At 44.1% G+C, this 143,661-nt stretch overlaps 3 protein-coding genes across 6 annotated transcripts; 2 read left to right on the forward strand and 1 right to left on the reverse strand.

Annotated features, from left to right (window-relative positions):
* Window positions 1-39,897: 39,897 nt before the first annotated feature.
* On the forward strand, window positions 39,898-62,993 carry DET1 (DET1 partner of COP1 E3 ubiquitin ligase). 3 transcript variants are annotated; one of them, XM_045561742.1, is made up of 5 exons: window positions 39,898-40,054; window positions 44,556-45,648; window positions 48,443-48,630; window positions 54,063-54,254; window positions 57,998-58,655. In XM_045561742.1, exons 2-5 carry the CDS (start codon window positions 44,566-44,568, stop codon window positions 58,185-58,187), a joined length of 1,653 nt encoding a protein of 550 aa, XP_045417698.1. In that variant the 5' UTR covers window positions 39,898-40,054; window positions 44,556-44,565; the 3' UTR covers window positions 58,188-58,655. The 3 variants fall into 3 exon arrangements, with proteins under 3 accessions (XP_045417698.1, XP_045417699.1, XP_045417697.1); XM_045561743.1 differs by lacking the exons at window positions 39,898-40,054; window positions 57,998-58,655 and adding exons at window positions 40,232-40,354; window positions 62,880-62,993; XM_045561741.1 differs by lacking the exon at window positions 39,898-40,054 and adding an exon at window positions 40,232-40,354.
* Window positions 62,994-87,940: 24,947 nt separating this feature from the next.
* Window positions 87,941-100,918, reverse strand: MRPS11 (mitochondrial ribosomal protein S11). 2 transcript variants are annotated; one of them, XM_045561745.1, is made up of 7 exons: window positions 100,841-100,916; window positions 100,617-100,749; window positions 100,375-100,491; window positions 91,847-91,945; window positions 90,771-90,900; window positions 89,453-89,518; window positions 87,941-88,326 (listed from the first exon to the last, which is right to left on the reverse strand). In XM_045561745.1, the coding sequence occupies exons 2-7, from the start codon at window positions 100,679-100,681 to the stop codon at window positions 88,219-88,221; spliced, it is 585 nt and encodes a 194-aa protein (XP_045417701.1). In that variant the 5' UTR covers window positions 100,682-100,749; window positions 100,841-100,916; the 3' UTR covers window positions 87,941-88,218. The 2 variants fall into 2 exon arrangements, with proteins under 2 accessions (XP_045417701.1, XP_045417700.1); XM_045561744.1 differs by having other exon boundaries at window positions 100,617-100,918.
* Window positions 100,919-100,972: 54 nt separating this feature from the next.
* MRPL46 (mitochondrial ribosomal protein L46) lies at window positions 100,973-109,371 on the forward strand. Its single transcript, XM_045561746.1, has 4 exons — window positions 100,973-101,229; window positions 103,120-103,309; window positions 104,038-104,211; window positions 108,987-109,371. The coding sequence occupies exons 1-4, from the start codon at window positions 101,002-101,004 to the stop codon at window positions 109,235-109,237; spliced, it is 843 nt and encodes a 280-aa protein (XP_045417702.1). The 5' UTR covers window positions 100,973-101,001; the 3' UTR covers window positions 109,238-109,371.
* Window positions 109,372-143,661: the final 34,290 nt, after the last annotated feature.

Below are 143,661 nucleotides of genomic sequence, written 5' to 3' on the forward strand. Positions count from 1 at the left end.
GATTCTGAGCGGAGTAGCGAACCGAAGGGGGAGCGCTGAGTGGAAAGCTGAGGCTGGGACACGACTGCGCTAGATGCACTTTTTCATCAGATCCGGCTCCCTTAGGGCGCAGTCCCCTGCGCCTCTCCCTTCCTTTCCCGGCACCATTTGCCGCCTTCGAACAGGGGAGCAAGAAGGGCCCTTCGCACTGGGGTGATTACCCAGTTGTCTTCTGGCACGGCCCACAGTTTTTACTTCGTCTCTGGGCTCTCTGGCTGCTCGCAAGCAGGGAACCCACACTCCTGGCGCCCGGATCTGGCGGCGCAAAGCAGGGAGGAGAGGCCTGGAACGCCGAATCCGGCCCCTTCTGCGTGCAACAGGTCTGCTGCTTCTGAAATCTGAGCGTAGAGCGGCGCCCGAGACGCGGCGGCAGTGATGGGCTTGGCGGCTTGGTCACGACAGCCAGCTGTCCCTTTTCTCTGAGGGGACACCGGACCAAACGAGACAAACTGCAAGCTGGGCTTTGGCGTCGCCCGCAGGTGGGTACAGAACCAGTGCCAGACGTCCCCAGGACTCTAGCTGGCTGAGCACCCGCCAGGAGCGCACAGGAGCCGGTCCGGAGCGCACAGTTGCGTGTCCGGAGCCGCCTTGGCCTCTCCAGTTGGGCAGCAGGCGCGGTCCCTTTGGCGAGCGCCAGCCTGGCCGCCCCTCCCTGGCCCTGCAGAGCAGCCCCAGGCTCAGCCTCTCGGAGCTAAGCTCCAGTCGGCTGCTCCTCCCATCCGAGCCCTTGACCAGGGGGAGGGACTCGATGGGGGACCTTGGCCGGGGTTTTACCTGGCCTGGGTCGCCACGGCCAGAGAGGAAGCCCACTTGCTCTCCACTTCTTTCTGGAAGAAAGTCCCCTCACCACCCAGCCGCCAGCCCATCGCTTCTCCCGCAAGAGCAGGCTGCACAGCAGGGCGCGGGGAGTGGGGAGGGATTTGAGGAAGCTGTTTTGTGAAGTTACCCTTGAATACTTGCCTCTTTCGGGCCACCAGTTGTGTCCGGAGCCGTGGCCGCGTCGCCAGTGCTGGAGGCGGGTTCAAAGTCCCGGCTTGGTCCTCCCGGTGCAGACGCGGTCGCCGCGGGTGCGGGCCAGGGAAGAACCGCTGCTTTAAAGCGGAGACCAGCTCACAGGTGGCCTGTCAGGGCTACGGATGTTCATGACGTCATCCTGAAGGCGGGTGGAGAAGGGGGCGGTCACCGCGCTCCACGTCAAAAGTCCCCCGTGGCCATGGCAACAGCCGGGGGAGGCGGGAAGGGGGAGGGATCCACCCAGTCTCCGTCTCCCCGGCCGGGATTCCGCTCCAGGCTGGGGTCGTGCCGCATTAGTGCTGAAGCCGGTACCGGGCAAGGCACTGGAGCCGGTCCCGGTCCCCGCTCTGTCCTCGTCCTTGTCCCGCTGCCGGGGCTGATTAGAGCAGGAGGGGGTGCTTATCCCAGAGAAGCGACCGAGGGAGACAGTAGTCGACCACTCAGAAACCTTGGGACATTTGCTCTTCTCCCGACACCCCAGCTTGGCCGGTCAGACCGTGCCCACCTGACACACACGGGCGTGTTCTCCCTGACCTCGAGGGTGTGAGCGCGCACGCTTCTCCCCGACTCTCCCCGACTCTCCCCGACGCGTGCACACCGGGCGGCGGCCACACAGGATCCGCCCCCCTGCCCGGGTCCCCGCCGGTGTACACAGACAAAAACGAGGCTCCAGAGCTACCCTAGTGCTTCAGAAAACAGCCACCTGACGAAAACGACAAGCCCTCCTCGGATCTAGTGCACACCCAAGGATCGAAAACTGGTGGCCAGCGAACTAAATGGGACACAGAAGTGTTTACTGCGCTCGCACAGTATTTTAAAATTTTGAAGTATTTGTCAAGAAGATTGGGAGAGTTCACACAGAAACCTGGATTTTCCATGTCTCTTGAATAGGAGCGGCGTTCTGCGTGCTGCGAAGACCTGACCCCTGGGGACAAAGCTGGGGGTCCAGCCCGACCTAGGCCTTCTCTCCTTTCTGTCAGGGTCACAAAGCCCATTTATCAGCAACCTTATCCTTTTCCTTTTTTTTTTTTTTCTATAGTAAAAAAGAAAGCGAATATTTTGTCCCTATGTCACATGCTAACTTCATTATTTTTACCTGTGGGGCCCTGGAAGCCTGTGAGTTTTCAGCTCCCGGGCCCCCCCACTCTGTTCGGCAGGACCGGTAATGGCTTCCGTTGGGCTGCAAGTCTGGCTTCCGTGGGGACCGGTGACCTGCAGGTCCAGCCCTGAATTGACACACAAACATCTGTGCTGCCCACATCCCGACAACACAGGCAGCATGGTGTTTCCTCCTAGGAAGGTTAGTTGCTTCTGTTTTCTTCTTTTTCCATTTTCACATTTCAAAATATGCAGGTATTTGGAAACATTTTAACACATTAACTGCCACATGAGTTATATTTAACTCAGGCTAGTTTTGAGCGCAGGGCGTCGTGAAGCAAAACCTGGGTAAAACCCTGCAGTTGGTTCTTGAAAATCTTACTTGTTGATGTTCTTATTGTTACAATTAATATTGACAGATTAATTCTAAAAACATGGATTAAATGAATAGAAGTCAATAAATTTTATTTTTCAGTAAATTTTTCATTAAATTAGGACTGTTTTGTTTTCAAAGTTTTCATTCTACTTTCATAATAAAACACTGTGGCCCCGAGGAAAAATTTTTTTCTAGTGTGGCAGTGTGTTAAATGCCATATTTTTCATATATCACCCATATATTTGATCACACAGAACATTCTTTACATTTTTTAATGTAAGGAATAATATCTTATTCATAAACATAAAAATATATTCATAACAATGGTTTGCATTTTCTTACTGACAGTTTAAATACAACTGTAAAAAATATTCTTGTGAACACAACCAACCAACCAACATACAAATAAAAAACATTACCAACAACACAGACATATAGTTGTGTCTCATGCGTCTCATGCATTCTCTCTCACAAAGTCACACTTAGCAGGACAGACATTAGATGTGCATTTTGAATATCATAATGCAACAATATAGGAGAAGGATTATTTTCTTTCCCCCATAGCCATAGAATTCCCCCTAGGGAAAAACAGGCTTTTATTTATATGGACTTGCTCTCCTATCCAAGTGTCTGGAAATTTTGGTTGAAAGCAAAGGTAACTAGATCCACTCCAAATCTACATTATTAACTGTTTTTAGTCCATACAGAAAAATTAGGGTAGGGCAAAGCTTCCATATTCATCTCTTGGTGGGAAACTGTCAGGTTTCTAGGTAGTGTGTGGAGTCTTCCAACTCTTCTTCATTTGGCTTGGTTTACCCCTTAACACCGCACAGTTTTTCTGGAGCCATTCCATTTGTGAGTCTTGGAGCTCTAGGCTATAGATAAAATGAGAGTAACAATATTAACGCTCCATTCATTATCTTTATAAAACACTTGCTATTTCACTGAGCATTTTACTGGTGTATCTCACTTGATTCTAGAAGCTGCCTATTTTATAGATGAAGAAGCAGAGCTTAGACTTCACCTTGAGTTACCAGTGTTCTTTGTTTTCTTTTTTCCCCCCTAATTTTATTTGTTTATTTTTTAAGAGACAAGGTCTCACTCTGTTGCCCAGGCTGGAGTGCAGTGGCGCGATCATAGCTCACTGCAGCCTCGAACTCCTGGATTCAAGCAATCCTCTCACTTTGGCCTCCCAAAATGCTGGGATTACACCCCACCACCAGTGCTCTTTCTGCTGGAAAGACCCATTGTCTCTCTTATCTGATCATCAAAATTATTTGTCAGATGGTTAAGAGAGTTAAACAGATAATTTACCCAAGTGGAAAAATAACTGATATTCAAACATTTGGACTTTTTTTCTGCTGTATTTGAAATAGAAATGTAAATCATACAATATGGGGCACCATTTTCCACATACTGAATTAACAACACCAAAAAGCCTACTTCCCAATGTTAGAGAGAATGGAGTGAAATAGGCACTCATACCTAGTGGAGGTTGTAACTTGGTTAAATTCTTTGGAAAGCAATTTTGCAATTTGTATCAAGAGTCAAAAACATGTTTACACCCTTTGGTCCAGGTCTTCTTCTGGGTATCCTAATAAAATAATCTTAAATACAGGAAACACTAAATGCATAAGGGTGTCCATTGTCGCATTGCTTAATATTTTTTAAAATGGAAGCAACATACATGGCCAATAATAGGGAACTGGCACATCATCTAGTGAATGGATGGAATGTTCTACCAACTCTAAAATCTACATTTATGATGAAACAGGAGCAAAGAAAGTACTCATGGTATAATGTTAAGAAAGGAAATGAGCAGAATATAAAACTGCCTTTATAGTTACAATTAAAATAATGGCTTTAAAAAGCATGCATATAGAAAAAATTAGAATATAGATAAATCAAAATCTGATTGTTTCTGCTAAAGTAAAGAGATCACAGGTGGCTTTTAAATTTTTTATCATGTTTACTACATTTTCTGCAATGTAATTATGTAGTTTCTATAATTAAAATGTAATATGATACAAAGATGGGAATAGATGGTATTTACTAGGCATCTATTACTTACCTGGCACTGTTCCAGATGGGCATAATTGAGACAGGTGTGGAGCCTGAGTCTCAGACCTGTACAGGTTGCTTCTGATCTTGCCTGGAGTGTTCAGTGACCATGAGATGGTTTGAGCTTATCAGTAAAGAGCTGATAAGGGATATTTGGTTGTTAGTCGACTTGGATACATCATCAGCCCAGCTGGCCTTGTCCTCCTCTCCAATAAGCTTGCTTCTGTTCCTGGCATCCACTTCCTAACCATACTTCCTTCCAAACACAAAGTAATCATGATAATGATAATGATAATAATATTTATTTCCTGTACATTTTAATATTACTTCACATTTTTTGTACTCTCACAATGTTTTACATAACTTTATAACAACTGCTACTAAAAAAAATAAACGCTTAAATGTTGCATCATTTAATTATCACAACAACCCTGTGAGGGTAGGTGTTATCTTCTCCACTTCAGTTTAAGTAACTTCCCGGAAGCCATACAGCTGATAAGTGGTGGATCCATCCATAATTTGACTTCTAGACACTCCCACATTACAGGAAAGGGGCAGCTTCACTACGGATGACAATTCTTTGGATTGAAATTTAATAGAAGGCCAGATTGGCAGCTCAGCGGACCTTACTTCCATCGTCATTAGCCAAATAAAGATAATCCTGGGCACTGCCAATTTCCTCAATATTCTCATCCATTTATTTATTAGAATTTACAAACCCTGGACCAGATGTCAAAAGATGCTGTGAGGGTCAGGCATTTTGCAGGTGTTATTGAATTTCCAGCTGGTTGACATTTCAGAATGAAGCTTTTCTGGAAAGGAAACTGGACTAAGAGACTTGCTTGCTGTGGGTGGCTAAGGAGGCACCAGTCTTATACCAACAGCTGCACACCCCAAATGTGGAATTAGGGAACAGTGTAGCGAACACAGTCATTGCAGCCACTTCCCACATGTGTTGGGCATTCCAAGGAAGTTCGGGTCTCTCATCTTTCCTCCCAATTGAGCAGCAAGTAATTTTCAGCCCTTGCCAGATTACCAAGAGAGTTTTAAAACTTAATTTCAAGTACTAACCCAGCACCTGGTGGATTTTGCCATATCTGAAAATCACAGAAGACTGTTCTCTTAGAAGAAAATATGTTTTGGCAATAGTGACACCAGTTCAGAAAGCAGTGCTTTTAGAATTTAGACTATAACTTAATCTGAGAAATTAAAATCCAATAATGAAGAATTACAAATATATTTGATTGTTGGTTCCTGGGGTACTTTTGATGGCCCAACTAATCTGGGAGATTCTAAAACTGATACAGCATTTTTCCTGAATAATGTAATCATCTCAGGGGATGAAAAATTCATCCTTTGAGCCAAGTGCATAAAACTGTGCATGTTATATGATCAGGAGATTTTGGGGTGGGGGTCGGGGAAGGTCTCACTATGTTGCCCAGGCTGGGCTGCAGGGGTTATTCACAGGCACAATCATAGGGCACTGTAGCGTTGAACTCCTGGGCTCAAGTGATTCTCTTGCCTCAGCCTCCCAAGTAGCTGGGACTATAGGCATGTGCCACCATGCTCAGCACCAAATCAGGAGATTTTTTAAAGTTAAAAACGAGATGATTATATATTGGTACACCCATGTTCACAGCAGCACTATTCACAATAGCCAAAAGATGGAAGCTACTCAACTGTCCATTGATGGATGAATGGGTAAAATGTGGTATATACATACAATTGAGTATTGTTCAGCCTTAAAAAGGAAGTGAATTCAGACACATGCTACAAAATGAATGAACCTCGTTCATGCTAAGTGAAATAAGCCAGTCACAAAAATCACAAATACTGTATGATTCCACTCATATGAGATACTGGATATGTCATTTATTATTACCTAATAATAGACAATAATAGATTAATCAATATTGTTTTTCACTAGCTACAATTAAGGTCAAGATGACATCTTCAAAATGCCACAGTGAAAGAAAAGTCAACCCAGAATTCCATACCCAATTAAACTATTATTCAAGAGTGGATTAAAAATAAAGACCATTTTAAATAGCCTAAAAGTATAGAGTGTAACACTCTTTTTCATTGCAAGAAAAGACCACAAAGGGATGGTCTTTGACAGCAAGAAAATTGAACCCAAATGGAAGGAATGAGATGAAAGAAGCAATAATGAGAATAAAAATTGAAAAATATATTGATAAATGCAAAGAACAATGACTATAAAATACAACAACAATAATAACAATATCTAATTTGGAAGGTGGAGCCAAAAATGAGACAATAAATCTCAAGAAATTTTGATGAATCAGTATCCTACAGACCACATGGAAAATGGGATTGTAGAGCTTGAGTTCCAAATTTTTTGTTTTATTCCAGTACATTTTACAAATATTAACTTTATTTTGTGCTACATCAGTGCCTATGTTAGTATCTTAAGAAAACAGCTAAACTGATAGAAATTTTAAGTTTAACTTCCAAACCAGTAGGGGAAAAGAAAGAATAAAGAAAATGCGATCAATCAAGTGGAAGACTAGAAAGGAAAAAGAAGAAAAACAACAAAGGTAAATACAAAACAATAAATAAAATGGTAGAAATAATTTTAATATTACTAATCACAATAAATTTAAGTGTACTACATTTTTCAGTTAAAGGATATTTTCAGACATTTTGAAATTCAACAATAACCCAATTGTAAAAGATATACATATATATATATAAAATCACATGGACACAGACATTGAAAGTCAAGAAGTGAGAAAAAATATAACAGGCAATACTAACCAAAACAAACCTTGTATAACAACCAATTAGAATTTAAAGTAAAAAGCATTAAATGAGGGCACGTCTTCATGATCTTAATGGTAAAAGGAGTAATTGGCCAGGAAGGTATAGCAATTCTGAGCCTTAATAGAACCAATAGCACAGCATCAAAATATAAAAAAGAAAAATAGGTAGGATTTTATAGATAAATAGACCCCAAATATTCACAATTATATTGGGATATTTTTCACACACCTTTATCAGAAACTGATGGATAAAGCATAAAAATATTAGTATGAATATAGACTATTTGAACAACACGTTCAGTAAATTGATTCCCCTCTCCTCTGTGTGTGTGTGTGTGTGTGTGTGTGTGTGTATCTGTGTTCAACAAATACAAGATGCATATCCTTTTCTAGCACATGTGGAACATTTGTAAAAATTGTCAAATACTACATTATAAAGGAAATCTCAAAAAATACCAAAGAATCAATATTATTTAGATAAAACAAAAAAATCAGTATTAAAAGTAGAACTCAAGACTAAAAATATAACCAAAGGACCCCATATATTTGGAAACTAAAGTAAAAGCTTTTAAAAATACAAAGCTAATCATTAAATTAATTTTTTTTTTTTTGAGACAGAGTCTCACTCTGTTGCTTGGACTAGAGTACAGTGGCATCAGCCTAAGTTACAGCAACCTCAAACTTCTGGGCTCAAGTGATCCTCCTGTCTCAGCCTCCCGAGTAGCGGGGACTACAGGCATGCGCTACCACGCCTGGCTCATTTTTTCTATTTTTAGTAGAGACGAGGTCTCACTCTTTCTCAGGCTGGTCTCAAACTCCTGACCTCAAGTGATCCTCCCACCTTGGCCTCCCGGAGTGCTAGGATTACAGGTGTGAGCCACCACGCCCGGCCTAATCATTAAATTAATTTTTTAAAAGCTAGCGTAAACTCAAAGAAAGTAGGAAGATATAATGTTAGCAATAAAGATTAACAAAATACAAAACAAAGAACCAACAAAAAGATCAACCAAGCTGAATGCTGAGTCTTTGATAAGCTTATTAAAATAGATAAATCTCTGGAAATATGGAGGGGGCAGAGGGGAGATAAAATAATAAACAATCTTTTTTTTTTTTTTGAGACAGAGGCTCACTCTGTTGCCCAGGCTAGAGTGCCGTGGCGTCAGCCTAGCTCACAGCAACCTCAAACTCCTGGGCTCAAGCAATCCTTCTGCCTCAGCCTCCCAAGTAGTGGGACTACAGGCATGTGCCACCATGCCCAGCTCATTTTTTCTATATGTTTTTTAGTTGTCCAGCTAATTTCTTTCTATTTTTAGTACAGCCAGGGTCTCGCTCTTGCTCAGGCTAGTCTTGAACTCCTGACCTCGAGCGATCCACCCGCCTCGGCCTCCCAGAGTGCTAGGATTACAGGCGTGAACCATCACGCCTGGCCATAATCTTAAGAATGAAAAGAGACCATATGTGTAGAAAGAGTAAAGATTTAAAAATTATATGAAATTACAATGAAAAACCTTGTGCCAATACATTTGAAAATTTAGATAAAATGGACAATTTGTAGAAAAATGTAAATTAACAAAACTGATTCAAGAAGATGCAGAAAATCTTAATAGGCCTATAACAATTAAAAATAGTAAATTTGGCCAAGTGTGGTGGCTCACACTTGTAATACCAGCACTTTGGCAGGCCAACATGGGAGGATTGCTTGAGACCAGGAGTTTGAGACTTGATTGGACAACATAGCAAGACCCTGTCTCTACAAAAATAAAAAATAATATCCAGGCACAGTCATGCATGCCTGTAGTCCCAGCTACTTGGCAGGCTGAGGCAAGAGAATTACCTGAGCCTGAGTGTTTGAGGTTACAGTAAGGTATGATCACATCACTATACTCCAGCCTGGGCAACACAGTGAGACCCCATCTCTAAAAAAAAATTAAAAAAATTGGTAAATCTTTAATAAAAGTTTACCACCCCTGCCCTAAAACACACACATAATCAGGTTTAGATTCTTTTATACACAAATTATACAACTTTGAGGAACAGAATATCTCTATATTACAAAACAACTATGACAAAAAAAAAAAAGAAAAGAAAGAAATAACAAATCACAAGGAATATGGGAAATGAATGTATAGGCCAATCCATTTATAAACATAGATGTAAAGAATCCTAAATCAATTTTTAGTAAGCCACATGTACATAATAAGCAAGTAAGTCTTGTAGAAATGTAGGGATTTTTAACATTTGGAAATCTATTCATGTAAATTAGTTCAATTTTAATAGATTAAAAGAAAAAAGTCTTATGGGCACTGAATAAATCTAAAAAGCATTTGCTAAGATTCAATATTGATTTAAGATAAAACCTTTAGCAAATCTGGGATGAAAGGAAATTGCCTGTCCTTAATAAAGGATACCTATTCACAGCTAGCACCACATTTAACATTGAAATATGAGAAGCGTTCTCTCTGAAGTCAGGAATGTGACTGCTTGTAATCAACGTGGTACTGTACTGAACATGAAGATACCAAGTTGTCCTCATTTCAGATAATAAAATCATCTACTAAAAATGTAAGAGAATCTATAGACAAGTGCCATAAACTAATGTTTTTGATATAATATTAGCGTTAAAAAATTGATAGCACCATTGAGAAAATCAGTGAAACTGAAAGTTGTTTCTTTGAAAAGACATCCAAATGAACAATATTCCAGTTAGACTGATCAAGAAAAAAAGAGAAGATTCAAATGACTAAAATTGGGAGTGAAAAAGGGAACATTATTACCAACGTCATAGAAATAAAAAAACACTGTAAGAGGGTACTACAAACAATTATATGCTAACAAATTAGGTAATCTAAATGAAATTGGCAAATTCTTAGAAACACACAATTACTAAAAGTGACTCAGGAGAAATAGAAAATCTAAACAGATTATAGCAAGTAAAGAGGTTCAATCAGTAATCAAAAACTTCTTGCATAGAAAATCAAGGGGCCAGATGGCTTCACTGTTGAATTCTACCAAATGTTTCAGAAAGAATTAACACCAATCCTTCACAAATCCTTCCAAAAAATAAGAGCAGGAAACATTTCCAAATTCATTCTCTGAGTCCAGTATTACCCTGATATCAAAATCAGACAAAAACATCACAAGAGAAGAAAACTACAGACCAATAGCCCTCTTATGAATATAAATGCAAAAATCCCCAATGAAATACCAGAAAACCAAATCCAGAGGAATATTTAAAAAAAAATTATACACCATGAGCAAGAGGGATTTATTCCAGGAATGCAAGGCTGTTTTAAAGTCAGAAATCAATAAAATAACACCGTATATTAATAGAATAAAGGACAAAACCCACACAATCAACTCAATAGAAAAGAAATAGCTTTTAGCAAAATCCAGCATCTTTTCATAACAAAAACACTCAACAAACTAGGAATAGAAAGGAATTTCTTCAACCTGATAGAAGGCATCTGCAAAAACCCCACAACTAACATAATACTGAATGGTGAAAGATTGAAAATTTCCCCATAGATTAGGCACAAGGAGAGGATGTACATTCTCATGACTTCAATTCTGTATTCTATTCTATATTCAAGGAAAAGAAATAAAAGGATTGAAAAGTAAGAAGTAAAACTTCTCTATTTGCAGATAACATGGTTTTGTATACAGGAAATACTAAGGAATCCACAAAGAAACTATTAGAGCTAATAAACAAATTCAGCCAGTTTGCAGGATATACAAAATCAGTTCTAGTTTTATACACTAGCAATGAATAATCTTAAAGTGAAACTGAGAAAACAATTCCATTTGTAACAGCATCAGAAAAATAAAATACAAATAAATTTAATGAAAGAAGTGCAAGACTTACACTTTGGAAGCTACAAACCATCACCAAAAGAAATTAAAGACGATCTAAATAAATGGAAAGATATCACATGTTCATGTACTGGAAGACTTAATATTGCAAAGATGGCAATGCTCCCCAGACTGATCTCCAGATTGGACACAATCCTAAATCCCAACACAATATCAAAATTCCAGCTGCCTTTTGTTTTGTTTTTGCAGAAATTAACATGCTGTTCCTAAAAGTCATATGGAAAAGGCTGGGCGCCTGTAATCTTAGCATTCTGGGAGGCCAAGGCGGGTGGATCGTTTGAGCTCAGGAGTTCGAGACCAGCCTGAGCAAGAGCGAGACCCCGTCTCTACTAAAAATAGAAACAAATTATACGGACAACTAAAATATATATATATAAAAAATTAGCTGGGCATGGTGGCACATGCCTGTAGTCCCAGCTACTTGGGAGGCTGAGGCAGGAGGATTCCTTGAGCCCAGGAGTTTGAGGTTGCAGTGAGCTAGGCTGATGCCACGGCACTCTAGCCCGGGCAACAGAGTGAGACTCTGTCTCAAAAAAAAAAAAAAAAAAGTCATATGGAAAAGTAAGGGACCCAGAATAGCCAAAATATTGTTGAAAATGAAGAACAAAGTTGGAGGACTCACCCTTCATCATTGCAAAACTTATTACAAAACTATAGTAATCAAGACTGTGTGGTACTGACATAAGGATAAACATGTAGATCAATGGAATAAAACTGAGGTTCCTGAGATAAACTCATACGTCTATGGTCAACTGATTCTTGACAAGGGTGCCAAGACAATTCAGTGAGGAAAGAAGAGTCTCTTCAATAAATGGTGCTGGACAACCATATACAAAAAAATGAACTTGGACCTGCAGTTTACACCATATATAAAAATTTATTCAAAGTGGATCAAAGACCAAAATGTAAGAGCTAAAACTACAAAACTGATAGAGGAAAATGGGTGTAAGTCTTTGTGAACTTGGGGTTAGGCAGTGGTTTTTAAAGCTCAAGCAAAGAAAATATTGAACTTAACCAAAATTGAAAACTTTTGTGTTTCAAAGATACTACTGAGAATATGAAAAGACAAGTTACAGAATGGGAGAAAATATTTGAAAATCATATATTGATGGGGGTGTAGGGTTCAGGGTATACAAAGAACTCTTACAACTCAAAAGGGGATTTGAGTATACAGTTCTCCAATTAAGATATACAAATGGCCAAAACAAGCACATGAAAAGATGCTCAACATCACTCATCATTAGGGAAATGCAAATCCAATCTACAATGAGATAAATCCACTAGGATGGCTACAATAAAAAAAAATGGATGATAACTAAGTGAAGGTGAAGATGTGGGGAAATTGGAAACCTCAGACATTGCTAGTGAGAATGTAATACGGTGTAGCCACTTTGGAAAACTGTTTGGCAGTTCCTCAAAATGTTAACTAGAGTTACCAGAAGACCCAATAATTTCAGTCTTATCTTGGTGCACACTTAAGGTAGTTAAAAACATACGTTTGCCCAAGAATTTGTACACAAATGGTCATAGCACCATTATTTATCATAGCTAAAAAGTCGAAACAACTCAAATGTCCATCAACTGATAAATGGATGAACAAGTATTTATGCATATAATGGAATATTATTCAGCCATGTTTATGAATGAAGTCCTGACACACACTACAACATGGATGAACCCTGAAAACATTATGTTAAGTGAAAGAAGCCAGATGCAAAAAGCCACATACTGTATGATTTCATTTATATGACATGATTTCCAGAATAGGCAAATCTATAGAGATAGGGAGAAGATCAGTGGTTTCAGGGACTAGGAGGAAGAGGAAATGGGGAATGACTTCTCAGGGATACAGTCTTTCTTTTTGGGGTGATGAAATGTGCTGGAATTAGATAGTAGTGATGGTTGCCAACCTTGTGAATATGTTGAAAACCACTGAATTGTATGCTTTAAAAGGGTGAATTATATGGTATGGAAATTATTTCTCAATTTTAAAAAATCAATAGCATTCCTGTGCAACACCTACTTAAAAAGATACTTTAATAAATGAACTTATTCACAACATCAAGAAAAACTCTTAGGTGTCTAGAAATAAATCTAATAATGATTCGCTACTTATTGAGGAGATTCTAAAATTTTATTGAAGGCCATAAAAGAAGACCTAAATAAATGAAGAGGTGTTGCATTTCTGTGGATTATGGCAATGACATTACAACGTTAATTCTCCTAAATTGATTTAGGAATTTATTGCAATTCTAATAGAAAGCCAGGGTTTGTGTGTGTGTGTGTGTGTGTGAACTTGACAAATTGATTTAAACCTTATATGAAGATAAAGAGACAAGAATAGCCAAGAGAGTTATGAGAACTAAGTAGGGAGTCTCCCTAACGAATACCAAGGCATATCATAAAGCTGTAGTAATTAATACTGTGTGAAACAGCCACAGAGATGTGGAAATGGACTAACAGAGCAGAATAGAGAGCCCAGAAACAGACCCATGGATATGAGGGAAACTGGTCTATGGGTATTTGGCAATTGAAACATTTACATAGAAAATCAAATAAAATTATTAATAGTTTCTAACCTCATACCATATCCAAAAATAAATTCACATTTTGGATTAAAGACAAAAATGTAAAAAAACTTTTAGAACAGGAAAATATATAGGAGAATGTCTTTATAATCTCAGACAACGAACGATTTCTTAAACAAGACACAAAAAGCACAAATAAGATAAATTCAATTAACATTAAACTTAAAAACTTTAGTGGGGGCAAAAGACATAAACTAAGTTAAAATCAAGTTAAAAATTGGGAAAGATATTTGCAAAGCATATCATTAACGAGGAATTACTGTCTAGAATACCTAAAGCACTTGTATAAATCAATTTAAAAAGGAAAAAAAAAAAAAGAAAAACCCCGCCTGGGCAACATAGTGAGATCCCTGTCTATAAAAATAAAATAAGAAAAAACTAGCTGGGTTTTGTGGCATGTGCCTATAGTCCTAGCTACGCAGGAGGCTGAGGCAGGAGGATTGCTAAGGCAGGAATTTGAGGCTGCGGTGAATTATGATCATGCCACTGCACTCCAGCCTGGGCAACAGACTGAGACCCCCGTCTCTAGAAGAAAAAATAAAACAAAAGACAAAAAATATTGAAAATTGAGTATGGGATATGACCAAGCAATTCATATAAAAGGGCGCCTAAATGGCCAACAAACTTATGAAAGACCCCCAAACTGACTAGTCATGAGGGCTATGCAAATGAAAATAATTATAGCAATGAATCACATCTATCAAATTGGAAACATTGATGGGGCTGATGATTCCAAGTGTTGGTGAAGATGGGGAGAAACAGGAATTCTTAGACATTGCTGTTGGAAGTATAAATTGTTGAAGCCACTTTGGAGAATGATTTGGCAATAAATTTGGAAGTATGCTTACCCTTCAACCCAGCAACCCTTTTTATAGGTACACACTCAAAAGAAGTTCTCAGATATGGTTGATTTCATTCCATGGTCACATGGAATGATATTCCATGAGCAAGAAGGTTCACTGCAGCACTGCTTATAAATAGTAAGACATGGAAACAGCTTAAATATCCACTGGTAGGAGAATGGATAAATAAATTGTGATCTATTTATGCAATAAAATACTATAGTCCAGTGAAAAAAATATATAGATCAATTAACTGTAGCTCTACATGTATTAACTTGGATATCTAGAAAATATCATGTGCAATGAGAAAAACAAGTTACAAAAAGATTCACAAACTATGATATGGATATGAAAAAGAAAAGTACACATTATACTAACATAGATGTTATGGGTACATACAGATGTAGTAAATGTTTAATAACATGGATAGAAGGATATGTTTCAACTTCAGAATAGTAATCATCTCTGGCAGGGAAGGGAGGTGGTGATAACAGTTTCCTCTGGCAGGGAAACAGGGTGGTGATAACAGTTATCTGTATCGTTTTATTTCTTGCTAAAAAGCAATTGAGCAAATATGTTAACCGTTAAAACTGGGAGGTAGATAGGTACCTATCTTTTTATATTTTCTGTATTTTATATAACTTTGAAATATTTAATAATTTATTTTAGAAAGGAGACACAATCTCTGCTTTGTTTGATGGTAGAAATTGATGTTTGATCTTGGAGAGTCATTTAACCTCTGTCTCACACGTTCTCTTTACTCAAAAGGGAATGATGACCCTTCTTTTTCTACCTGATAGGGCTTTGGTGAGAATCAAATGTGCTCGTCCACAAGAGAGCACTTTGAAAACTATAAATTCTTCTTAATACTTGATACTATTGTTATCACATAAAATGAAATGGCAAAAACATAATGAGCTAAGAACAGCTCAACCTGAGATTTACAACTACGGCTCACACTAATTTTGAATTAGGTTATAGATAAAGAGGAGGTACTCAATTTCCCCTTCATGTTTCCCCAGGGTGTTCTAAGCAGTGCAGATAAAGGCCACTGGCCCATGGAGCCGGGTGAGAAGGTCCTGGGCTTAACAGTGAGCATAAATCACCCCTTTGGCAGTCTACCATGCTATCCATCAGAGGAGCCTTTTAGTGGAAAATGCCAGAGGCAGCAACCGAAAGCAGCTTGTACAAGTCATCAGTTAGTTTGTCACTGAGGCAAATCATCTGAGAGAGGATAAAGGTAAGATCTTGACAGTCCTGGGACTGGAAGACTTGCAAGACTCACCTTTGAGCAGCTCGGCTTCTCCTACCCTGGGGAAGGTAATTGATGAGTTAATTAACATGCACAGGAGATGCAGGGCTGTCCTGAGAAGACCGATTGCTTCTGAGCCTCACTATTATTACTAAGATGATCTCAGTCTTTCAATTTGATTGGGAGAAACCAGTTTCCTGGGGAAATCTCAGTAAAATCATTGTTTTCCCATCGTCAGTTGGAAATCTTGTTAAGTGCTCCAAGGACCCTTAGTTTTATGGGTTTGTGTTCTAAAGCCCCAGCAGCCTTGGCTAGAATTTTATTCTAAAATAACATTTCCTCTGCGTAAAAAATGTCTTGTTGCTCCAGGCTCTGAGGCTCAGCGACCTTCATGAGTTTTTGACTGTAGGAGACCCAGGGGTGAACTGGAGCTTTGCAATTTATGTCAAATCACACACAGAGACACGGTTTGATCTGTCCCCTCTGCTCCCTCTTTGTTCCCTCATTACGTGTAATCTCTTAGAAGATGAGGTAGGGACTCCTGCTGTGACGATCATGACAGTGCCACCATTCAACAATTCAGAATTAGCAGTAGATGTATAACAGTAAATCTTTTTTTTTTTTCCTTTTAAATAGACTTTATTATTTAGAGCAGTTTTAGGCTCACAGCAAACTTGAGCAGAAGGCATGGAGAGTTCCCCTATACTCCCTGCCCCACACAGACGTAGCCTTCTCCACCGTCAACAACCTGCACTCGAGGGTACATTTGCTATATGGATGAACCTACATTGACACACCTGTACCAGCCGGAGCCCATAGTTTACATTAGGGTTCACTCTTGATGTTGTGCATTGTAGGGGAGCCAGAGATCGCCTCCAAGCCCCCTTCAGCTGGATCTAGAAACCAAACTGACACCAGGCAGGTTAACAAGAGAAAATCATACACATTTTATTAGTTTTACATGTACATGGGGATCTTTGTAAGAGGGGAAAGTCCAAAAAAGTGGCCGGAGCAAGATGTTTTTATAATTCGTAGACAAAGAATGATAAATTTGACAAGAAGTGACAGGACAAAGGGGATCTGGCCAGGGGCAGTACATTTCTAGGGGAGTCACTAGGAGATACACGGAGGGTGTAAAACCAGAGGAAGACAAGGGCTACTTCACTAGGTCCATCTATTCAGGTCCACTGCAGCCTCCACTTCCCGGTCTGGGGATAAGGGCTATTTTCTCATCCTGGTATGGAGACGGTGTCCGTCCCAGAGGAAATTTTATGGCTTGCTGCATGCAAGAAGAGACAGGTCAGCTAGACCTCTCTGAAACCGCAATTTCTCCAATGTTTTCTGTTCACAATAATCGATATACCAAGTCAGCGTATTTTGGGATGGCACATCCTTCACTCCTTCAACATTCTATGGGGTTTGGACGAATGTATTAAAAATCCTCTGTGCTCCACCTGTCCATCCCTCCTTGTTCCCTAACTACTGGCAACCACTGACCTTTTTACTGTCTCCATAGTTTTGTCTTTTCCTACAGTATATATACTTTTCAGTTTGGCTTCTTTCAGTTAGTAATATGCATTTGAAGTTCCTCTGTGTCTTTTCATAGCTTGATAGCTCACTTCTTTTTATCACTTCATTATTCAGTGCAAAATAATATTCTGAAGGTAGCACAGTTTATTTGTGCATTCACCTACTGAAGGACATCTTGTTTGTTTCCAAGTTTTGACAATTATGAATAAAGCTGCCATAAATATCTGTGTGCAAGTTTTTGTGCAGACATAAGTTTTCAACTCTTTTGGGTAAATACTAAGCAACGTGATTACTGGATCATACAGTGGTAAGAGTACGTAAGAGTATGTTTAGTTTTGTAAGACACTGCTGAACTGTCTTCCAAAGTGGCTGTGCCATTTTGCATTCCCACTAGCAATGAATGAGAGCCCCTGTTGCTCCACATGCTTACCAGCAATTGATGTCATTCTGGATTTTGGTCATTCTAATAGGCATGTAGTGGTGTCTCATTGTTGCTTTAATTGGCATTTCCCTAATGACATGTGATGTGGAGAGTCTTTTCACATGATTATTGGCCACCTGGATATCTGCTTTGGTGAGGTGTCTGTTCAGGTTTTTGGCCTATTTTTTAATTGGGTTGTTTGCTTTCTTAGTGTTGAGTTTTAAGAGTTCTTTTTATATTTTGGATAACAGTCCTTTAGCAGATATGTCTTTTACAAATATTTTCTCCCAGTCTGTGGCTGGTCTCCTCATTTTTTCAGAGTTTTGTAGTTTTCCTTATACATAAACATATTTGTTTAAAATATATGTATAAAAACATATACATATTTTAATAGATGTATGCCTGAATATTTCAATTTTAGGGGTGCTACTGTAAATGATACTGTGTTTTTCCACTTGTTTATTGTTGATATATAGGAAAGTGGTGGACTTTTGTTTGTGAACCTTATATCTTGCAACCTTGCAATAATTGCTTATGAATTCCAGGAGGTTTTTTTTGGGTCAATTCTTTTAGATTTTCTAACAGACAATCATGTTATCAGCAAACAAAGATAGTTTTATTTCTTACTTCCCAATATATATACCTTGTATTTTCTTTTCTTGTCTTATTGCATTAGTGTGGACTTCCAGTGTGATGTTGAAAAAGAGTGATAAGAAAGGACATCCTTGCCTTGTTCCTGGTCTTAGTGGGAAAGGTTCTAGTTTCTTATCATTAAGTATGATATTAGCTGTAAGTTTTTGTAGATGTTATTTACCAGTTGAGGAAGTTTCCCCTCTGTTCCTAGTTTGCTGAGAGTTTTTAACATGAATAAGGTGTTGGATTTTGTCAAATGTGTTTTCTGCATCTATTGATATGATTGTGTAATTTTTCTTTTTAGTCTGTTGATGTGGTAGATTACATTAATTGATTTTTGAATGTTGAACTAGCCTTGTGTACCAGAGATAAATCCCATGTGGCCTTGGTGTAACTCTTTTTATACATTGTTGGATTCCATTTGCTAACATCTTGTTGATGATTTTTGCATCTATGTTCATGAGAGATATTGGTCTGTAGTTTTCTTTTCTTGTAATATCTTTGTCTGGTTTTGGTATTAGAGTAATACTGACCTCATAGAATGAGTGAGGAAGTACTCTCTCTCATTGCATCTTCTGAAAGAGATTGTACAGAATTGGTATAATTTCTTCCTTAAATGTCTTGTAGAATTCACCTGTGACCCCCATCTTGGCTATTAATCTGTTTTAAACTCATATTGACTATATCATTGCTACCAGTTTTGTTTTATAGTAATAATCCCTTATATTAATAATTGCCAATGACCCCATTAACAGAGTGGTTATGGGGAAAACTGGCTACATGATTTGCGGGGCCCAGCGGGGCCCTTTGTTCAAAAATTACTAAGAATTTCAAGATGGCAACAACTGAACATTAAATTAATTGTAGGCCCTTCTTAAGCATGGGGCCCTGTGTGACTTCCAAAGGTACATGCCCATGAAGCCAACCCTGACTGTAGGGCCCAGAAAAGGCAGCCTAAAAGGTATAGAAAGTCCCCTTGCACCTGGAAAGGAACTAGCATTTATTGAGCATTTACTGCTTCCTGTACATTCTCATGACAAAAGGTGTTCAATAAACATATATTTAAAAAAAAAAATCTCATTAAACTCTTATAGCCACTCCGCTAGGTACATACTATTTCCCCCATTTTACTGATCTAGCATCTGAGACTTGGAGAGGTAAGGAAATGTGCCCAGAGCGCAAGGCTAGGTACTAACAGGGAGACAATTTAAACCACAGTTTTCTGAGATTTAAGCCCATACCCAGGCCAAGGCAACATGCTGAAGATTGTTGCCTCCAAAAGCCTAGGGTAACTTCTGCCTACAGATTTGTTGAGAGCAGTGCCACATCCCAAAGCTTTGGTTCTAATATGGGGGTGGGTGGTGGTGGGGACAGAGAAACCAAAGCAGGTCAGTAAGTGGTGGGGGCCTAGAGTTATACTGGAGGCAGATAGCCATCCATCTGGAAGCCACAAGGACCTGCCCATGGTCCCTCTCGATTCCATCTTCAGAGAGCCCCCCACCCTTAGGGGCTCTATTGGACCTGCCTCAAGACAAGCAATCTGCCCCGACGCCATTTCTGCCCCACTCAGGCATGTTCTTGGATCTAGGTCTCCAGAGGAAGGCACTTTGGGCCTTACATCTCACAGAAGTTGGACTTCCTTTCCCCACCCTGGGAACGGAGAACTGTTGAGGCTCAAATGGGAAGGCCTGTGGTGGCGTTGGCTTTGCCTCCCCTCACCCCCAGGTCTGAGTCAGGTCTTCCTGCTATGTATTTCCATGGCATTGTGGGATTTGCCTCGACATGGGTCATATGGTGCTTAATTGTCTTGTTTACTAGTCTGTGTCCCCAGTTGGACTGAAGCCAGCATGAAGTCAGGGATTCTCCCTGTTTTGTACCACGTTGTATTCCCAGCAAATATTAGTGCCTGGCACAAAGCACGTGCTGAGGAATAACTGCTGGATGCTGAACGAATGGGGCTGGGGATGTCCAAAGGCGTCCACAGCATCACGGTCATTACCTTAGCGATTGCAGGTTCAGAACCCCGACTCCTCGGCAAATAGCAAGCAGATCATAGCAGACCTCAGAGGTGGTCATGCGTTAACTGAGCACCCAGAGGGTGATGAAAATATAGGGATTTGTGAGAAATATAACTTCCAAGGAGACTGGGCACAGAAATCTTCTAGGTCAGGACATTTCCTCCCTGTATGTGGATTTCTATGGTTGATTGGCAAATTTTGAAAAAGACGTGGAGCTTTCTGAAAAGAAGTTAGCATTAAGTTGCCCGAGCATTTATCTCCACAATAGAATAAAACTCCCAGTAGGCTGTCATTTCCTGCAGTTAGGACATTGCTCACCAGACAGAGGTACCTAGGGCATTGTCAAATTTTGCTTTTCTCTGATTTTTTTCCTATCTTCTTCTTCGTTTTTTTTTTTTGTGTTTCACCAACTTTCCTTCTGTTGACTTTTTGTTTTTTCTTTCTTTTGATTTTTATCTTATCTTATTTATTTACCTAATTTTTTGGAGACGAGGTCTCACACTGCCCCCCAGGCTGGAGCTCAATGGCTATTCACAGGTGTGATCATAGCTCACTACAACCTTGAACTCCTGGGCTCAAGCGGTCCTCCTGCCTCAGCTTCCCGAGTAGCTGGGGCTACAGGCATGTGCCACCATGCCCAGCTAATTTTTAAATTTTTTTGTAGAGGCAGGATCTCACTATGTTGCCCAGGGTGGTCTTTTTTGTTGTTGTTTTTTTTCCGACAGAGTCTTGCTTTGTCTCAGTGGTAGAGTGCAGTGGTGTCATCATAGCTCACTGCAACCTCAAACTCCTGGGCTCAAGTGATCCTCCTGCTTTAGCCTCCTAAGTAGCTGGAACTACAGGTGTGCACCACCACGCCTGGCTAATTTTTCTATTTTTTGTAGAGATGGGGTCTTGCTCTTGCTCAGGCTGGTCTAGAACTCCTGAACTCAAGCAATCCTCCTGCCTTGGCCTCCCAGAGTGCTAGGATTACAGGCATGAGCCATTCATTGTGCCTGGCCAGCTCAGGTTAGTCTTGAACTCCTGACCTCAAGTGATCCTTCTGTCTCAGCCTCCAAAGTGCTGGGATTATAAGCGTGAGCCACCTCGCTTGGCCAGCTTTTTATTTTTAAATAATTTTAGACTTTTGGAAAAGTTGCAAGACTAGTAGGGAGAATTCACATGTCTTTCTCAGCTTCCCCTAATGTCCACTACTTACATAACCATAGGGCAATTTTCAAGGCCAGAAAATTTGCATCTTTACAATACTAGTAATGAAATGACAGATCTTATTTACATTTCACCAGTTTTCCTCCTAATGCCATTTTTTTGTTGTTGCTGTTCTAGGATTTCACGTTACATTTTGTTGTCATATCTCATTCACCTCCAATCTGTGGCAGTTCCTCATTTGTTACTTTTCTTTCATGACCTTGACGCTTTTGAAAAGCATTGGTCTGTTATTGTGTAGAATGTCCATTTGAGTTTGTGTGGTGTTTTCTCCTTGATTAGACTGGTGCCATGCACTATTGGGAAGACTACTACAGAAGAGATACTGTGTCCTCAAGGCGTCGCATCAGAGGGTACATAATGTTCACATCTTATTACTGGTCACTTGGTTAAAGTGGCATCTGCCAGGTTTCTCCACTGTAAAGTTCTTCTTTCCCCTGTGATTGATAAATATCTTAGGAGAGATGCTTTAAGATGACGCTAATATTCTGTTTCTCCTCAAACTTTCGTTTCCTTGTCCCCAAGATTTTAGCTGCTATCTTGTCTGCAACAATTATTATTGCTGACACATTATTGCATAAAATAGTGTTTTAAATTATGCATGTAATACATGAATGCAGTCTCCTATCTAAGTACTAACCAGGCCTGACCCTGCTTGGCTTCACAAGATCAGGTGTGTGGAGGGTGCTATGGCCACAGACGATAAATGCAGTCTTACATTCATTCAGTTTACAGAATGTAACTTTGAAGTTCCCTTCCCTTCTTGACACTCAGCGCTGCTTCCAGCCCAGAGGCAGTATCTGTCACACGGTGCCTTTCCAGGCCTGTTTCTAAGTATGTGAAGAAAAATCTACATCCTATTCCTCTTCCTCAGTCACCCTTGCTCTCTCTAGAGGCAACAAATGTTAACGGTTTCTTGACTATCCGCCCAGGAATATTTATGCATTTAAAGCACTATTTATATTTACAGGCTTCTCCTTTTTTTTTTTTTAACACAAATGTAATACACCTTATGTACAGTTCTGCACTTTAATTTACATTTTTACTTAAAATACACTTTGGAGATCATTACGTATTGGTACATAAAATCTCTCATTAGATCTGATGGTAGCAGAGCATTTTAATTACAAGGACTATTTAATTAGTGCCCCCTTGATGGATGTTTGATTAGATTTCAATCTTTTGGTCTCTCAGTGATGTGGCAATGCATTGTATCTTCACAGAGATGCAAGTATTATCTGTAGGGTAAGTTCCTAGACGTAAAGATGCTGGGTAGAGGGCATGTGCATTTATCATTTCCACAGATATTAACAAATCACCTCCCTATTGAGGTTTATAAATCTGCACTCTCATTGGCAATACATGAGAGAAGCCCTTTTCCCTTATTAACATAATACATCTTCAAATGATTTGCTGTTTGCCAACTTAATAGGCGAGAAATGATATCTCAATGTGATATTTTAAAGCAAATTTTTATTGACATACATGCAGAAATATGTACAAATAAGTGTACAGCATCATTCATTTTCACAAAGTGAATTATCTGTGTAGTAGCACCCAGATCAAGAAATAGAATTTAACCAGCACCCAGAGCCCCCTTAACCCCCAACTCCCTACTCCTCAAGATAATCACTATCCCAACTTTTAATGACTTCAATTAGTTTTTGCCTGTTTCCAAACTTTATAGAAATGCAATCATCCTGTGTGTCTTTTTCTTTTATCAGTATCTCTATCAACCCTATTTTACGTTTAATTTTGACAGCAATGAAATAGCATGTCATATGTTTTAAGAGCTATTTCTTAAATTCCCTTTTCTGTGAACTCTCTGTTCATATGCTTTGGCAATGTTTCTCTTGGGCTATTAGTCTACATTCTTACTGGTTTATAGGAGATCTTTATACATTAGGAAGTTAGCTCTTTGTGATAGAAGTTTCAAATATTTTTCCCAGTTTATCATTTGCCTTTGCCTATGGTGGTTTTTGTCACATTTCAGAAAAATTCTCAGGTGGTTGAATGTATTAATTGTTTGGGTTTTCTGAGGTTTGTGTCATATTTAATAAGGCTTTCTTATGCCAAGATTTAAAAAAAATCTATAATTTACCTAATTTTTGTTTACATTTAAGTCTTCAAACCAATTGGTTGTCTTTCAATTCTAAATAAATTGTAATTTGGTTTTTAAATTTTCTCTTCCACATTATTTAAGAGAATATTTTAATTATTTTTCTAAGCAGATATTTTGATTATCCTTTAAAATTACTAATCTTAAATATTATTTCATTGTGTTCAGAGAGATTGTAGCTCTTTATGATTTTTGGTTTGTAGAATTTGTCCAATTTTCCTTTTCAGCCTAAGGCAGGATCAATTTTTTGAGGCAGTTCCCTATATACTATTTGTGCACATGCATATAATTTTATTCGATTTGTGTGTGGTTTCTGTGTATGTATGTCTTAGTCCATTCAGGCTGCTATAAAAATGCCACAGACTAAGTAGCTTATAAACAACATAAATTTATTTCTCACAGTTCTGGAGCCCGGAAGTCTAAGATCAAGTCACTAACAAATTTGAAGTCTGGTGAGGGCCTCCTTCCTGGTCCATAGATGGTGGCTTCTCGCTGTGTCCTCACATGGTGGAAGGGGCAAGGGAGTTCCCGGGGGCCTTTTTTAAAGCACACTAACTCCATTCATGGGGGTCCTGCCCTCCTGACCCAATCACCTTCCCAAAGGCCCCACCTCCTAATAGCATCACATTGGAGGTTGGGATTTCAACATATAAATTTTGTGGTGATATATTCAGACCATAGCTATATGCATATATGTATGTTATATGTGTGTTTATATAATATGTATGTATATATGTTTATATACATGTATGTATACATATGCATATGCAATCTATATTTTTATATAATTAAGTTGAATTATGTTATCAAATCTTTACTTATTTTTGCCTACTTTTTGATTGATTGATATCTGATAGATATGGTAAAAATCTTCTACCATGTGGATTTATTAATTTCACTTTGTTTTTCTATCCATTTTTGCTGTATGTATTTCATAGCCATATTCTTACATGCATACAGATTCATGGTTTTTATTTACTTAATTTTATACACAAGTTACTACATGATGCACTGTTATTGTTAAAATGCAAACCATACAGCTGGGCATGGTTTGAAGGGCTGAGGTGGGAGAATTGCTTGAGGCCAGGAATTTGAGATCAGCCAGAGCAACATAGGGAGACCCTGCCTCTACAAAACATTTAAAAATTAAGCTGAGCACAGTGGCTCACACCTGTAACCCTAGCACTCTGGGAGGCCGAGGCGGGAGGATGGCTTGAACTCAGGAGTTCGAGGCCAACCTGAGTAGGAGTGAGACCCCATCTCTACTAAAAATAGAAAAATTAGCCATAGGTGGTGGCAAGCACCTGTAGTCCCAGCTACTCGGGAGGTTGAGGCAGGAGGATCGCTTGAGCCCAGGAGTTTGAGGTTGCTGTGAGCTATGATTGCACCACTGGACTCTGGCCTGGGCAACTGAGTAAGACCCTGTCTCAACAACAACAACAAAAGCAAACAATACAGAAATGCAAGTGAAAAATCACTATGCCGTATTATATGCATTAAACCAGCAATGAGATGCCATTTCCCAACAATTGGATTGGCAAACGTTTTCAAGATTGGTAATAGTCTGTGATGCCAAGTGTGTGGGAGAAGTAGATACTCTCATGTGTTGTTGGCGAAAGTACAATGAGTGAAGTTCTTAGAACATTGTCGGCACATGGTAAAAGCTCAATAAATGTTACCTCTTATTACAAGTGAAACTATTGGGGGTGACATTTAAGGTTTGGCAGATAATACCAAATCTTCCTCCTAAAAATCTTTAGTTGCTCTACACGAAGCACATCCTGCTCTGAGTCCCTGCCCTGCCTCAGTGTGAGGAAAGTGCAATCTAAGTCACTGTTTCCTCTCCCACCCATCAGGGCTGTGCAGGGTTGTTTCAGATGCCAAAGTATCAGAGTGGCCCCTCTGTGGCTCCCCGGATCCACGGGTTGCCCTGGACTATGCGCTGTGCTGGCCGCGTGGTTCCTTCTCTTCAGGACGCCCTGTGTCTCGCGTGGGTTAAGGAACACACTGGCGAGGCTGGGAGCCCAGGTGCCCAGACTCATTTGAAATCTCACCGTTTCCTTAAGGAAACTGCTGGGGACAGTGTCCAGGTCCTTGAGTGGTGGAGACCCACAGACCTCTGTCTCCTTCCCAGACCCCAGGAAATGCCACTTCTCCGGCATCCCGTTTCTCCCCTTCCCCTTCCAAGACTCCTCACAGTCTCTGTTCTGCGGCTTAACATTTTCACACAAGACGGGAAGGGCCTTGACAGCTGATGGCTTCTGCCGTCTTTCCTGCTCGGAGGTGGGGAATGGCACGTTCCGCCCGGCTACCAGCACTGAGGAGGCAGGAAAGAAAACTAAACACCAACAGATAAGAAGTGATATTTCACCATATTATCCTGCCACCGTATTTGTTATTATTATTCTACCTGAAAGACTAACATGACTTTATTTTCTCCCGGCTCCCCGACGCACACAGTCGTGCACACACACACACTCCCTTTAAAAAGACGGCGGCGCAATCAGGGCAGTCGCCAGCCAGAACTTTCTCGCACCTCTCTGTGAGCAGAGATCATATTCAATAGCTGCTAACTAGGCTCTCTTGCCCTGTCGGCTCTGAGTTTGTCTTTCCTGTAGGATCATCAAGTTGCCAGGCAACCACCAGCAGGTTGGCCTCTCACGTGGGTTTCTTAAAGAAAATGGCAAGGCTCTCATTGCCGTTATGGTCCAGGCAAGGCCTAATTAGTGTGAACCGGGAATCAATCGTCGGGGGAGTGGGGCTGGCGCAGGAGGGTAGGAAGGGTGTGAAGCGCACGGAGGAGGCCCGGAAACAGGTGCCTGGGAGCTGGTGTGATAATAGCCACACTCTCCTGGGGTCTGTGTCTGAAAGTCACCCAAGGACAAAATCGTAATTTGCCCTCTTACTGCCTCTATGATGGAACGTGGGGTGGGGCCAGCAAGGGGGCACTTTTTAGGCTCATATCTGAGCTTCGATTGCAGAAATAGGGGGTCTTTAACCTGCAGAAGATTCTTTTTGGGGATGGGAGACATGGCTGTCTTCAAATATTTGGAAGCTGAAAGAACAGAGAGGGGCTTAGACTGGTTCTAGTTGCCCAACGTGGGCTCTAGGAGGGAGTGGTTTTGAAAATGGAAGTGGTTCGTAAAGGACAGGGCTTGTCTTGGGGCAGCCATGAATTCACTGCAGCACAGGCATGCATGCTGGGGACAGGGCGTGTGCGGGTGAGACCGTTGCCTTTGAGGTGTCCCTCCGGCGTGGACAGACTCTGCGACACCTCACCTTGGATGAGTCTGCATTCCTGCGTGGATACAATTAGCTCCAGGCATGGATCTGCCCTGCGGTCTTAGTCTGGTCAGGCTGCTGTAACAAAATACCAAAATCTCTAGCTTATCAACAACAGGAATTTAGTTCTGGAGGCTAGGAAGTCTAAGGTCAAGGTGCTGGCAGATCCAGTGTCTGGCGAGGGCTCAATTTTGGTTCATAGATGGTGCCTTCTAACTGTGTCCTTACGTGTTGGAAGAGGCAAGGCAATTCTCCGGAGCCCCTGTTACAAGGGCACTAATCCCACGTATGAGGGCTGCACTCCCATGACCTAATCACCCCCTAAAGCTCCCACCTCCTAATATCATCACATTGGCAATTAGATTTCAGACATAAACTTTGGAGAGGACGCAGACATTCGGGTCATACCACCCACCCATCGCCTGGGCCCTGGGGAATTGCCACCCTCTGGTCCCCGTTGGCAAGCGTTGTGTAGCTGTTGATCTGTCGATGTCCTCTTCATGCACAGGAATCACCCCACGGGCCCTTCTGAGCCCACAGGTACCACTGGGGCCGTGGCTGGTGTGGCTGGGGCTGCTGCTAGGGGCACAGAGTGGGGGTTGGGATGGTCTCGAGGGAGGGACAGTAGAAAGGATGGACCCACTCTTGCTGGAACAGGTGGCAGCATGAGCATGGGACAGCCCAACAAATATAAGCAGGAATCCTGCGGTTGGAATTCGGAATGGCAAGTTGTGGAGTGGGTAAGAGACGGTGGAGGGAGGCGGGGTGCCAAGCAACGTCAAAATTCATTGCAGATGTTGCGTGTGTCAGACGGAGAGGTCAGGGAAGGCAGAAGGAACCAGCTTCGGGGGACCAGCTGTTACACAGTAATGAGCGCTGACATTTGGGGGGGGGTGTCTGTGCTGTGCCAGGTGTTGCCATTTAATCGTCTTTAATCATCACAGCAACCAGTAAGACAGGCAACATCATCCCCACTTTGCAAGTAAGGAAACTGAGGCACTAGGAGTCTCAGAGTGACTTAATAAGTGGCAGAGAAGACAAAGATGCAAATACAGATGTCCCCTCCTCCAAATTCCACCTCTTTTCCACCTTGCTGCTGCCTCAGCTCAAAGCAGTCAGAGATCCAGACAGTAAGGCTGCAGTTGTGCGCACAGCCTGGGCCCCTTGGTTGCAGGGTCGGGGTTGTTACACCTGAGAGTTTGGCGTCACTCGATCGTTTCTTTTTTTCTTTATAGATTTATTTTTCTTTTAAACTTACAAATAGAGGGGTAAGAGAAGGAGCAAGCTTGTGGAAAAAGGGCATTAAAGCGTACCGCTCCAGGATGCTTTACAAACGCATGCACCTGGGTAACCGTCACCCAGGCCAGGACACAGAGCGTTTTTCTTAACACAGATCAGAACTCCACTGGAACAGCTAAATATATACATTAATGGGTCGTGTGCTGCTGGATGGAGCCCAGCAAGATCTGCTAACATAGGTGCTGTGTTTTCTCCTCAAATGCTGTGGTTTCCAGAGCCCAGAAGAGGGGAGGTGATTGTACAGCAGATAAGAGTCTGAAGCCCATCATTTGGGATGATTAATGATCCCTGGGCTGCTGCTCTGATGCGGTCTGATACGGCGAGGAGAAAGCCTTGTTTAAACTCTCGCTGTTCCAGCCCCGCCACCACGTTGCTCTGTTATCTCAGCGAGGTCAGGATCAACCCATGTTTAAACTCCCGGGAGGGAGTCGTAGAGAGGGCCCTCACCCCCGCGGCTTCACTGCTAGGGAGCCAAGGCAAAGACAGATTTCTGAAGGGTTACCTGGGAACCCAGAATGTTGCCTTGCAGCACCTGGGGCTTGGGGGCTCTCACTCTCCCCAGCAGGTGTCCCGGGACCCCCCGCAGCCCACTGCCTTGGAAGAGGTGGGCAAAGAGGCAGGGTGGCTCTGTCTAGAGGATGAAAGTGCCAGATGGCCGGGCAGGTGTTCCAGCTGACTTGACAACGTTATCAGATGCACTGTGGGGCCCAGCCCCCAGCAGACAGTAATGATTTGCCACGGTGGCAGGGGAAGGTGTCCCCCCTCTTCCCTTCCCTCCTCTCATCTCTTTGACCTGCCTCGGGTTGGTCAGAGGGCCATCCAGTGGTTTTCAGCTGCCGACTGTCACTCTGTTCCCATCACACCAGATCCCTGGCAGAGGCTGCTGGCCAGGCCCCTAGAAGGATCTTGGCTGCCTCCCAAGCTTGCCACCTACAGACAGACTGGCAGGGGAACAGGCTGTGGCAAGTCCCCCGGCTGGCTGGCCATGTGGATATTCCTGTTAGAGTTGCAGGGGTGGCTGATCTCACCGTGGTCACACTGACTGCTCTGCCCTCTCGTGCTGGGCCCAGACCTACAGCTTTCTAGTCTGTCAGCTCAGAGATGCTCAAGGGGTTGGAGGGAAAAAGAGAATAACTGGGTATCCCCACCAATGGAAGCGGTGGCTAGACTTCATATCCAGCTACTACAGTTATTGGTTGCATATTAGAAATATTAACTTTCGACTGCCCGTCTATCAAATGTCCATCCTAGCAGTCTGGGGCCAGGATCCTTCCCAGGCCCCCTGCTCCCACAGAAGACAGAGGGAGCTTGCAGGGCAAGACGGTGCCCTGAGCACATGTGCTTTCCTGCCACCCGCTCAAGATTCCATGGTGAAATGAAGGCAGGGACGGACAGAAGGAAGCAGACCCATGATGACGGGGAAAACAGGAAGGCAGAGAGTCACGGGTAGTACCCAGCCAAAGTAGCTGGATACTCTCAATGCTGCAGAGGACACAGTCATCACTTGCCCAGAAAAGCTCAAATTCAGAGTCCAATAAAGAGAGTGACCACCTGCTCGGCATCTTCTCTAGAAGGAGGTGGAAGAGCTTGCCTGGGGACAGGACCCCGGACTCCTGGTGTGTGTGATGGTGTTCTTGACTACATTCAAGAATCCTCTGAAACATCCCAATGCCCTGGCTGCACCCCAAAGCTATTAAATCAGACTATCTAGGGTTAGGACCCAGGACTCAGTATTTTCAAAGCTCCCTAGTTGAGTGCATTGGGCAGCCAAGGTTGGGAACCACGGCCCTGGGGTACCTTCTTCTTTCAGGTATTGGGGAGGAGGTGAAGCAGTCTGTCCCCTGGGTGTCACCCTTAAGAGAAGCCTGCCAGTCAATAGGAGGGCTCCTCGGATACACTCCCCACTGTCCCTCCCTGGCCGGGAACCTCCTCACCTGCAAGCAGGGCCCAGCCCGTGGGCTCACTCCTCTCCCTGTCTCCACCCTCCCTGCCATCCTCCCACTGCTCCTGGAATGATCTTCCTAGGGACCAACTCGAATTCTATCATACCCTCCCCCTTCGGTCCCTGCTGACCAAGTTCTAGCACAGAGACTCTCCAAAAAATTCCCACCTTTTTCTTTCTAACCCAAATCCCACCCCCAGCCCTATCCTGCCAGCTGAAGGTGGGGCTCATCCTGTTCCTCCTTGTGTTCCTTCCCCACACCCCCACCTTCAGGCGACCTGGACACCGAGGATGCTCACACAGAGGGCTTGCTGAGCCGAACTGAGTGTAGCAGAACACAGTGTCTCTGGCTGTAGAATAAAGGAAACATAATTTTTCCTTGCTGAGATGCTCTGGCCATAAATGGTGTTGTTCTAAGGGAGAAGGGAAATTATGAGCAGCTTGAAAACTCAGCATTTTCCCAAACCTACCGTTTTTGGCTGTTATTCGTGGTTTATTTCAAATATTTTAAGTATAAATATCTGTACTGATTTTACCAATTAATAAAATAAAGCAAGCTCATTGTAAATTAAAAAAAATAGAGATGTGTATAAAGTAGAAAGTGAATCTCTTCTTCTTGCTCCTCTCAGTAACAGCCGCTGTCAACAGAGCAGTGACAAACTCGCTGGCCTTTTACTACCCACATGCCACGGACTGAAGGAAGGTTCGTGTCCTCCCAAAGAAGATGGGGCCTTTGAGAGGTAATTAGATTACCAAGGTGGCATCCTCCTTATAAGAAGAGACACTATCAATCGTAGGGCCTCAGGGGTTGGGGGGAAAGAAGAGACACTGGAGAGATTGTTCCCCTGTCCCCCATCCCCAACTAGGTGAGGACATATCCAGGAACAGGACACTCACCAGGACCTGAATCTCCTGAAATCTTGATCTTGGACTTCCCCGCCTCCAGAACTGTGAGAAATCAGTTTCTATTGTTTGAGCTGCCCAGCCATTGGTATCTGGTGACAGCAGCCTGAATTAAAACGGCATGTGAAATTTTCCCGCCTCATACTCTACATACTGCTTCCCTCACTTGACAACATACCATGAATATTCTTTCCAGGAACACAAAGGCTCGTCTCACACCTTTTAAACATTGCAGGGTGTTCTGCCTTCACTGATTTAACCAGGTTCCCTTTGATGCACGGTTAAGTTGTTCCTATTGTTAGTTATAAGATTTTTAGGTTGTGAAAATAACATGGAAAATGTAAATCATAAAAACAGTTCATGAGAAAAACATGAACAAGAGAAATATCAGCCACAATCCCTTATCTAAAAAAAGCACAACCGTTTCGTAATATTTCCTTCTAGGCATTGTTCTTCCCGTGCGTTTTTGCTAAAACATTTTGGACTTGGTGTATATAACAATTTGGACACCTGAGCCGTGCTGGCAGCTGCAGTGTGCACCCACGTGGCCCAGCACACCCAGCCAGCACTCTGTGCCTTCATTCTCCGTTTCATGGTGTGAGTTACTCACCACTGTGAAGGCGGGGATGCCCTGTCCCCCAACACCCACAGATTGTCTCCTGGCTCCTCCCAGGGCCTCTGGTGGCCTGTGGGCCTGCAGATGGAGAGGAGGTCCGTCCTAGAGTACCCTCCCCACCCCTGTTAGCCTCCTGCCCCCAGAGCAGGTGCAAGGCCCATGGTTCTGGGGCTCCCCCAGAGTGGGGTGGTGTCTGGGGGCAGGCTCATGCCTTGTGGGTGGCAACCCCAACTCCTCTGTGTGTTCCAGCTGCCTGTCCCAGGGCAGTGCTGGTGTAGGGCCAGGAAGGACTGTTGGTTCCATCCCCACAACAGAGGGTTGTTACTGGCGCTAGAGTGGAGGAATAGCTGCTCCATCCCTGCAGCCAGTGCCACCCCCTCACCTGAGAGACTGCCTAGGTTTTATGGAATCTCTGTGTCTCACAGTTACCTCTAATTTCATTGCCTTCATTGCAAAGAAGAGTGCTTTCCCGCAGCTACGATTATGTTCCCTGGGCTTTGCCCCCTCGGCCCTCAGCATCTTCCTTACACTTCCAGCAAGCAACATGAGCAGCTCTACCTGCACCCCCACCCCGACCCCTATGCCTCACCTGTTCTCCCTTGTCCTGCTCCTGAGGGCCGGGAGTGGGGAGTGGAGAGCGGAGGCACCCTGGGCACCCCCAGTTCAAGCAAAATGGGGTACAGGGCTCTGCTCCATGGTCGAAGCAGCTATTCCCACTGGAAAGAGGTGCTGACATGTTTCTTCCTTCTCATCCCTCTGCAAAGAGCTTCCTCCACCACCATCTCTCAGGCACATCTAGGAGGAGGTGAGTACCAGGCTTCAGGTTTGGTTTAACTCATTCATCCAGCAAATACTTATTAGGCCTCTAATATGTGCAAGGCATTAGACAATCAAAAACTACTTATTTAACACAGACGTTATTCTCAGCACAGCATCCAGGTGGGGTATATAGCCATAGACATAGTTTTAAGACACAGCAAGCACCTGCCTTTGAGAAGTTTCAAATCTACTTGGACATAGAAAAAGCAATCATGTATTGAATACCTAATCAGATCCAGTACTGTTCAAGGTAATACTGTCTTTTTTTTTTTTTTAAATAGGGACAGGGTCTCTGTAGCCCAGGGTATAGTGCAGTGGCGCAGTCATAGCTCACTGCAACTTCGCACTCCTGGGCTTAAGTGATCCTCCTGCCTCAGCCTCCCAAGCAGCTGGACGACAGGTGTGCACAGCTGCACTCTGCTGAGCCTCAGAGCTTTTAGCCCTTTCTTCTGCCATCACCCACCTTGTCCTCTACGCTTTTGTAATGCCAAACTGCACCCTGTCCCCCGTAGACACTATCCTGTTTTGCATCTCAGTACCTTAGCTCCTGTGGCTCCTACTGCCTGGAAACTGTTCTCACTGTTCCTTCAGCATCTTCTGTCGCAAGTTCTCAGAGTGCTAGGTTAAGTGCCATGCACCCGTCTTGTGCAGACCCCTAACTGAGCACTCACAACAGCATATTGAAATCAGCTGTTGATGAGTGTCTTTCTAACTAGACTGCAGACTTCACTGAGGCAGGAATCGTGACTTCTTCACTTTGGTCCTGCCACAGAGTCAGGGTTCTAAAATTACTGGCTGAACAGAACAGGTAGGTGAAGTCACTTGAGTAAAGTGGTACTGCCACCATGGGGCAAAAATGAACTTTGTTACTGCTAACCTCAGGCACACTTGTGTGCATGAGGAAAGGACTTCCTCTCCGGGAGGATGAATTGCAAAAAGGCAAGTCCTCTGGGAAGACTGATTAGGAAAAGGCATGTCTTCCCTGGCTGATGCAGCCCTGGGCTGGGTCCTAGGGCTTGGCTGAGCGAGAAATAGATTTCAGCTCCAACTCACACTCCTTGGGCCAGGTGTCCCAGCTCAGGCACGACAAGGGCAGCCTGAAACCCACACTTTTCCTCTCTGCCATGTGAACAAGAGCAATGTGATCCCAAAACATTCTCAAGCCAAGAGAAAGCTCTGTGTGTGTGATTTTTTTTTTTAAAAAAGTGGATAAAATAGTAAAAAGCCCCAAACAGTGGCTACCATGTTCCTCTTGACTCAAATCCAGAAGTTATTCTTTTACCCCAAAACTATGCAAAACAAACTCATCCCTTTGCCTGAACACTAACTAACAGGTGCCAGAGGCAGTGGGAAGAGAGTTTCTAAGATAGACTGAAGGCTGCAGGTCACCAAAGATAAAGAACAGCTCCTCCTGGGATAGGGGCCGTTTAGTCAAGGAGGGAAGGTATGTCTTCAAACCGTTGATAAGAATGTGGATTTGAGGTGCATTCCTGTAGTCCCAGCCACTTGGGAAGATGAGGTGGGAGTATCTCTTGAGGCCAGGAATTCAAGACTAACCTGGGCAACACAGCAAGACCCTGTCTCTACACCTATAGTGTCAGCTACTCAGAGGCTGAGGCAGGAGGATCACTTGAGCCAAGGAGTTTGAGGCTGTAGTGAACTATGACGATCCCACTGCACTCTATCCTTGGTGACAGAGTGAGGCCCCATCTTTAAGAAAAAGAAAATAATTTGGATTTGAAATCTGTAGGATGAGGAACTGCAAGCAGAAACTGAGCATTTTTTCGCAAATAACAATAAAGGAGTTAGTCTGAAGAGGTGAGCCTTGCAAAGCAAGAATAGGGCGGGAGGTCCAAAAAAGGGTCAAGTGAAACTGAGTCTCAGTTTCTTCGTCTGTAAAATGGGGATAATAATACCTGCCTCACAGAGTCAACAGAGATTAAATGAGATAATGTATGTGAAATGATTGGCATTGGGTCTGGCATATAGTAAATATTTACTAAATGATGAATGCAATTGTTTTGATTGATGGATTGATGATGATGATGGTGATGGGGGTGGGGGTGGTATAATACGGTAAGAAATGTCTTCTACTGAATGTCGAGGTGAGAAGAGCTCTGCCAGCCTCTTCTAGAAAGGGAGAAAGAACAAGAGCCTCTCATCCTGCTTTTGTTCTCATCCTCTCCTCTCAGGGCTAATGCAGACAGAGAGCAGAGTTGCTAAAAGCCTTGGCAGTAGAACCCCAGGAGGACCGGAGTGAGCGGAGAGAAAGCTCTCAAGTCCTTTAGACCCCGCTGCCTGTCACTCCATCATCCCACTCACTGCGGCACCCTGCATGCTTGGAGGGCTCCTGAGAGGGATGGAGGAGGCAGGAGACTGGGGGTGCAGTGCGGGGGTCAGGACTTAGTGTCCTTCTAGGGGAGAGGACGATGGAAGGGAGTGGCAGAGAATGAGAAGTCAGAACATTTGGGAGAAGAAGGCTGAAGGCTGTGGAAATAAAATGTGTTATCGGATTTGCTTGAAGATTATGCTGATAGTGCACTGCCCTTTTGTACAAAAGACTGTTGTTCAGCATCCAACAAATATGTACTGAGTGCTTGTGGACCTGACACTTTGTTAGGCCTTGGGGATCAGTAGTCACAAAGCAGAATGGTTCCTGAATTTGTGGAGCTGATTTCAAATTTAGCCCAGTCTAACTATTCTATTACTCTCTGAGCAAAAGCATCCACAGTAACTTAGGCCAAATACCTTAACACATCCGTGCTTTCTTTCTTGCTCTCACACTGCGTATCTAATGCACTGGCAAGTCTTGTTGGCTCCGTCTTCAATATAGATCCCAAATCTGACCACTGTTTACCACTTCCCTCTCTATCACCCCAAGCCAGGCCACTGTCATCTCTTGCCTGGACTATTGCAGTAGCCTCCTGGCTGGTGTCCCTGCATCCAGCCTCGTCTCTTACTAGCACTCCCTGTGGCAGCCAGAGCGAACCTTCTGAAATATACATCTGCTCATGCTACTCCTTTGCTCAAAGTCCTTTCCTTATCTCATTCTTAATTGAAGGCAAAGTCCTTGCAGTGACCCACAGTGTAGTAATGGTCCTGCCTCTGGGTGCCTCTTTAACCCCATCATGCTGTGATAACAAGAAGAGCTGCAAGAATGAAATAAAATCCACTTCCTGGAAGAGGCAGGAAGAGAAGCCAAGCGCGGACCTCGTTCACTACCAGCAGATTTCAGGAGGCACAGTGTGAGGGGCTTCCCACATTGGACCCTGCAGTAAGCTGACAAATAGCAAGGGAGGTCAGAGCTTTTTAAAGACTTCACTATGAATAATATTAAAAACAAGACAAGCCTCACACAGGAAAAAAACATGCTTCTAGTCTTAACAAAGGATTAATATACAGAATATATAAATAGCTCCTATAAATCGATAAGAAAAATAAACCCATTGGAAAATGGGGAAATGATATGCAGAGGCAACTCACAGCGGAAATGCAAATGGCCAGTAAGCATCTGGAAAAAAAAAGTCAACCTTATTAGTAATCAGGAAAATCCAAATTAAAACAATGAAATATTATGTTTTGCTAATGCAACTGGCAAAAACAAGAAAGATTGATGCTATAAAGTATGGGCAAGGAGGTAGAGAAATGAGAGTGCAAATTGGCACAACCTTTTTGTACTTAGCATTCTCTATTAAAACTTTTTAAATGCCTAACTTCTGACCTAGTAATTTTATCGTTAAATATATATATATCATATATCTGTGCTCAAAGATGTATATAGAAGATTATTCATTGAGGCAGCCTTTAAAGGTGAAGAATTGTAAGAAACCTAAATGCTTATAAATAAGGGCATGACTAAAGGATGAGAAATTTGTGCTAGTGAAACAAAACCCCATTTATGGAGCTCTGTGTGTTCACACATTTTTATCAGTAATGCGTAGGAAGGTCTGGAAGGATAGACACAAAATTACTGCAGTGGGGGATGGGATTGGGGATGTGAAGGAGAAGTTCCACTTTAACTCTGTTTCTAAGCTTTTTGTAGTTTTACAAGAGAAATGTGTTTGTGTATTATATGTGTAATTAAAAATGTGCATAAATGTGCTCATATTTATTTATTTAATTTACAAATTCATTTTAAAATTTATTTTTTCGATTAAAAAAATTTTTTTAGAGGGTCTTCCTCTGTTGCTCAGGCTGGAGTGCAGTGGTGCAATCACAGCTCACTGGGACTACAGGCACAAGCTACCATGTCTGGCTAAGTTTTCCATTTTTTGTAGAGATGGGGTCTTGCTATGTTGCTCAGGCTAGTGTCAACTCCTGGCCTCAAGCAATCCTCCCGCCTCAGCCTCCCAAAGTGCTAGGATTATAGTCGTGAGCCACCTCACCTGGCTAGAGCTGGTCCTTTTTTTTTTAAAAAAAAAATTGAGATGTAATTCATATACCATACAATCCACTATTTTAAAATACACAATTCAGTGGTCCTTAGTATATTCACAGAAGTGTTTAACCATTACCATTATCTAATTCCAGGATATTTTCATCACCCCAAAAAGAAATCCTACACCCACCAGCAATAATTCCCTATTCCCCTCTTCCCTTAGCCCCTGGCAACCACTTATCTCTTTCTTTCTCTATGGACTTGCCTGTTCTAGATGTTTTATATAAATAGAGTAGTACCATATGTGGCCTTTTGCGTCTGGCTTCTTTCACTCAGCATAATGTTTCAAGGTCAATCCATGTCGCAGCCTGTATCAGTGCTCTATTCCTTTTTAATGCTGAGTAATATTCCACAGTACAGATACGCTGCCTTCTATCTATTTGTCTATTGACAGACACTTGCATTATTTCCACGTTTTAAATAATACTGCTGTGAACATTTATCTTCAAGTTTTTGTGTGGACAAGTTTTCATTTCATTTCCTTACCTACCTAGTAGCATTTCTAGGTCATATGGTAAATCTGTTTAACTTTTTGACGAACTGCTAAGTTGTTTTGCACAGTTGCTGCACCATTCCCACCAGCAACGTATGAGGATTTCAATTTCTCCACATTCCCACCAGTTTTAATATTTTCCTTTTTAAGAAATTATAGCCATCCTAGTAAGTATGAAGTAGTATCTCATTGTAGTTTTGATTTACATTTCCATGATGACTAATGATGCTGAGGACCTTTTCATGTGTTTATTGGTTATTTGTATACCTTCTATGGAGAAATGTCTATTGAGGTCCTGTGCCCATTTTTCAATTAGGTTGTCTTTTTATTGCTGCGGTGTTAGAGTTCTTTATATTTTTGGTACTAGACTCTTATCAGATATATATGATTTGCAAATATTTTCTCCCATTGTTTGGGTTGTCCTTTCACTTTCTTGTAAATGTGTTTGGAAGCACAACAGTTTCTAAAAATTTTGATGAACTTCAATTTACCTATTTTTTCCTTTGGTTGCTTGTGGGTTTGGTGTCACATCTAAGAACCCATTACTTAAGTCAAGGTCACAAAGGATTATACTTTTCTTTTAAGAATTTTGTAGTTTTAGCTCTTCCATTTAGGTCTTTGATTAATTTTGAGTTGAATTCTATATATTGTGTTAGATAGGGATAGAGTTTCCTTTTGAGGTTGGTCCCCCAACCCCACCCCACCCTGGGCCACAATCACACAGGAATGATATCATACTTGTTCATTCTTTAGCAACTGGTGCTAATATAGCTTCCAGTTTCGATGCCCAGGCCCAGAACTGAGGTAGTGGGCCTCAAACATTTTCATTTGGGTAGCATTTGATAGTTTAAACTATATTCTCCTATCTGATCTCTCCGATAACCAAATCAGAACATTGTCCAACTTTAGATATAAGAAAACAGACTTGGAGAGGGTGAGTGAGTTGCCTAAAATCATGCCGGCATCCAAATGGCAGGTTTTAAACCTGGAGAAGAAAACCCTGGAAACAGGGAGATGGACACTGCGGTCATAGTCACAGCTCTGGCACTGGCACTTGAGTGAACTTGCATAAGTCAGGTCCCTCTTGGGGTCTCAATTTCATCATCGGTAGGTAAGAGAGTTGTCCTTGGGCAATTACAATAATAATAATTTACTGGGCATCTACAACATTCCAGGCTCTGTGTCGGGCACTCTATATATTAATACAACACCTCTAATTCTTTCACTAGCCATGCAAGGAAGGTCTAATCTTTGTTCCTCAGAAGAGGGCATGGAGACCCTGAAGCCAGTAACTGAGGACACTCACCTTGAAAATGAGAAGACTGGGCCAGAAACCCGTGCTCTTTCCTCTCAGCCACGCCACATCTCCAAGCAACTTTTCCTCCTTGAGTCTCAGTTTCCTCATCTGTAAAATAAATAGTAAAGTAAACATTCCTTCCTCACAGTTGCTGTGAAGCCTGTGGGCACAGCCATCCATTCGTTTATTGAATTTTTATTGAGCAGCTACAAGATGTAAAACTCTGTTCTAGGTGAAGATAGAACAGAAAATAAGACAAAACTCCTGCTCTCACAGTGTACATTCTAGTTGGGGGAAGGGCACATAGGGAAACAGAACAAGGAAACAAAGGGAAAAAAGATCAGTGATGAGAGCTATGAAGAAATAGCATGATGGGATTGGTTGAGAGAGGTCAGGGAAGCCCTTTAAAAAGGTGACATTTGCACCGAGACCTGAATGATCCAAAGGAGGTTGATGCTTTCCTGGAAAATTTGGGCTCAGGCTGCCCAGAAAGAGGACAAAGTTTTCAAGGGAGGAACCAGCTTGTAAGAGATTAAAAGAGACAACATAAGTGAAAGGCAATTAAGGGTTAGAGATTAATTTAAGGAGATTAGTTCAAGGAGCTTTTATTGTCCGCCCACTGTGCGCGAGCAATTGTACTGGGCAGAGGATTCAGAGATGGCAAACACAATCTCAGTCCTCAAGGTGCTCACGATCTAAAAGGTAAGAGAAAGCTGATAGTTTCCCAGGTGATAAAATGGAGCATCTAATTAATTCTTATTCATGTTTTTGCAAATGCGCCCAGCAGGTGCAGAGACACTGCCATAGGTGACCACGAGGTGCTCCGCACAGGGCGCCCTGTTAATTTTTTCTTGCCAGCCGCTGAGCCTCTATGGCTTCGATCCCTCCTCCCGGCGCCAGGGTGCGCTGCACCGCTTCCTTAGCGCTAGCTGGACAGTGCCACCCTCTCCCTACTTCCCTTCTCGCTGGGCCGCGCTTCCGGTGGCTGGAGGAAGTAGGGGCGGCTGCCGCGGGCGCCGCGGGCCGGAGGCATGGCGGGGGCGGGGCCGCGGGAGGCGTGCACGGAGCAGGCTGGGACATCCCTCGCCCCGGCTCTTTGAGCCCGGACCAGACAGGTGAGGACTTCTCGTTTTTGGCCCAGCCTCCAAGCTCGGCAGGCCCTCCCCGCAGGCTCCTCCCCACGCGACGCTGGGGCCCGGAGGCCCCGCGGCGCCCGCCCTCCCTCTGTCAGAATTCTCCTCCCAGTGAGGCCCCGCCCCGGGCTTTTCTTTCCGGGGGCGCCCCCCGGGCATGTGTGCCCGTCCCTTGGCATTCCCTTCTCGTTTCGGAGGCCGTCACGAGGAATTGAGGGACTGGGCACCTTTCCCCATGGCGAAACCGAGACCCAGCAAGGGAAAAGGACTTAGGCCCACACAGTGAGTTAGTGGCCCGATTCCGTCAGGCTGTCTTACCTCTTCGGTTCCATAATGTAGCAGCCGCCTACTGTGTGCCAGCCTCAGTGCTGGGCTCTGAGACTGCCGTGTGACCAAAGTAGACCGGTTACTTCCCGTCTGGAGAGCACAGTTTAGCAGGGAGTCAGACGTTAAACACATAGCCGTGCAAGTGAAAGTATAAATACAAATTGCGACAATTACTATGAAGAAGACAAGAAGTAACAGGGAAACGTCCTGATGGAGATGACACTTAAGCTGCAACTTGAGAAGTTGTGGCAAGGGCCAGGGGAAATACATTGCAGGCAGAGGGAATAGCTCCGGTGGATGCCCGAGTTGGCAAAGAACTTGGCATGAGGCAGGTTCAGCGCTCAAGAATGAAGGCTTGCCGTGTATCAAACACCGTGTTTGTGTTCTGGTCCTTGGGAGCTTACCCTGTAGTTAGGGGCATAGGCATGAGAAAAATCCAGAGGCAGAGATGCAAGCATACAAAGTGCAGTGAAGGAGAAGTAGGGCGAGCATATTGGGATTTTATCTAATGGAGAGGTAAAGGGAGACTCCCCTGAGAAAGTGATGATTAAACTGATATCAGAAATAAAAGTTAACTCAGCAGAGTTAACTTCTGTAAAGGGCCTGATAGTAAATATTTCAGTCTTGTGGGCCATGTGGTCTTTGTCTCAGCTACTCAACTCTGCCTGTGTAGGGCAAAACCAGCTATAGGCACTAGGTAAATTAATGGGTGAGGCTGTGTTCCAGTGAAACTTTATTTCCCAAAACAGGGAGGTGGGCTAGATTTGGTCTGAGGGCAGTAGCTTGCAGACTTTTGCTCTAGTCTAGATCAGCATACATTTTATATCCTTACCCAGTGCATATATAATTGAAACTAATGTTTTACAAAATAACGTTTACTATTACTTTATGTGATAGTGTGGTATTTTCTATTTCATTGTATTTCATGTCAGCAAGAATATGCTCTAAATTTATTTCAAGGCCCTGTTAATCTGGTGTGACTAGCAGCAGTTTGAGAAACTTGATTTGCTCAGTCGTAGATGTCTGCACATTTTTAACTTAACTAGATATTATATAAACTCATATAAGACATTTGAAATTATTTTAGAAGGAGACAGAATATAAGTAAATAACCTCATTATTTATGTGTTTTTATTTCTAAAATACAGATTGGATCCAGTCATTCCTCTGTTTTCCAGTCTTTTTCTGGGCTTCTCTTTTATCACTCACTCTGTGATTCCTGTGTTCTAACCACTTGGAATTATTCTGTTTCCCAGTTGTGCCATGCCATGCTTTTTTCAAGTGTGTTTTTAGGCATCTTTTTACTTTGCCCAGTGAATTCTTTATCCTTCAAGGCCCATGTCAAATGTTGCTCCATTCATTCAGCATGTATATGAACACTTACTGTCCCTTGTCTTAAGTGCTAGGGATATAGCAAGGAATTAGACAAGGACCCTGCTCTCTGGCACAGAGGGACAGATAATGGAAAAGTAAACAAATAGGATAATTTTAGAAAGTGATAAAGGCCTTGAATTAAATAAAATAGGGTGAAATGCTAGATTTATGTGGATGAATGTGAGGTAATCAGGAAAACTTCTGAAGAGTTGCTATTTTAGCTGAGACTTGAAGGATAAAACGGGCAGCTCTGTCAGCGCTTAAAAAATGTTCCGCTTCCTTCTGGCCTCCATGGTTTCTGATGAGAAATCTACAAACATTTCAGTTGTTATTCCGCTTTAGGAAATGCATTGTTCTTAACTGGTTGCTTTTGAGATTTTTACTTTGTCTTTTAGTTTTTCCTAGTTTAACTATGATGTGTCTGGGTGTAGATTTCTTTGGGTTTATCATACATTGGGGGGGGGTCTCTGAACTCCTTGAATCTGGGGTTTATATCTTGAAGTTTTCAGCCATCATTTCTTCAATTTTTTTTTTAAGCATTATACTCTTTCTGGAACTCTCATGCCAAGGGTGTGTGTTAGACTTTTTTATTTTCCCTAGGACCCTGAGTCTCTGTTCACTTTTTTAAATCTTTTTTTCCTCTTTTGTTCAGATTGCATAATCCCTACTGATATATCTTTAAGGTAACTTTTTCTTTCTTCTGTTGACTCCATTCTGCTCTTGAGCCCATCCAGTTAGGTTTTTATTCTGGTTATTGCTTTTTAGCTCTAAAATTTCTATCTGGTTCTTTAAAAAAAACAATCTTCTCTTTCTTTGCTGAGACTTTCTGTCCTGACCTCGAGTGATCATCCCGCCTCGGCCTCCCAGAGTGCTGGGATTACAGGTGTGAGTCACTGCTCCCAGCCTAAAATTTTTTTAATTTTAGAGATAGAGTCTTACTCTGGCACCTAGCCTGGAGTGCAGCAGCATGATTATAGCTCACTGAGGCCTTGAACTCCTGGGGTTAAGTGATCCTCCCATCTCAGCTTCCCGAGTAGCTGAGACTGCAGGTGTGAGCCACTACATCTGGCTAATTTTTAAATTTTTTGTAGAGATGGGGTCTTGCTATGTTGCCCAGGCTGGTCTTGAACTCCTGGCCTCAAGCAGTCTTCCTGCCTCGGCTTCCCAAAGGGCTGGGATTACAGGTACAAGCCACCATGTCTGGCTCCTTCCTTTTTAAGGCTGAATAATATTTCACTGTGTATATATGTAGCACATTTTGTTTATCCATTCATCCATTGATGGACATTTGAGTTGCTTCCATCTCTTGGCTACTGTGAATAGTGCTGATGTGAACATGGGTGTGTAAATATCTCTTTAAGATCTTGCTTTCAATTATTTTGGATTTATATCCTTGAGTGGTATTGTTGGATCATATTGTAGTTCTAATTTTAATTTTTTGAGAAACCTCCAAAAATTAAACTGTTTTCCATAGCAGTTACACCATTATACAATCCCACCAACAATGCACAAGAGTTCCAATTTCTCTACAACCTCAACAACACTTGTTATTTTCAGTTTTTTTGATAGTAGTCATCCTATTGGATGTGAGGTGATATCTCATTGTGGTTTTCATTTGTATTTCTCTGATGAGTAGTGATGTTAAGCATCTTTTCATATGCTTTTTGGCCATTTGTATATCTTATTTGGAGAGATGTCTATTGAAGTACTTTGACCATTTTTATATTGGCTGTATCATTTTTTTTGTTGTTGAATTATAGGAGTTCTTTATATATTCTGAATATTGCAAATATTTTTTCACATTCTGTAGGAGGCCTTTCACTCTGTTGATTGTGTCCTTTGATGCACAGAAGTTTTTAAGTGTGATGTATTCCCATTTGTCCATTTTTGTTTTTGTTGCCTGTGTTTTTGGTGTCCCATCCAAGAAATCATTGCCAAGTTTGATGTCATGAAGCTTCTCCCATATGTTTTCTTCTAGGAATCTTATAGGTCTTATGTTTAGGTCCTGAATATGTCCTTAGTTAATTTCTATATATAGTGTAAGATAAGGGTTCAACTTCCTCCTTTTGTATATGGATATCCAGTTTTCCCAACACCATTTGTTGAAGAGACTGTCCTTTCCCTATTGAGTGGTATTGGTACCTTGTGGAAGATCACTTGACCACATATGCAAGGGTTTATTTCTGGGCTTTCTATTTCATTGGTGTATGTCTGTCTTTATGCCAGTATATACTTTTTTGATTACTGTGGCTTTGTAATATGTTTTGAAATTAGGAAGTGTGAGTCTTCCAACTTTTTTCCTTTTCCAAATTGGGCTATTTGGAGTCCCATGAGAGTCTTTATGAATTTTGGGATGATTTTTTTCTATTTTGCTAAAAATACCATTGAGATTTTGGTAGGGATTGGATTGACTCTGTAGACTGTTTTGGGTAGTATGGACATCTTAACAGTCCATTAAATATTTTTGTTTGAGTGAATGTACATTAAATGTGATTCCTATACTGTTCAAATTTGATGAAGTTGTAGATTTATTCTGTTGAACATTCCCAATAGCTGAGCATACTTGGAAGGTGTTACTAGTGAACTAGGTCCTTCCCTTAAACCTATTTCTAGACTTAGGAATGTCAGGACCACTTCCTGACTCTACTCTGGGAAAGAGAAATGCCAGTCACTATCACGTGGAGCGTTCCTAAATTTAGGATATTAGAAGGAAAATTTGTTTGACTTTGTATTTATGTTTTGATGAATTTTGTTTCATTTTCTTAACTTCTTTTCCATGCAGAGATGTGATAATGGATCATCATGTTTCTACCATCAAGCCTCGAAGAATCCAAAACCAAAATGTGATTCACCGCTTGGAACGCCGGCGGATCAGTTCAGGCAAGGCAGGTACCCATTGGCACCAGGTCCGAGTGTTCCACCAGAATGTCTTCCCCAACTTCACAGTTGTCAACGTTGAAAAGCCTCCTTGTTTCTTGCGCAAATTCTCACCTGATGGACGCTACTTTATTGCTTTTTCTTCAGACCAGACATCTCTTGAAATCTATGAGTACCAGGGCTGTCAGGCAGCAGAGGACCTACTGCAGGGATATGAGGGGGAGATCCTGTCCAATGGCAATGACCAGCGGTCAGTCAATGTCCGGGGCCGGCTCTTTGAACGGTTTTTTGTCTTGCTGCACATTACCAACGTAGCAGCCAATGGTGAGCACCTGAACCGGGAGTGTAGCCTCTTCACTGATGACTGCCGGTGTGTCATCGTGGGATCAGCTGCCTACCTCCCAGATGAGCCTCACCCTCCTTTTTATGAGGTATATCGGAACAGTGAATCAGTGACCCCCAACCCACGGTCCCCTTTAGAGGACTATTCCCTCCACATCATTGACCTTCACACTGGCCGCTTATGTGATACACGCACATTCAAGTGTGATAAAGTGGTTCTGTCGCACAACCAAGGGCTCTACTTGTACAAAAACATCCTGGCCATCTTGTCGGTACAGCAGCAGACCATCCATGTCTTCCAGGTGACTCCTGAAGGCACTTTCATTGATGTGCGGACCATTGGCCGCTTCTGCTATGAGGATGACCTGCTCACTGTGTCAGCTGTTTTCCCTGAGGTACAGCGGGACAGTCAGACAGGCATGGCCAATCCTTTTAGGGATCCTTTCATCAACTCACTCAAGCACCGGCTTCTGGTATACTTGTGGCGCCGTGCAGAACAGGATGGTAGTGCAATGGCTAAGAGGCGCTTCTTCCAATATTTTGACCAACTGCGGCAGCTGCGCATGTGGAAAATGCAACTTCTGGATGAAAACCATCTGTTTATCAAGTATACTAGTGAGGATGTAGTAACACTACGGGTCACAGATCCATCACAGGTATGAGGTGAACTCTCCTGCCATTTACCCCTCCAGTCTCCTTGGCAGAATGGGAAGGCCTCTCTGTTGCCTATAGCCAACCCTCAGAAGTAGACATTTTACGTAGTCTGACTTGCCATTCTAGGGCTCAAACTTAAAATCAGCTGTTTTTCTCTGGCCATATGTCTTCATCTGGACATGTGGAAGCTAAACATGAAGACATTGACTGGTATATAGTCAACTCTGTGACTAATAGCCTAATTCTTCTGCAGAGCATTTTTAGTACTCTTGAGATAGAAGCTCAAATGTTGTTATACAAGAGCAAGATTTGGACGACCTATGGGTAATCCTCCCTTGATTTTGTAAGGCTGTGCTTATTGGCCTGGCCGCTTTAATTCTGGCAGTGAGAGTAAGCAGACCATACAAAAAAGAAAATCCTTTAAAAAATCTAACCTCACTTTCCTACTTAAATGGCTAATGTCAATTTACTTCTCCACAAAGTCATATTTGTAAGGTATCTGAGAGGTTAAGTTCATTCGACAGAATTGAGTTTTTCTGCTTTACCCTGACCTTTCCCACATGCTGGGACATGGGTTGTAGAGCAGTGAAAAGATCGAAAGGAAGCCAAAATTTATGACCCACCAGGAGAATTGTCAGGACTGTGGGTCCTAACGGTTATTTGGTTCGGGTGAAAGATATTGGTAGGGGGAAGAGGCATTTCTCAGAAGGGGATCAGGTGATGTAAAGAGCACAGAAACTGCTAAGATTCTTGGGTTGAAACACCACGTTGAAATTCGGGGTAATTTGGGCATTTGTCTTAGAGAAACTCTCTACTTTGGTGTTGAGCAAATAAGAGACCTACCTTTCTATACCTTTGCCCCTGCATTCTCCTGTTTCTAGGTTGTCTCCTTAGATACTAGTTTGGAAATTCAGAACAGCCAGCAAACCAGTAAGCGATGAAGTCAGTTGAGTTTGGTATCTTACTGACCTGCAGCTGATTCTACCATTAAGAAATATCGTACAGGGCATTGTTTCCTAAGACCTCACCAGTCACCTGTGGCAAAATATCTTTTAACATCTTCTCAAGCATAGTTTGTGTATTCTTAAAAAAAAAAAAAAAGAGGGAGTAATATGGTTGGAGGTAATTTTTTTCTGTATATTTTTTTCTTCCCTGTCAATGAAGTCATCCATTGAGGTATCCTAGGTGAGCATCTAGTTCATCTTATGTGTCATGGGAGATACTGGTGGTGAAGTCCTTGACTTCTCTACCCTCCTGTTCTTTATTTCCCAGTCTGCTCTGGAGGTAAGGCTAGCAAATGTTTGTGTAATTCTATATTCATAAAATTATGAAAGATCCTGGTGAAGCCCTGATATGATCAAAATGTTGTCCAAGTGTATAGAAAGGGCATGAGTCAATCTTTTATTTAGGTTTGAGCTATAATTAATTTTTTTATTTTGGAGGGAATAAGTTACCTATGATTGCTGTATTTGAGATTATCCTTTTTTCCTTTGCAAAAAGGTGACCTATTTTATTCTGGTAGCTATAATAAGTTGTAGCTAGGAACATTACTAGGGCTCTATCCCTTGCTTACAGAATTGGTAACTCAAAACCCAATCTTTCTGCCCTGCTTGTCCTCCTTACTCCTCCCCAGTTTAATTCGATAGGTTCCAATAAAGTTAATGAATAAAAAGTGCATCCAAACACAAAGCCTTGGTAATAATAAGGGTATTATTCTCAGGTTACTTTCCAGCCTCTTTAATTTACAGCCAAATTTAATTTCCAGGTGACCACAAAAGCCATGTAATACAAGCTCTAGGAAGGACTAATTACTAGTAAGACTGGTGGGCCAAATGGCTCCAGAAAGTGGTAATGGGAGATTTAAACTCAATCATAAGAGGCTGAAATGCTAATCATAGTGTCCTGTAAACTTCTAGAGTCCTATTAATTCACACTGCTACATTCACTATGACAAAAACTAGAAGTTCCTGGAGCTTCCTTGTTAGGCAGAGCAGAGCCCTGGAGGTTTAAAGGAAGCAGGCTAGTCACCTAGGGGCCCATTCAGAAAAAGCGGTAACTCTGCCACCTATGGCATTTGAATGCTTTTCAGGTTCCCCCTCTGATCTTAATTGCTACAAATCTCAAATGTATTTTACAAATGCTCTTGGCTGAAAGAAAATTTATGAAGAAAGAAATGGAAAATACCTCTCTGATTTTTCATTTGTTCAGCAGCAGTACCCTGCCTAGATACAACTTGGTTGGGCAGTTTTAGAACACAATGTACTTAAGGTGTCTCTCTGCATGTTAGAAATATTAAGAAGGAAAAATAAATGCCCCTAAATTGAACTTTCAACTGTACACATACAAGAGAAAATAATTTGCCAACAGGCAGCCCCAGGCTGCAAATCACTTTCTCAGCAGGAAAGAAAATTAAATCTGGCTTTTTAAAAAAGTGTTTTTTATTTCAGGGTGGGATGGGGAGCAAGTAGGGAATAAATACTTGGAAGGAAAAATATTGAATTTGCACAGTTTGAAATGAAAATTGAAAACCTTTTTATACATATATGCTGGCCAACTCAGTAATGCTAGCAGCACAAATACAGTAGGCAATCTGGCAACATTGAGGCTCTTAATTGATAAATCCCACTGATGCTTCCTCCTTTACCAGAACCACTCAGAGCCATGTTTCCACCCAAGTGTTAAAGCTGAGGTGTTTGCTTGTTTTATTTGGGTGCCTTGATTTTTCAGCCAAGTGGTAAGTCTCCTAAGCATGGCATTATGCTTAGCTGTCCCATAGCGCTCTCTCTCCTTCTGCAGGCATCTTTTTTTGTGGTGTACAATATGGTGACAACAGAGGTGATTGCTGTGTTTGAGAATACATCAGATGAGCTTTTGGAGCTCTTTGAGAACTTCTGTGACCTCTTCCGTAATGCTACCCTGCACAGTGAAGTCCAGTTTCCCTGCTCAGCTTCTAGCAACAATTTTGCAAGGCAGATCCAGCGCCGGTAAGCTGTTCCACCTGGCTCAACAGTCTTCATTTTTCTTTAGAAAAATTGATGTTAGGCCAATAGCTATTTCTTCCAGGAAAGCTTCTCTTATTCTCTCTGTCCACCTGGCCTTGGTTAGTCTGCCTGTTGTAACCCCTTGAGTCATCCCGAACTTCTCCTTTCTGTCTCTCAGCATCTGTGTAATTATTTGTGCATTGTCTGTGATTCTTCCTGTATGTGAATCACTGTATGTGACTGTATGTGATCTATAAAAAGGTAAAGACTCTGTCTTTATTTATTGTTATATCTTCAGAAGTATACTGTCAAACCCTTAAATATTTGTTGACTACATTATTAAGGAAATTATTTTAGAACTTTTGGTTAAAAATAGTGTGTTGAACACATGCATTTATCTGTTTCATCTCCCAGCCCCACTAAAATGACAAGAAAGGAGTAAGAGGTTTAAACCTGTAAGAACAAAGAAAATGGGAGAGGAGACAATTGGAGACAGGATATGTCAACAGAGTTTTAGGAGCTGAAAACCCAGTGAATGGGTTGACTTAGCATACCTCAGAGAGTAAAAACTGCAGAGCTTAGTTATCAAGAAACAAGCCTGCCTTACACCAGAGAACTCTGGAAAAGGTCAGGACATTGGAGGCTCTAGGTACCTCTGAAGGTACCTGTGAGGTAGGCTGAAATCAGGAGGATTGGTAAACTTCTTAAAAGGAGCAGCCAGACCTTCCAGATCCCTTCTCTAGGCCTACAGAGCCAAAGTACTATCTCTTTCTCCCCCTCCACAAAAGTCAGGAAGTTTATTCTCTGGACAAATTGAACCAGAAAAGCTCTGGTCTCAGGTTCATGAGATGTATCTAAGATTAGGGACGAGACATGTCATGCTAAAAACAGCAATTAGGTAAAAGTTGACTTACTGAAGGGTAAAACTCCTGTCCCCCTTCCCAGATGTGGCACCTAGGCTTATCTTCCCCAGGCAGGAGATTAGAGGTCCTTCTCCATGGAAACTGACCAAACCCAAAGAAGAGACTTACAGATACTGACACTCGGAGTGCCTTCACAAAACACTTAGGTCATCCTAAATTGATACCCTTCAGTCAGCAAGGTCCTCCTATGAACTAGAGCTTCTAAGAATTATCTTAACACATTATTGTGAAATGAATGGTTCCTTTGGACCAAGGGCGCAAGCTAAATCTTACTCTAGTCAGACAGTACCTCATCAGATTTCACATATCCAAATTGTTCCCCTTGCCTTAGCCAATAATGGAAAATAGCTGTTTTAAGTCCCAAGACAGATCAGACCACAGTGAGTGGATGAATCAGAATAAGCATTACTGCCACTGGGAAAAACATGCAAAGCAGATATCTTAATGCAGTGGCATCATATTTCCATAAAAGGATAGTACTATTCAATTGGAAATAGATGGACATTCATTTCAGACAACTGACTTGCCTTTTCCTTTTTCTGTGGTTCACACAAATTTTCTGCCTTATTAGCCTCTCTATTCAGTGTAGAAGGATTTTTGGAAGCAGAACATGGATCAGAATTTGCTTTTTTCATTTTGGAATGAATTTTCTTCTTTTAAAATTAACTCTAAAATTAAGCAGATCATTAACCAATAACAAAAGGTGGGTACACTCAATCAAAACAGCAAAGAAGTCACTGGAAGGCAAGTTCCATGAGGGCTGGGATTTTGGTCTATTATAATATATTCACTGCCGTATCCACAGCACCAAGGCCAGTGTCTGTCATGTGGGAGGAGCTCATTAGGTATTTCTTGAATACGTGAAGTTGTCCAGGAATTTAGAGGAAACTGTGTTTTCAAAAAATTATTTTAGAATGCATCTGGAATTAAGCAAAATTGGTAAAAGTCCCAGGAGGAGAAAATAAAAGTTGAGAAAGCTTGTATATTCCAGCTCAGTGACCTTCAAAATTTTGCTTCATACCACCAAAAGATTTTGAAAAACTGTAGATATTCTCACATATTTTTAATTTGATCTTTGAATATTTTTACTATTACTACTATATTTAAGTAGTTGTAGAGAAAACTATTTTCTTTTTTTTTTGTTTTGTTTTGGAGACACAGTCTTACTCTGTTGCCCCAGCTAGAGTGCAGTAGCGTCATCAGGCTCACTGTAACCTCAAACTCTTGGGCTCCAGTGATCCTCCTGCCTCAGCCCCTCTTGTAGCTTGGACCATAGGTGAGAGCCATTGCACCTGCCTAATTTTTCTATTTTTACTAGAGATGGGATCTCGCCTTTGCTCAGGCTGGTCTTGAACACCTGAGCTCAAGCGATCCTCCCACTTTGGCCTCTCAGAGTGCTAGGATTACGGGTGTGAGCCATCCCGCCTGGCCTAGGATGCTATTTTCAATGTATATTAAACATTGACATTTGAAAATAATATTATTAGAACACTCTTTTAAATACAGCCAAAGGAATCTAAATACCATAGTAATTGGTATTCAAATATTTGATATAAAAAGTTCAGAGCAAATTATTTCCTGTGGGAAATAATGTTGGAAATTTTACATTGTTTCTTCTTATTCTCAAATTCATATATCTATTCCATTTCCCTCATAGAATTGTATCTTTTTTTTTTTTTTGAGACAGAGTCTGGCTTTGTTGCCCGGGCTAGAGTGAGTGCTGTGGCGTCAGCCTAGCTCACAGCAACCTCAAACTCCTGGGCTTCAGTGATCCTACTGCCTCAGCCTCCCAGGTAGCTGGGACTACAGGCATGTGCCACCATGCCCGGCTAATTTTTGCTATATATATTTAGTTGGCCAGATAATTTCTTTCTATTTTTTTAGTAGAGACGGGGTCTCGCTCTTGCTCAGGCTGGTCTCAAACTCCTGACCTTGAGTGATCCACCCGCCTCGGCCTCCCAGAGTGTTAGGATTACAGGCGTGAGCCACCTCGCCCGGCCAGAATTGTATCTTAATGTAGTATATTTTGTTAACCAGCCTATCATACTTTGCTGCTTTGAAAATACAATGTATATATAAATTGAAATTATTTTTTATTTCTTATGAATACATGTCTCTAAATACGAAATGTTCTCTTCTTGCTTCTATTTTTCAGTAACAAAGTAAGCAATGCCGTTAGCTGAGAGTGAGCATGGAGTAGGGGCATGAAATAGCTATGGAAGAGAGTGGGAGTCTGGCAGGTCTATGGAAATGTAGCATGAGTGCCCTGCAACATTAAGGGCCCATATGGAGTTCATGGTTATAAATTTAAAGTGAGCGTTCTTGTATGTTTTGTCTCCAGCCTTGGAGAAAATCAGATGGATACAGGCATGGAATACAAGAGTTGAGCTTAACTAGGTTGTAGTTTTTTCAAGTAAGTCTCACAAAAGAAGAGAGTTCAGGATTGTTGAGGATCAATACAATGGAGCAATTTTCATGATTGACTATAGGAACAAAAGCTGGCTAAGGAAGGAAAAGAGGATATGATGAGGGTGTAGGATGGCAAAAAGTTGGTAGAATCAGTGGACTGTAGGTCCCATGGGGGCTGAAGGGTTGCTGACGCTGAGATGAGTAGAGGAAGTGAGGAGGGAAGATGGGAGAGAAGATGGCTGGAGAATGCGGTGTTCTGCTCTGAGATTACAGAGGTGTTGGAGGCGTGGTAATGGCGAGGTTGAGGGTGTGGCCATGGAGTAAGTGGCTGAGGTTGAGAGAAGTTCAAGGAACTAGGAGGCCATGGTGTTAGAAGGATCGCTGTGAGAGTTTTGAAACCAGCAAGAATTAAGAGAAGCATGGTTGGATGGAGTGATACTAAGCTAGGAGCTGAAGTGGTGAAGATGTCAGAGGGAGTGACTGCTTCATCTTTTCATCACTGGGGAGTGTGGAGAGTGGAGGTGGTGGGTGCTGCAGAGGAAGAGGCACTGCTCCAGCCTTTAGATTGTCACAGATGCGTGCTTTGATTTGTGATCCTCACAAAGCTGTGGGCCAGCCCCCACTGTTTTACCCAGCAAAGCCAGTGAGCCGGGAGGGGTTGTGGATTACGAGATGGTGCTAGATCTTTGCTGAAAACCAAAGAGTCCAATCAAAGGATCTTTGATTCCAGCTCAAACGAAAGGGAAAAAATAAGTTCTTTTTGGCCCAAAGTTTAATTTTATGATTTACAGTAAGGCTGTGAAAATTACTGTCAAGAGGAGTACTGGAAAAGCAGCATTGATAGCTAGGCTTTTTTTGGGGGGAGCTGATCAGTGTTCATGTCCATTTGGTACAGCGGATTAACAGTGAAAATAAAAATCAGTCCCAACAAATCAATCTTTCTGGTCTTGTTAATGTTAAGAACATTCAAGTTTTTTATTCCATTGGTTTCAGGGGTGAGATGTTATATATTCCCCCCAATCTAAAAAATTTTATTTATTTCCCCTTAATTGTTAAACCATCTGATATGATTTGATTCAGCAATTTTTAAAAATACTTACTAATAGTTGACATTCTTTCTAAGAAAGTGAAAAAGAAAAAAGAAATCCAAAATGTCATTATACAAATAACCATTAACATTTTGATGTATTTCTGCCAGTCTTCTTTTTTGTGTAATTTTTTCCTTTGTTTTTAACCTTACTATAATATACAGGCAGTATTGTAGTCTACTTCTTTTACTTGCCATTATGATAAAAATTTCTCCTATTACTATATAATCTTTGAAAATTATAGTTTTCTGTTAGTTTTTAAATTTTTCCTTCAATGTTTCATTGTCATAAACAATGCTGTATTGAATGTGTTGAGATTTTTCTGCATGTAGGAGTGTTTCCTTGGGGTAAATTTCCAGAAGAATAGAAATACTTGGTCAAAGAGTACTAAATTTAGTATTTATTGCAGTTATCAGAAATAGCTGCTCTGTTATTATTTTCAAAGATAAGTCATATATGTGACTCTGTGTGAGTATTCTTCTAGATACTGGTGTTTCTGCAGGAGTATGGAAAGCTAGTTCCTAAACTTTATTTAAACAAACTAAATATAAGTAATTTATCAAAATATTTGGTGGAAGTTAGCTTCCCAAGAAGAATCAGAGAGAGGCTATTTCTGTTCAGGATTCTCTGTTCTACGTAACTAATTCAGTCTGAAGTTATTATTTGGGGAAAGTAAGTTCCTGAACTTTTTCCCCTGGTTGAGCTGTTATCACAAACGAGCAGAAATGGTTGTCATACACTAGTTATACTCATTTTAAACTTGTTTATAGAGTCTTTGCTAACTTTTTAAAAGTAATTTGTGTTCCCCATTTGTAATTCTGCTCTTTGCTTTTTAAGATTATTTGTAGCTAGCCAGACTTGTGATGTGCGAGAGAATTCTGTTTTCATTCAATATCTAGATTTTAATTTTTATTTAGAGAAGGAGTTGTTTTTAGACATGTGTTAGTCAATTTAAAATCCAAGACAGCTTTGCGTACCCACTAACAAAACCTTCCTCACTGGTCCTTTGTTTTAGGTTCAAAGACACTATTATAAATGCCAAGTATGGAGGGCATACGGAGGCAGTACGCCGGCTGCTGGGTCAGCTCCCGATCAGTGCTCAGTCTTACAGCGGGAGCCCCTACCTGGATTTATCTCTCTTCAGCTATGATGACAAGTGGGTGTCCGTCATGGAGCGGCCCAAGACTTGTGGAGATCACCCTATCAGGTACAGTGTCCCTGCTACAGCTACAGACTGCTTAAGGGCAAAAGACAGCTTGCTTTCTCTCTCTTCTTGGGCATCATTTCCTTGTGACTTTCTGTTTGTACTCAATGGTTAGACTGAAAGGGCAGGCTATTTCTGTAATGTGGTGAGTGCTTTGATCATTTAGGTACTAGTCTCATAAGTTAACCACTCCTACTCTTTGCTTCTCATCAGAACATCTGATTCAGATAAGTGTTGTCCCTTTTAAAGTTATCCAGGGAAGGAAACTGTACTATTCCATTTAATAATCTAATACCATTGCATAATTTTTATAGTTGAGGCTTTATTATTACTAATATCTAACACAAATTGAACTTACTGTGGTGGCTCAAGCCTGTAATCCCAGCTGGGAGGCTAAGTGGGGAGGATCGCTTCAGTCAAGGAGTTCGAGGCTGCAGTGAGGTATGATTGTGCCACTGCACTACAGCTGGGAGAGAGTGAGACCTGTCTCTTAAAAAACAAAAACCCACAAATTATTTTATCCTCCCATGTTATCTAGTAGAAAAGATAGCAGAGACAATTTGGGGAACAGGCAGGTTTAGGGGAAACGCATGCTCCCTCATTTGTAGGAATTTTGGAGTGTAGACTACTGTGTTATTGCTGAAACCCTGAAACTAACCTCATAAGCAGTCCCTCCCTCACAGAAATCTGGTTCACAGACCCATCTGCCTCTCCACATCTGGAGCCCTTACTGTTCTGTGTGCTGTAATAGGTACTAGGGAGAGGAACTGGCACCAGTGTCAGTAGTGGGATTGACTCAAGGGATGTGTGTTCCTGGAGCTCTAAGCTGGAGCTTGGAAGATCTTTTTCATTTAGAAACAGTGGTAGCTAGGTCTTTATAATAGATGTATTTTATCATCCAGCTTCATTGTATAATTAAAGGGGCCTATGTTACATATTCTGTACAAGTAATTCCAATTCCTTTGGGAAATTGTAAATTCCAAAAACCAATTAAAATTTTTTTTTATTATGGAAAGTTTTTTTTGTTTTTTGAGACAGTATCTCTCTCTGTTGCCCAGGCTGGAGTGCAGTGGTATGATCATAGCTTACTGCAGCCTCCAACTCCCAGGCTCAAGTGATCCTCCTACCTCAGCCTCCCAAAGTGCTGGGATTACAGGCATGAGCCATTATTCCTGGCCCAAAAATTTTAAATATACTCAAAAAGTGGAAGAGTATAATGAACCTCCATGTACACATCACCCCCTTCAATGGTTATCAGTTCATGGCCAGTCTTTACTCATGTATGTCCGCCACCACCACTACTCCCTCCCTTTCTGACCACTGGCCAGATTATTTTGAAGGAAATCCCAGTTATCTTAGCATTTTACCCATAAGTATTTCTGTATGAATTTCTTTTTTTTTAATTTAAATTTTAATTTTTTTTTGAGACAGAGTCTTGCTCTGTTGCCCCAGCTAGAGTGCAGTGTCATAATTATAGCTCACTACAACCTAAAACTCCTGGGCTCAAGCAGTTCTCCTGCCTCAGCCTCCTGAGTAGCTGGGACTACAGGCACTCACCACCATGCCTGGTTAATTTTTCTATTTTTAATAGAGAAGGAGTCTTGCTCTTGCTCAGGCTGGTCTCAAATTCCTGAGCTCAAATGATCCTCCTGCTTTGGGTCTTCCAGAGTGCTGATATTACAGACGTGAGCCACCACGCCCAGCCCTGTATGAATTTCTAAAAGATAAGAACTTTAAAAAACAAAAGCCAACAAAACCTTAATACCATTATCCCATCTTAAGAAAATTAACAAAAAATTTTAAGGCCAGCAAATATCTAGTCAGTTTTCACATTCCCCTGTTTTGTAAATATTCTTTTTACTGGTAATTTGTTTGAATCAAATCTAAACAAAGTTCAAGCATTACACTTGGTCACTATTCCCTTAAGTCTTTTTTTATTCTATAGGTTCTATTTCCCTCTTTTATTTTCCTTGCAGTGAAATTGTTGAAGAAACCAGGTTGTTTGTCATCTAGTGTTCTCCATGTTGTAGATTTTGCTCATTGTATCTCTGGGGTAGTATTTACCATACTTCTCATTCCCCCAGATTTCCTGTAAACTGGTTGTTAGATTTAGAGGCTCAAACTACTCACTTTAAGTTACAAGCTCTTTGTGTATTAGAGAGTATGTGAGTAACATTAATGTATTTTTTTTACACATAAAAGCATATGATAGGCCTCATTTGATCTGAGTCAAGTAGCACACATTTCTCTCCTTTCTCACTTCCCTGCCTTTCTAATTTGAAAAGATGAATCTAAAATAAATCTGGAAATGCCCTCACCCCTGAATAAAGGAGATTTTTCTTGTAATTCTTTTTTATATTTTTAATTTAAAATGAGAAATGGTAAGGATATTAAAGGCATTTGAAGAGAATATGCCATTACCCTTACACCTTTATGGTATATTTTTGTCTATTTCATTTGTCAATATGCATGTTTATGTTTACAGAGTCGTAATCGTGGTTAGCATCATATTTTCTAGACTGCTTTCATTTTATAAATATTTTTCCATCTTGTTACATAGTTCTCACAATTACAGTCCTAATGATGGTATATTATTTCATCAAGTAAATGTGTCATAATTTATTTAACCATTCCATTGTCACTGAGCATTTATTCGCTTTCTGCATTTTTACATTAGAATGAATGCCATAGTAGCCATCTTTATTCATGTCATTAGTTACTTCATTTAAGTTAAATTATGAGGTTATAAATTCTTCTGAATGGGATTAAGTCAAAGGGTGTAAGTATCTTTAGGTCTGCTTATACATTTGCTTTCTAAAAGGGAAATCATAGAGCTCTTTAATTCAGGGCTTTTTATTTCCTAGAACTTCCTCCCAATTCAGGCCCTACCCTGCTAATTATCTCTGGTTTCCCAAACCACAGGGCATTTATTTTGCTTATGAGAAAAGGTATTTTAAGTACTGAGAAGGATGGAAGCATCTTTAGTCTCACTGTATTAGGTGAAAAATTAGAAACTACTTAGTATTTTGTTTCTTTGTGTGAAAAAGAAGACCCTTCCAAAAGAATTTATTTTTAAAAATGAAAAACTCAAAGATAGACCTGAGTCCACGCTGTCCTATGTGGTAGTCACTAGCCACATGTGGCTATAGAGCACTTAAAACGTGGCTAGGCCAAGTTGAGATGTGCTCAAGTGTCAAATACACACCAGATTTCAAAGATTCAATGGAAAAAAAAAAAGAATGTGAAATATCAAATCTCTCACTAATATTTTTATATTAATTATAAGTTGAAATGACTATTTTGGCTATACTGGAGTAAATAAAATATTACAATTAATTTTACCTTTTTACTTTTTTTAATGTGGCTACCTAAAAATTTAAAATTACACATGTGGCTTACATTTCATTTCTAGCCCTAGTCTAGACAATCTTGAGGCAGGAACCTCTGCAAGTTGGGGGAGTGTAATTGAGGCTGTATTAAGGGTCATCTGGGGAAAGAAATGACCAATGACTCAGTACAACATCGCAAAATTCATCATCACTCTGCCCCTAAAATGAGCTGATCAGACCAAGGTGATTTTATATAATAGTTCTGATAACCTGGGGTTGATGTAAGAGATTTCATTAATAAGGTGAAATTATGAGTTGCAACATTCCCCTGTTGTCTAGATTTCAATTCGGTGGTGAATATCAATACTCTCTCTCTTTCTCTCTTTCTTTCTCTCCCTCTCTCCTTGTTCTGTTTAGGTTCTATGCCCGGGACTCTGGCCTGCTCAAGTTTGAGATCCAGGCAGGTTTACTGGGCCGCCCCATCAACCACACAGTCCGACGCCTTGTTGCCTTCACCTTCCACCCTTTTGAGCCTTTTGCTATTTCTGTGCAGAGGACTAATGCTGAGTATGTTGTCAACTTCCATATGCGACACTGCTGTACGTAGGTGCCTCACAAAGCCAGGTTATCTGGCCTTCCAAGACTTTGCCCCCTTCTTATCTCAGTGGACTCTAAAGCAAAAGCTTCTGACTGCCAGCTTTGTTGGTTCCAGCCTGGTATACCTCAGATGGGGAGAGCCAGAGAAAGGAGCAAGCTTGGCTCAACCTAATGGAATTTTTTATTGTATACAGTACTACTACTGATCAAGTCAAAGTCCTTTTGCCTTTCCCTGTGGGAATTCCCAGCATTAATTAAGCCCATTTCATTTTTGCTTTACTTTGCATTTTATTGCTGTGAAGATGAAATCATTATACCTTTACCCCCTTCATGTCACTTCCTTGGCATTATGATTTACAGCCTGAAGCAGGTAAATCTTATTTACTCATGCGAACTATGTGCATCTTTTCCACTTAGCCAATAAGCAGGGCTATCTTTATAAGAAAAAAAATAAAGCCTTGGTATTTTCTTACTTAAATATATCCTGTTTGATGACTGCCTTATGTTCGTATCACACCCAATGCTTTGCAAGTATTTGGGTTCCAGGAAGGACAGTGAAAGAGACGAGAGGCCATGCATGCAGCAGCTGCTCCTGGGAGGACTAAGTGGTGAGTGCTGGCAGGGAAGACAGTTATCTGCCAGGATGTTTCCTTCCCTAGGGTTTTCTCCTGGTAACTGTCACAGCTGGAGGAACTGGGCGTAATTGCGCATCCTCATGTGGAAGCATGCTCCCATCTGTACCATCTGTGTCATGCAGGTGGAGGAGGGAGCAGTTCTCGTGGGCCATAGCAGAAACAAACACTGTGTAGCACGTTCTGTAATTTGGGTAGTGGGAGCTGGCAAGGTGCAGGTGTCCCTACGGATACTAGACTGTTCCTGGATGGCCGAGCCATCACAGCTGTCCCACAAACACCTGCCGGCCCCAGCCGCATCCTTCTGTCACATTCTCAACTCTCGCCAGACTGTTTGTGTTTCATCTGCATAATGTATCCACCAGAAATATAGTAAGCTTGTTTAGTAACATCTGACTTTGAAGGTAGCTTTGAAATGTTCCTGAGGGGGCTGTGAAAGGAGCCATGGGTACAGACAGCTGGATCCTGTATTCCCTCCACCATCCAGGCTGACTTCTTTAGGGAATATAAGAAATGTGATATGAGATGCTGAGCCCCACCAAAAACTGTTCAGCTAATTTCAGCATTTTCAAAATTGAACAGCTAAATTCATTCTCATTCAACATTCAACACAGGCTTTGAGCACCTACTATGAGTCAGGGTAGACATTGTGTCAAGATGCTAAGAGTGAGGAGAAAAGAGACAAAGAAATCATCATAATTCGACATGGTAAAAGCTCTAATAGTGTCTCTCTGGGGACAGTGGAGGGAGATGAAGAACTGATGGAGAAGGACGGGTATCCTGGGGAAGGAAGGAACACTGGCGTTGGATAAATTAGAGTGTGTTGTGTGTCCCAGGTTGAAGAGATTTCAGGAAGAGGCCTAGACGTGCAAAGGCTCAGAAGCATGAGAAGGGCTGTCATGTTGTGGAATGGTAAATAAGCTGATATGGCTGTAGCATAAGCTGGGGTGGAGGTGGCCAAGCAGTAGACTGAGGGGATATCAGGAAGAGAGTTCTTGTGCACGGTGCTAGGGTTTTATGTAGTGGAGGCATAATATGGAGTTCCCAAAGGTAACTTTCAGCTGTCTGGAAGATGGCTTGGAGGGGATGGAGACTAGAGAGAGGGAGGCCAGATGAGTCACTGGTGGTCATCCAAAGGAGAATGGCTTGAACACCGTCACTGGGCCTCTGGATGGATGAACTACTTTGTAGATCATGGCAAATATAGGATCCCAAAGCTTGGTGATTCTAATCATGTATTAACAATACAGATACTGATGGGGTTATGTCTGGATTAACCCATCATAAGTTGAGACTATCTGATGATGGGTTTATCCAGACATAACCCCATCATAAGGAGTATACTGAATGTGTATCACTTTTGTACCATCATATAGTGAAAAAATTGTAAGTTGAACCATCGTTAAGTTGGGGACCATCTGTAATTGTGTTCTTGTAATGTGCTACTCATTATCACAGGAGAAGTCTTGTCACATGTCTGTGGGGCTGAACTAACCTTTCCTTGTAGAAACACTTTACCTACAGTTTTTCTTTGAACCAGGTTGCTTGATTGTCCCTGAGGACTTGGCAGAGGGGAAAGAGCATGGAGTATGAAGTTACTCGGGCTTCCTTGTGAATCCCGGCTCTTCCACTCATTCACTGTGTAATCATGGGCCCATCTCCTAGCTTTTCTGAGACTTAATTTGTACTTCCCTTCACCTTAGTCACACATTCGCTTGGTCCTATCCTCGATCTTTTCCTTACCTCCAACTGCTCACCTCTGAAGTCTGAATTTCATATACCCTGCTCTGACCACTTCCTTGCAGCCTTTACCCTCCTCACTGTACTACCCTCACTACACAGGATCTTAGACTCACTGAAGCCTCCAATCCCTGACCCAACCTGGATTAGTTAGGGTAAGGTTTAACTGCTATAACCAGAACACCCTACAATACAATGGCTCAAATAGGAGAGGAGGTTTTTTCTCTCTCTCTCAGGTCACAGCACAAGGCAGATGTTCAAAGTCAGTGAGTGGTGCTGCCACACACAGCCATTCAAGGACCCAAGTGTCTTCCCTCTTGTTTCTCTGTTGTTCCCTGTGGCCTTTTCCTGGATTGAGCTGGGGAGAGGATGAAAGAGTGTGGAGGAGGCTCCACCTGATAGAAAGGCCCCTATCCACGAGTAGCACACATCACTTCCACTCACCTGCCATTGAAGGGGTCTTCACTGCATGGCCACACAACAAGCAAGGGAGCCTGGGAAATGTAGTATGTGTGGCCAGCTGTGTTCCAGGTACTCTTGTATTCAGAATAAGCGATAATGGGTTTTGGTGGACAGCCAGCCATCACTGGGACACTAGCATCTTCACTAGCTGTCACCTGCCTCAGGTCCTCTCTTCTCTCCTTTTTCAGTCCAGGTTGCATGGTCTAACACTGTAATCACTCCTTTGCAATTACCCTTAACCTCCTGGCTGCTCTGCCTCCTTCATGGTAACTTAGAAGAACCTCAATTCTGTGCGCATCTGTGTCTGAATAGCTGAAAATAACTGCAGAAAAACCCTGTCTTTAAATTCATGACAACAAACCTAAAATATGCACCCAAGACTGCTGAGGAATCCTCATATACTTCCCTTATCTGTTTACTTTCCAACTCCTTGAAATTGCTGTTTTACACATTCACCTCTCTCTTCAAAACCCCTCCTCCAATTTCTCAGCCAGTCATCTTGCCACCTCCTTCGTGATAGAAATGGAAACAATCAGATGGGAATTCCCTTATTTTTCCTTTATCATGTCAACCGTCTCACTTGGATCTATACACGTTCTCTGCCTTTCTCCTGTTTTAGTGAATGAAATATCCCTGCTTCTCTGAAAGACCAGCCTCTTTACCTGTCCACTGAATCCCATCTCCTTTTGACTCCTCAAAAGACCTTGGTCCTTGTTTCCACAGGTATTTTCTCTCTCTTGCATCATCTTTATCTTGATAGGCCATTCCCGTCAACACATAGATGTGCTCAAGGATATTTTGTCTTTAAAAAATCCTGCTTTGACCCGTTATTCTCCTTTAGTTACTGCCCATTTCTCTTCTACCCTTCACAGAAAAACTTCTCCATAGAGTTGTCTAAATTAAATGATTTCACTTTCCTACGGCCGATTTTTCCTCAACCCACTTCAGAGAAGTTTCTCCCTCTACCTCTGAAACTGTAGTTGTTTAGGTCAATCAGTGATTTCATGTTGCCAAAACAGTGGTCACTTCTTGTCCCTCTTTTACCACCCAATGTTGTTGGACATAGTTGATTTATCTCTGTATCAAGAAACACTTGGTTCTCTTGGTTTCTGAGACAGTATGTGCTTCTGGTTTTCTTCCTGCCTTACTGGTTGTTGCTTCTTGGTCCCCTTTGCTAGCTTCTCCTCTGCTCCACCTCTAGCTTGCAGAGTGCCCTGGCACACGGTCTTGGAGCCTCACCTCTTTTTCTCTATATAGTCTTTCTTTAGTTGATTTTGTGCATTCCCCTAGTTTTAAATTCTAGCTATATATTCATGCCTCTCAAAGTTACAACTCCAGTCTGACCCCTTTCTTGAGCTCCACATTTATATATCTCATGACTTATGTGACATCTTCATTTGGATATCTAATAGGTATTTTAAAACTAGCGTGTCCCAAACAACATTGATTCTCACCCCAACCTCCAACATATTTCTCCGTCAAGATTTTCCATATAGTTTCAATATCTATCCATTTATTTTAGCCAAAAACTTAGGAATTATTCTTGATTGCTCTTTTTTCCATCCCTCCTCCATTCTCCCCACCCCCACACATCTGACTTCACTCTAGGGATGCACCCTGAGCAGTCTAAGCCAGTCATGGTAGTCCTGTACTCTTTGCTAGTGACCAGAACAGGATCCAAAACCAGTCTGCATAAGGGGTCAGTTTAGGAATGTCATGTGTCTTAATTCAGGTCATTTATGTCATTGGTGCAATGACATAAAGATTTCTGGGGAACATTTCTCTTTTGAGAATGTCAGTGAGGAAACATGGCCCACATTTCTATTATCCAGCACCCTATGACCATACTCAAAAAGAATCTGCCTTAGGATGAAGTTGACCTTCTGGATGGCGGAATGAAGAGGAGGAAAACTTGGCTCAGATGATACAGCTGGATGAGTAGAGCACACAACCCCCAAACCCACCCTACATCTGGATTTCCAGTTCTGTGAGATGATAAATTTCCTTATTGTTCAAGCCACTTTGAATTGGGTTGTCTGTTTTTAGCAATTGAAAGCAAATTTTATTAAATTTTTAAATTTCACAATATTCTGGGGGTACAAACATTTTGGTTATATATGCCTTTGCACTGCCTAAGCCAGAGCTACAAGCATGCCCATCCTCCAGGGTGCTCTGTACCTGTTAGTTGTGAATTTACCCATCCCTTCCACCCCACTCTCACCTGCCGAGCACCCAATGAATATTACTTCCATGTGTGCACCTAAGTGTTGATCAGTTAGTACCAATTTGATGGTGAGTACATGTGGTGCTTGTTTTTACATTCTTGTGATACTTCACTTTGAATAGACAACCTACAGAATAGGAGAAAATATTTGCATGAAAGCAAATTAATAGATGCAAGGAGAACGGCAGGTGAAATTCCTGCTGGCTGGGTGCTCAGTTTCGGTTTTCATGAGGCCCAATTAAGCTGGGATTCCTATTCTTGGATTTCTGTGACATTCCTGGTTCTCCCAAAGCCCCCATGACCATACCTGAGCTGGCCTGTGTGTGTCTTGTACCTGAAAGAATTTAACTAAAATGGGAGATAAAGCACTCTGCCCATTGAGTACTTGGCCCATATTAAGTTCTCAATGCCTTTGTGTTTGTTTATATTAGTTTTGTTGCTATGGGATTTAAGGCAGCTCTCAGTAAATTCCAGTGTCTTCTCTTCACAAATGTCCAGTGGATCTCAAGAATCTTTGGAGAAATAAATTCTTTGGAACCAAAACTTTAAGAAAAGCAGAGACAGACTTCCGGGTATGTCTTTCAGATCCAAATTCTTCTCTGAACCTCTTCTCTCACCCCTACTTGGCAGGGAGCTGGCAGATCAACGATCAGTGCAAGCTGCTCTGGACCTCCGAGAGAAAGTTTCCATTTAAATATAGCAAAACCTCTTTCATTTGGAGCTGTTGTGGAGGAGCACAGTATAAATGAGTGAAAAGCCTAAATTAGATAATTTTTAAAAGAACGGTAGCTTCATTATTTTCAAGTACACAGAGTAACTTAAACTCAGTCATGCAGTGTTCCTTTGTAGGAGCCCTTGGGGACTTTCCTTAATGAGTAGATTATAATTATTGGTAATCAGCATAACAGTTTTCTGCAATGCGTGCTTTGAAAGCAATTGAGCATATTAAGTGATTTTGATGTTCCAGGGGGCAATTTTGTTCATAGTATTAATCTGTTCAGAATATACCCTTTATAGCTATAACCCTCTGTTGTTTTAAAAAAAAATTCTGAAGACTCTCTCCATTAGACATTTGATTACCAGTGTAGGAGGCAGAGAGATGCTTAGTAGGACTCAGATTCGTGTCCTGACAGAACTACAGGGAGAGCTCAGGCCTGCATGTGAGGCCTGGTGTAAACCCTGGCTCTGTTACCTACTAACTGTTTAACCCTGGGCTTGATAAAAAGAATTTTAGTGAGTCTCAGTTTCTCCTCTGTTAAATGGGGATAATTCTACTTTGCAGGGATGATGTGAACACTAAATGAGTATTAATTAAAGTTCTTAATACAATAAGTACTCAATAAATGCTAGCTGCCTTCTCCCTTCTCTATAGATCTCTGCGTGGGAGGCTCTCCTGCCTCTTTAGTGTGTCATGGAGTCTGCTCCAGCCCTGGTTGTACCTCTTCATTCCCTGGTGACTAAGTGACATAGCTTGCCCCTTCTCCAGGCCCAACCGCTGGCCACGCAAGGAGACCATGGCATCTGAGGTGGTGCCATTCTGTTGCCATAGCCCATCCCCAGTGTACCTGGGTCTGAGAAGAGCAGGACATCCCTAACCCACTTTGTAGCCAGATGCTATGCTAAGCACCTTATATGGGAAGGCATTTACTGCATTTTATCGATTCTGAGATGCATTTTTTGAAATTGGAGTATATTTTAAAATTCGTGTCTTATCAGTGTCACCCAGGCAGCAGTTGTGACATTACTGCCGTCATCACCTGTGCGTGTGCAAATTGGGCAGGCTCTTCCCATTGTCATCATTTCTATTGAGTAATGTGCGTTGTTGGTACCACATGTGTTCCATGTAAGTGCTTTTTAAGTGTTGTCTTCAAAAAGATAACAGTATGATTTGGTATTATAATGAAAGGTTGTCTTGTATTCAGAAAGGCACAGAAGCAGAGCAGTGGGGTTAATTTTGATAATAGTGAAGCACAGATTTGCCATTAGAGGAATGAACATGAGGCCATATTTTTTTTACAAAACAGCAAGTGTTTTTTGGAATTAAGAAAGAAAGAAAGATATCTACTAGTAAATGAAATTTTACTGTCATCCTGAGATTTGTGCAAGAGGATTCCTATCAAACACCTAACAAGGCAACTGAATGAAGGGAAACTGTCCCATCCCTTGTAATAAATGGAATAAGTTTTAATGCAGTGAGAGGCCTAGTGTGACCAACTCATGCAAAGCACAGGAGTAATCATTAAGGTGTGAATCAATTTGTTAGAAACTTCCTGTTGACTTTGAACAGGAGCTGATTAACTTCCAGGGACATGTGATTCAATATAGGAAAAAATGAAACCAGAGTTTAAGTCAAATAGAAAATGCTGATGAAACTGGGTATTCTTCAGCATGCCCCCAAATCTGAAAAAGACCTAAAGTACTCTTTAAATAAGTATGTTTTAAGTTTACTAGGATTTGTCTTAATCAGGTTATGGTAAGATACATGCAGGAAATGACTGTCATGAAGTAGAAAGTGTGTTGTACTCATGGGTCCCTAGAAATAGGAGGCACAACATGCCACACAGGGCCATGGGAAAGTACCTGGGTGGGTCAGGAGGCAGAGGGGGCCAGGGGAAAATGTGGGCATGAGGTTTTATTGTGGTTTCTGCAGAAAAGAGTGGGTGAGGCAGGATAAACTGGTTAGGGATTAGCTGATTTAAATAATTTTGGTGGACATTGGGGTATACGGGGTGTCCCTAGTTGTCTGGTATCTGGCCCTGAGGTGGTTAGGGTAGAGTGCGAGAGCCCTATTAAAGAGGTACTTGGGGAGTGTGGGCTCTAGATTGGTTGGTTTGTATAGCAGAGATTTGTTCCCAGGTAAATTGTTTGCTATCTCTAGGAATTAGCAAATCCTGGGAAGAACAATCCAGGGTCAGCATGGCCCCAAGATGTCAAAGCAGCAGAAAACAAAAGATATGGCTAATACAGTAAAAAATAATTCCAAGTAATAAGAAAGCATTGTCATGGTTTAATTTTTCTTAGTGACACATTGTGGCCAGCCTTCAAGATGGCCCACAGTGACCCTACCTCCTGTAAAATGCTCTTGTATAGTCCCCTCCCACATTGTATCAGGGTTGGTGTGTGTGACCAATAAAATGTAGCAGAAGTATGATGTGTCACTTTCAAGGCTTGGTTATAAAAGACGTTTCAAGGCCGGGCTTCTACACCCACTCCACCCGCCTGAATTACTGAAAGGGGGAACCAGCTGCTGTGTCACAAGGACACTTGGGCAACCCGAGAGACCTACTCACCAAGGACCTGAGGCTTCCTGCCAGTAGCCCTGTTGGTGAGACATCTCGGAATCTGATCCTCCAGCTTCAGTCAAGCCTACAGATGACTGTAACCTCCCGAGAAAGCCTGAGCCAGAACCAACCAGCTAAGCCACTTCCAGATTCTTGACTCTTAGAAATTGTGTGAGACAATAAATATGTTGAGCTGCTGAGTTTTGAGGGTAATTTATTATATATCAATATATAACTGACACATAAATAACAGTGTCTTTTGCAATATGGCATCTTAGATTTGAAAAATGCAGTATTCCTATTTTATGGGTAAGGAAACTGACCTCAGAGAGACTAAGCAAATTGCTCAAAGTGACATTACTAGTTAATAGCAAATAAACTTTAATCCAGCCTATGTTAGAATTCATTTAAATCTCTGAATTTATTTAGGTCTAAACTGGCATTTTACTGATTCTTAAAAACATTAACAGGGAATTCTGATGTTTTTGTGCCTTTTTATCTGCCCCCTTCCTTGTAGGGGGATGACCCACCAGAGGTATCTTTTATGGTTGATAATATATCCCACATGCATACTCTTTCTTCTCCTTAACACTAGTGTGTTAGTTGGCTTCTTTGTTCATTCATGCATTAAATTAGACATTTATTGAAGGCCTACTGAGTGCCAAGGACTAGGAATATAACAATGTGTAAATCACAGCCCTAACTTTTGAGTTTCTAGTCTGGTAACATCTCTCAATACCTATCTCTCTCTCTTTGAAAGAAAGAGGCACCTTGCCCTCTCTCTGGCTCACCTGTCCTACCATCAGTAGGGAAACCAGGTAAGCAGTCCTTGAGTGTGGATTTAGCAAGAAAGAGCTGAATATTGGGCTGCTTTTTTGTGGAAGCCCACTGCTTGTCCACGTTATGTTTCATTAACTCTGATGCCAAAGTCCCACCTCCTGCAGGGAGCATTTGCAGCACCCCAAGAGGGCCGTCTGCAGTTGCTGTCTGGCAGTGGCACACATTAACTCTAATGAGCAGAAGTGGGGCTCCCAGGCCGAAATCCACTGCATCTCAATCGAGCAGCTCTTCCTGGCCTGGCTCTGTTTCCTCAGTCGAGAGCTTCTGATCTCCAGCTACTGTTTCTCTTCTAAGTGTAGCATTAGCTTTCCAGGATTAGAGGAAGAGACTGTGTCTTAATTGTTGAAAGAATGAGGAGGGGCCTCCCTCTCTCTCTCTCTCTCTCTCTCTCTCTCTCTATATATATATATATATATATATATAATTTTCATTAGCCCCTCCACCCCAATAGTTGTGACAAGAGGCCTGTATTTCTACTAAAAGAAAGGAAAAGTTGGGGAAAAGGAATATGCTGAACAGGAACAAAGTAGCAAATGAAAGGTAATTTTACACTTGGTCTTTTGGCCCTAGTCTTTAAAAGTTTTTTGGGGGAATTATGAAGTTTAGAATCTGTCCTTAAGGAGGGACATATTACTCAAAATAAATTGCCTCTGGATTGTTTTCCTTTCAAGTCTATCCTGTTTTTTAAAAATGTCATTCTAGTTAATTTTTTTTTTTAAAATAAACTTTATCTGCAAAGTGATTCTCCACTTTGAGGGTAGGTTAGGGGTAAGATTGAGTTAGTGGATATGGCAGAATCTTGAGAGGGATTTCCTTTGAAAAAACAGTAGTGCATTTTTATTGGAAAAATGAAAAATATATAAGTTTTTATATTATAAACTTAAGAGAGTTTGAAAAAAAACTTGCCTGATTAGGTTCTACAGAAGACACAGTGATTCATAATTGGGACACATCCCCTCAAAATCTTGGAGGGATGTGAGATTTTACTGTGTGGGGATGAGTTTTAGAAGGTTGAGAAATGTTGTGTTAGAAAAAGGTTGAGTTTCCTAAAAAGGCAGAATGGGAAAAACTGGAGCAGGATTCGGGACATTTCTGCAGGGAGCATGTACAGCACCCCAGGAGAGCTGTCTCACAATGAAAGGCTTTGGGAGGGGCACATAGCAAGAGCCACAGTCAGAGAAAGATAAGGGAAAATGGACCTATAATGGCCAAGGCGCTGCTGTGTTCTAGATTTCTGTTTATAATTTTGCAGTGAGAAAGGCCCCTTCTAAGAAAGGGGGAAAAAACCCGTAAAATTGAGTGCATACAAATGAAAACTTACACATGCCAAAAAATACCAAAACAAAGTCAAATGACAAATGACAACACCTTTATCAAAGGATTGATTTCCTTAGTATAAAGCATTTTATAAATATATAATAACAATAAGAATAGTCTAAAAAAGGGGGCAAAAAGCATGTTCACAGAAAAAATAAATACACATGGTCAACAACCATATGAAAACTGCTTATTTTTCATCTATCAGATTAGCAAAGGTTAAAAATATTTGGTGACCCACTATTGAAAAGGATGTGGGGTACTCCGATCCACTGTTGATGGGAGAGTAAGTTGATTCAGATTTCTTGAAAGACTAAAAAGCAGTATCTTAATAAATGCACACAACTTTAACCCAGTAAATTCTAACTCTAAATATGTATCAAGGCAAAAACATTTGTGTACGTGAACAGGACATATGTTCATTGTAACTTTTTAATTATGAAAAAGTAAAAACTATTAAATGTACATCAGTAGAAAACAGACTAAAAAATTATAAAACATTCATAAAATGCAGTTTGATGACACAGCAAAGCACATGCATGTATTGATTTGGAAAGTTCTCAGGCATATTGATTGAAGAACTATGTTTGGTGTGATGCTATTTTTTTGTATGAAGAAAAACAACTCTACTAAACTTGAAGTCACACGCATACATGCTTGTAGAGTCAGAACACTGGAAAGACTGGAAGGTATTAACAGTGGTTACCTCTGGAAAGTGGACATTTTTGTTTTAGCTTATTCCCTTTATCTTTGTATTATTTTTTTACTGTGGACATGTATTTCTTAAAAAATTTTTAAATGAGTTTAAAAAAATTTAATTGTATTTAAAAACTGTAAAATTTACCATCTTAACTATTTCTAAGTATAGTGTACAGTTCAGTAGTGTTAAGTATATTTATGTTGTACAGCCAATCTCTAGAATGTTTTCATCTTGCAAAACTGAAACTCTGTACCCATTAAACAACAACTCCTCACTCTCCCTCCCTGCAGCCCCTGGCAGCCACCATTCTACTTTCTGTCCTTACGAATTTAACTACTCTAAGTACCTCATATAAGGGGAATCATACAGTATTTGTCCTTTTGCAACTGGGTTACCGGCTTATTTCACTTAGCGTAATGTCTTCAGGTTTCATCCATGTTGTAGCCTGTGTCAGAATGTCCTTCCTTTTTAAAGCTAAATAATATTCCATTGTATTTATACACCACATTTTGTTTATCCATACATCTGTGATAGACACTTTGGTTGCTTCTGCCTCTTGGCTACTTTGAATAGTGCTGCTGTGAACAAGGGATGTGCAAATATCTCTTGGAGATCCTCCTTCAGTTATTCTGGATATATACTCAGAAGTGGAATTTAATGAGATATTTCAAAAAGTATTTAAGCAATGAATTCACCTGTAGCAGGGCAGTATTAGGCTCTCTGTGGGCTAGCTGAACCGAGTAGTCTGAGGCCAGGATTATTTCCTTTACCAGCCTCCCAGGGGCTTGGCAATTTCATTCCTGCCCCCTGAGCCTCTCCTTTGCCCAGAGGCAGGAGGAGGCTAAGCAGGCTTGTGAACTGGCTGCTCCCGTCTGCATTAATTCAGCACATTTCTATAGCTCCCTGAAGGAAGATACGCTGCAGCAACATTTAATTAGTGGCCAGGAACATGCTTTCCCAAGGACACGACTTATTTCTCAGCCAGCTGTTGCCTGTTGCTCCCTAGCAACATGAAACACTCACATCTGATTGCTCTAAGGCCCTTTCTCTCCAGATGAGGCAGGTGGCCAGTTCACCTGCTGTCACAGCTGGGGGCAGGGGCGGAGGGAGGTGGCCCTTGGTCTGGGGCTAATTCTCCAGAGGAAGTGAGTGATCTGAACTTGTTATTCCTGCCAGCTATGGTACTAAACCTTTGACCCTTGAGCTGCCTACTGGTGGTTAAGGTGCTCCACCACCCCTCTCCTTCAAGTTCGTGATTACAGTAGACAGAAAGAATGTCACCAGCTGTAACACAGAGCAACATGGCCTAGAATAATAGTCCACTGGTATTTTAAAGTGCAGCTGAGAGTTTGGACCCCCTTTGGGAGAGCCTGTCTTTCAGGAGGGACTGAGGTGGGGGGCTGGAGGCCCTGGCACCACACCACCTTGTGCAGGAGGACCAAGGGGGGCTTCAGTGGCCTGCCCACTGCCCTTGGTTTCCAGGGGCCTTGGAAAGAGGGAGTGGGTAAGCAGATGTCTGCAGCAGCCACTGCTTTGAGTCTGAACTTGCCATTCCCCACGGTGTCTGGGAGATGGCTTCTTAGGAGGGGACCCAAGTCTGGTTCCTCCCAAGTGCTGCTTCTGCAGAGGTTGCAAACTGGAGCCTTTGAGTTGAGGTGCTGCTCACTGACATGTTTATTTGATATGTAGGGTGTTTGTGCAGTTTTGAAGTTTTCTAGAATATCCTGCATTTTCCTATGGCCGTCAAGAGAGGCCCTGTTAGAGTGGGCTTGTGTGCTCTCCTGCTCCCACCGTCCCCCCACTCAGCAGCCCTGTTTGAGTGTGTGCCCTTCTGCAGCTACCTCGGATTTACTCATCCACTCATTCCACAAACATTTATTGAGCTGCTTTGGAGTATCTGACCCTGAGCGAGGCACTGGGCTAAAAGACCAATAAGGTGTGGTCTGTGCACTCCCTGAGCACATGGACCAGATGGGAGGCAGACAAGCATGCGGCTGGGGGTTCCCTGAGGTCAGGTAGTAGGGGAAGGCACAGGCGGGCGGGGAGCACACAGACCTTGGGTAACTGGAGCTTCTGGCAAAGAAATCACCTGAGCTGAGCATGTGGAAGGATGAGAGGAGTCAGCCTGGTGACCCAAGGGGAGAGGAGGAGGAATGGGGAGAGAAGCGTGTTCCAGCCAGAGGCGGTGAGGAACAGACGCGTGCAGGCCTACGAGAGTTTCGCACGCTTGGGGACCAGCAAACAAGACCTTCAGCTGCCTAAAGCTAAGCGGCTGTGGGGGTGGCCAGGGAGGCAGTGGGAGCGGACTATGAAGAGCCTTGCTGGCCTGCTGAGGGCGTGCGTTGAGAGAGCCCTTGCAGAGTTTAACCAGCGAAGCCATTTGTCAGACTTGTTTTCTGATTACTTGGGCTACAGAACAGATTTGATGCAGAAGGCAGGGAGGTCCAGAAAAGAGGCCACTGCAGTAACGCAGGAAAGAAGTCATCTGTGTGCAGGGGACTCCTGAACTTCTGCTTCCCACCCGGTAGGCAACGGGACCATGGAACGGGGAGCAGACCTGCTCTTGGAGGTGCAGAAACTGCCCCAAGTTCGGCCCTGGCCTCTGCGTCCAGCCCATGCTCCTACCACCTCCCCTGCCTGCTTTGTTCCTGCTTCTCCCAGCCTGACTAGCTCAGCGGGGGCTTGGGGCTGTGCTGGCAGAGTGGGCACTCTGTCAGTGACAGCTATCGCCAGACTCCCGGCTGGCCCAGTGCTCGGCCTCTCTCCAAGCTGCTGCTTCTCCGGTGGAGCTCTCCGTGTGCCGGCACTATTGCGGGTGCCCGTCCAGCCCAGGGCGTTGTGCCTGTGGCCTATGGGAGATGGTCAGGAGTTCTGGTGGGCTGGCCATGGCCCAGGGCCGGAGAGGATGGGATAGATGGGTGTGATGCAGAAGAGCGAGTACTTGTACTTGGGGGAGTGAGGGAAGGACAGAGTCAGGAATGAATTAGCCCAGCCAAGACTGGGGAGCCAGGAAGAGGCCGATTGGGAAGGGAGGGTGCCAGATGCAGTCGATTGGCGGTGCTCATGTCATCCAGTGGGGGTGTCAGCAGGAGAGGTGGGCAATGAGCCTGGAGAGCCAGCGCTCTAGACTGGAGGTCAAGATTGAGGAGCCAGAGGTAAAGCATGCTGCCAGTATCACAAGAGTGTTTTGTTTGAGAAGAAACTAGTAACAATAGCTAAGTTCATCGAGCAGTTACTATGTGCCATGCCTGGTGTTTACACTCTACATTTATTAACTCCTTCCTTCCTCACAGCAACCCTATGAAGCAGATTGGGAGGCATTTCTGCAGCGCTCTGTCAATGAGTGGAAGAGTCAGGCTTTGAGCTAGAGCGGTCTCTGCTTCCAAAGCTTCTGTCGAAAACCATCACACACCTCCATCGCTGCCTTCTCCGGGCACCTGTCCTAGGGGGTTGTCAGACATTTCCACCAACCTACATGACAGCTCTGTGAGGGAGGTAATAATGTTCCTGTTTTCAGATGAGAACACTGAGGCCCAGAGACTTGCCCTAAATAACACACCCAGCGATGGCAAGTCAGGATGCAAGTCCAGTCTGTCTGATTCTGATGGCTGATCTGTTGTCAGGAGCACATGTTGCCTTTAGGGTCAGGCTAGATAGCGAAGGAGGCAAGGACGCCATGCAAAGCTGAGGCAGAGGGTTTGGTGACCAGACACCCAGATGAAGCAGAAAGGAGGGGACAAGAGGGACAGAATTCTTGGTCTCACCAAGAGAGGAAAGCTGGTGAGTGACTCCATGCTTTCTCAGCTATCTGACCCTATTGTGTCGCCGCTCCCAGCCTCAGTTTCCTCAGCTATAAGTAGGCATAATACTGACTCTGAGGGTTCTGTCATGTATGAAATAAGGGACTGCACGTCTGCCCATGTCTGACACGTAACTGGTGTTCTATCCAAGCACAAAGCACTTGTCAAGCGCCAGGCTGGGCAGCCGCTTCTGGAGAGCCCCTCATTTGGTCAGGGTGGGTGCAAGTGGGTGTTTGAAGGGTTAATATGGCATTTTCAAATCATGCTACCCATGGTGAGAAAGAACTAGCCTTTTCTGTTTCTAGAGAGACCATAGGAGACGATGACCTTGCTTCTGGCTTCCCTTCCAGCTGCTGCTTATTGATGAAGTGAAAATAGAAAGCCACCACCTCTCAGTTCCCCCACTGTGCAAGCAAGGACGGCCTGTCACAGCCTGCAGACACCTTCTAGGTGTGTGCGCTCTATATTGTGCCAGCCACAGGACAACAGGAAGCTGGCTTGGGGGTGGCAGTGTAGAGGGAGGCTGTGGGGGGCTGTGTCCTCTCCACACCTTCCCCAGAAAATGCAAGGGAGTGGCTGGGCTGGGGCGGCACAGAGCCGAAGGCCGTCTTACACTCGACCTCACAGGCAGGCAGAGCTTAGAGGGCATCAGGGGACACCTAACTCAGAGGCTCCCAGCAGTTTCAAGTCCAAGGCCTCCATTCACCCTTACAGTGACTTCAGTGGGCTCACCCCCACTAAGAGTTCTACTTTTCATACCCTTTGAGTGACACTGTCATTTGTTTGGTTCCCCCAACATTCGAACCTGTTTCTGGGTTTGTGCCATTCTACACTTTATGAGTTCTGTCGGGGAGCAAAGGCCGACGCCCCCAAACAGGGCATTGCAATTGATGATGTGCTGATCCGCCCACCCGTGTTGGACTTCCCGAGCCAGCTGCGCAAGACGGATGGCGTCGGGAGCTCCCTTTCTAGGGCAGCGGCCCCAGACACTGATATTTTAGTATCAAAGTTGAGCTTTCCAGTTTACATCTGGAAACAGCATAAAAAGTTATTGAGATTCTACTGCTGGAGTGATGAGGGTTAGGCAGAATGATTCCCACTTGATAGAGAGCAGATCAAATCAATTAACATACACAAGGGCTAAATTTAGCACACAGCCTTTCCTTTTATAGTCTTTCCACTAAATTCTTTTTTTTTTTTTTTTTTGAGACAGAGTCTCTCTCCGTTGCCCTGAGTTGAGTTCCGTGGTGTCAGCCTAGCTCACAGCAACCTCAAACTCCTGGGCTCAAGCAATCCTCCTGCCTCAGCCTCCCGAGTAGCTGGGACTACAGGCGCGCACCACCACACCTGGCTAACTTTTCTACTTTTAGTAGACACAGGGTCTCGCTCTTGCTCAGGCCGGTCTAGAACTTCTGAGCTCAAGCGATCCTCCCGCCTCGGCCTCCCAGAGTGCTAGGATTACAGGTATGAGCTATCGCACCCAGCCTCCACTAGATTCTTAAGGTCCATTTGTAGGTTTAAGGACACTTTCTGAGGAGGGTTGCAAAGCTGCTCCTTTGCTCTCCCTGTCAGAGTGCAAACAGACAGAGCTGGGGGCCCTGGCTGAGTTGAGGGGGTGTCTGCGGCTGGGGCTTCAAGCCCCAGAGGAGCGCAGGGCAGCGAAGAACAGCAAGCATTTCTTGGGCACTTGAGCCAGACGCTGTGCTGAATCCTTTGTGTATGTTAGCTGATTTGATCTGCTCCGCTCTCTGCAGTGCCTACTGTTACTGTCTCCATCTTATAGATGAGGAACTCAGGCACAGAGAAACTAAGTCACTTGCTGAAGGTCACGAAGCTGGAGCCACAATTCAAACTTGAACTTCAGAGTCTGCAGCTCAGCCTCCTCTTCACCTTACATGTGGTGAGGGGCACTGGGGAAGGCCATGGGGCAGAGGAGGGGCGGACAGCATATCTGGGACTCGCACTGCATGCAGGCAGCCGGCCATGTGGGAAGGATGGAAAATCCCCATCTGAGCCACAGATCCAAGCCAGAAGGGACTGGATGAGATGCTCTGAGGGATAAGGGCTGTCTTAGAGACATCTTTGCCTCTCTGGCTAGGGAGGACAGATGGCAGATGGGCAGCCATGGAGCCCAGCCCTGACCAGCTGCTGTTTGCAGGGCAGAGCTGCCCACGTGCCCCTGTGGCAAGTGCATGGTGACAGTGGGATTAGGTGTACCCAGCAACCTCAGTGACCATTGAGTAGAGGTGCACAGTGGGCCCTTCTGGGTGGCCCTTCTAGCAACTCTGAGGCCCGGGTGCTTAGCTTGCTAATCTCTATCCCCATGGCAGCAGGGGGTGGCAGAGCACTCGCTAAGGTCATGGAATCTCCCACCTCTCAATGGCCAGGCAATTCACCCAGCAAATGTCTCCTAATCTGAAAAGCTAGGAGGGTGAAAGAGTTTCCAAATTATCAGAGAGCCTCCTCGTATTCTCCCTTTTAGAAAGCAAGATGTAAAACTAGGACAATGTAACGGGAGTGAGTGGTATGTCTCCTGTCCTCTCAATTCCCCTCCTTCCATGTGTTCTATATCCCGTTTGACTTGGGTCTGCCGATTTCGTTTGTTCTGTCTGCGTTCCGTTTTCTGCCTCATTTCACAAAGGACTTGAAGCAGCTCTCAAAAATACATTCATGATAATAGGACAATAAAGTGTTTGAGTAATTTGGGGCCAGCGGAATATACAGGTAAGCTACCTGAGGTGGATGGAATGCCAGGATTTCTTAGTGACCCCTTTTCAGAATACTGCTTCTGGAACCATTCCAGTGTGTCTCAGAATGACATTTTGGGCATATTGTCTTTTGTACATTACATAAGCAATTGATTCATTCAATAAATATTAAGTGCCTATTTTTTAAAAAGAAATATATACCCATCCTTTTGACTTCTAAACTCTTTCTTCACAATTTGGAGACATTGCTATGGTGTCCTTTCAGAATCAGACATGGCTAATGTTTAGAGTTCTAGATAACACACTGTAATCCACCCCAATTTATCATTTTAGTCATTCATCTTGTTGGTAATCCAGAGTCTTTCCATTTATTTTTGAGTGTTTCTCCAGAAACATTCTAGAAAACCATCTCAAAAATCACATTTGGTAATGCTCTCCAGTGTTTCCAGGGCATTTTTTGGAGCCTGGCAGAGTCTGGAGCGGGATGTTTGCTCCTCTGCCCTGTGGGCGGGTCAGGGCGGCCCCAGGTAACTGACACAGTGAGAGGTGAGGGCCAACCCCAGCCGCTGGCTCAGGCTCTTCTGTGCAGTGAGGCCCTCAACAAGGGCTGGGCATGCCGAGGGGAAGGCCTGGCAACTGGGCTGAGGCCAGGCTGGGAAGGGCTGTGCAAAGGAGTCTGCTCTGCTCGGACTTCGCCCCATCTCATCCTGCAGTCACTCAGGAGGGCTGTTTACCAAGCACAGCCAGCTCGCTTCTCTGCCTCCCCGCTTCTCTGCCTTCCCGCTTCTCTGCCTCCCCCCTGTCATCCACACCACGCCCTCTGCCCAGCCAGTGCCGCAAAGGCCAGCTCAGCAGCTGCTTCCCTCAGAATACTTCCTTCCCTGGTCCCTGCCTTCCTCCTGCCCCCTGCCCCTAGCACAAAGACTGCCATGCCCTGGTCCTCAGGCACAGTGGCGTGTGCCTGTAGTAGGTGGGAGGAGTTTGAATCCAGCCTGGGCAACATAACAAGACCCCATCTCGGGGGGGAAAAATAAGTGCTCGTCCTTTGAGGAATCACAAGTCCCCCCAGGAAGTACTGTTGCCATTGTACCTGGGAGGCTGGACTTCTTCATTCATGAGGTGCAGAGAAGGCAGGAGACCCCTGCTCTTACTACCCAGGAGGCTCTGTCTGCAGTCGGGAGCCAGCTCACTGTTGAGCTCTTGGAGGCTGAGAAGGGGTTTATGCTTTTCAGCAGATCTGGGGTAGGGTGACTGCAAAGGCCTCACCTGGAATTTGCTAGAAATGCAGACTCTCAGGCCCTAGCCAACACCTACTAAAACAGAACCTGCATTTTAACAAAGGTTCCTGGGATTCGTTTGTGCAGTGGAGGTGGCACAAGTGGAGGTGGCTAGTTACCTCCAGGTGGGACTTAATAAAGGACAGCAAAACGAATCCAACAGTGGCCACCCAATCCAGGCCAAGTAAGAGATTAGAAATTAAAGAGATGTTCTGTGCCAGTCAGCCTCAGTTGCAGGAAACAGAAACAACCCTGGCTATTTCAGGCAGAAAAGGATTTATTACTGGAAATTACGTGTTTACAGTATCCGTGGAAGGGCCCAGAACATCCCTGCAGACACTCTAGGCTGCTGCCGCCTTCCCATCAGGAAGGCAGGGTTTTGGGAGGGAAGGTGGGGGTGGGTGACCTTCAGACCACCGCCTCTCCTTGACTCAAGGAGGGGAGGCTGCCAAAGCCACTGCCACGACCACCTCTCAACGCCTGCAAAGTGGAAAAATCCACTATCTCCCAAGCAAAGTGGGTGATAATGGTGGGGGGGACACTGGGATGGTCTCTGCCTCTCATCTTCCTTCCAACTCTTGTGCGAGCACAACTAGTGAGACTTCATACGCGGCCACAGCTGCTTTGCCCTGCTTTGCAGTCAAGTGAAGGGGGGTGGCCTACAGAGCCCATCAGAAGGGGAGAGTGGGGTCTCGTGCTCTGGCTGGAGGCTTGCTGAGCTGCAGAAAACCCATCAGCCTGCGCTGTGCCACCTCCAAAGCAGGGCTTTGCAAGAGAGTTCTTGGGAGCAAAACATTGATGGCCCTTCACAGTGCTTGGCTGGGACACATCCATGAAGACAGACAGTGGAGCCTCCTTCCTGCCAGGAGAGTAGCCTGCATGGCAAGGCCTGGAGAGAGGGGCAGCGGCCAGGTAAGCCATGCTGCCAGCAACCGGTGGGGTAAGGAGAAGGGTAAGGGGTTCCTGGGGTTCCTGTGGCTCGGCGGGCACTGTGGAGGGAGCAGGCCCTGAGCCAGTATTGCTGGTGCCCCACTCTGGGGTTCAGGGATGCCCACAGCAGGGGGCTGGAAGGTTTGGGCCGCAGGGGCAGGAGCTGAGACAGGTGAGGAGAGGACGGCCATGGTGCCTCCCAGTTGTCAGTGAAGGGCTGGTGTTTGGGCTGTCCCGGGAGCCGACGCTGAGATGGTTCTGCGTTCCAGATTAAGGAATGGTTCAGGATCAGCACCTACGGAGCGGAGGGGAGGAGGCGGGATGGGGCAGAGGAAGAAGATGGGCTGCGTAGGTCCCATGGGGCCTCGCTGGGGCTGAAGGTGCCTGTCAGAGCTGCCCCCACTGGGCATTCATCATTCTTCGGTGCACATGGTATTGGAAGGGGGTGACCTGGGCAAAGCAGTTCTCTGGGGCTGTCCCTGGTGCCAACAGTGCTCTCAGCAGCTGGGCGACAGTCCCTTCCTTGAGGGAGTCCGGCTGGCAACTCCATGCCCACCGCTGGAAGGCCCAGGACAGAGGTCTCTGCGTGGATGGGTGGGTGGGGACGAGTCTCCAAAGAGCCCACCATGGGGCCCATGAAAAAGCCACCCTGTCAGTAAGGGAGGCTTGATGGCCAGTGTTAGCCGACAGAGCCCGCTGAGCAAGACAGCCTTGGCGCTTGCCCCCAGCTCCATCTTCCACCATCAGCCCTGGGGGAGCCTGAAGATGGAGCTGGGGGAGCAGACGGGGGAAGGGGAGGCACTCTGAGTGGGCTGTGACATGCAGTTTTGTTAGAGACTTGACTTTCAGATCCCTGAAAAAGAGTTGTAACTCTCAAATGGGACTTATTCTTACAATTAAACATAACCAGAAAGCCATGGAATCTTCCTGAGATGGTGCTTCGGGGGTCTGGAAAGGAGATGTACTGCGGCAGGCTTGAGGCAGCCGTGGGACTGTGTTCTGTTCGTGCTGGAGTTCAGCCTGTTCCTGGGGGCTGGGCCGTGCAGACTGCTCATGTCCTTGGGTGGCAGGGGAGGGGGGCGAGGCCTGCACTTTTTGCTTGTGGCCTCCTGGGAGGCTTTGGAGTCCACGTGGTGACCCAGTTTTCTGCCTCTGTCTGAGCAAAGTGTGCTGTGATTATAGGAGGTGTGAGGGCTCTAAATGACTGCAAAGTACTTTTCAATCAGACAGAAAATAGGTGAGAAATGCATTTCCATTAATGCCCCAATTATCCCAATCCCAACAGGACAAAAAATGTGCTTTTGCCTGCTCCCAGGGACATGGCTGTCGGGATCCCCTGATTGTCCTCTCCTGGATGCAGGTTGTGCGCAGTGGGCACAGCCGAGGGGGCTGGAGAGGGGTCCAGGCCATGGGCGAGGCTCACCTGCCTTCTAAGGGGGCCCAGAAACAGCCCCAGGCAGGGAGACCCAGGCCCCAGGGGCAGCCCCTCCTGGGCCAGGCGTCTGGGAGGAGCCACCAGGCACTGCCTGTGGCAGCTGCCCAGATTCTCAGCCCCTTGCACCCAGGAGTGGCACCTCTGCCTCTGTTGTGGTTTGAATGTCCCCTTCAAACCCACGTGAAAATTTAATTGCTCCTGTGCCGGTATGAAGAGGTGGGACTGTTAAGAGGTGGTTAGGTCATGAGGGCTCTGACCTCCTGAATGGATTCATGTCATTGTCTTGGGGGTGGGTTGTTATAAAAGCGAGTCCAGCTCTCTCCATCTCTTGCTCTCTCCTGTTCCCTCGCTCCGCCTTGCCCTTCCGCCATGGGATGATGTAGCACAAGGGCCCTCACCAGATGCGGCCCCTCAACCTTGAACTTCCCAGCTTCCAGAGCGGTAAGAAATAAATGTCTTTTCTTTATAAATACTCAGTCAGTGGTATTCTGTTACAGCAGCATAGAATAGACCGAGACAGCCTCCCAGCCCCCTGCAGCCATCCCTGCTGGCCATCCTGCTTGCTGCTGCCTCTGCCAGACGCATCTCTCTCCCGGGGCCCCACTGACCCCTGGCCGTGGCCTCCTGCCGGCCTCCCTGCCTCTGCTTTCTGCCTTCATTCCGCTGTCACGTGCCCCAGACCTACAACGTACCTCTGACTGTGCTTTGATCCTATTAAAATCTTTCAAAGGCTCCCCCTGCTCACAGGTGGCAGAGGGCCCTCCTGGCCCCCCAGTGGTGCGGGGCCCTTCTGATGTTCCCAGGTCACCAGATGGCTGGCTGCCCCTCACTGTCTCACCGCACCTGTAACGCACCCAAGCCTCGCCCGTCTGTCTCTTAGACACCCCCCACCCACCTCTCCACCCTCCCTGCCTGCTCCGTCGTTCTCTCCTACCCCTCTGTGGTGAATGCCTGGGGCTGCTGGGACAAATGACCAACACTGGTGCCTCAGAACAACAGGGCTTTGTTCTGTCACAGTTCTGGAGGCCAGAAGTCCAAAATCAGTGTCACTGAGCCAAAGTCAAGGTGGCAGAGTGCTGTGCTCCCTCCTGAGGCTCTTGGGAAGAACAGTTCCTCGGCCTGTTCCCGAAACCTCTCCGGTCTCCGCCTCCGTGGTCACACGGCCTTTCCCCCTCCAGTCTGTGTGGGTGAATCTCCTTCTCCCTCTATCTTACAGGGATACATGCCATTGCATTTCGGACCCACCACATAATCCAGGATAATCTCATCTCACTATTTCTAATTTAATCACACCTGCAAAATCATACAAAGTAACATTCTCAGGTTCCAGGGGGCAGGACCCGATAGCTCTGGGGCCTTTGTTCAGGCTGCTACACCCTCCCCACCTCGCACTGTGCCTAGACTGTCTGCACTGCACCAAAGACACGGTCACTCCTGCACTCTCTCCCTGTGGTTCAGGCGTCCTCTCCGCCGGACACGCCCCGTCCCGCCTCGGCCCCCACAGTTGCCTCCTAACTCGCTCTGACTTTGAGCTCTTGTCACCTCCTCTAGGAAGTGTCCCTTGATCCCTCTTCTCATCAGCAGCATCTCACACCCACACTCACACCCACACCCCCAGGTGTCCCTGTCCGGTGGTAGCACACTTGCGTTACAGTCGGTTTTTCTGAACCTGTCTCCCCTCCCAGCCTCTAAGCTGCCCAGGGCAGTTACCGGGGCTCAGGCATCTTGTGTCTGAGTAGCGATAGCTGTTCAGGAAAAGGGGTAGGGTGGGAAGACTCTTGAGGGATAGACTCTCAAATCATTTGGCTTTTTAATGAAATTTCATTTTTGCGTGCAAATTTTTAACAATCTAGCTTAGTGTAGAGTTGGGTGGATTTAAGGGAGTAGGATGATGGGTGATTGACTTCCACAGAATATTTTCTGATTAAAATTAAAGGAAAATATCTGAGGACAATAATAATAACAGCAGCAGCAGGATGGGCACGTGTTTGCATTCACCGCCGTGTTCCCAGCCAGGCCTGCACAGAACCGAGCCCAGGCTCTGTGAGGCCAGAAGCTGCCACCTTAGCAGTGTGAGGGCTACGGGAGGGCGGGAGGGCAGGGTATCCTGGCTGACACCCGCTGGGTACGAGCAGAGCACACCGTTAACTTAGCGAATCCCCCCAACAGCCCCATGGAGGTGGGAGCGGCAGAGGTTCAGAGAGATGCAGTCGTTCCCCCAGGGTCACACAGCAGAGCTGAGGTTCACACCTGGGTCTGTGTGAATCCAAAGCCCAGGCCCTTCTCACCCCAGCAGGCTGGAAGGAGTGGGCAGCCAGTGGGCGCACTGGCCCAGCGCCCAGGGAAAGCTACTAACCGGGTTTCTAGGGCACCCACTCTGGCTTCTGCAGCACTCCTGAGGGTCTCCCCGACTTGCTCTAGTGAGTCAGGACCCCGGCTTTCTCCGATGCCAGAGCTGCCGTCCCACTCATTGTCCTGAGGGGGATCTCAGGTCTGATGGGGGGAATGTAGCCTGACAGCCTGTGTGCTCCAGCTGGGTCTAGAAAACAGGTGTCCTCCCCGCCAGGGCCCCCCGTGACACCACTCTGCCCCTTAGTTGACATTTCTTTTCAGTTCAAGGGGATTACGCAAATCCAAGGTGGTTAAGCTGTCACCCGGCACTATGGAAACAGCTCGACCTGCTCTCTCTGCCTCCCTCCAGCCAAGCAATAATGACTCTGAGGCTGACTTTTCTGGCAAGACTTGTTATGCTAATCGAGAGCACGTGCACGATTTGATTGGAACCCCAGGCAGGCAGAGGGGAGAAGCCAGGTTAATTACTAGAACAAATTTCAGAGCCAAGTCAGATGTCTTCCCCCAAATTCTGGACCAACAATGGGGGTGGAGGGTATTACAGGCTCTATGGGTGTCAAAATATATACTAAAAATGTTATGCGCATGTTTCAGCAGATAATTTATGTAATGCCTGACGACAGCTTCTATACATTTTTTTAAAAAGCAGTTCTTTATTTCTATCTTCATTTTGAGTGGCTCATTAATTAATACGAGTAAGTAACAGCATGCACATGGCACCCACTTCTAAAGGTGAAAAAGGTAAAAAGTTGTCTTCCTTCTGCCTGTTACCCAGTCTCAGTTTGTCTCCCTGGAGCTAAGCATGCTACCATTTTGGGGTATGTCTTTCCAGATATGCAATGCACGTACAAGCATACGTGCACACAGTCTCTCCTTTTCCACAAAAATTAGCGACTACACTATGCACGTTGTTCTGCCCCACCCCTTTATTTTTCATTTCTTGATACTCCTTGGCTTGTTTCAGGGCTAACCTTCCACTGTGTGGATGTTCTGTACTGTAGTCTCTTTACTCAGTCCCCTAAGGATGGACATTTTGGTTTAGTCTCTTACTGCTACTCACATACTTGGGACACACAGGAGAGAACATCCGTAGCTGCACGGTCCAATACAGTGGCCACCAGCCCCAGGTGGCTATTAAAATGTAAATTAACTCAAATTAAGTAAAATTTAAAATTCAGTTCCTGGGGCGGGCTAGCCACATTTCAAGAGCCACCTGGGGCTCGCGGCCACCACACTGGCTGCGCAGGTAGGGGACGCTCCCGCTGGGCTCTCTCCGGGCCACGTTCCTAGAAGGGAACCGCGGAACCGCGGGGCTGCGCTGTCTGCAGCGTTGACAGACACCGCGCGTTTCCCTCCGCACAGGCTGTAGCTGTTACGAGCCGAGGGAGAGCGCACTGGTTTCAGAACAATCGTGTGGAATGTTGGAAAGAACAAACGTTCCCTGCGTACTGATTCCGAGGACGGTATGTTTCCCTCGGCGGTGCCCACGTGGCTCGCGCCAGACGCTGCTTCTCCCAACTTACGGTGGGCACGCCTGTCCCCGGACCGCTCGGCGCTGTCGCCCTCTGAGGGCCGGCCTCCTGCCCCCGGGCTGAGGGCTGCTTCTCCTCGGTTGCAAGCCCCTCTCCTCTATCGCTGATCCTCTCATAGATTTATCCCCCATGGCCATGAGACAGGCTTTTCCGGAAACTCAGCACACGTGGCCCAATCTCTATTTCCTCACCTCCTCCCACTGCCCCTGCCCCTCAGTCCTGATGGCGAATCATGACCTCCACGCTGCCAGACCCGAGGGCCAGTCCTCACCTTGCAGAGCTCCTATCTGACCTCCGGGCAGCATCCTACATTTTGACTGTCCTTGAAGTGCTGGCCGCTTTGGCTGCCTGGATGCCACACCCTCAGCCTCCCAGCCCTCCACCTGCCTCCTCCCCACGGCAGGTACAAGCCTGGGGATCTTCCGTTCCTCACTCTGTACATTTTTCCTGGGGTGTTGCATCCGACCCTGGCTTTGACCGGATCTCTACATTTGTGGAATGATGGTAACCCGTTTTAATTTCCATTTCCTTGATTACTAGTAAAATTGAACTTCTTGTCCTGGTTTTTGACCTTTTGCCATTTCTTCCCCCATGAAGGCAGGGTCTAAGTGCAGTAGGTATGGGTGTGAAATGGATGCCAACCCAGCTCGAGGCTCCTGCGCTCCAGGCCCCGCAGGCCCCGCCCCGCCAGGGATGAGCGTCAGCTTGCTCCACTCCTCAGCTCCCCAGATGTTCCACTCAGCAGTGCTTCTCTTTGGAAGTGCATGTTATCCATCACTTCCCTCTTCCTAAACTGTCCTTCCTGTGCTCCAGGCCACTCTGCTTCTTTTTAGGGACTTTGAATCTCGTAGACTTCTTCTCTGTCCTTTCCCTGACATCCACTTTGGGGCTTCAGCATCCAGATAAGTTTCTTTGTCCACATCTCGTAATTACTGGACTTAAACCTCAGTGACTTTTATTTCGACTCTATTTAGATACTTCTGTACCTAACTTTATCTCCGGTAAATGAGCTATCCCTGAAATTTCTAACTCTGAACTTCCTCTTCGACCACAGTCTTCTGCACACCCACCTCCTTTTCTCCATCATATTTGTTGAAACTGCTCTTCATCCTTGGCATGACAGAAAGTTTTTTGACTCTTCCTTTCCCCCTAATCCTTTGGTAAGCTATTATCTCCATTCAGCTCCCTGTCTGGTCTGAACTCCATGACCCATCACGCCAGCTAAGCCATAACCAGTAACCTAATCGTCTCTCTCCAGGTTAACCTTGGATCTTGCCTGCTGCTTTGACAATTTCCCATCCTTAAGGAATGGACGTCCATTCACGTATTTGGTTGTGCTGCGAGCCATCTCTTCCACAAAGCCTTCCCTTCCCTCCCTTAAGCTGAGAGGATCACTCTTTCACGAAAACATAAATAACATTTATGCCTCTTTCATGGAACTTCGTTCTGTCTCAGCCACATACTTGTCCCACCTTCTTACACTATAAGCTCCAGGAGAGTAGTGACAGCTCCAGCCGACTGTTCCCACTGCCTAGCCTCCGTGTTTGTGGACGAACCCATGTTGGTTCAGTTTGGGTGAATGGACAATTTCTGCTTTGGCAGTGACCGTTCCATCACTTTGGGCTGATAGTATCCAGATTTAAAAAGCAATGTCTTTCCAGAATGGGAAAAAATGAATAGAAAAAAAGAATAAAGGAGCCTGGGGGAAGGTATATATGCATTTTTTTTTTTTAAATGGACCTGTCAGAGTCAGGTTGCAAGCAGATACAATTGAGAAATGGTTTCTCCCAAAGTACTAAGTGATACTCTGCCAGCATCCAGGGACTCTACTGTTATACAGTAAACAGGCTTGTTTGGGCAGTGACTGTTCATCTTGGTGTCAGGTGATGGCCTTGGCTGAAAGATGTGAAAACACTGCGTCTATGCTGAAAGGAAAGAAATTGCATTTGTCTTTTTGCTTGCGTAGAAGATGGGCTTCCCTTATGTAGCCAGTCCTGTGCAACCAGCTTTAGAAGCAAAACTGCAGATGCACCCATAGAAATAACCTGAGGCCCTGCTGCCAGAAAACAAGGAAGCGTGTCACACAGCTGATGCCAACACCCTGCTCGTGCAAATACTAGGCAGACCCAAATGCTAGGCTCTGCCTTTCTCTGCCTGGGGGAAGTGCAAGCACACATTCCACCCACCTGTTTCCTTAGGAAGGAGAGACCTGCTGCTCAGAGGGGCTTGTGGTGGCCCCAGTTTTGGATTTTAGGTAAACAATAACCACCTTAATTGGTCAGCCTTAGGTGAAGATGCCTTCGTCTCCCAAGGGGGTATAGGCTATCAGTCTTTGAGAAGCTAAGACAAATGATTAAGAGTTAATACAGGCCGGGCGCGGTGGCTCACACCTGTAATCCTAGCACTCCGGGAGGCCGAGGCGGGTGGATCGCTCGAGGTCAGGAGTTCGAGACCAGCCTGAGCAAGAGCGAGACCCCATCTCTACTAAAAATAGAAAGAAATTATATGACCAACTAAAAATCTATATAGAAAAAATTAGCCGGGCATGGTGGTGCAAGCCTGTAGTCCCAGCTACTCGGGAGGCTGAGGCAGGAGGATCGCTTAAGCCCAGGAGTTTGAGGTTGCTGTGAGCTAGGCTGACGCCATGGCACTCACTCTAGCCAGGGCAACAAAGTGACACTCTGTCTTAAAAAAAAAAAAAGAAAGCACCAGTTTTATTGGCCACTCAGAGCCTGGAAATAACGCACCAAGAGCTTACAGGAAAGTGGCCTGCGTTTTCTAGTACATGTTGACAAAGGCGGCCCAGCCCAACTAGCTCCGGGGAGTTGTGCCAGGCATCCATTTCTGGGCCCAAGACTGTTGATCCTTTAGGGTCCTCTGTGTCCTATCTGTGTCTGCAGGCTCTCCTGGGCAGGATCTTCCTTTTCTTGTAAAATAACACTTCCTTAAACTGCGGGGTTGGAGGATTTCACTTTCAGGCCTCACGGAAGCCTCCTGTGCTAGCTGTTCTCCACGTGCCCCTGCAGACCCCGTCCCTGGCCTGGGAGGCTGAGCCCCCAAGGACCACACCACTGGCTCCCCCGCCTTCCTGCTTCCTGTCGGGTTCAGCCAAGGGTGACCCCAGCAAGGGACCAGAGGGTGGGAATAGTCAGGGCATTCCTTCCCTTTCCCTCTGCGCCAGGCCATGGTTTTGGCAGCTTCTGCCAGGTTCTGGGAACTGTCCCTTCCCCGGCCCCTTCTCTGGTGGGAGGTGCTACACGCTCCACCCTCCGTGTTTATTCCTTTAATCCTGCCCATTTTTCTGTAAAAAACCTTCATTCAGCTTTTTTCTTAAAGCTTCTGAACTGTTTCTTGTTCAGGCAACTGATGAACTGTCCAATTGCTCCAAGCCCTCTGACCACCTGAATGAAGGCCACAGCGTATCAAGTCGCAAAGTGTGATTCTCAAGAGCTCCATGTTTTTATGCATTGTGGTTTTTATGTAGTTTTATGGTGAAATAGTGTACCCCCTTCCAACAACACCAAGCCTCCAGTTGGGCTGCCTTGGTCACTGGTCACAAGATAGCCCCTGCCTAAGTCCTGCTAAGGGTGAAGGAGCAAGCAGGGAGGCAATTTTTCTTCTAAACTCATATCTGCGTTCATGATCTTTCTTCTTTCTCTAGCCCTAACACAGCCTCTTGCCTATTTAGGGGGCATCTGTGGATTTCAGCGCACTCAGTTCAGGCAAATCTCCGTGCGTGGCCGGCTGGGCACAGAAGCACAGCTCCAGGGTGCCTTTCTCCTGCAGACACACCCCGGAGGGAGCAGCGTGCTTTTGTGTCTGGCCAGGCTCTCACCCGTGGCCTTCGCTGTCTGAGAAACAGGGGTCTCTCCTGTCATGTCTCTAGAGCCCTCATCTTTGGCTCCTGGGCTGCATCCAGAGACCTCAGAGCACCAAATGAGGAGCAGTCAGTCCTGCCTGGGGGGTCCTGAGCTGTGCCCACCTGTCAGCACTATCCAGGTTCACACCAACTCGCTTCTCTGCACTTCCTCGTGTGGGCTCTACTCGAGCCCATCCTCCCCATCCACCCTATTTTCTAGAGAATTCTGTTTTATACAACTCTATCATTCCCCTGTTAGGGCCATTCCCTCTTCGGTGCTGGGACTGCCAAGCCCATGGAGTGTAAAAGATGAGTGTCACCTTAGTGTGGGGAATCTCTGATTGTCCACTCACAGAAAACCCTCTTGTGTTATTAGGGCTAACTTGAAACATGCCAACTAATGGTGAAATCTTCTATCAGAATCCAGAGGTAGGTAGCAAAAAAGCTCTCAATTTGGGGCCAAATTACAAGTTGTTAAGAAAAAGTGCTCTGGAAACCTTGGTTAAGGGGCTACCAAAGAAATATTAATATTTAAAACCTAAAAGAAGGTATCAGGCAAATAACAGCTGACATTTTTATTTTGACCCTTCCACCTAGGGCCTCACCTCTCCTTTTGGGGAGGCAGTGGGGACTACTGTTAGTAATGGTGGAAGCAAAAACTCACAGTGACAACAGACGGTACGGGTATTCTTTTATTGTCTCAGAGCAGAGGTTGGAGCCTGGGCCACAGCTGCCCCTTGTAGATCCCTGATGTCTAAGGGAGGCGAAGCGCACTTCTGGGACACAGCCATCTCCAGCTGGCGGCACAGGCAAAGGCCACTGTGTTAGGAGGCAAAGCTCTCTCTTACGCCTGCAGGATCTCCAGCAAGCACTGTTCTGGAGACCGCTCTGACCGTGAGCTTTCTACAAGGTCCAGCTGGAGGCTGAGACTTGAGGTCAACCTCCCTTGTCATCACAGCCTCCGTGCCTTCCTGGGGCGGCAGCCGTTGTGCGGGATGGGGGTGTTGTCTGTGATGGAGATCACTTGCAGGCCCCCCATGGTCAGTCCCTTGATGGCAGACTGGAAGGAGCAGAAGGCAGAGTAGAAGGAGAAGGGCATGGTTCCAGAAATGACGGCCCAGCTTCTCCAGACAGGGCTCGGAGAGAGGCCGGGTGGGGTGGGGAAGGGAAGAGAGCAGGAGGCCTGTGGCTTTGACACCTACAATCCCAATCCCATTCCACTCTCACAAAGGTCTCCACCCAAACCCCATAACCAAATTCTCACAACGTGCCCCTCTCAAACCGCACCTCCCACTTTCACCTTGTGCTTTTTTTTTTTTTTTTTTTGAGACAGAGTCTCGCTCTGTTGCCCGGGCTAGAGTGAGTGCTGTGGCACCAGCCTAGCTCACAGCAACCTCAAACTCCTGGGCTTAAGCAATCCTACTGCCTCAGCCTCCCGAGTAGCTGGGACTACAGGCATGTGCCACCATGCCCGGCTAATTTTTTCTATATATATATTTTAGTTGGCCAGATAATTTCTTTCTATTTTTTTTTTTTAGTAGAAACGGGGTCTTGCTCTTGCTGAGGCTAGTCTCGAACTCCTGACCTCGAGCAATCCACCCGCCTCGGCCTCCCAGAGTGCTAGGATTACAGGCGTGAGCCACTGCGCCCGGCCACCTTGTGCTTTACGATCTGAGAACAAAGGCTCCTGTGGACCCTGACACACCTTAAGTATCACTTCTGTGGCTTTCCTTAAGTTTCCTTTATCTGCCTGTAGCCTCTCCCCCCAATACCTTATTATTCTTGCAAAGTCAGAGAGATGTCACCTCTTTGGGGAAGCTAGAGATCATCCCAGCTAATGATCGTCAGGAAAGATTATCCCTGCTGGGTTTGGGCTGCCCTGATGGGCTCCCAGCACCCCTGGGCACATGCTTTACCACTGCACTCACCAGTTTGTCCTGAGGGATCCGCACCACCTTCCCATTCCCAGGGCCTAGCACACAGCAGGCACTCAGTGTCTGACAAATTAAACTAAGTGATCGAGGCTTGCTTTGAGGGGCTTAGTAAATTATAGGAACAAGAAACTTCAAGCCATCATGGAAATCCACTACAGACTGCTTTTCTGCTCTCTGTACTTGGCTCTCAAGCTCCGACTTCCACAACTAAAGAAGAAAGCACATACCCTGTGGAGAATCGTGGTCACTTACCAAGCGCCCTGGCCCCAGGCCTTTGACCACAACTCGGACATAAGTCACACCCTTCGCTGTAGCTTTCTGGAGAGAAGTGGCAAGTGGTTAGTGCCCCAGAGAGAAAGAACTACTGTACCCAAACCCCTAGCTGCCACCTGGAGCCCCAGGGAAAGGGCACCCACAGAAGTAAGCAGGGAGGAAAGCAAAGGACATGGCAGCAGTGCAGGACAGGTCCAGCAGAGACCAGGAACTCACAGAACTAAAGTGACTGCGATCCCCTTAGCCCAGGCCTGCACCGCCACCTAATGGAGATCTCTAAATATCGCCCGCATTTTTCTCAGGTGGGCAAATGCACAATTTCAGACTATGAAGTGCCACCCTGGACTTCAGGGTTGAACCTAAATATTTACTTTGTTATCTTTTAAAATCTTTAGTTAGAGTTAAAATTTTCTTTCTTGATTATAAAGGCGGCTCATCATAAAAATTGGAAAATACACAGAAGTCACTCATGACCCACCATGCAGAACCCACTGTGAACATTGATATATTTATTTTAACTGTACATGATCTAGCCATTGCTGGGTGTTTACTGCATTTTAGTTTTTGATGATAATTAATACATAGCAGTCGATATTTTTGGGTATCTTCCTTTGTTTGACGGTCAAAGTTTTCCTTCAGGAACCATGTCTGGTTTGGCAGAGTGTGGCCTTTGTGAGGCCCGTGCTCCAGTAGGAAGTGTGCAGGCTTTGGCCCCCGACCAGTCTGAGTCCAGATCAGGGAACTGAACTGGCTGCGTGCCTCTGAGCAAGTCACACACTCAGAATCTCAACTGGCTCTTGAAAACATGGGTAATACTCAGGGTCTTTTGAAGATTCGAGACAATGAATATAAAATGTCTAGCACATAGTAGATGCCAAATAAATATACCAAAGCACACTGCCAATTTGCTTCTAGAACGGTCTGCAACAATTCATACTGGAATTGGTAGCGTATGAGATCCTCACCATACCACATTCTCTCCAAATAGCCTATTATCACCGGCCTCAGCCCACCTTTAAATAGGGGTGGGCTTTGGTTCTTGAGCCTTTAGTGCCCTGGCTCTTACCTGCTAGGATTCTAGCATGAAACAAGTGCTTTGCCTCTAATGAAGGTGAGAGAAAGAAAAAAGGGAAACCTTTCACATAGACCTCTTCAAGCCACCTCCAATGTTGGGGCATCTAACAGGGGTCGATAAACCCTTGCTTCTGAATGGCTAGTTTAATGAGAATGCCCCACTCAGAGATCAGCCATGCGGAAGGTGGAACACGCCACAGAGGGAACCGGAACGAACACTTACCGCGGCTGCAGCTATGCCTGCTGTCTGTGCTGCGATGCCTGTGCTCTTCTTGGCATTCCGAAATCCCTCCGTGCCACAGGAAGTACGGGCAAGTGACTGGTTAGCGGCAGAGACTACCTGGATATGTGTGCTGAGAAAAGCAGGGGAGGCACACAGGATGTAACTATTGTAAGGGAAATAAGAGAGCACCAACTTATGCCCCGAGAAGCCTGGGAGAGGAAGAAATTCAGTTGCTTCCACTTTGAGCTTCTCAGATGAACGTGTTTTGGACACTTCCTGTAGGAAGTGTCAGGAAAGGTCAGAATCCTCCCCTAAACCTAAGGGAAAGCTGACAAATCACATAATCTAGAGTGCTCCATGACCCAAGGGTAGTTATCGAGAAGAAGTGACACTAAATACATTGTCTTCATGGTGGGACCATCTGCCCCTAGTACATTCTCTCCGACTCCTGAGCAAAACCAGGAAACACTACTCCCAAGGAAAGCAAAGAAATTGTATAAATGTGATAGGCCCAACTTATTTCACAGTTTCATGAAACTTGAATATGTTTTAAAAAGTTGGCCGGGCGCAGTGGCTCACGCCTGTAATCCTAGCTCTGGGAGGCCGAGGCGGGTGGATCGCTCGAGGTCAGGAGTTCGAGACCAGCCTGAGCAAGAGTGAGATCCCGTCTCTACTAAAAATAGAAAGAAATTATCTGGCCAACTAAAAATATATATACAAAAAAATTAGCCGGGCATGGTGGCTCATGCCTGTAGTCCCAGCTACTCGGGAGGCTGAGGCAGGAGGATTGCTTGAGCCCAGGAGTCTGAGGTTGCTGTGAGCTAGGCTGATGCCACGGCACTCACTCTAGCCCGGGCAACAAAGTGAGACTCTGTCTCAAAAAAAAAAAAAATAAAAAAAAATAAAAAGACAGAAGGCGGTTTCCCCAAACGAGGAGTGAGCCTGGGGGAACGTCCGCAGCAGCACCACCACGTAGCACTCGGCACCCTGGCTTCTACCCCACGGGTATCCACGGGGACCTCCTGATGTGACAGAGAGACACCCACAGTAGACCCGCCCGGGCGCTTCCTGCTCACTTGTTGTAGGTTGCTTTAATGTGTGCGATTGGGATCTCCTCGAATTTCTTTTCTGCCCACCTCAGAGAGCTCTCCTCTCCTGGAACGGGGGGGTAAATGCTGCAATTAGAAAAAAACATTTTATTTAAAATTGTGCTGATTTTTTTAAAATCAAAGAAATGTATCATATGGTTTTTTAAAAAATCAAATAGTACAGATGAACCCATAATGAAAAGTAACAGGCCTCTGCCCCCATCCTGTTCCTGAGGTGGCTGTCCCCACCATTCCTTTTCTATCCTTCTGGCTACCGCCATGTCTGTGACCACGGTGATTATGAGGCTACTTCTTGACTTGTTGATGTTAAGACACATCTAGTGACTTTCTGCTACAAGAAAGAGCTTTGCATTCATACTCTGCATCTTCCTTGTCCCTGCCAGTATAGTTATATCACTATTTTCAAGTCCTCTCTGCAGTGGTCCCCAACCTTTTTGGTACCATGGAAGACAATTTTTAAATGGACTGGTGGTGCCACGGAGGATGGTTTCGGGATCATTTAAGCACATTACATTTTTGTGCACTTTATTTCTATTATTATTATAATACATAATGAAATAATTATACAACTTATCATAAGGCAGAATCAGTGGGAGCCCTGAACTTGTTTTCCTGCAACTAGACAGTCCCATCTGGGAGTGATGGGAGACAGTGACATCCAAAGTGTGTTGCTTATGTCCACTCTACTCCGTAATCTTGTTTTGGTTGCTGTCACTGCAGAAAATCCTGCTTCACAAAGACAGGATGTTAGAAATGGAAGCAGGCTTTTCAATGTTTCTGTGGCAATTTCAGAATATTTCACCTTGACTTTAATCCAGAACACATGGAGATTTGAAGTTGTCTGAAACATGCTTTTAAGGCCAGTGTCATTTGCAATCTCAAGCAGTTAATCCTCTTCTAGCACAGACAAAGTCAATTCACCTGGCTTATTTAAATGGGTTGTGGACCCATTCTTTCCCAGTTTGGGGATCTTTTGTGGTTGGGAAGTAAGTAATGCTCAAACTCTTTTGAAAGCTGAGATAGGTGATCATGCACCAGCTGGGAGAAAGAAGGCCCTGGCTCAGTCTCTTAAAATCTCTGCTACTGTTTGAAACATGTCAAAAATCCCAGTGTTCACTCATCACTCCCATAATTCCAGTTTGGCTTTGAATGCAGCCACTTTATCTGCTGACTTGAACACAGTTGTCATTCTCCCCTGAAGTGACAGATTGAGTCTGTTGAGCAGGTTGAACGCGTCACACAAGTAAGCAAGTTTTGCGACCCATCCTGTGTCATTGAAATGTGCTGCCGATGGTGACTGTTTTTCTAAAAGAAATCTCTGGAGCGGCTCTTATTAACTCAAAAACTCCGGCCAGTGATCTACCTTTGGAAAGCCCTCTCACTTCTGTGTGTAAGAGGAGACGAGTGTGCTCTGCATCCATCTCCTCACAGAGCTGTGTGAACAGACATGAGTTAAGGGCATGTACTTTAATGTGGTTGATAATTTTAATCACATCCTGCAAAATGTTGTTTAGTTCAGGTGACATTGTTCAGCTTGCCAGCATTTCTCTAGGGATGACACAGTGCACAGACTCACATTCAGAAGCAACCTCTTTGACCCAAGTAGTGAAACCAGAAAGCCGTCCAGTCACGGCAGCCACTCTGTCTGTGCATATACCCACACAAAATGATCAGTTCAGTTTTCCTAATATGTAATCATTTAAAGACTTGAATAGTTCTGCAGCTGTGGTGTTGGTTGGCAACAAAAGTGCACATAACATATCCTCACGCACATCCTCCTGAAAAATATATTGCACAAAGCAAGCATTGTTGCCTTGTAGTCAACATCGATAGACTCCTCAACCTGGATTGTGTATCACGGTGACTCATTAATCCTCGCTAACAATTGTGCCTCAGTAGCCTCTGCTATTTCAGCAGTTCCTCTAGGCATGGTGCTAGCTGAAAGAGGAACACGTGCCACTTTCTGAACTGCAGCACCTCCTAAAAGTTTACAGCATATGTGTTTAGCAGGCAGGATCAGCTCTTCACCAATAGTAAACGGCTTCTTAGCTTTAGCAATGTGTTAGCCACTAAGAATGATGCTCTCAGTGCAGACGCATTTGATGAAGTGGTCGCCTTCAATAATTGCTTCTGGTCTTCATGTTCACGTGTTTTTCTTTTGAAAAACTCCAAAGGCTTGTCTTTTAACTTGGGGTGCTTGGTCTCTCTGTGATGAAGCAGTTTTGAAGGTTTCATGGCTTCCCTTGGATAGCTGGTTGCAATATAGTACACAAAGCGGACTTGGAGAATGTGAATCACCTGTTGCAACGAACTCATAATTTAAGTAGGACTCTTGATATTTTCTTTTCAATGCAGCTTTCATTTTGTTGGAGGCTTCTGCTGTCTCATCATTGGATCTTTCCTCCTTTTCAAAGAAACTCTGCAGCGATATTGGTTTTTTACTCATTTTTGCTGGGGTTAGCTTGTGGGCTTTCCAAGACTGACGGAGACAAGTGTGCAGTGTGGGACAGAGGCGCACACGGAAGTGGTAAATAAAATAATGGGCAGGCCATGCACGGACTAAATAAGGGTTGGATTCTGACTTAAAGCCTGCCACCAGATGCAGCTTAGTTGTCACTTGCCACTCACTGATAGGGTTTTGATATGAATCTGCAAACAACTGATTTATTATGGTCTCTGTACAGTCAAACCTCTCTGCTAATGATAATCTGTATTTGCAGCCGCTCCCCAGCGCTAGCGTCACTGCCTCAGCTCCACCTCATATCATCAGGCATTAGATTCTTATAAGAAGCACACAACCTAGATCCCTCACGTGTGCAGTTTATAGCAGGGTTTGCTCCTGTGAGAATCTGATGCCGCTGCTGATCTGACAGGAGGCGGATCTCAGGCGGTGACGTGAGTGATGGGGAGGAGCTCCGCTGCCTTGCCAGCTGCCCACCTCCTGCTGTGCGGCCCTGGTCCTAACAGGCAGTGATGGGGGTTGGAGACCACAGCTCGACAGTCTACTCTTTCTGCAATTTAAAAAATAGGGTCAAACCTCTGTTTTTTGTTTCCTCAACCATGATAATATCTTGACTCTAGTTTATAAAAAAGAGATAGTATTTTAATATTCATAATATCATCACTATAAAAAATTAAGCATCCCTAAAATAGAAGATAGCAAACTTTTTGTAAAGGACCAGAGAGTAAATATTTTAGGCTTTGCTGGCCAAGAGGTTTCTGTCCCAACTACTAAACTCTGCTGATGTATCACAAAAATAGCCAGACAACAGTAAATTAATAGGTGTGGCTGTGTTCCAATAAAACTCTACTTATGAAAACAGGCAACTGGCCAGACTGGCCCACAGGCCATGCGTGGTTTGCCAGCCCCTACCTTAGACCAGTAGCTCTCAATGCAGGCTGAACATCAGCTGTGAAACATCCAGATGTGTAAGATCCACCCTAGATTCTGGATGGGGACTGGGAACTTATTTTTCAAATGACTCAGGAGAATCAGATGTGAACTTAAGGTTGAGAACACATTGTATTGAGTTCGGGATCTCCCACTGCCTTAGTCCAAGCTGTTCTCTGGCTATCTCTAGGTAAGCCTCTTTATTTTCAGACGGAGAAAATCAGGTGGGAATAGGGAAATAGGGTTAGCAAAGGCAGCCAATCTTTGGACCTCCGCAGATCTGCCTCAGTTCAGAGCTTTGCTCACGATGCTATGCTTTTTTAAAAAATTCAAACACAATCATCCTTCAGCATTTGAGATGGGAGTGAACCTGCTGTTGCACTTGGCCTGTACACACACATCAGATTCATGTTTGTGCCCCCCACAGCCACCTGAAAGACAATGGATTCCATTTTAGAAAACACACTATAATCTGAGTACCACTCTCCCTCCCTTCCAGCTCCTTCCCTACCTGCTTTCCTGCAGATCAGTGGTATTCAAAGGTTACAAGTGTATTCTTTAGAAACGATTTAGAACTTCAGCAGGTTGTCCACTTATCAGCTTATATGCCCGATGGAAAGTGGATGAGTCTCTTAGATGACACTAATGTTTAAAAGATGATTATTTCTCCATTGATAATTTCCTCTGCTGACTTGGGAGTCAAAACACACAAGCCGGAATGCAACCAGTGTAATGCCTTTATGTACAGCAAGGTTTGGAACTAGGAAGGATTTGCAGTTTGAACCATTAATTGAAGAAACACAAGATCAGGCCTTTAAACCTTCCAGGTGTGATATACAAACCAAGTGGTTCACCCCAAGAAAGCCAGAAAAACGAATGACAAAACTGTCTGGCACTGGTCTGCTGTCTCTTCACACCCATCCTCACACTGGCGAAATGTAGAGAGACAACCCATTTTCTAATTGCTGCTAGAGACAATTTTTAAAAATGCAAATAAATGCAGAAAAATGCAAAGATCATATTTCTTGGCTTACTTTCCCTTTATACTATTCTTGTCCTAATTGTTGGTGATTTCAGTGATATTCTTCCAACCCCTTGGCTTGTTTCTTGACCTCCTTTCCTTCAATCGTCACATGTCCTGTGTCCTACCTTCACTAATTACTTCCCTGCTCATAACTAGCCCTCGTCATTGCCAGTACCTGCAACCCCATCACAGCCTAGAATTCAAGCACCGCACTCCCCAACCACCGCTTCCTGGTGTGCCCACTCGCTCCCTGTACTACCCTCACTCCAGGGACCCTTCAGTTCCACAAGGAACTATGATCCACTGATCCTACCAGCTTTCCACTATCCCGCACACTCCTCACGGCCTCACTCCTCTCCTCACTCAGACTAAATCTCATGGCCAATCACAATAATCACTCCCTTGCATACATCCTTAATTCTCTGCACATCCCCCTTCCCTTTACTTCATTGTACTCTCCTGACAAACCCCTAACCTTGGTTAAATCCCTCTCTCCACCGCTCTGAGCCTGTACATGTATGTACCCACACAGCCAGCTAAGGACAAATACACAGCAGTGCCGACTGGTTTTTCTCTACTATCAGCATTTCTCAACCTTAGCACTACTGACCTTTTGGGCAAGATAATTCTTTGTTGTGGGAGGCTGTCCTGTGAACTCTAAGGTATTTAGTAGCATCCCTGGCCTCTACCCACTAGATACTGTCTCCCAAGTTGTGCCAACCAAAGATGGCTTCAGACATTGCTAAAAGTCCCCTGGAGGCAAAATTGCTCCCAGCTGAGAACCGCTGCTCTATTTTAATGAGTTCTGGCATCAAGTGGGCCCTCAGCACTGCCTGGCAATCACACAGCACATCCCCAGTTCAATTACCCTTCCATTCTCTAGGATGACTCTTCTATATCGTCTTTTGTTCCCTCAAACTTCCATCTCCCTCCTGCTTCCTTACTGCCAGCTGATGACCTTCACAGAGAAATAGAAGCAATCAGACTTTCTTCCTGCTCCCACTACCAGACATCTGTGCCCACAGTCCTTGCCGTCACTCCTGTTGCAATGCTCCACTTGAACATTGGCTCCTGAAGGACATCGCTCCAGTGTCATCATTCTTTCCCTCTCCTGCATCATCCTATCAGCAAAACACACTGTCATGTCCCAAACCTAAAACACCCCCAAACCTCTTGAACCCAACGCTCCCTTATCTACTGCCTATTTCTGTATGCCCTCTTACAGCAGAGCCCCCTTAAGGAAATGACCATACTGGCTGCTTCTTCCTGTCTTCTATTCTCCTTGAACCCACTCCAATCAGATGTGAGCTCCCACCACTCCACCAAAAATGCTCTAATCCAATCATCTCCACTCTGTGAAATCCGATGAGCAATTCTGTCATCAGCCTATTGACCTATCGCATCAGCATCATTTGACATAGCTAATCTCCCCACCATGAACCACAGTTAAAAAAAACAAACAAATGAAAAAGAAACCCAAGAAAACTCCTGATTTTCTACTGACTTAGTGATAAGAAGTTCCTTGTCTTTTTTTCCTGGTTCTTCCTCATCTCCTAAATCTCTAAATATCAGAGTGCTCTAGGGTTCAGTCTTTGGACCTCTTCTCTTCATCTATACTCACTCTAATGATAATCTTGTTGTCTCATGGTTTTATATGCCATCCGTATGATGATGTTTCCCAAAGGTATATCTCCAGCCCAGATCTGTCCCCTGAACTCCATTTCTTATAGTCTACATTGTATCTCCACTTGTATGTTAATTAAACTTCTCAAACTTAACCACTCCAATTCAAACTCCTTCGGTCTTCCGCATCTTAATAAATGACAACTCCATCTTTCCAGTTGTTTAGGCCAAAAGTTTTGGGATCTTCCTTGACTTCTTTTTCTCATACCTTATATTAACAAATCCTGTTGACTCTTCCTTCAAAATATATCAGTCCAACCATTTATATTAATACCACCATTACTGCTAGCACCCTGGTCCAAGCCACCACCATTTCTTGACTGGATTATTTTAGTAGTTTGCTAATTGCTTTGACGACTTCTCCTAGCTTCCATTCTTACTCATTTATGGTTTAATATTATCACAGAAGCCAAAGAAACTCCTTTTAAAATGTAAGCAAGATCACATCAATCTTCTACTCAAAACTTTCCCGTGGCTTCCTGTATCACTCAGTGTAAAAGGCTGAAGTCCTCACAATGGCCTACAGAGCCCTACGAATGTGGCCGTGCAAGCCTGCTGGAACTGCCCCTCCCCCAGCTGTTATACACCCATGTTTTACTCATTTTCTATTTATTGTCTCCTATCCACTAGAATTTAAGTTCTATGGGGGCAGGGCTTTTTGTCTGTTTGGTCAGGGATATATCCCCAATGCTTTCAATAGTGCCTGGCATTGCTGAATGACCGTAACAGAATCTTGGTTTAGATTCCTTCGCAGTCCCTCGTTGCCTGCAGTGTGGGCAGTGTAAAAGTTACAGTGTGGGCTAGGAGCGGTGGCTCATGGCCTGTAATCCTAGCACTTTGGGAGGCTGAGGCGGGAGGATCCCTTGAGTTCAGGAATTCGAGACCAGCCTGAGCAAGAGTAAGACCCATCTCTACTAAAAATAGAAAAAATTAGTCAGGCGTGGTGGCATGTGCCTGTAATCTCAGCTATTCAGGAGGCGGAGGAAGGAGGATCATCTGAGCCCAGGAGTTTGAGGTTGCTGTGAGCTAGGATGATGCCATGGCATTGTAGCCTGGGCAACAAAGCAAGACTCTGTCTCAAAATAAATAAATAAATAAATAAATAAATAAATAAAAGAAAAAAAAAGTTACAGCATCACAGGCAACACCTTCAGCATTCTCATTCCTTCTTGTCTTACTGGCCTCATTTGTATCACACACATACCTGAATACACCATGTTGTTTCACGTGGCATGTCTTTACACAGACTGTTACCTTTGCCTCCCATGACCACTTTCATCTTGTCCAGCTGAATTCCCATTTATTTTCTTTGAGACAGAGTCTCACTCTGTTGCTCAGGCTAGAGTGTCATGGCATCAGCCTAGCACACAGCAACCTCAAACTCCTGGACTCAAGCAATCCTCTTGCCTCAGCCTTCCAAGTAGCTGGGACTACAGGCATGCGCCACCATGCCCAGCTAATTTTTTCTGTATATATTTTTAGTTGTCCATATAATTTCTTTCTCTTTTTAGTAGAGACGGGGTCTCACTCCTGCTCAGGCTGGTCTCGAACTCCTGAGCTCAAACGATCCACCTGCCTCCGCCTCCCACCTCCACCTCCCAGAGTGCTAGGATTACAGGCAGGAGCCACTGCACCCAGCCTAATTTACTTTTGAGTTTCAAGTTTTCTTCTCTACAGTCTTGCCTCATTTCGTCAGGAGTGAAACACTTATTCTCTCACACTTCCAACCAGTTCTCACTTCCATTATACTACTAATCAAATTACGTGAAAATGTTTACGTATTTGTTTTCCATGAAAGACTGTGAATTACTTGTGGAGAGGAATGATCTTTGTATTTGTATTCCCAGCACCAACATGGTGCCTGGCATATATATTCTCCGTAGAGGGTTGTTAAATGAATGTGAAGTTAAGGTGGATGTATACATGACTCGCACATACAGGTGGTGGCACTGGTGGGAAGGAAAATGGCAGTTCCTAGCACAAAACCCACCCTGGACCTTCTCTAAGAAGTGTCTGATAATTTGTTCCATAGCACAGTGGCTCCCCCCTCCCCATGTTGTGTCCTAGGCAGGCAAGGTTGTTAATCTGACATGATCTCCGTCTCAGAAGGAAAGTTGATATATATTACATTCTTTTGACATTCACTCATTCATTTAACAAATGTTCACTAAACATCTACTTTGTACCAGGGCTCATCTTATTTGATTCTCACAACCACCTCTCTTGGCATTATCCCCATTTTTAGATAAGAAAGCTGAGGCTTAGAGATTGATTTGCATAAGGTTTTACAGACGGCAAGTGAGAGGGCTGAGAATGCACTCATTCTGACTCTAGACAGTGGCGGACAAGAGTCACGGGCTGCAGGTCTCTCGAGGGCTGGACCTAAGTGGCGCTCACCTGAAGGTGCTGTGGCTCGGAGCTGCCGCCTTCTCCTCAACTTCCTGCTTGGCTACCGTGTCTTGCAGCTCTGGCGCGCCAGTGTGGATGGTCCCGGCCGGCGACCCAGCCACGACCCTGCAGGGAGGAAAAGCTCACTGAGGGTCACAGCCTGGCGGCCACTGGGGCCCCGATGACTCATCGGCATGGGATGGACAGTGGCCCCTAGCGTGGCCGTGGGCTCCAGGGGCAATCATTGTTACCTGGTTGTTCTGGGCCAACTCCAGGACCGCAGGAACCAAAATCCCACGTTTCTTACAACCTGCATGACTTAAATTGACCCCAGTCAGCTCCCTTCGGCAGCGATGGCTGGAGCGGCGCCCGTACCACGAGCACCTGTGGGGGAGGGTACAGAGGGAAAAGTCAAGTGACTTTCAGATAAGGTCCAACAGATATTTTTATTTCAATTTAAATGCGCCATAAAAACCATAGTTGCAGACTCTCCTGGGATTTCTTCCCATTTTTAACGTTCTGAGATCTTCATCCACCCCTCCATATTGGAATGGTTCGTTCGCACTGCCTTATGGGAACATGGGATTGGCTGAGGTCTCCGCTGGGAGCCGCGGTACATTATGGGAGGGCAGAAAGATGGCGGCGCCCGCGAGGCGGACTCTGTTAGGAGTGGTGAGGGGCTGGCGGCGCTTCGAGAGGCTCTGGGCTGGTAGCCTGAGTTATCGCAGCCTGGCCCTTGCGGCCGCACCTGCAAACAAAGGATCCCCATGGCGTCTGTTGGGCGCGTTGTGCCTGCAGCGTCCACCGGTGGTCTCCAAGCCGTTGACCCCATTGCAGGAAGAGATGGCGGCTTTGCTACAGCAGGTGAGACTGGGATATGGACTTCAGGGTGACGTTGGGGAAACAGTAGCACCACACGGGGCTGAGTTCGAACCCAGCTTCAGTACCAATTAGTTTGCGAGTCCGTGAGCGAGAGTCATTTCACCTCTCTGAACTTCGGTATGCAGTGCTTATCTGCAAAATCGTACCTACCTTACTGACTTGGTTTGGTACATAGTAGGCATTCAACAAAAAGTAGTTTGTTTTTCGTTTGGTCTTGTCATTACCTTTGGCAAATATTGGGAGATGTTGTTCTTGTTCACTTAACGCAGTAGGGATCCGGTGGCGAACAAGAATCAGCCCGTCACGAGGAGCTCACAGTTTGGAGGGAAGAAAGTCTGTGATGGGATAAGTATTAAGAAGAGGGAAGTACAGGAGGCAGCGGGCACATCTGTGAGATGCCTGTGATAAAGTCTGCTCTGTTTTACTTCACAGGGCTATTTGTGCGAAGGGCAAGGGCAAGTGAAGAAACATGGGCAAAAACTGAGTGTAAAAGCTGTGAGGATAAGTCTCCATAGGTAGTGATTGAAGGGTGTTTGTTTCCTTAGAATCTGAGATGCTTTTGTCTTGGTCTACTGAGAGCTATACTGTGATTTTTGCTCAATTTATTTATTTACTTGAAAGTTCATTACGCACCTGACAGATGTTTACTGAGCACATACTATGTATCAGACAGTGTGTTGAGTGATAGAAATGCTGTAATGAATAAGACAAATCTAGTTCAGGTTCTCAGAGAGCTTAAGTCTGGTAGAGTGATGGGGGAAGTAAGGAACCAAATAATCATATGACTAATTGCAGACTCTGATAAGTGTTGTAAAGGAAAACACAGAATACTATAAGAATGTTTAACAAGGACATCTAATGTTGATTTTTATGGTTTTATGATTTTGTAAGCATGTAATCCCAGCTACTCGGGAGGCTGAGTTAGGAGAATTAGTTGAGTGCAGGAGTTTGAGAGTTGCCTGGGCAATGTAGCGAGACCCCATCTCCAAAAAAAAAAAAATGTGTCAAGGAATGTCTTTCTGAGAAAATGATATTTAAATTTAGATCAGAAGGATGAGTAGAAATCTCCCAGGAGAAAGAATGTGAAAAAAAGGCCGGGCGCGGTGGCTCACGCCTATAATCCTAGCACTCTGGGAGGCCAAGGTGGGTGGATCGTTTGAGCTCAGGAGTTCAAGACCAGCCTGAGCAAGAACGAGACCCCGTTTCTACTAAAAATAGAAAGAAATTATATGGACAACCAAAAATATATACAGAAAAAATTAGCTGGCCATGGTGGTGCATACCTGTAGTCCCAGCTACTCGAGAGGCTGAGGCAGGAGGATCACTTGAGCCCAGGAGTTTGAGGTTGCTGTGAGCTAGGCTGACACCATGGCACTCTAGCCTGGGCAACAGAGTGAGACTCTGTCTCAAAAAAAAAAAAAAAAAGAGGAAAAAAAAAAAGAATGTGAAAAAAACATTCTAGGAAGAAGAAACAGCATCTGTAAAGCTCCTGAGGCAGGGAAGTCCTTGGTGAGTGACATTCTGATCAAAGACTGACATGACTGGAGCATGGAAAGTAGTCAGGCAGTGCGTGTCCTAGCTGTCTGTTTTTTTGCATCAGTCTTGACCCCCAATCACATTCTCACCTTTTGGCAAATGTAACTCAAGCTCAGAGTGCAGGTGGCTTTTTCCTGTCTCTCTGTGGTGTTTTGATTGTATGTCTGGTTATGTTGGTGATGAACTTCTGAGCTTGTCCAATGTGCTATAGCTCTGTTTTGTTTTGTTATTTTATTTTATTTTATTTATTTTATTTTATTTTATTTTATTTTTTGGTTTTTTTCGTTTTACTTTTCACAGAATTGAGGTAGTGTTTTGTCCTTTTAATTTTCTCAGATTGAGATAGAGAAAAGCCTGTATTCAGATCATGAACTTCGTGCCCTGGATGAAAGTCAGCGACTGGCAAGGAAGAAAGCTGACTCCTATGATGAAGAAGATGAGCGGGATGATATATTGCTGGTGCAAGATATGGAAGATATGTGGGAGCAGGCATTCCTAAAGTTCAAACCTGGAGCTCGCATAACAGGTTTATAATCTTTTTAGGCCAGAATGAAAAAGGGGTAGTCTGGTTTCCACATACAGGACAGTTGCTTAGCCTCTGCTTTGTGTTTTAAGTAACAAATAATTTCAAATAACAAAATTTCTTCAGGTGGAAGAAAAATAAATTCTTTTCCCTGTTGCTCACATCTAATGTCCTATAACTTTTAAAAGGCCTGTGTTATTTTTGAGTGGGAGATAAGGGTATTGAGATAGCCTTTTCTCTCTCAGTTCAACTTTGTGAATGTTGTCTGTGTTTACACCTGGTGGAGGAAAGAGTGGAGGAAAGCCTTTTTCCACTAGTTCCAGAGTTTTATCTGAAATCTCTCTTAAAATAGGAAGCTGAATTCTGTTATCCTTGTTTCACTGATGAAGACTGAAGAACAGAGAAAGTGGTGCTAGTTAAGTCAGTAACAAAGCCAGTGATATAATGTTTGAATCATTATGGACATTGCTTCTTTTTCAAAGGCTCAAAGTATGGTTTGCTATTCAAAGAAATTTACCTCTTTATTTCCTCTTTTTACCTTTGAGTTTCTTCAAGATTGTGAGACTTTTCCCTGAAAGTGGTCACAGAGATGAGTCAGAGTCGTGATTTGCTTATAAGGTCTTTGAAGGAAAGCACTGTAGCTCTTCTTAAAGGAAGATTGTAAAACCCAAAGCTCCGTGGTTCTGACAAATCGCAGTCTTCTTGCTTCCTCTGGTCCCGTTTCTTTGTAGAGGCTGATGAAAAGAATGACCGAACTTCACTGCACCGGAAGCTAGACAGGAACCTTATCCTGTTAGTCAAAGAGAAGCTTGGAGACCACGATGTTTGGATGCTGCCCCAGGCAGAGTGGCAACCTGGGGAGACCCTTCGAGGGACAGCTGAGCGAACCCTGGCCACACTGTCAGGTGGGTTCTCTGCCTTCCTCTAAATCCCACAAGATTCACTTGAGACTCAGCCAGAGGATTTACAAGCTGCTATGAGGATGGGTTTAAGGGTAGGGATGGGAAGGTTAATGGAAACTTTGATGTTTTTAAAAATTTCAGTTAGAAAAACGTAGGTATGGATTTTCCTTTGACCAATGAGATTTTTAAATTTAGTACATTCAAAATTAATATTTCTACCATTCTCTCAGCCTGCTTATTGGTACCACTGCTTACCTATTCACTTACCTAGTGACCTGAGAGGTATGCTTGACCTCATTCTGATGTCCATAAGTCCTTGAGTCCCACCTGTTCTGTTCTAAATAGTCCCTTTATTCCCATAGCTTTAGCTGTGACCCTTATTACTTTTCACTAGACCAGGGTTTCTCAACTTTGGCATTATTGATGTTTGGGGTCAGATAATTCTTTGTGGGGGGGTTACTCTGTGCATTATAGGATGTTTAGCAGCATCCCTGGCCTCTACCCACTAGATGCCAGTAGCACTACCTCATCCTCTACCCTGCCTACACCCCACTGTGACAACCAAAAATATCGCCAGATGTTGCGAAATATTACCTGGGGAGCAAATTACAGTGGTTGAGAACCACTACACTGTACTATTGAAGTAGATGCCAAGTAAGTTCCCCCTTGCTTTTGTGTCATACCCTTCAAAGCTACTAAAATGAGCCTTCTGAAGGTTTCCTGTAAAAATTCAAACTCTGAAACATGGCCTACAGGTCCTGTTTGCTGTGGTCCCAAGCTCCTCAGTCTTGTGTCTTATTGCTCATTAATGTATACTCCAAGTTCTAACCTGGCAAACCTTTTGCATTATGCAAAAGTGCTATGTGTACATTATTGCAATAATGTGGTCTTTCATGTCACTTTGCTTTGGGACATGTGGTCCCTGGTGTGATGCTTTACTCCTTCCTGGCCTGACTGCTCAGTTTTTAAGACTTGGCTCAAATACGTTTTACTTTTTGTGGTGGAACGTTCCCCAGGCCTCCAGGTAGAGAGAGTACTCTTCCCTCTAGGCTCCCATAGCACTGTGTGTGTCTTTCAGTTTATGCAGCAAACGTTTACTCTGTGCCTACCATTTGCTAGGCCCTCCCTAGGCAGTGGGGTCGCAGTGATGAATAGGACACTGCTGTGCTCCCTAGGAGCTTATGTGCTAGTGGGGAGTGTACTCTTTCACTTATGCCATTGCACTGTAATTGGTTATTAACACATGTCTCTCCCCAGCCAGAATTTTGAGTTCTTTGAAGGTACAGATGGTATTTATTCCTCTCCATGAACCCAGTTCTCAGGAAGTACCTGGCACATAGTAGCTACTTGCCGAATGTTGAGTAAATTGATTTGATGGTGCACAGCCACTTTACTGGCCCTGTCGCCAGCATAAGTGCCTGCTAACAGAATGTCAGCAGCCTTTCCCCCAGGAGCCTGTGTGGCCTGTAGGAGAGACATCAACACAGTGTGGCAGGTTGGGGGTGTTGCTGCTCTCTGTCTCCTCAGCCATCACTTAGATAGGCCTTGGCAGCTGAGTTTCTTGCCAGGCTGCTTGTGTCAGGTGCTCGCCCTCCCCCACGTCAAACCCTCAGGACTGATGCTTGCTTGGCTCCCCCTCCTACCTGCACATGGAAGGGGTTCCACCTTGGCACTACGTTTTCCTCCTTTTAACATTCCCATTATAAATAAATATAAAAGGAAATATACAGAAGATATTAAAAGATATAGTTTTGTTTAATGCATGTAAAACAAAACAAAACATACTGATTTATTACAAATGTATTGACTTATTGCAAACTTACTAAAATGGCAAATAGTATAAAATAAAATAGAACAGTGAGCAATATAAAAGTATATGCTGTATATAAAAAAGTAAAAGTACACTTTTTTCCTCCTCACTGACTTCACGCTTCCAGTATTTCTGCAAGATGGAATTTCTAGAGGTGGAATTAATGGGTCAAAGGTATATACACTTAAGTTTTTGGTAGGTACCGCCCAGTAGTTCTCCTGAGTGTGTCTAACAATCAGTGTTTTCAGGAGTGGGGTATGGGAGTGTCTATTTGCCTAGACCTCACCAACACATGAAATGGTCCCTTAATTTTTGCCTGTTTAGTTGGTAAAAATAATCTCTTTTAGATTAGCATTTTTCTGTTTGCTAATGAGATTGACCATCTTTTCATATGTTTATTGGCTGTTTATATTTCTTCCTTTGCAGACTACCTGTTCAGATCCTTTGCTCTTGTTTGTAGTGAGCTGTTTTTCTTTTTAATTTGATTATATTTTTTAACCAGTCTTTTCCAGATTTTAGATAAGTAGCATACATTTATTGAATTAAATTTGGAAAATTCAAGAAAATATAAAGAAATATCCTAATATAATTCTACCACTCATAGAGACCCACTGCTAACATTTTGTATTGTATGTGAGCTCACACCATATATCAATTCTTCATCTAATGCTAGTAGTGTTTTTTTTAATATGAGAAAAGCAGTTTATGTATATGGTGAAAAATTATCAAACAATGTTTAGTAAATGTAGTGTAAGAAGTAATTTTCCCTTCTTAGAGGCAACCTTTATTAGCAGTTTTTTTGTGTATCCTTTTAGAAATTTTCTGTGAATATGCAAACACATGAATATTTAATGTTTCCTTTTTTCCATATAATGGGTATACACGCACGCACACACACACACACACACACACACACACACACACTGTTACGTACCTTCCTTTTTCCTCATATACAGCTTTTAAACATCTTTCTGGATCAGCCTATAAAAGACCTATCTTAAACTTTATTAACATCAGCATACTGTTTTATAATATGTCTGCACTGCAGTTTAGCCAGTCTGTTGGTTTTATAAATAAAGCTGTAGTGAACATCTTTGGACACTCATCTTTGCTCACATGGGCAAATAAGTATATTTGGTAGGATAAAGTTCTAGAAGTAGAGTTGCTAGGTCACAGAGTGTATACAATTGATACTTCTTGCTCATTAATAGCAGTTATACTAATTTATACCCCCCACAATATGTAGGAAAGTACCAGTTTTCCCCTTATCCTTCATAAGCAGTGTACAGCTCAAAGTTTTTAAACTTCACTTATAATATATTATTGTTGTTTTAACTTGTGTTTCTTTAATTATTAATAATATTGAACACCTTTTAATTTATTTATAAGCCAGTGATATTTATTTTCATGTGCTTGGTTTGTTTTTTTTGTTTGTTTTTTTGAATTTGTTGTTTTTTCCTCATCCTTTTCCCTTTCCCTTTTCCTTTCCTGTTCCCATTCTCTTTCTCTTCCTAGACAGAGTCTCACTCTGTTACCCAGAGTAGAGTGCCATGGCATCAGCTTAGCTCACAGCAACCTCAAACTCTTGGGCTTGAGCGATTTTCTTGCCTCAGCCTCCCGAGTAGCTAGGACTGCAGGCGTGTGCCACGATGCCTGCCTAATTTTTCTACTTTTAGTAGAGTTGGGGTCTTTTGCTCTTGCTCAGGCTGGTCTCAAACTCCTGAGCTCAAGGGATCCTTCCTCCTCGGCCTCCCAGAGTGCCAGGATCACAGGTATGAGCCACAGCACCCAGCCTTTATTGTTTTGTGTGTTTTTTTTTTTTTTAGAGATGGGGATCTCTCTATGTTGGCCAGGCTGGCCTCAAACTCCTGGTTTTTAGAGATGGGGTCTCTCTATGTTGGCCAGGCTGGCCTCAAACTCCTGGGCTCCAATGATCCTCCTGCCTCAGCCTCCTGAGTATTCTCATTGATTTCTAAGTGCTTCTTATACCTTAAGATATTATTCCTTTGTTGAATGTGTTGAAAATATTTTTCCTAGTTTGTCATTATGTCTTTGACTTTTTTGGTGCTTCATTTTTTCTTGCAGAAAGATTTAGTTTTTATATAGACAAGTATAAATCTTTTTTGTTTTGGATTTTCGAATTTTGTTTCTTGCTTAGAAAGGTCCTTCTCAATATATTAAGGTATAAGAAAGTATCCCACATTTTCTCCTAATACTCTTATAGTTTTTTTTTTAATGAAAAAATTAAACAATACAGAAAAATTCAGAAAATATTAAATGCCCATGAAACTGCCATCTGAATGAACAACTCTTTTATGAAAATTTAAAATTTCTATTGTTAAATCTTTGTTCGATATGGTATCAATTTTGATGTAAGAACTGAGCATGGGGTCCAGCTTTATTTTTCCCATTCAGTTAGCTAGGTCTTCAAATGCCATTTAGTAATTAATCCATCATTTCCCTTTCCTTTGAAATGCTGGGTTGAGGTTACTAACCTTTAGTTATAGATTGCAGATATTGTCTACCCATCTGTCTTTGTCTTTTAACTTTGTTTATAACATTTTCACTCTGTAGAAGTCAAGTCTGGAGTCCTTTTAATGCATTCCATGTGACACCCATTTTAAAAGTGGATGAACTTTGCTATATAGACCAAGTGTCCTGGTCCTTCATCCGCAGATGACTGGGCTGAATGTAGAAGCTAGGTGCTCTTATTCCCAGCTAGTGTTATTTTAACTGCATTTCCGACTTCTAGTCTAAAATCAGTAACTTGGCACTTGGGAATGAACCCACTGAATCTGGACTCCATGGGCCAGGAAGCATTTGGATTGAGAGGGGAGGAGGCTCTTTTCAGGAATGGCCCTAATCCTCACTCCTGGGGATCTCACAGAGACCCTCTATGATTTTGAGAGCCAGAGTAAGCAGATGGATGTGTCTTTATCTTTCAATTCTGTTTTTTTTTTCCTCTCAGAAAACAACATGGAAGCCAAGTTCCTAGGAAATGCACCCTGTGGGCACTACAAGTTCAAGTTCCCCCAGGCAATGCGGACAGAGAGTAATCTTGGGGCAAAAGTATTCTTCTTCAAAGCACTACTACTAACTGGAGACTTTTCCCAGGCCGGGAAGAAGGGCCATCATGTGTGGGTCAGTAAGGAGGAGCTGGGTGACTATTTGAAACCAAAATACCTGGCCCAGGTTAGGAGATTTCTTTTGGACCTCTGATAGACTGAACTGCCTGCGGACAATGCTCAGACAAGTCTGGGATTAGGGCCTGAAGGACATGTGTGATTGCCCCACGTTTGCAGGTAATATCAAGCAGCAGACTAAATTCTGAGAAATAAATGAGTCTTTTGTTGTGTTGGTCTCAGCTGATTTGCCCCTTGAGGACTACTGGCTTCTCCCAATGAAGAGAGAGCCATCTCTTAGGATGCCTTTCCATTTTCCCCCCAAGGTGATAATTGAATGTGGTATTGTATTGTAGTGAATCAACTGACTTGGCCCAGGAATTAAAAACAGAAGGAATGAATCAACCTAAAAACCTTAAGCTCTGTGAAAGCTTCTCCGCCCATGAGAAAAACCTAGTTCTATATAGTTTCTTAGCCATTTTCCATTTTTTTTTCCTTCTCTTTCCACTTGATATGAAAGTGTTTTTAATCTAGCCTAGGAAATAATCCCTCCCTCCTTCCCTTCCGTCCTAAAAGCACTTTGTGTTTAAAAAGAATTGAATCATATCTTCCCTGTTTTGAAACAATACTAGAGGATTTGTGGCCAGGTCGTGACTTGTGCCATGCTGCACATCCCTGGTGGTGCTGAGCTCTTGTCTCTGGGTTGCAGCTCTTGGCACTTCAGTGTGTCACTTGGTTTACCGCTGGTCCCCAGTGCCTGGCACATGCAAGGCACTCAGTTTGCTAAGTTAGCGGAAGAGAGTGAGGAACTCGGGCATGCCCCTGTGCCTGGAACAGTGGTTTCAGCAGTAAGTCTGCAGTCCTGGATCCCATCCAATGCTGCCTGCTTTCTCTCAGACAGCCTTCTGGGTTAAACAGACTAGACTGTATGATGCGAACTTGTGAAACGGGGTTTCTGTTTCTGCATCAGATGTAGCCTCGTGCTCTTGCCCAGGGTCAGGGAAATTGCTTTCTGTGATCAAAAGTGAAGCAGCACCTAGTGCTGACATTTCCCTCCCTGCTCTTTCCCCACTGTGTGTGTTCTCTTTCCCTTGTCACTGAGGGGAGCTGTCCCCTAGCTTAGGCTTGCTGATCGTGAGCAGCAGTGGCACCGTTGAGTGAAGCCCGGGTGCAACCGTGGGACCAGGATGCACTTTCCCTTTCTGGGTTTTTGAGTGAGTTTTGTGTGTGAACTATATTGCATATTTTTGGTTTCCTGGGCACGTCTAACTGAGAAGGGAAGGAATCGCCAGGGTGAAGTGGTGACTGTTTTCATGACCGTGCAGTAAGATGGTCTGTTTGTTACAACATTGTTTCTTTAGTGGGACATAGCATATATGCAATTAGTAAATAGAGAAATAGTGTCAAGATGAACCAAAATTATGTTAGATTTTCCTGTGAGATCTTCCTCAGAACATCAATATTTGAAATGATCAGGGACAAGATTGAATAACTTAAGAAGAAAAGCTGAAAATTTTATAGAAGTGCCTTCCTTACTGCAAGTAGGGCTGGGTTAGTAGCTTCAAGAAGCACTGTTAGTCTTTCCACCATGTTCAGCAATCTGGGGGAACCGAGTAGAATGGAAGAAGCTGTGGCAACGCCCTGCCCCACTGTTTTAAAAAATGAAGAAGGTCCTGTTCTGGATCACAGTTTTACTTTGGATGGAAGTCACCTCTGCAGCCCTCCATCTCAGGAAGCAGCGTGAGCTCAGGAGTGAAGGCTGCCAGGGCCTGCTGTACGTGGTGGGGGGGTTTAACTGCGGCAGCAGCATCACTGGGTGTCTTTTGTTGTTGCTCTGGCCACAAAATTCTACAGGTTTTGAGTGATCTGTCCCAACCCCCTTTTCTGATATTCTGGAGTATGATAATTCAGGATGCAGTATTTTTAGCATGATAGTAGATAGAAATGACTGTATTTGCCGAGTGCCAGCTTGAATCTTCCACTGGCTGCCAAACATGACCAAAAAATTGTTTCTAGTGTATCCTTTGGGGGATGATCGCCAGGGAACAAAGTATGAGGTGATGTTCTCAGCGTGGGAGGAGAGAGTGATGTGTAATGTGTGTGGTGCTGTGGGGATTAGGAGTTACAGTTTGAGGTGTGTTTGTACAGCCTAAGAAGAGAAATGCCACTGTGTGCGCGTGCGTGCGTGTGTGTGTGCATGTGTGACATGTAAAACACCGCCCAGCTTCCTACAAGGCTCCTCCAGAAGTTTAGGTACCATCCTCCCACACTTGGTCCTTGCTTTCCCAAAGAATTTCCAGTCTCTCCTGGTTTTCACCTTTGCCGCTACTACGGAGAAAATATTGCCCTGCTTATAAACTTGTTTTCCTGGTAACTTATCCTCAAGGATTACCTCCTGCTGGGCCATTTCTGCACCTTATGTGTGCTTCTACACTTAGCACTTTATGAGACAGTTAGTTGTTAATTTGGCTCCTATACCCAACTGAACTTCATATGTATGTGAGTCAGCTCCTTTCCCCATGAACACTGGACTTGAGGTCAGAACACCTGGGTTTGAGTTTGTTTTATGACCTCGGTTAAGTTGCGACTACCGTCCCTATTAATGACAGTGGAGTGACTGCTGGGTGCCGGGAATGGTGCAAGGGCTCTTACCTACAAGGCATATTTTTATTCAAACCAGCAGGGCAGGCATCGTTATCCCTGCCCCTTCGCCTCACTTTTTCTTTTAAAGAGACAGGATCTTACTCTGTTGCCCAGGCTGGAATCAGTGGCATGGTCATAGCTCACTGTAACCATGAACTTCTGGCCTTAAGGGATCCTCCAACCTCAGCCTCCCAAATAGCTGGGACTATAGGTATGCACCACCATATCCAGCTAAGTTTAAATTTTATTTTGTAGAGATGGGGTCCTGCTATGTTGCCCAGGCTGGTCTTGAACTCCCAGTCTCAAGGGATCCTCCCACCTCAGCCTCCCCAGTAGCTGGGATTACAGGCACAAGTCACCACACCCAGCTCATTATCCCTATTTTATAGATGGGAAAATAGACTCAAAGAAGTTAGTTAACTTGCTAGAGTTACTTGCTGGTTCAGAATTCAAACCCAGACCTGTGTACAAAGCTAGTCCTTAACCTTTGTTAACTTTATCTTTCTCATCTGTAAAATGAAGATGAAGATGATACTACCTCCCAGGTAATGTGATAATTTATGTGAAAGTACTCAGCACCGTGCATGGCTTGTTATAAACACTCAGTAAATGTTTCCCTCCTTCCAACATATTTAGGTTCCCAAATTCTGCTCCTGAATTTAGCTGTGTCATTTTTAGCTTTTACAACTCCCGTTCTCATCTTTTCTATGTCATACATTGTGGCAACCAAGCATTTCTGACCTATTTGGAAAGGGACTTGAGTAATTTGGACATTAATGGATTCCATCAGCTGATCTCAAAATGGGTGTGTGGCAGGTTAGTCCTATAACTACATCCCACTGGTTGGGCGTGTTAGCCCTGTCCCACCCTGGGCCAGGAGATCCAGAGCCATTGTTAGGCACAGGCTTCTGGGCACTGAAGACAGAATAGGCTTGCTGACCCATTCTGTTACCCCAGCAGGGGAAGAAGGTGTGCCGCTGAAAGGTCAGCAACCCAATTATGGAAAGCTCACAGATCGCTAAGCTGCAAGCACACACAGCAAGATAAAGCCTGTTCGCCTGAAATCTCACAGCAGCCTCCGCCCCCGCCCCTCTGCTTTATTTTCTAGAAGCCTATTGGGCCTGGATTATGGCCAGTCACTTTAGACTACTGGTCACCTTTCACCTGCCTCAAAATTTCAATGTTTGAGACAGGAGGTTTGGGAAAAAGAGCTCATCTCCCTGCTTCCAGAAGAGGTGCTGCTAAAGGTTCAGGGATAGGTCTAGACAGCTGAACCACCGCTGCAGCTGAGGGGCTGGGGCTGGCGGGTCCCCTGTGAGCCAGCGGGTGGGCATGGCCAGGGAGGGCACTGTTAGCCCAGAGCAAGGAACGGTGCACACACACCCCAGCTAGCCTACCCTAAGCCACTCTGAAGTGGGCCGGCAAAGCCAGCACGAGGCTTTGTTCAGAGGCTTTGGCAGTACAGATACACCATTGATTGCTGAAGTATCAGATGCTGAGGCCCCAAGTAGCCGCTGAGGGGCTGAGGAAGGGGCCGAGGTTGGGGGAGACCCCCAGGTTCTCCTTTGGCTCAGCAGGGGAAAATTGTCCTTATATAGTCAGATGAGGCCCCCCCACGACCAGGGCCTTTGGGGCTGATAGACGAAGTTGAGAACACCCTGGGACTAGGGGGCTTGGGAGGACACTTCCAGGTCAGAAAGCCGTGGGGTAGGTCGGGCTTAGAAGAGGAGAGAGGACATGCCCAGACTAAGAAGCCAGATGGGGCTGAGGCGGCCAGGCAGGGCTTTGACGGCTGGGTGGGGCTCATACACACGCAGACCACCAGGTGGCAGAATTTGCCTGGCATCCACTTTGTTCTGGAAGTAGAGGGGCTGTCCCTTGAAACCTTCACTGCACCTGGCCTTAGGCTTCTGCCCTTGAAGAAGTGTCTATCTCAGGCTGAGCAGAATCCCGTGCCCTCTGGGGTTAAGGGGTAGCTGGAAGCTGCCGTGCAGCCAGTCAGGACAGATGTGGGGCACGGTGGCCATCTCTGCCTCCATGCATCAGATCCAGGAAGTGCCACAGCTAAATGTGTCCTCAGGAGGGCGAGGGGACTCACACTCATGCACTGGGGCCACTTCATAGAGCCTTGTGATAGGCCTGTCTGTCCACATAATCTGCCTCACCTAATTCTTATGGCAGCCCTGCGTGGCAATTTTAATCGTGCCATTTTTAGATCAGCAGACAACCTCCTTAGGGAGGTGAAGAATCTGTGAAGGTCTCATAGTCAATGTGTGGTGGACCCAGGATGTGAACACAGAGCTATGTATTCTAGAGCCATCCATTGTCCCCTGCTGCCTGGACGCCCACATTTATATCATAGAATTCCTGACCCGGTTATCGAGGGGCAAACTACTGCAGGCCCAGGTACCGCTGGAAAGGCCCGTGCTGGGGCGATTTGCACGAATATGGAGGGGATTGAAGTAGAGAACAATGACGCTGAAGGGATTGAAGTTACTGAGCCTGGAGACCAGAATGACAGGAGTCATGGTTGGAGTGTGTGTGTTACTCACACAGGGGTGTTGGTGAGTCATATTTGGATGAGAGGAATGAAGCTTAAAACTGCAGCAGTAGGAATTTTGAGAAGTTACACATGGGAAGAATTCCTTGACATTTAGGATTATTAAATATTAAAGTGAATTCTTATTTTTTTGAAGAGAATTTTTGAAGATGTTACTTTTTAATACAAAAATCAACATTTAAAGCACAGTTTGGGAAATCTAACTTGTAACGGTGGGTGGCAATCTCCGTAAGTAATAAAATGAGAACAAACGTCATTAAAAATAAGATCAGTTCTAAGTAGTCCACTGGATTAGTCTTTCAGGTTCTTTGTCAATTACCTCAACCCATTTTCTCAAAGACAGTAAATCTGCATGACAAGGAAAAACCTCAGATAAAGTGAATTCTTGAAACATTCTAGCTACCCTGCAACAAATACTTGTGGAGGAGGTTGTTTTACAGTCAAGCACTGGGGTAAAATGGTGATGGGACTACTCCTGGCCGACGTCCTCATGATGGTTTAGTGCTGAGGGTGGGGCGGAAACAGCCCCATCGACAGGCCAGGGGGGCACGTGCTGTGCACCCAGCCACCAGGGGCCGGGGTGGGCCTCCCACACAGTCGTGGGCAAGCTGAGATCCGAAGAATAGGAGGAGGGAGCCGGGAGAAAAGGAAGGAAATTCTGTGGGGCTGCAGGGCGGTGCATCTGGGAATTATTTTGGTGTTCTAGGTTCTTAACTGTCCAGGACAGTTCTAAGAAAAGAGTGGTTTTGTCTGAGCGCATGAGAATGAGTTGCATGATCTCTTGTGTGAAGTCACATCTTACCTGGGGGCTGGATTCTACAGTGAGTGTGTAAGTCACAAACCACGTATTGTCAAAGCTACCATGGAAATATCCCTTAGAAAGGTATCACGTTGGTGACTGGCCCAGGTCTCTTGGGGAATCCAGCATGATTTCCTCCAGTGATGGAACCAATCATGGCTTAAATGAGCAGATTAGCCAGTTGGCTTGTGTTCAGGGGCCATGATGTATAAAATACTAAGATTCCTGTGCCTGTCCTGTTGGCAGTTGAGTGCAGGTCTATGCCCCTGCTTCCCACAAAAGCCTGAATTGGGGCAGTTGGGGAGAAAATGAAGAGGATTCTGAATTACACCAGGTGACATGTGATGCTCACACAAAGGCAGACATTGAGGTTCCAAGACTGGCAGCATCTCAGCCATCTCAGACTCCCTCCAGAGCAGGAGTCCCTGGGAGAGAACAGTAAATGAAAATACCTGTGCTGTTTACGGTATTATTGTCTCACCTTTACAAGTTCACGTATAATAGTTTGAATTCATGAAAGTCAAATATGCACAAAATGTGATTCTACAGATCCTACAATATTCTTTTGGTTCCCAGTTGCTTCTGTCGCTCCCTGCACACTCTCATCTGTACCAGCTAATTGTCAAGCAATGAAGCCTGTGTTTTAATTCATATACCCTAAGGAAGCTTACTTAGCCTCAAAGGTGACACATTAGCATTTTTTTTTTTTTTTTAAGGAGAGAGATTTGGGTTTTGGAGAAGTTCTTAAGCCAATGATGGTAGTGATTAAGTGATTAAGTTGGGTCATTCCAGCCTCAGCCAATAAGAATTTGTGGGTCTGAGTAATCATCGTAGACTTCTTGTCTGGCACATAGATGGACTCTGAAAGGTCCAAAAAACTCACCATGGCTGCATCAATAAAATAAGAGTCTAACTTTTTAAGGTGACTACTTTGAAGTAGGTGACATTCCTTTGGATGAAAAAGCATGTTTGTTAAAACAAATTTTATGTTTCTTGTATAGATGAATACAACTTTCTCTGGACACCACTCTCTTAGCCATTTTGTGTGCATGCGTGAGCATGAGAAGTTTAGCATACAGATCTTCGTCTTCCCCGGCGAAGACACATGGCCACATTTTCTACCATGCATAGAGGGAGCTTTTCTGTACACTCTATTCTATCCTCGCTCCTTCTCACCAGTCTCTCACACACATCTCTCCCCTGTTTTTCTCTCCCTCCTCCTCCCTCCCCCATCCCTACCTCTCTCCCTGTCTCTCTCTCTCTCTCTCTCTCTCTCTCTCTCTCTCTCTCTCTCACACACACACACACACACACACACACACACACACACGCATAGAGCTTTGGATGAATATCACATCACACAGCTCTGAACATTCCCATCACATACACACCTTGCACATTCATAGCACACACACACCATGAGCTTTAAATATTCTCATCACGCATACGCATAGCCTTGAATGTTCCCATCACACACAAGCCCCATGGTGTTTACACACAGGCACAAACCCTTGGTATCCATCTGATACATGTATACTCTGGAGCGGTCACACCAAACACACACATGCACACTTTGCAAACACACCTTTGAAACCGACATCACAATACACATGCACATTCTGGAGCAACATCATGTAAACTCTAGAATTTTCACCTCACCCTGTTGAGGTCATTTGCCTGTTGCTCTCGGCTCCGTTCCCTGGCTTTCCCCTGCTGAGCTTTGTCATGTACACGTGTATGTGTGTGCACGTGCTTGTGTGTAGGGGTGCTAGCCATTGCAAATTACATTTCTCAGACTTGCTTGTCAGCCAGCTGGGTTTGGCCAACAAGAGGTACCGAGAGATTGAAGGGAGGAGAAGTCAGGTATTTTTCCTCATTCTTTGCTTGGGTGGCAATCCCAGCATCAGCTCTGTGGTCCCAGTGCCACTGGCAGGCTTCTTCACGATTCACGTGCCTGCAGGGTGGTCAAGGCTTCTGGGAGCACTGTCTCATTCCTGTGTCCCTCCCTGCCCTAGGGGTGGTGGCAGCTTCTACTCTTGCTAATCTGTGGGTTGCCTCACCACCCCCTGTTTTCATTTTTCAGTCTAACACCTTCGTAACTAGTTCCTTGTATTAAATTCCCTCTTCTGAACTACGAGGCATGGGTGACTTTTTCCTAACTGGACTCTGATACTCAGGTAATACCCAGATCTCACCTTAGAATATTCTCATCCCTGACCTACAGCCTTTCCTCGGACTGTGGTCAGATCTCTATTGGATCAAATCTTGGCACAGAGTTTTCAGTATCTGTTGAATGAATGAGTACAGTGGCCACCCCTCCCTCACACCCCACTGTTCAAGGATTTTTCTGGGATGGAGCTTGTTGCATCCCTGAATCCCTGAACTGCGTGGTCCAGGGTCATCTTCAGCCCTCTCCAGATGGATTACAAATGACAACAGTGACGGCACTGGTCATCCTGGGCAGAGCCATTTTGAGAGTGGAGGGTGAACAGTCCTCAGCTGAGTCAGGCCTTGGAAACTTCAGGAGGCGTCACTCATGGCCGGGCCTTGCAGCAGTAGGTGAGATGTGGCTTCACAAGCAAGGAGACTGTCACTACCTGGGGTAAACAGGAAAGAGTTGTTTCTCCCTAAAGACTTAGATGCACTTATGATCTGAGTACAGGTTCCCAAATCTAAATTTCTAGCTCTGAAACTGACTTGGGCAAGCCACTCTTTGCTTCAGCATTCTTGCTTACAGAATTATGAGGTTTGATCTTGAACAAGTTACCCACCCCCGTGTGGGCCTTGGTTTCCTCCCTGGCAACGTAAGAAAGCTGGAGTCCCAATCCTTGGGGGGGCTGCCATGGGCTGTGAGAGGTTGGTGATCAGGGTGGGTCCCAGGCAGTACATGTGGTGTCCACAGGGAGGCGCCACACACAAACGTATGCACAGCCCAGACGCGGCAGGTCAAAGCTGTGCTGCGGGTGGGAAAGCCTGCGTTCCCCCTGCCCCAAGCCTTCTGGCATGTGAGGACCACTGAGTGGCCATCTGCCTGTTACAAATTGAGTTAAGGCTCTGAAGGCCACTGCAAACATGCAGCTATATTAGGGGCCAGAAGTCACCAAGCAAGTCATTAACACATTCGAATGAGCTAATAGGATTAAGCAGAATCATGAAGAAGGTGTGGGAATTCAGAAGAGGTAAAATTTGAAAGGGGAGACAGAGCCAGGATAAAAAGTGCTAGCACCAACATCCAAGCATTTTCCTGTGTATTTGATTAAATTTAACATATTTTTACTTTGAGCAGACTGATGTGCTAGATTCTCCCTGTAGTCCAGTGTCCTAATTTTTGTGCCCCACAGGATGCCTGGGGAAAGCAGGGTCATGTAAGTATTCATAATTGACAGACAAGGGGAGCGTTGAGCTGGAGAAGTGACATGCAGGACCCTGTCCAACTCGTAGGCAGTGGCAGAGCTGGGACTTAAATCCAGTCCTCATGAGCTAGGGCGCCAGGGTCATGGAGGGATGCCCTTGGGTACCGGAGACAGTCAGTGGGGTGGGGCGCCTGCTCAGGGTGGCCTTGGGTGATCCTATCTGGCCGGCATTTCCTGAAGACAGGGAGGCAGTGCTGGCCTTGGGCTCACACGTGGCAAGGGGTGAAGCAAGGTGGGCTCTCTACCTCACCTTCTTTCACCTTCTCTCTTTGCATTTGGGGTAAGGAGGCCCAGAGAGGGAGGGTCACTTGCCTTAGACCTCACACAGAGTGGAGGCAAAGGCGAGAGACTTCGGGAGTCCTGACTTTTGCCCAGATGCCATGTGGGGTCTGTCTGGCCCCAGCGTGAGATCCCTGGTGTCTGCTGGGAGCTGCTGGGGGCCTGGGGGCCTTCCCCACCCTGCCCCACCCTCAAGTACTGGGCTCCTCAGAAGCCAGCACTGCCCTGGTGACAGCATCTCTTCAGCCTCTTGGCAGAGCTCCTTGGCCTTCAGAAGCCCCGTCCGGTGGAGCAGGGATTACCCAGCACACCGGGCCTGCGGAGGCGGGAAGAACCATGCTCTTTGCTCTGCACAGCTTTCCCCGGGATTACCAGATAATGCATGTGAAGAAACATTAGCTCATCCAAGTTTATGGATTATGTGGAATCAAGTTGTAGTAATCTCCCCAGCCATCTGGTCCCGATGCCGCTAGCCAGGACCTCCCAGAGGCTGCCCAGGCCCCCGTGCAGGGCTGCGGCCAGGGCTGGATGTACTCGTGATGCCTGGGGCCAGGCCAGCACTTTCCAAGGGGCCTGGAAGGCCAGGAGGGTTTGTGTCCCCAGTATCTGAGAGAGGAGGGCAGGGCAGGGCAGCTAGAGCAGGGATGTGGAAAACCGTTCATTACCAATAATACTGCATGTGGATGGTCCACCTGTTTCTGTAATGAAAACGTAACCTTGCATTTTAGGAGGCATCATTAGGCACATTTCTGGGGTTGGGGTGTGGGGGGGGATTTTTCTCAAGATTAGATGCACATATCTCCATCCTCCTGAAGAAGTGAGGCGTGGGCGATGGGGTGTATTTCCCAAGCTCTGGGCCGTCCCTGCCAGTGAGGAAGGGGAAGCCACGTTTTCTGTAGCCGGGAATTTGGGCTCTGCATTCATGGCTGCCAGAGTGTCCACAGCACACTGAAGCTTTTGAAGGGGGAAGAGGAGAAGAGGGGCAGTGTCAGGTAGGGGGGAAGCAAGTGCCTTCTGGTTCCAGCCTGCTGGGTTTGAACTCAGCTCTGCTGCTTAGTAGCTGTGTGACCTTGGGCAAGTCAATTGACCTTTATGTAGCTCGGTTCCTCATCTGTGAAATGGGGATACTAATAGGAGATACTTTGTGGGTTTGCTGTGAGGATTAAATAAGTGTACATATTCAAAGCCCTTGGAAGATTGCCTGTCACCAGGGTCCCTGAGTCCAGAGACTATTCTGAGTGTGAGTGGGGTTGTAGTTGATATTTAGTCCTTACCAGCAGTGTGCTAGGAAACAGGAGGTGTGCGGGGCGGTGGTGGTGGTGGTTGTGGTGGTGGTGTGCTGTTTCGTAGCACTTGCCAATTTCTATGGTGTAAATACTCTCACCATGGCTGAATTTGAGCCACCACTGTGGTGTCACTAAATGCAGAATCGGGAAGAGGTACACACAGTTGGCTGAGAGCTCTGGCCCAGTACCCACTGGTATGATAAGGCTGCTTACTCAATATTAAAAATGCTCATTCTGGTTGGTAAATAGCCACTGCCTCAGGAGTCCTCCTCCTACTCTGTTTGCCCTGGCCCCTGCCTTAGTGATCTTCCCAGACTGCCCAATGATCCATTTGCTGAAAGACTAAGGAGGACCCTGCTCCATGATTTGGCCATTATCAGTCCTGATTGGTCAGGGCTGTGCCAGACCAGTAGAGAAACTGAGTGTCACAGGTCTGCAGCCCAAATGGTGCCAGGTCAGAAAACTGAGTGGTCCTGGGTTTTGGGTGTGATGGCCAAACTACTGCTGTCAGCTACTTTGTGAGACTCCCTCCCTGTACCGTCCCCTGCCGGCCAGAAGAAGCCTTGTATCTGGACGCTGAACTGAGGCAACAGGGTTAAAACAGAGTTTGCACATGACTTGCTTAAATGATTAAAAAGTGTAATCAATATGACCTCCTTCACCAGCTGGGAATGCAAATACCATCACGTTTCTTTTATTTTTCCAATTAATTGCTTGAGCAGTTTTTATTATTCAGAAGCTCAGGATCTCTCTTTTGAGGCCTCCTGCCCCATTGGATTGTTGTTGGCTCAGTATGAAGGAAGTAGACCTATTTCCAAATGCCAGGCAGAAAACAAGAGTCTGATAGTCTATTAGCTGGTGGTCTGAGTTGGCGGCTGCTGTGGTACCCTCGCTCAGGACTTCCAGCCTGATCAATGTGCCAAAGTGGTTGGGTCTGGGCAGTGTGGAGCCACATAGGCAGCAGAAATGGGTGTGATGGGTTGGAGGTAAACAATAGAGAGTGGTGGGGTCTGTGGTAAAGTGGCACGTACATTCCCCCAGCCAACTGTGGCCATGTGAGAGCGTGTTGCCTGATTTTCTTATGTTTTCAAAAGAAACCAGATGTATTTGCATACAATAAAACACGTAAAGCTTAATGAATTTTTACATATACATACATTTTAAAAATGCTCATCCTGGTTGGTAAATAGCCACCATCCATATAAAGATATGGAACATTTCCGCCACCCAGAAATTTCCCGTGTTCCTTCCCAGTCAGTAGCCACTCTGCCCCTAACAAAAGTAACCACTGACTTCTGTAGCGATAAATTAGCTTTGCTTGATCTTGCCCTTCCTATGAATAAAATCTTAAAGTCTGTATTCTTTTGTATCTGTCTTCTTTTGTTCAATATAATACTTTCGAGATTCATCCATGTTGCATGTGTTAGCACTTCATTCCTTTTTATTGCTGAGTAGTACAAAATACCACCATTTGTTTACCTGTGCTCTCATTAAAGAATATTTGGATTGTTTTCACGTTTTGGCTATTGTGAACAAAGCTGCTAAGGACCTTCATGACAAGTCCTTTTTGTGGACACATGCACTCATTTCTCCTGGATACATACATATGAGTGGTATTCCTGGGCCCATAAGACAGGTAACTTTGTTAGAAACTTGACAGTTTTCCATAAAGGTTGTATCAATTTACACTCTGACTAGCAACGTGTGAGAGTTCTAGTAGGAATGTAGTGGTACCTCATTGTGGTTTTAATTTGCATTTGCTTGATTAATAATGATGAACATCTTCACATATATTTATTGGCCATTCAGTATGTTCTTTTACAAAGTTCTTTTTTAATTCCTTGTCCTCCTTTTTCCTTGTTAATTGAGGTAGCTTATTATTATTTTGTATTTTATAGATCTGTAGGATGTTTTATTTAGGCTATGTTTTATCAATTATTTCTATTTTAACTCAATGTGGTCAGGGAACATACTCTGTGTGATGTTAGTCCTTTGATATTTAGTAAGACTTGCTTTAGTAGTCCCAGTATGTGGACTATTTTGGTGACTGTTCCATGTGAATTTAACAAAAATTATGTTCTGTACTTTTTGAATATTTTATTTTATGTATATCAGTTAGGTCAAGGTAGTTGACAGTGTTGTTCAAATCTTCTGTATAGTTCTTGATTTTTTGATTAGTTGTTCTATCCATTACTGAGAAGGTGTGTTAAAATCTTCAGCTATGATTGTGGATTTGTTTATTTCTCCCTTATGTTAGCTTTTTGCTTCATGTGTTTTGAAGCTCTGTTGCTATGTGCATATGCATTTATGATTGTTAGGGCTTCCTGATGAATTAACCCTTTTATCATTGTAACATGTCCCCTTTATTTCTAGTAATATTCATTATCTTGAAGTCTATTTGTCTGATATGAATATAGCCACACTATCTTCTGATTAGTGTTTATATGGTATGTTTTTCATCTGTTTACTTCCAAACTGTGTCCTTATATTCAAAGTGTGTCTCTTGCTAATAGCTCAAACGTTTGAGCTTGTTTCTTTATCCAAACAGATAATCTCTCTCTCTCTCTTTTTTTTTTAATTTAAGCATCTGGTGTATTCACAGATAGTATAATTAAGAATATGATTGGGTTTAAGTCTGCCCTTTTACTATGTATCCCATATCTTTATGTATTTGTTCCTCATTTCTAGCCTTTTTTGAATTAATCAAACATTATTTATTATTCCATTTTATTCCTTTGTTGGCCTTTAAGCTGTACATCTTTATATTATTTTAAATGTTTATTCTAGAAACTTTAATATGCATCCTTAACTTTTAACATTTAATACTCTATGTAATGAGCATTAATTAGTATTGTACCATTTAATAAACAATGGGTGACTCTTACAAAGTATGATTCCTTTTACTTCCTGCCCCAGTATTTTTCATGTATTTGACAGCTAGACATGATATTGGCCCCATACTTCAGTGTTATTACTGTTTTGCTTTCAACAGTACGTATGTGTGTGTGTATTCACCAGTATTTACTATTTTCCTGTGCTCTTCATCCCTTCCTGAAGATCAGGCCCCGTCTATTTCTCAGCCCGAGGAGCTTCCTTTACTATTTCTTTTAGTTCAGTCTACTGGTGAGTGATGACTCTTCTCTTCTTTTGTTTTTCTGAAAATGTCACTATTTTGCTTTCATTTTTGAGTTATGTTTTCACGGTGTATAGTATAGAATTATAGAGTTTCACAGTATATAGAATTATGGAGTGACTTTTGTTTTTCTTTCAGCTTCTAAACAATGTCATTCTATTATTTTCTGAATTCCATTGTTTCTATTGAGAAGTTTGCTATAAACCTGTAAATCTTATGGTTATTCCTCTAAATTGAATGTCTCTTTTTTCTCTTCCTGCTTTTTTTTTTAATTTTCTCTGCCTGCTTTTAAGATTTTCTCATCATCCTTGGTTTTCAGTGCTTTGACTATCATGTGATTATATGTAGTATTCTTTGTATTTTTCTAACTTGGGTTTCACTGAGCTTCTTGGGTCTGTGGGTTAATGTTTCATAAATTTTTGAAAATTCTGGGTCTTTATCCCTTCAAATACTTATTTTGCCCCAATTCTCTTTTTCTTCTTCTTGGATTCCAATTATATTTATATTACACTGTTTGATTTTTCTTCCTCCACAACACTCTGCGGCTACATTCTAGTTTTTTTTTTTTTTTTTTTTGATACTTTTTCTCTCTTTTTGCTTCAGTTGTGTTACTTTTCTTATTGACCTGGTTTGGAGTTCACTGATCCTTTCTTCTGCTTTGTCCAGTTCATTATTAAGTTAATTCTTCATTCAGATATTTATTTTTTAAGTCTGAAATTTCTATTTAATTCTTCTTTAGAGTTTCTGCTTCTCTGATAAACTTCTCTATCTTTTTACCCATTACGTTTGTGCTTTCCAGTAACTTAAAATATTTATAGTTGTTGTTTCAAAGTTCTTGTCTGTTAATTTCATGACCTGGGTCATCTGTAGGTCTGCTTCTATTGACTGTTTTTTGTCTTGATTATAGTTGTCATTCTTCTTTGTGTTTATTGGAATTTTGGATTACAAGCTAGATGTTGTGGATAAAAGAACAGTAGAAACTGAAGTAGGTAATATTTACTCCCAGAAAGGTGATGTCCTTTCTTTTTTCAGCAGCAAAAATAATGATTTTATTCAATGAAACCATTGGCTTCACTGGTTTCAAAAATGTCTCAAGAATGGGATCAGGCCTCTCCCTTGCGAATTAATTAGTAAATGATTCTCTCTCTCTTTCTTCCCCCCCTCCCCTGCTTTCCTTTCCTGCCTCTAGATTTTCATTCTGTGAGAGAGCTCTTGCTCTGTTTTCCAGCCCAGGTCCACATGCTACTACATAATCAAAGTCCTTTTGGGGAGAATTGGTGGCCAGTGAGCACCATATACTTTGAGGGCTCATTCAAAATCCAGTCTTTCATTCCAGTTCTTATGGTCATTTCAAGTTAATCTTGGTTCTCCTAATTCAGAAAAGTACCCCTATCTATGGAAGGCTTACATCTCTGCCTGCCCACATCCCCAAGAATAAAAGCATCCACTGGTCTCTATTCTCTTATGAAAGGCCTGCCTCTCTCTAGAATTTAGTTTATTTGGACTTACCAGCCTCTTCTATTTTTTGCTAGGTTTACCAAATACAACTTATCTAATGTTTTCTGATTGTTATGGTGAAAATAACTGTCTTTCATGACTTTGTTCATCCTCACTAAGCCCAGATCATTATTCTTTTGGTGTGAAATCATCTCATTTTTCAAGGCAGAAAAAAAAAATCAAATATTTAAAAAGTTTGCAGATCAAAGGAAATGCTTCTGTGAGTTAGGCTGCTTTTAGCCTATTGGCCATAAGTTTGTGGTCCTTTGTCTAAAATAATTCACTATTATTGATGGGATAACTGTGAATTACTATAATATCTTTCTTCTCTGAAAATGGCTTGAGGTTTTTGTTAAGATCTGCTTGTACTTAGGGAGTATGTCATGTTTGTGTTTTTTGCATGTTTCACAAGGCTTATGATGGGAAAAAATGTTAAGAATCTGATTGAGAAGGCCACTGGTGCTCAGTTGACAGTCCTCCCACCACTTAAGTGCTTGGAGCATAGCAAGCCCTCTCTTGAGTGCAAACAGGCTGGGTTCTCCTGGTGGGGAGAAGAGAAAGAGCAGAGGTTGCCAGGGTTGTGTGTGTGTGTGCGTGCACATGTGCACTTGGAAAAACTAATTAGCTAGGAGTCCAAATCACCAAGTCCAATGTCGTATATAACCCCCACACCCCAGATATCATGCCAGGCTGTCATTTCTCCAAGTCTGGTGAGTGGCACGGATCAGGACATCTGTCAGAGGACCCACAAGGTAGAGAACAGCCCCAGGGGCAGGGGCTGATGGGAAATGAGCTGTACCTAGTGCAACACACTTCATTCCAACAGTTCTTACCTGTTATTAATAAAATCATATTTTTTCATCCACTTCATTGTGAAGAGTTAATCTTATTTTTCTCAAATATAACTGTTAGTGAGCACAATGATGAAACTCTTGACAGAGCATATCATTCTCTAGGGTTTGAAGTTCTGTCAAAAGTTTTCCCATGGGACTTATAGCTGATCACTGAAAAAACCAGGACCCTGTTCTTTTTTTTTTTTTTTTTTTTAATATGGAGGGCAACATGGGCAGTGAGAGAGGTGTGTAGTGTCCGAGTTCACTGTGATGCTCATATTTGTTACACATTTCCTACACTGGGCCCCCACCATGCTGATTATAGCTTAATGATGGTTTATACCTGGAGCATCTCTTTGTCTAGTCTGTTCTGGAACATTTTCTTTTCTCCCATTTCGAGTCTTTTATCCTACATCCTCAGGGCCGTGCCCATCTTCACTGTGACTGTTTAATTTTAGCATTAGAGATTATCTGATCACTTCTCTAAAGTTGGAAAAGCAGTTCTTCTGTAGCTTCTCCAGTTTCTTACATTTGGTTAGCCATTTTTACTCTTCTTGAAAACTTAAAATCCTCTATTAATTAGATAAATGCACACAACCATGTACACATTCTTGATTAAGTGGATAAATGCTCAAAAACAATGCAATTCTTATGAATATTTTTATGCACTGTGTTAAAAGAAAAAGAAGTGACATGCTTAACGAGGCACTTTGCAGAAATTCAAAGGTTAATTTACAAGATTAAATAAATATTGGGAAATGCACACAGTTCTTGTAAACACTTTTATATACAGTTCGAAATAGGTGACACATATTTAATAGCAATGCTGTAAAAATTCTAAATTCAATTTGAAAATATTAAGTAAACAAATGCTGGAAATATATCAATTCTTACGAAGGCAGTAACCAAATGGACAGGAATGTTTTTCAGTGGCTGGAGTCGTTATTTAAAAAACTCAGGCTCAGCAGAACCTTGGAGAAACAAACTTTTGGATTTTATGTGTCAATAAGTGAGGTCTGGAACTCAGCTCAGTTCTGGCCTCAGCCTCAGTGGAGTCTAGAAGGGTGTTGGGTTGGGGGCTCTGGCAACACAGTGCTCAGGTCAGCACTGATTGCTACCCCCAGGGCTCTGTGTCCCCAGGCCACATGGCATGGGAACAGGACTGTCTCCGCTGGCCAGCTTAGTGAGTGGGCAGTAGTTTATTTATTGTGGCTGAATCTCTCTGGGCTAGGGCAGCAAGGACCCAAACCCTGGTGCTGATCCCCTTTCCTTTGTCCACAGTGGAGAGGAAAGAGCCCATACTTTAGGTTGAGAAGTCCTGGATTTGAGATTCTGCTCCCACGCTCACCAGCTGGACAAGTTACTTACCAGTTGACAAGTTACTTAGCTTTGATAATCTTCTGTTTTCATACCTATAAAATGAGGTTAATAATGCCTTTCTTACAGGGTGTTTGGGAGGATGCAATTAGAAAATGGATACAAGAGTGCTTGGTAAATTATATAGAACGCTGCATACAGTGGTAATTGTGATTAGTTCCATTGCAGATATTCAATTCAGTCCAAGAAGCAGGTGTTAGGTAAGCCCTGTATTGGGCACTTCGGGGAGGAGGGTAGAATGATGAATAAGATTCATCCCTTGCTAGGAGGATTAGATATGTGAACATACAGCGGTGATGGAGCTCTTTTCCACATGCATTTACATCTTCAGTGGAAATGCACTTTTAGCAACATTCCCAGTTTAGGATAATTTGCTGTAGGGATCATGGGTTATTTGTTTCCAAACATCCATTCCCCATTTTCCTGGTAATAGCATCCCCTCGTTTTCATCTGAAGATCCATCCCTCCCTCTCTTTCAGCCTATGTGATTGAGTAGGACCCACCCCTGGCCCCAGGATTGGAGAATAAGGCTCAGGTTTATACAATCAGTGCATTTCATTCTCTTGCTGGCAGTGATTGGTTTAGGAACTAGCACATAATCAGGCCAGTCAGAGCCAATGAGATTCAATTCTGGGATTTTTGCTTCTTTGAGTAATGGGGAAGCAGACTCTCACCTTATTGCAGGATTTAAACCTGGAGGTATGTGGCTGAGCTGCTGTAGTCATTTCATGGTTACATCAGGGGAGCCTATCTGAGAATAGGTCCTACCCAGAGAAAGCAGACCTTAGAGATGAAGAACCAGGTATCCAGCCATGCCTGAAGCCAGCCCTACCTCTGAACTTTTCAGCTACATGTGGCACTAGCTTCTCATTTGGGTTAAGACAATTTGGGTGGAGTTTCTGTGCTTTATGACAGAAATGCTCCTAACTCACACCAGGATGCCCTGAATAATCCTCCAGTAGGCTCCTTGGAGACCTGGTAGAGGAGTCCACACAAAACAAATATCTCACCTTATGGCTTCCCCCGACTACTCCAGCTTCTCCATATGCGTAACCATGACCTACTGAAGACCGTGAAGCAACATCAGGACTAAAACATTTTGACAGGATACCAGCCAGCTGTTCAGCCAGATGTACCTGGCCTATGTCAGGGACCCAGCCATTTCTCTCAGTGGCACCAGGCTTGTAAACTCTTCCCATTGTAGTCCACTGCCCTCTTTTAACCAGTTCTGGAAACTGACCTCATCCAGAGAATATTTTCTAAGTAGGAAAAAGCGTGAACCATCTTCCCTTTTACATACTATGCCACTAACCCTGTCCAAGATGTCCCTCAGTCAAGGAAGGTCAGAGCTGGAAGGGTAGACCATAGAGGTCATCTACGTGCAGAAAGAGGAAGTGGCTGAGCTAGTTTACGTGGTGAGCTGGTTTCAGGGTAAGGGTAAGCAGCCAGATCTCTGCATTTCTGGTCTAGCCCTCCTTCTGCCACCATAGGACTAGTTCTGTTTATATTCCATATTTTTGCATTGCAAAGCTCAGATGCTTTTAGACCAGTGTGGTCTGTGTTGGCCCATAAGCTCCTAAGGAGCTGGGATGGTGGTGTTTGGTCACCTCTAAGTTTGCATTCTGCTCACATGAGAGTCCAACAGGAGGTTCTGATGACAGAGCTGGGGGTGGAGAGCTTGCTTTGGGCTACAGGCTCAGGTGGAGCAGACCTCAGGTGGCCAGCGGGAGACACAGGATGGGTCTGTGTGAAGCTGGGCGAGTTGCTTCCACAGGGACCCGGTTGAGTTCCTGAACTGCCATAGGTCAACCTCCTTTGGACTCATCGTTTCTCTCTGGGAAATGCCTCGCTCTCATTTCTCTTTGGTGAGTTTACTAGAAGACAAGCTCTCTCGGTAGACTGTGAGCTTTTAGAGAGCCGGGGCCAGTCTGCCGTGGCTGTGTGAGTGAGTTTGCATCTCTGCCCACACTCTCCACTTAGTTATCTGACAGGGCTCCCAGTCACCAGAAGGGGCAGCTCCCCGTTCCATGCTGATTAGACCAGGAGTGGACATATGACCTAATTTGATCAGTTCCTTGATGACATCAATTCTCCCAAGAATTTCAAATTAAGACCCTTAAAGAATGAGCTGGTAAGCTGGGAGGCCGAGCCAGGAGGCCCTGTGGAGTCTGAGCCGAGTCAGCCTGGCCCGTGGAAGCCCATGACAACAAGCCTAAGTTATGGAGGAACCGGAACTGTATCTAGAAGAAGCCTTTCTTCAGGGAGAACTGGACGCATGACTGTGCGACCCAGAGCTAGGGGAGAGAGAAGCCCAGAGTGACTTTCCAGCTCCTGCGAGAATTACTTTCACTTCCCGCTCAGTATTTCCTTGAGTTTCTCTGGTAGCCTTTCAGTAAAACCCTCTATTAATTGAGCTAGTTTGAGGAGGGTTTCTGTTCCTTGCAGCTGAGTAGACCTTGATTAAGACAGTGTCTTACATGTGCTGTCCCCCAGCTCCTCACAGCACACCCTGCACGTTTGCTGAATGCATCCGTGTGCCACCCACGGCTGCGGGACAGTGACAGGGGAGCATTCAGCAGCCCTGTGACCTTAGGCCCAAGACCAGAGCTATAGACACACACTCAAATGTGCTTTACCCCGGAAGGGACACTGGCGAGAAGTGAGCCTCCGGATACTTCTGGGCGTCCATAACGAGAGCTTAGTTTTAGGGACAGAAAGCAAATAGCTCTAGTGTCTTCAAAACCAGGTAGAACATGAGTGCTGCCTGTCCCCATGTTCTCACCTGCCCTTTGAGAGCCCTTAGGCCTCCCCTTTGCCTGATCTGAGGTTCTCAAAATGCCCCCTGGGCCCCCATGGGGCCCCTAATCAGTCTTGTCCAGGTTCATCGAGTTTCAATTATTAGTAATTGCAATCTCATTCTGTCTCGCCTCCTTCCCCTTCTGTTCTTCTGATGTTGAAACCTGCATACCTAGCAATTGGAGAGTCTCTAACACAAGGTGGCAGATGCTGTCTGATTCATCCCCCTGTCCCCTAGACCTGGCCTAGCTCCTGACCTCCTGTAGTTGGTGCCCAGCCCTCCCGTAGGCCTGAGACCTTTGTCTCACATCCTCTTCTGTGCCCTGCAAGTGGTAGGTGCTTAGGAGACATTTGTGGGGTTGAATTTGGGAAAATATACTTAGTATAATAGGATGCTCTTCTAGGGGGCCTTAGTCAATCTGAGGGGAGCTACAGAGTCCCGAGGCCCTGGGGGAACGGAGAGGCAGGGGAACAGGAGTCTGAGAGACAGGCAGGGCTATGGGAGGAGGTGGAAGTAATCAAAGATATGTTTTGACAACTGAATTATTCAGGGTAGTCCAATTGGTGTAGCAGAGAAACTCAAGATTGCAATATCTCAATGTGATAGAAATTTACTTTTTGCTCAGATAGGGGTGTGATATGAGTGTTTGGCAGGTGGTTTCCATGTAGCAATTCAAGCACCCAGTCTCCTTTCATTTTATAGCTCCACCATCCCCTACAACCTCCAAATACTCTGCCACATGCTCTATATCCAGCTACGGGGGAGAGAGAGAGAGAGAGACCTGCATAGGAGGCTTTCATGGGCCAGCCCTGAAAGTGGCATCTTGCAATTCTGCACACATTCCACTGGCTAGAAATTCAGCCTCGCGACTATTTTAAAATGCAGGTTTATGGTTATTCGGGTATAACGAGGCCAACAGATCAGGGGGCGACTGCCATTGAAAAGATAGTTTGTTAGTGACAGTTCCCGATAGGAGGGGGCACGCCATGCCACGCATGGTCACGTGTGGAAGTGCCAGGGTCAGTTAGGAGGGAGAGGGAGTGAGGGCAACTTCGGGGAAAATCTTAATTCTGGTTGCCTGGGGAAGGAAGGGACAAGGCAGGGTGAGCGGGTTTAGGGTTGGTTGGTTTGAATAATTTAAGGGGCCTTGGTGAAGGGGCTGCCCCTAGTTGTCTGAGGCCTGGCCCTGGGGTGGTTAGGGCAGGGGAAGGGTGTCCTGGGTATCAGCGCAGATGTTGAGGGTGTGGGTTTTGGGTTGGTTACTTTGCTCATGAAAGATGTGCTCTTGGGAGAGTTATTTACTATCTCCAGAAATTTGCTAGCCCCGGGAGGGGCAGTTTCCCCAGGGCCAGTAAGGTCCCAGATGTCAAAACATCAGACTAAAAAGACATGATGAATTCAGTGACCACACTTAACTGTAAGAAAGGTAGGGAAATGTCACCTAGCTGTGTGCCCAGGAAAAAGAATAGCTCAGTTCTGTGAGCTGATTTAGTGTCCACCACAGCAACTTAATTAAGTGGAAAGGGCTTAGCATTTGGAGTCAGAAGATCCGGATGGAACTCCTGACCCTAGAACATATGCCTGTGTGAGCTTGGATGAGTCACTTTCTCTCTCAGTACATCAGTTTCATTGGCTTTCAAAAGGGGAAAATCATCAGAGCTACATCTCACTGCAGTTGTGAGAATCAAATAAAATGTTGTATAAGATGCGTTTGGCAAACTCCAGAGCGCTGTTCAAATGCTAACTGGTTTTTGTGGTCTTTCCAAGTTTGCAGGGGCCCACTGTGCCTCTTCCCCTCCTCTTGGAGTTGGAGCTCTGCTGTCATTTAAGCACAGGTCCAGCCCCAGCCTTGCTTGGAGTGGGACCAATGAAGCAGCTGGGATGACTGGGTCCCTCAAAGCCACATGCGGAGGCTGGGAGGGTCTTTACAGGGCTGGCTCAGGGTTAGCAGATGTGGTTGGGGGATTTCATGCCATATCCAGCTGGGAACACATGCAGCTCAACAGGAAAGACGCTGATTAGTGACTCTGCCAATGCTATTTAAAAACGATTCTTTTCTCCATTTTAAATCAGTACATGCTCATTAAAGAAATAGGGTTAAATATAGAAAAATACAAAGAAACAGTAAAGGTACTCTTAGTACCGCCACACAATCACTGGAAACATTTTGTTGTTGCTTTTTTTCCTTTTGGTATTTTCCCCACTGTGAAATGGCTTTTAATTCATTTATTCTTAATCAAAAATTCATTTTGGTACATAGTACATATAAAATTCAAAAGTTACAGAGGATTATGCAGTGAAAAAGAAGTCTCCCTCTCCTCCCAGTTCCCTTCCTGGAAGGCAGCCTTGGTTACCAGTCCTTTACGTTTCTTTCCAGAGTTAATCAATGCACATATAAGTATATGCATGCATATTCTTTTATTTTTAAACACATTTAGCATGGTGTACACCCTCTTCGCTAGCTCGCTTTTCCACATAACAATATATCTTAGAGCACGCTCCCATCAGTTCGTAGAGGTGCCTCATTCATTTTAAAGGCTGTGTAATATTCAGTTGTACGGGCTGTACACAAACTGTTTCGTCTGCCCGTATCGAAGGGTACTTAGTTTGTTTTCCAGTCTTTAAAATTTTTGACAATATCACAATGAATATTCTTATACATATGTCATTTCAGGTATGTGCAAGCACATCCATAGGGTAATTTTCTGGAACTGCAATTGCTGGATTAAAGACTGCACACTTTAAATATCATAGTTTATCGCCTCCATGAAGGTGACATGCATGGAGAACGCCTATGAATGAAGAGAGTCGGTTTCTTCGCTCTTGCCAACAATCGGTTATTAAGCTTTGTCAGCTTGGCCAACATAATAGGTAAAAATGGTATCTCATTTTAATTTGCAAATCTTTTTACGTGTTTAAAATATCCATTTTATTTCAGCTACTGTTAACTATTTTATCTTTTCCACACTTTCCTATTGGACTATCGATCTTAGGGATTGGTAGAAGTTCTTTATATATTATAGAAATTAGCCTTTTGTCTGTAATATGTACTGCAAATATTTTCCTCAGTTTGTTACTCTTCTTATGACCCTGTTTACTGTTTTTGTCATAAAGAAAACTTATTTTTGTAAAGTTAGTATAATCAATCTTTTCTATGAGAGTTTCTGAGATTTATTTATTTATTTATTTAGAGATAAGCTATCGCTCTGTTGCCCAGGCTGGAGTGCAGTGGAGTCATCATAGTTCACTGCAGCTCACACTCCTGGGCTCCAGTGATCCTCTTGCCTCAGCCTCCCGAGTAGCTGGTACTACAGGTACACACATCTGATGCATGACATCAGCCACCCAAGCCCTGCTGTTTTGCCTCCGACACCCTTGAGAATTGTCCCTTTGTTAAACTCTTCTGAGTTATCTAGCTTGAGAACACCCCGTTTCCTGACATATATGTCAACCCCAACCCCCAAAACACTCATTGCCATCAGAACAAAGGAGAGCTAACTCATGCAGCGTCTACACTAGCTCGAGGGGAGGTGATCAGGGAAGCCTTTGGGGGAAAAGACATGTGCACTAGTGTGGAGGGGGAATAGGAGTTAGGCAGATAAGTGAGATGCAGCCCATCCCTCCAGACTGAGCCCTGGACTCACCTCCTCCAGGAAGCCTTCCTGATCTGGTGGTGGGAGGAAATTGGGAGGTGGCAGGGGAGACATGCTAATCAGAGAGAGCAGAAGTGAGGCCTAGGGAGACACCAGGGGGCTGAGAGCTGAAAGTATGCCATGGGGAAGCAGTGGGGGTGAATGGGGGCAGGTGAGGTGGGCAGGACCCAGCACCCTACTTTGCCCAATGTGGCAATGTGGTTTCTAATACCTGCCAGACTGAGGATGGCGGCGACCTCATCTTCTGCTTGGGTGTTTGATGTGGTGGTCACCCTGGGTGGGAGTGGACCAGGTTGTGGTCCGTCCAAGGATTTCCCAAAAGCACAGGAGGATAGGAAGGAAAACTATGTGCTGGGCACTTTGCTAGGTGCTCTTACAAATACCTCAATAGATCCTACCAGTGACTTATGAGGCAGATTTTATTTTTGGATCCACTTTAAAGATAGGGAAAACTGATGCTTACAGAGGCCAAATGACTTTGGCCAACAACCACTAATGAGGAATGGAAGAAGGCTTCAGACTGTGGCTTGTTTGCTTCTAAAGGTCAGGGTCTTGCCCTAAAAGCCAGTCTTTTAAAGTGTGTGTGAGTGTATACGTGTGTGTAAGTAGTTGTGTGTGTGTGCACATAGGCAATACTTTTCCAGACACAGGTGGACAGAACAGAAGCCCTTTGTCCCAGGGAAGAGCGGGGTGGAGATCGTTCGTTTCCTGTCCCAGGGCTGCTCTGTAGAAGAGGAGGAAGATGCTGATGCGGGGAGGTTCTAGGACGGTGGCTTCACATTCCTTCCCATTAGAACTGGTCCAGGCTGCCGAGTCAGGAAGGATCTGAAAGGGCTTGAGCCAAGGCGGGGTGGCACCATCAGAGGGTTATAGGAGAAGCCCCTGTCCTGAGAGGGTCTGGATCAGATGGCACAGAGGGTCCCTCCCACCCCTGAGACATTCCAGTGACTGCCAGAAGGTAACCAGGGTTGCTGGTGAGTCCTGGGACTCTGGCTTTTCCCCTGGCAGCTGGGGTGGGTACGCGGGTGTCAGCGTGTGCGGGCTCGGGGCCTTGCCAGCGTGTGTGCCCATGCAGGGGTGGACAGGAGTCACTGGCTGGGCCTGGCACTCGCAGAGGGCTTCCCGTGTGGGGTTTTGATATCATCCCCAAGGGAGGTTACATGCGCCGTCCCAGAGATTAGCTGACAAGATGGCGATGGGAGGACATTCATCATCCAGCTCTAAGCACGTCGCGTTACTGTGGTGCGCTGCCTGCCGTACCCCAAGAATTAATAGTTCATAAATCCTATAATTATTTTGTGGATAACACAATTATATTGCATTTAAACATACAATTGTAATTTGTTAAGTGTAAACATTTAAAACAGCTACAAATTTCAGAAGGTGGTTGTAGCAATTTCTAATTCTTGAACATGTTGGAAAACCTCAAAACTGTGAGTGGTCTGGGTCTCTCGTGACCTCTGAGGACCCCTGGGTGTGGGTGTTCATGTCACCGTGATTGAGGATGCTTATTCATGTGAGTGTTTGTGAGACTGGGGTTGTGAGCATGTGTGGGAGGGTGTGCTTACGTGCTGCTGAGGGACCATCTCTAGCTTGTGGGGACTGAGGGTGGCAGTGGGGGTGGGGGCGCTGTCAGAGCGCTGCAAACCTAAGACGTCAGGGGCATAACTTGATTTGGTGATTTGGCCCGAGTAACCCTCTCAAAATAGAAAAATCAAGGGCCCAGCGTGGAGGCAGCCTGTCTGGGCTCGGGCTGGTAATGAGGACTAACAAGGGCTGATGGAGCCCGGCAGCGATGGGCTGAGATGGCCCCGAGCTGCCTGGCACGCTGGGCCCTGCAGCCATCCAGCGCCGCCGGCCGGGCCTAATGCTATCACCGCGGAGATCCTTGGCGATAAGCACGGAGGGAAGGGAGAGAGCAGCCGTGCCACCACCCACCGCAGGACAGCAGGCTCTGCGGAGTCCTGGCCAGAAGCTGCCCTGGGGCTGGCAGAGCTGGGGTCCCTAAGTGGAACTTTCCAGGGGGTACTGAGATGAGTACTCAGATGAGGGGGTCTTACATGTTCTTTAAAAATTTATTACTTAATACATGTTCATTTTAGGAACTTAGAAGATATAGATTGTCATAATAAAAAAAGAAACAGCTTCACCTAGAGATCACCACTGCACACGTTTTGTTGGGCAGGAGCGTCTTGTCAGCCAGAGGCACAGGCCGGGATCTAAAGTCATAAAGAGGAAAACTATGCAGGACAACGCCACAGGAATGTGCCGCGCCAGGAGGGGACATGCCGTCTCTCAATCCGTTCGACCCAGCCATTTTCCTCTGGGCTTGGAGCTGATGATCGCTGCCTGGTTGAGCCCCTGGAAGGAGTAGTTGGCTTGCATGTAGGGGACAGGTTGTGTGAAAAACACACATCTTGAAACACGAGCACCGTAGTCAGCATGGGCAAATGCTCACATTCTGGGAGGCAAATGAGAACTGAGAGGGACTGAAATGTCAGCAACCTCGTGTCCCCATCTCACTGGTGCTCAGTGAGTGTCGGGTCGCATCTCCTGCACTATTTAAGTTATTCTCTCTCTGTCTCTCTCTTTCTCTTCCTGGCCCCCGCACATACCGTGTGGAGTGTGCAAGTTGAACTCGGAGCAGTTAAATGCGTGCATGACGTCACCCCACTAGATATCTTTTCAGTCTTCCCTTATGCATGTGGACACACCTATATGACTGATTGACAAAAACAAGGTCATATTGTACATGCTCTTTTCATTTATTATATCCTGGATCTTTCTATATAAAATCTGTCTAATCACTTTACTCATTTTACTCCTGGCATGCCGCTAAAGAGATAATGCCATAATTTGTGTAATTATGTAATCAATCCTTTATTGCAGGGCAGTTGCTTTCAAACTTTTGTTATCCCAATAATTGCTGCAATGACTTTCTTTCTGCAGGAATCTTTGCTTTCCTATCCAATCGCTTTCCTAGAAAAAATTTTCTCAGTGAGGAATTCCGTGTCAAATATATTTACAGTTTAAGCCTCTGGTCACAGCTCACCGGCTATTTTTGCTCTTATCCAGGGAAGGGGAAGAGCTCAGAAAAGTTTGATTAGCCTAGAAAGAGGTAGATCAGTCCCATCTGTGTGGGGAAGGGCATGTGACAGTGGTTCCAACCTAAACTCCACCTGTCTTACTGTCGTCCATCTACCTCAGTTTCTCCAGCATTTCCCCGTCAAGGGGGCGAGGAAGGCTCAGTCATCCCTGGTTTCCGTGGAGCAGTAAAGATGCTCCATCACACTGATGGAGTGCTTTGCGGATTCCCAAGCAGTTTTGTGAGTTTTATCTTGTGGAATCTTCACAAGACAGGCTTCATTAGTTCTTCATTCAGCAGAAAAGGGGGATGGAGCCTCACAAAAGTTAAGGGACAGATTCTCAAGTTCACAGACATCAGAATTGGAAACCAGACCTTGTGAATTTCAGTCCAGCAAACTGCACGTGCCTCCAGGGTAGCAAGGAAAGAGGAATCAGGGACTCAACTGCAGACTGAGTCACCATCCTACTGGTAGCCGAGGGAGGAGCCAAATGTCCTGTGCAGGGGACAGCTGTTGTTTCTGCCTGCCCACCATCCGCTCTCTTTTCCTTTGCTAACATCCTGATCCAGGCTTGAGAACTACCCTTCAGTTAGTGGTTGCTCATTTAAAGTACATGCTGTGTTTGGTAGGGCTCCACCTCAACCTCACCAGGCGCTGTCTCTGCACTGGTGCCGTTAACTTCAGTAGGTAGGTCCTCCATTCTAAAAGGCCAGTTGCTTTTGGGTAGCAAAATACTTGGGAGGGATCCATTCTTCCCTTCAGATTTCATCCTCATCTCACTGCTCAGGGTACGCATGTTACCAGACCTGGCAGAGTCTACCCCCTTGGCCATAGCAATTGATTCAGAGATGAACATGTGACCCGAACTGGGTTAATGAAATTCAATCCGGGGACGTTTTTTTTTGTTTTGATTATTGGAGAGAGAAACTCTCTTCCCACCGCATTTGGAGCTTTCAGGAGCCACCATGGGGGAGAGAACCTACTTGAGAAGAAATCTACTGTGGAGGAAAGCAAAGTCTGGAAATGCAGATGGATATAGCAAAATCCTGATGACGTTATTTCATCATCTGAAAATCCTGAAGATGCTGTGGCCTGCTGCTCACCCCTACAAAAGCACACACTGGCCCTTCGCTGCACTGAACTTCTGCTATAGCTCGTGCAAAACCCCCTAAGAGCCCACACTTGCTTGAAGTCACCATTCTCACTTTTCATCTTGTTATTGTCCCTTCGGCTTTCTGCCTTGTGTCGATGCATCTGCTTGAAAGAAGCTAGTTTTATGTCTATATCCTACTGAAAAGGGAGGCTGGGAAATATAGTTTTTAGATTATATCTTGGAAAGGCGGGATTTACAATGTGGAAGTGCTCAAAAATTAGAGATGTCACTGCAATCCACCCGTTTGCTGTATAAGGTCAGTGTGTACCCTATTTTCATGCTTGTCACCAACCATAGCACTAACCATAAACTGTCCCTAATGTCACACAACCATACAGTGAAAACACACTCCCCCAAAGGGAGGACCCAAAGCTTCATTAGATGCTGTATCCAGATCCAAATTCAGGTTTTCTGGGTGATGTTCATTGCTCCTCTAGCTCCGTCATAATATCACATTGTTACTCTGTAGCCTGTGGATAAACTGTAGGGTTGACTACCACTCACATAGACAATATAAAATTGTAAAGAAAAGCAAGAAGAAATAAGAATAAAATTAAATGCATATAAGTACATACATGGCATAGTAAGCAAAGAAGAAAATGAGGAGAGCATATGTCTGTACCACATAGCTTATTTCTGCAACGGGACACGAGGCTGCAGTTGACATTAACAATGCCCTTCCTCTCTGCCCATTCATGTTCCCTTTGTCCTCAGCAAGTGAGTCAGCTGGCCATGATTCTTTATCTGGTGGGGTGACCCAAACCTCATTCCTGGGGGATCTGAATGCTTCATGGCTCTGCTTGTATGGGGTAAAAGTTACCTTCTATCCACTTTTATCACCAGACAAGGCAATTTTAGAGGTGCCCCAGAGACTCTGCTGGTTTACAGAAATAGTTCTTTATGCCCACATGGTGACAGCAGTCCACTTTGATAATCTGGATCAGTCATTTTGTCCAACAGGGCAGATAAATCTCAAATGTCTAGGTGGAAGTCTCAGGTTCCAATTCAATGGACCCATTATTGTGTCCTCTGGTAAAAGTATTTCTTCCATTGGTTCAAAGACTTTGAACCAGGAGAGCCCAAAGTCACAGAAAGCAAACATTTAGCAAGTGATTCATCAGGTATCATTATGAGAGGAGATAACCCCATTTTTGCCTCTTGTTTCTTGGGGTGACACAGAGGTTTTAGCTTAAAGCATGTGCTACATTTTGTAGGGCAGCACCCCAGCCTCACCAGATATTGTCTCCACACAGGTACCATAACTTGAGTGGGTCATTTATTCATTCTACAAGGCCAGTTGCTTTTGGATGATGGAATATTCGGGAAGGCCAATGAATGTGATGCACATGAGCCCATCACCACAATTCTTTTGCCACACTTGAATTCCCTAGTCAGAAGCACTGCTGTGCAGATGACAAAATTCTGAATAAGGCATTCAGTAAGGTCATGAATTATGTGGTTTTCAGAAATACAGTGGGCAAGGAAGATGGCCCTGGGTTGCCATAACAAAATCCCACAGACCGGATGGCTTAAATAATAGACACTTATTTTCTCATGGTCTGGAAGCTAGAAGTCCAAGATTAGGGTGTTGGCAGGTTTGGTTTCTTCGGAGGCCTCTCAGCTTGGCTTGCAGATGGCTTCCTTCTCCCTGGGTCCTCACATGGCTTTTTCTCTGTGCTTGTGTATCCCTGATGTCTATTTCTGTGTCCAAATTTCCTCTTATTATAAGATCACCAGTGAGATTGGATTAGGGACAACCTTAATGGCCTCATTTTAAATTAGTCACCTCTTTAAAGTTTGTATCTCCAAATATAACCACATTCTGAGGTACTGGGGTTTAGGGCTTCAACAAATGAATTTTGGGGAGACACAATTCAGCCCATCACAGAAAACAAATCTATATCTAGAATAAGTGTCGCTGGACGCCGTGGTGTGCACCTGTAGTCCCAGCTACTTTGGAGGCTGAGGCAGGAGGATCGCTTGAGCCCAGGAGTTCCAGGCTGTAGTGTGCTATGCCGATCGGGTGTCCACACTAAGCTTGGCATCAATATGGTGACCTCCCGGGAGCGGGGGACCACCAGGTTGCCTAAGGAGGGGTGAACCGGCCCAGGTCGGAAATGGAGCAGGTTAAAACTCCCGTGCTGATCAGTAGTAGGATCGCGCCTGTGAGTAGCCACTGCACTCCAGCCTGGGCAACATGGCATATAGCATTGTTTTCTTTTCTTTTCTTTCACAATTGATTTCTTTTGGTGTATAAATCTGTGAGTTTTAGCACACATACAGATTTGTGTAATTACCACCACAATCAGGATACAGAACAATTCTGTCACCCCAAAAAACTCCCTTGTACTGTCTCTTTGTAGTTACACCCTTATCCTACTCCTACCCCCCAGAAGCTACATGCTTGTGATATTGTGACTTATTTCTTTTTCAAGAGCACCCAATCTCCTTTTCAGTGACAGAGCTCTGGCTCTGTGAACTGATGGAGGTCTGGGGGTTGGATGAGAGGTAGTGAGTTTCTATAGTGGTGGCTCAAATCAATCTTCTGCTCACCGATGTGCACTGTTTACTTTTGCACATCAAGTAGAACCTTAGGGGGTAGCACATTTATTTCAGTCATACAGGCTTCATTATCTCCAAAGATCCCTATAGGTAAAACCATTCTATTTGTTACTATGGCCCTGATATCTATTATGGTAACCACAGGTATCTTTCCTCTGGTAGCTGAGTAAATCTATTAGACCCTTGTCATCCTGAGTTTCCATCGTTGTCACTTAAATCAAGGAATTCATTATAATGGCAGCATCACCTACTTTTATCCTCTACCTAGAGCACATTGCTACTAATGTGATTTTAAAGGATGCTGGTGCCCCTGTTACCTATGTATTTCTCAATACTATGGAGAAGAGACTGTCTTCTGAACTCTCTCGGCGGTTATTTTTGGGGTAGAGGTTGTGAACACACGATAAATTTGCTCTTAAGTTTTTTATCTCTCCAGCTTTCTGGATTCTTTCCTCTATATTATATCAAGTTCTTTCTGGTATTTCAACTTCACATAAGTTACTGTTGACTCTAATTTTCAATCCATCAACCAAGCAAATAAATAGAACACTTCCCAGTTGCTTGAATTAATATTTTGAATCTAGAATCTCTGGTAGGTGTTCACACATTGAAAATTCAACCTGATCTAAAATTATGTTCCTTTCTCTTGTTCTAGGTCCATGAGACTTCATGCCCACACATGTTCCTCATTAAGTATTGTTTTAATTTTGGAAAATTTTTATCTACTGCTAAGAGTCATACGAGTATGCTCTTAATTTTTAAAGTAACATGCGGTAAAGTTGACTTCTTTTGGTGTATAATTCTATGAGTTTTTAATTTTTTAATTAATTAATTAATTAATTTTTTTTTAGAGACAGGGTCTCGTTCTGTCACCCTGGCTAGAGTGCCGTGGTGTGATCATAGCTCACTGCAGCCTTGAACTTCTGTAGCTGGGACTATAGGCACATGCCACCATGCCTGGCTAATTTTTAAAGTTTTTGTAGAGATGAGGGTCTTGCTATGTTAGGCTGATCTTGAACTCCTGGCCTCAAGTGATCCTTCCACTTAGGCCTCCTCAAATGCTGAGATTTCAGGTGTGAGCCACTGTGCCTAACCTATGAATTTTTGACACACATATAGATTTGTGTAATTACCACCACAATCAGGACACAGAACGATTCCATCACTCCCCAAAACTCCCTTGCACTATCTGTAGTTACACCTTATCCTACTCCTAACCCCCAGAAACCACTGATCTGTTCTTCATCACTATAGTTTTGCCATTTTGATAATATCATATAAATGCAATCATGCAGTATGTGGCCTTTTGGGACCAACTTCTTTCATTCAACATTTATCTACATTGTTGGTGTGTATTAATATCTATAGTCTTTTCCTTAGTATTGCTGAATATTACATTGTATGGATGTGCCACAATTTGTTCACTCACTTACCCTTTGAAGGACATTTTGGTTGCTTCTAAATTTTGGTGATTATGAATAGAGATCCTATATAAACATTCATGGACAGGTTTTTGTATGAGCATAAGTTTTCATTTCTTTGGAGAGGGATTCATTTCGATCCTCAGAGCAGAATTACTGGGTCATGTGGTAGGTGTATGTTTAGCTTTACAAGAAACTGTCAAACTGTTTCTAAAATGAATTTATTATTTTGCATTCCCACCAACAATGCATGGGAGTTTCAGTTGCTTGCCATTCTTGGCAGCACTTGGGATTGTCAGTTTTCTGTATTATGTTAGCCATTCTGATAGGTGTGTAGCGGTATCACATCCTGGTTTTAATTTTTGTTTCCTTAATGGCTAATGATGTACATCTTTTCATGTGCTAATTTGCCATCCACACATCCTCTTTCGTTCAGGTATTAATAGTTTGTGCGTTTTAAAGTTAGGTTGTCTGTTTTCTCACTATTGAATTTTTGAGAGTTAAAAAATATATATGCTGGATAGAAGTTGTTTGTCAGAGATATGAGTTGAATGTATTTTCTCCCAGTCTCTAGCTTGTCTTTTCATTCTCTTAACAATGCTTTTGCAGAGCAAAAGTTTGTCATTTAGATGACATCAACTTTTCTTTAAGGATCATGTTTTGGTGTCATGTCTAAAAAACATTTGCCTAACCTAGGTCACAAAGATTTTCTCTTAAGTTTTCTTCTAAAAGTTTTATAGTATTAAGTTTTACATTTAGATCTCTGATCCAGTTTAAGTTTTTAAAAATAAGTTGTGCAGTTTAGAAAGAGTTTCATTTCTTTTTGCGCATGGATGTCCAATTGTTGTAACACAATTTGTTGAAAGAGATGCTTCCTTTATCGAATTGCTTTTGCACCTTTGTCAAAAATCAGTTGTCCCTGTGTGCATGTTGATTTTCTAGTCCCTTTATTTTGTTCCATTGACCTCTCTGCCTATTCTTTCACCAATACTACACTCTTTTTGCTCTTTATTTGTTTTGATTCCTAGATCCCCTTATCTTCTGATACACTATCTTGATTATGGTGGCTTTATAGCAAGTCTTCAAACTGAGCAGTGTAATTCTTACAACTTTATTCTTTTCTAAAATTGTTTAGATTGTTCTAATTCTTTTGCCTACCCTATAAATTTTAGAATTAACTTATCTGTATCTATAACAATTCCTGCTAGGACTTGGATCAGAATTGTATTAAACTATACATCAATTTGGGGAGAACTGATAGTTTTATCATTTTTTTAAGATTTGTAAAAAATTTTTTAAATTTTTTTTATTTTTCAAAATGTTTTATTTTGTTTTTAAGAGTATGTATTATATCATAGACATTTGCAACTGGAAAGACCGTCAAATTATTTAACATAACACCCTGATGTATTGCAGAGTATCCCCTTACCATTAGTGTTGTATCGTGCGGAGTCTTTTGATTCTGCTATGGAGCTATCCAGTGAGTTTTTAATTTGTGTAATTGTGTTTTTCAGTTCTAAAATTTTTATCTGGTTCTTTTTTAGATATTCTATATCTTGGCCAGGGCTTTCCATCTTTTTATTTTTAGCAGATCCTTACTTCTTAGGCATTTTTATAATAACTGCTTTAAAGTCTTTGATATTTTCAACATCAGTGATATCTCAACGTTGGCATCTGTTGATTGTATTTTCCCATGGGAGTCAAGTTTTTTTGGTCCTTCTTGTGCTGAGTAATTTTGGATTGTATTCCGAACATTTTAAACATTATGTTAGGAGACTCCGGTTCTTATTTAAATCCTATGGAGAATGTTGATATTTTTGTTTTAGCAGGCAATTTACCCACTTGGGTTCAGGTTGCAAGTTCCAACCAGCCTTCCATGAGTTGTAGTTTCAATGCCAGTTGGATTTTCAAAGGTTTTGCAGTGCTAATTGGTTCCGTCTCACTTGTGTGTCCCCCAGAGGCCAGTCTGGGACCGGGGCAATGGTCTATCCTGTGATTCAGTGCTCAGTGTTTGGTATGCTGTTTAGGG

This window comes from Lemur catta, chromosome 9 (assembly GCF_020740605.2).
Source record: "Lemur catta isolate mLemCat1 chromosome 9, mLemCat1.pri, whole genome shotgun sequence".
NCBI classification, from domain to species: Eukaryota; Metazoa; Chordata; class Mammalia; order Primates; family Lemuridae; genus Lemur; species Lemur catta.

Excerpts from the sequence above, each read along its gene's own strand:
- DET1 (XM_045561741.1), top strand. The coding sequence starts at position 40,308 with ATGGCGAAACCGAGACCCAGCAAGGGAAAAGGACTTAGGCCCACACA. Across the intron at positions 45,649-48,442 it reads GGGTCACAGATCCATCACAG|GCATCTTTTTTTGTGGTGTA; the intron begins GTATGAGGTGAA and ends CTCCTTCTGCAG. Across the intron at positions 54,255-57,997 it reads TGTGGAGATCACCCTATCAG|GTTCTATGCCCGGGACTCTG; the intron begins GTACAGTGTCCC and ends TGTTCTGTTTAG.
- MRPS11 (XM_045561744.1), bottom strand. The coding sequence starts at position 100,681 with ATGCAGGTTGTAAGAAACGTGGGATTTTGGTTCCTGCGGTCCTGGAGT. Across the intron at positions 100,492-100,616 it reads AGTTGGCCCAGAACAACCAG|GGTCGTGGCTGGGTCGCCGG; the intron begins GTAACAATGATT and ends TCCTCCCTGCAG. Across the intron at positions 89,519-90,770 it reads CAGGCATAGCTGCAGCCGCG|AAAGCTACAGCGAAGGGTGT; the intron begins GTAAGTGTTCGT and ends ACTTCTCTCCAG.
- MRPL46 (XM_045561746.1), top strand. The coding sequence starts at position 101,002 with ATGGCGGCGCCCGCGAGGCGGACTCTGTTAGGAGTGGTGAGGGGCTGG. Across the intron at positions 101,230-103,119 it reads TGGCGGCTTTGCTACAGCAG|ATTGAGATAGAGAAAAGCCT; the intron begins GTGAGACTGGGA and ends TAATTTTCTCAG. Across the intron at positions 103,310-104,037 it reads ACCTGGAGCTCGCATAACAG|AGGCTGATGAAAAGAATGAC; the intron begins GTTTATAATCTT and ends GTTTCTTTGTAG.